This window comes from Oncorhynchus tshawytscha, linkage group LG16 (genome assembly GCF_018296145.1).
Source record: "Oncorhynchus tshawytscha isolate Ot180627B linkage group LG16, Otsh_v2.0, whole genome shotgun sequence".
Taxonomy (NCBI): Eukaryota; Metazoa; Chordata; class Actinopteri; order Salmoniformes; family Salmonidae; genus Oncorhynchus; species Oncorhynchus tshawytscha.
Genome location: NC_056444.1, coordinates 66,545,099 through 66,663,909, shown reverse-complemented (window position 1 = coordinate 66,663,909; position 118,811 = coordinate 66,545,099). Strand labels below are relative to the sequence as shown.

The window sequence follows — 118,811 nt, the reverse complement described above, 5'->3', positions numbered from 1 at the left end:
ATTTATTTTCTTACCGCCCAAGTAGCGGTAAAATAAATGACACCACCTATACTTTCAATGCATTTTTCTGCAAAATGTGGGTAAACTGTCCAGCCCCCTAAAAATGTGGGTAAGCTGCATTGTTTATCCTCCACTACACCACTGTGGTAATGTTAAATAATGGTTTAATAGCCTATAGTTTTATTGGCATTTTGTGTAAATTATTGTGATAGACTCAAGTTTTACCGGTATAGCGTACCCCCATCATTTATTTTGCCGGGACGCCATAATGGACCGTACCGGCCTACTTTCACCCGTGTACATGCATCTTTTGTATTGGGTAGCCTACTTGACCAGTTGAATCCATAAAACAGTAGCTACAGAACTGCAGCACTCTGGGAAGCATTCTACCCTAACAGACTGGGGTTTTGAAGTGTTCTGCTCACATTGTAAAGAAGAAATTAAGTTGACGAATAAGGACAGTCAATAAAAAACAGATTTACTCTGAAGTCTTCCGCTCAACAAAGGATGCCCAATGGAGCACAAAGCAGATTATAGAAAATATTTTTATATTACAAAGCACCAGCAACCAAGCAGTCAGCAGGCAGATGTAAAACCACCAGACACCCTGAAGGGATCTTCTGAGTGTTGCTCTCTGGCACATGTTGTCTGGAATCTCCATCTGTGCTTGTGGGTCAAACACAGCATATAAACACACACTGAAATCACATCGCACCAGCGGCAGGCAAGGCTAGTGACAGCAGAAAGTAACAAGTAAAGGCACTGTATCCTAACTGTACTCTGAAATCTGTTCTAAAGTGGATTCCAATCTGAACAACTATTGATGAACTGCTAGTGTGCATACAGTACCAGTGTAAGCGCACAGCCTAAGAAAGCAAATGAATGACTAAACCACTGTTTAATGGAGGTGGTGCTTCCTTTAAAGGCTCCCTTTACAATCATGCTGCAGATGAAATGATTAAGCTGGTGGGACTGGGCTACTGGGATTCTGTGAAAAAGATAAATGAGACAGAGGTGAACAGTAGTTGAAGGTGAAACCACAGTATGCAGCATTGTGCCTCATGGAGGGAATCATCGGCTAAATTGAAGCACTCTGAAAAGTTATCATCTTCAATTATCTGTGGAGGAGCTGTTGAAACTGAGGTCTTGACTCAGTGGTCATTAAAAATCTTGTGGCTAGAACAGGGGTGATAACCTCGGTGCCCTGGCCTGGATAGATTCCCAACATGGCTGCTCATCCTACCAATGGCTACTCAACCGCAGCTTCCAATTGTCTCATTCAGCTCTCCTCTCCGTCTTACCCAGAATCTGACATTCAGCCATATTCTGTTTCTAACTAAGGTTGTTTGTTTGACAGTAAAACAGATCCTCCATCACACTACAAAACACTATGACACTAATGATAATTTAATGTTAGCTAACTGCAGGAGATTCTGAAGAAGCACCAGCTCCATAAAATCAGACACACTCCAGGCTGCTCCCGCGGGGCCTGATGGCTCACATTGTGGTGCAGAACTGTGACAAATACGTGACAACTGACGTTGATCCACCTTGACTTTCTGTCAGGGCGTAAGTGAGGCATCAGGGGACAACAGTGAGGTACCCATAGGACCCCTTCTCTGCTGGATCCCAAGGGGCCAGGGTTCTGGTCTGGAAGCAGTTTTGACTACTCCTACAGTTTTGCTTCGGTACTGCAGTTTAACTGATGCCCGCCCCAGAAAGACAATTTCCATAAGATTGATTACCTTGAAAACAATAGTTGAACATCTTGGATGCAGTCTCCAGTTCTTATTACACCTCAGTGCTGGATCCCCATGGGATATTCTAGATATAAACATATTCAAACTGGGTGGCACTGACAGTGCTCACACTCAACACCTGCACCAACCCATTTACACATTTTGTAAGTCAGTCAAACTCAATATCATGATGAGTAGTGTCAGATATTAAGTCAATGATTGTACCAAGATCGAGTCAATTAATAAGTGTGTACCTCCACTTCAGCCACCACTACATTAGGTGGTTGTGCAATGTACAGTAGTTTATGTGGACAACTGGCAAGAAAATTAAGCACGGACCCCATACATAGCCTACAGTAGAGTACAACAAACTGCTCTAGTGTTTGCCATTCTCTCCAAGTACAACAGGCAGCAGCCAGCCACCAAGACATTACCAAGTCTAATCACATCCTCTCAAACCAGGCACTGTCTCCCTGTGGGATGCAGGGATTTCAAAGTCAAGGTAATGCGGACCAAACTCGATTCTAATTAAAGTTGACATCAGGTTCCTCTCCAGGCTCCTCCAGCGTTCATCTAAATCATTCATGCTGAGAACGCCGGTGCCGCCAAACCATTTGGGCTCCATCAATGATTAAAGACTTGATCAGGCAAACAAAAACAATAACACATTTACAAACAGTGATAAATCTACAGGGTTAGTAGTGTGTCAGTGGTGACCTGCTTTGACATGTGTTGAAACTGACTGACTATAACCTCACTTATACCTAGTTCTAACATGAGTCATTTGTCCTGATCTTATCCACATTCTGATTGTACCCACATTGTAGCTGTTGCATCTACACATGGTATTAAAATGTGTCTCTTGGCCTCCCGAGTGACACAGTGGTCTAAGGCACTGCATCGCAGTGCTGCGGCATCACTACAGCCTGAGGTTCGATCCCAGGCTATGTCATTACCGGCCATGACCTGGACTCCCATAGGATGGAGCACAATTGGCCCAGTGTCGTCCGGGCTAGGGAAGGGTTTGGCCAGGGGGCTTTACATTGCTCATCACGCTTTAGTGACTCCTTGTGGCAGGCCAGGCACCTGCAGGCTGACTTCGGTCATCAATCAAACAGTGTTTCCTCTGACACATTGGTGCAGCTGGCTTCCGGGTTAAGCGAGTGGGTGTTAAGAAACGCTGTTTGGCGAGTCATGTTCCCCTAGCAGTTGGGGAGTTGCAGCAATGAGACAAGATCGTAATCACGAAAAAGGGGTTAAAAGATAATATAATTTTAAAAATGGTCTCTTATCCATCCACTGTATCCGCATTGTGACCAGATTTCCTGGGGCCACACTGTATGCAGATTATTTAACACATATCCTTTCAAAATAATATGCATTTATTTACTTTAAGACAATTATTGATGCCATAAGTCAATGGTGCTACCTGTCAATGATTTTAGAGACCAGTATAATTATGATTTAAATGGTTAGATCATCCAGATCTGTTTAAAATGGATTGATATCCAGATACAAATGGTCCCTGACAACCTCTGGAGGTGGTCGTCTACACTTGTCTAAAAATGTGGGCACATTCAGAATGTGGATAAAATCAAGACAAAGGATGCATGTTAGAACCAGGTATATGTTATTTATGTCTTATTTATGACTTATTTACCTTGTAAACTCAGTATACCTTACAACAACATTACCCCGCTGATGTTCAGGAGGTAAAACGTTTAAACGTACAGTTTTCCCCTTGTAAAGTAAACCCACAGAAGACAAAGGTTAATAATTGATTAACTGTAAAATGCATGTTGAGGGATTTTCTGGAGGAGATACATTTTTCTGTGGATAGCATACTCATGTTTAGGACATAACAACGTTACACCAATATTACTCATGAAAACAGGCAGTGCCTGAGTCTTTGTGTGCTCTCACTATCTGTTGTGTCTTGCAGTGAGGTTATTTTATTTCCTCTGTTGTGAGCTCAACATGTTTACTTTAAAAGAGTGTGACAGTAAATTACAATATTCCACATGCAAGATACTTTGAAAATAGTTCAGGAAATTAGGCTGTACTAATAGGACGGTTGCTATATAAGCCAAAGTGTATTTTACATCATGCATTTTAAATATTAAATCATTTATAACTGCAGAGAATATCATAGTTACCATATGATATCATTACCATCACAGCACAATGAAAACAAGGAGAGACTAAACTATGGTTTCATGTATTTGATTACAAGTAGCTTCAGTATGCATCAATCTGCCTACAGTACAACTATGACGCATGACCATGCACGCACTATATATTAATTAAATACAGGCAGATGAACCAACATTGTTATTCCAATTAATATTATATTAATTAAAATATAATTGTTCAACTCTCTAATTATGTTCAATGCAATTTCAATTCTAGACAGCATGCACATGACAAGACACATGGAACATTTCTTTGAGCCATAACCAAATTACACTCAGTCTATCGCACTGAGTAAGTTGAAGGCATTTTAAAACCAGTTGGATTTGAATTCTTGTCTCCCCAGGCAAAACACGCACACCCATATGCATGCACACAAACACACAGCGTAATAATGGTTTGTATTTATCACATTCACACTTTATTAATTAGCTGTGTCTTCTCTAGGTCATTAAGAGAAAGTTGTGCTGAATACATTAGGAAGATAAATATTTGTGTTGAGTAAAACTGTAGGTTAGGCATCATGTGCACTAGCATAAATTATTATGTCATATACACAACATTACATCTGATCCTTTGTGACAGCTCAGAAGATATAATTGCCAAATCATTTTACAGGGTAATAATTTTGGCGGAGGTGAGCAAACACCTCTTATGCTAGGTTTGACAAGCTGAATTTGAATGGTTGTTTGGCATGTTCTGATGGGATGTTGTTTTGGGAATAAGTAGGTTTTTATCAGTGAAGCTAACATTTCTGCATTGTCATGTTAAACTGTAAAAACTCTTCTGCTTCTCAAACTACTTTAAAAGAATGAACAAAATAATGGCAATTATTATGAGTAAGCATAGATGTACAAAAAGTGTTGAGAGGACAGAAACTGAGGAAAGTAAATGACAGTAGAGTGAATGTTTTATTTTGCTTGTAGCCACAATTTGCTTGAAGGCACGGGCAATTCTGCACCATTTCACATCATTACTATAACAGAGATCCTCTCAACAGGAGACAGCAGTTAGAAAGACAAACAAATGCGTGATGTAAATACTGTCGGCATTGAAGAAGCCCCTTTTCTCTCTCCTCCTCTCCTAGTGATTAGCATTTCAAACAGCCGTTGTTTTGCATCCGAGTTCCATGTTCATTTCCATGCCATCACATCCTTGCATGTGTGTGTGTGTGTGGCTGAATCTGGAGTAGCTCGAGGAATAGCCCAGGTTTATCCAACCCTTTCCTCCAAAACGTTGGGACAGGACAAATCAAATGACAGCGTCTCTCCACAAAATATATTGATAAGAATGCCCAAAACCAATGAAGACAGCGTCTCTCCACAAAACATATTGATAAGAATGCCCAAAACCAATGAAGACAGCGTCTCTCCACAAAACATATTGATAAGAATGCCCAAAACCAATGAAGACAGCGTCTCTCCACAAAACATATTGATAAGAATGCCCAAAACCAATGAAGACAGCGTTTCTCCACAAAACATATTGATAAGAATGCCCAAAACCAATGAAGACAGCGTCTCTCCACAAAACATATTGATAAGAATGCCCAAAACCAATGAAGACAGCGTCTCTCCACAAAACATATTGATAAGAATGCCCAAAACCAATGAAGACAGCGTCTCTCCACAAAACATATTGATAAGAATGCCCAAATCAAAATGTGCTTCCATTCATCAATAGCAGGGTACATTGCTTCACTGAGACAGTCAAGACAAGAGCCTCTGTTCATACAGTCATTGGTCCAAGTTCACAATCTATTTCAAATGTCCAGTTGCCTCTCTGGGTGTGACTGATCCAAACAGACAATACATACAGCAATCACCAGCTCAGCATTTATCTCTCACTGAAAGACAATGTCCCTCTGACAGAACACAATATGGAATCCAACTAGAGATGTGCGAAGCAATATTTTTTTTTATCTGCCCACCCCCCCCCATCTCTGTCTCTCAGAGGACGCAGGCAGGGGAGTAGGGATACATACTTTATTGCACAGGCTCCTTGAATTCCTCGAGTTCTCCTTTTCATTCACACCAGTCACTTTATTTATCTGGTAGAGCTGCTCATTTGCGAGTGTATTCCTAATTGTATCCCAGGAACTGAACGAGATCTTAAAAACTAGTGAGATTTACTGTAGGCCAGGGCACATTCAGGGTCTCAGTCGATTGGCTGAGATGGGTTTTGTTACTGCGCTACCTGGAAAAGGTAAAAGTAGTACAGATGTAGAATCTTAATTAGAGCCAGTTTGCTACAGCAGGAAAATAATCCTGCAACAACAGGAAAAGTTAATTGTGTGGATTCTAATTAGTGGACATTTGTGTAAGGGTTGATACATTTTTCATAAGAAAAATTAAAGACTGACATTTTTAATTGGAATTTACAAACCGCAGAAGCCTTTTTAAACCTCAAGTACACTTAAAGCAACAACAACAACAAATCCTGCAACAGGGTGCAATCAAAGAACTTCTGAAAGGTCTATTAAATGCTGGGTGACCCTGTACCAACAGCCTTCACTAGAAATCATTATTTCTACTGCCTGATCCAAATCTTAGACATACTGTATATAGTGGACAGGGAAATGGCAGAACAGAGTTTCTTCCTGAGGCAACTATAACATCAGATGGGTATAGTATACCTATCCAGAAAGATTCATGTTGGAATGTTTGTTTCGTTTTTTATTAATGAATTACTTTATGCAGTATATGTTCAGCTGTTTTTCTATTCTCTTCAAGTTGACTCATGATAGGTTTCCCTACTGCATATATATTTCAAGCTGATAAAAGGCAAGACATCACAGATTTGCACATTCCTAAAGGCAGCAGTTTGTCCACTGGCATGAAAGGCTGTCAGATTGAATTACATCCCATTTAGATCTCTGTATCAGCTGGTTTACATGTATAAAACGGTCTCATTTCATGTTTGTCCCCTTGGCCCCATCTTCCACAGAATTACCAAATGAAGCTTGCTTAGCCCTCCGTGACTGACTGGGAGCAGTAATCATGTCAGATTGTGGGATATTTTATAATTAAAGCAAGGCTTATTGCAAGTACTGTAAACACGTGTGATGATTCTGCACAAATGCTGTCATTCAATTTTTGCATTAGCTAGATGTGCAAACATAATTACGCTTCATGGGGAGGGGTGAGGGGGAGAGAGAGCGGGCTTACATTCCTTACTTTTATCAAAACAATCAATCATTTCATTAGGTTATTTATCATCATCTTTACACAGGGACCACTTTGAAACATGCATGTATCATTGGTGCCATTTCCTTGATGTAATACTAGTCGAAACAGATGTATCGTTTGCTTGTCATTTAATGATTGTTTTCTGAATAGGTTGGTTTCATTGCCTTCCAACTGTACTGTAATAATGCATGAATTCAAGGTCCTTAATTTAATTTCCTTTGTTGTCCCTTCACATAAACTCACCTTGGTGGTCTTGACTTTGTTTCCAGAGCTACAGGACCAGCCATTGAGATCCGGCAGTACTTTACACTCCTCTCCCTTTAAGACAGGGCTGCATCTGGCACCACCACTTCTGAAGCATGATGGATGCTGAAAAGAACAGGAGAGAACACAGCACAGTGGGCAGTCAGTCACTTGAAATGAGATGAGTTGCAGCGTGTTGTTTGGAGAGCACTTCAATAAACACTGATTTCCGCCTGGAAAAACGGGCGAGATAACTGTAACATTGACAATATGTTGGTGTAATAAAAACCCTTGAAGTACTGATACTCTACCATCTTATATGAAGCATCCTACCTTCAACACAAGAGGGCATTGCTCTTGTTTTCCCGGCGACCTGGCCAGGGAAGCAGGAACACTTGACAGTTTGAGAGCGCTCCTCAATCTTGTTCTTATTGCAGCAGTGATGGGCATCCACCACTTCACAGGTACCTGTCTTTACCTGTGATGAACCTGAGACAAAGGGTTTAGGAAAGGTGGTAACCTTACTAGCATGCATAGACATGGATGAAAAAAATGAAATCTGCCTTCACATACAGATGTAGGATCTTCATTTGATCACTCTTTTGTTGTTGAGCATTTTCTTGTAGTGTATTTGAACACTTGGTCATTAAAGGGAAGAGAATAAATTACTGACAATTACCTGTTTGTTATTTATGAATGTGTAGCTGATTATTGTAGTATTTTGAAGTCTCTTCCCACAGTCGCTGTAGGAGAACCACGAGTTTTGGCCTTTCTAGGGAGTTTTTCCTAGCCACCGTGCTTCCACACCTGCATTGCTTGCTGTTTGGGGATTTAGGCTGGGTTTCTGTACAGCACTTTGAGATATCAGCTGATGTACGAAGGGCTATATACGTACATTTGATTTGATTTGATGAGTCTGGCAAGAGACTACATTAATTGTAGCATCAGCATATGCTGTGTTTAAATTCTACCATGCAGACCAGACCAAACACCTCTTTTCACCTCATTAGTATTGGCCGTGCTCAGTTCCCAGTAGAGCCATAATGAGTCTTTTGGGGGCCAGGGGAGGGGCTGGTGTGGGCTGGCTCTGGTACATACCCGACTGCCCCAAGGGGCTGTGGTTGCCGGTGGACACTGGTTAGCTGTAGAGGATCACTATGCAGAGCAGGAGGCCGCCCCAGTGTACCGGCCACGCCATCTCCCAGCTCTTCATCCCGTCAGCCTAGCAACAACAGAGAACTACGTAGTTAGTGGGAAGATATGATACATCAGCCATCGCACAGTATGGGGGATGGGGTCTGAAACCTCTGTTAGAATATTCAGTATTAGTTCAAATACTTTGCATACAGCTACTTCAAATATTTGATTTCTTAAAATAGAAACATTTTGGTTTAACACTTTTATATCTACATATTGTGTCTACATTCCATCATGAAGTTTTATGAAAGCTTGATGAAAGACATACAATACGACATACAATTACTGCCACCCAGTGGTTAAAAAAAAAACAGTTATTGGGACAAAAGTTGAGAAGGGCTAAACTCATGAGGGCCATGGATCAAACATTTGTATTCAATCAACAGTTAGCCTGTGAAAAAAAATGGTGTCATACCCTCCTACTATCTGACTGCACCCATGAGTGGTGTTAGACCCAGCTTGCTGAGACCACCAACGGTTAGACTGAGCCACCAATTGGTATAGTGTTTACAGTGCTGCCATAGTATAGGCCCATTCAGCGCTGCAGGTCCTTGAACTTTTGATGTCTGATGGCCTGCTCTGTAGCCAATTCCGTTGTCTCTCTCGTTGATATATAGGGTATTTTAAAGTGATTCCACATTCAAACACCCTATGTTACACGAGTTTTAAACTTTAATATATATCTTTATACAGTATGTAAGGATTTCCTGACCCAATAACCTAGGCCATACCACCTTTTCACAACTCTCTGAGAACGTTTACCTCACAAACCCCCTCACCCAGTCCACAACAATACCCCAGATAACCGCAAGTATTCCAACGCAACCAAGTCGTCCCAGAAAAACTAGGACAAGGATTTCTTCTTTTACATTTAATTACAGTGATGAATAATGCAGAGACCATTGGGAGAAAAACAGTTTCAACGTACCGCTGTTGCTCAGAGATTCTCCCAGAAGAAGTATATCAGGAGTATTAACTACTGTATTTTTAACCAGCATCTGTTCATCGACCAGGTCTTAAACCCGTCACTGTGTCTGTATGCAGTAGGTAGCCTACCTCAGTGATGCAAACTACTAAGGTGATCACATTCTGTAACAAACACCACAGTGATCAGGCAGGTTATCACATTACCACTCTGTGACCAGATGGACAAGACTAGCATTAGATAGACAAGAATGCGTTTGAATTCATGTGGATATATGGCAACCAAAACTAATAATTATTTCCCCCTTGGTCCATAGTGTATCTGTTACCATGTCAAACTCAATATTAAAGAGAAAATCTGCTTTGATATTAGGCCTACAGTATCTATCAGAGTGTGTTCTTTAACACCTGGGGAAATAGAGTTACGCTACATGACCAAAAGTATGTGGACAAATCAAATTTGATTTGTCACATACACATGGTTAGCAGATGTTAATGCGAGTGTAGCGAAATGCTTGTGCTTCTAGTTCCGACAATGCAGTAATAACCAACAAGTAATCTAACTAACAATTCCAAAACTACTGTCTTATACACAGTGTAAGGGGATAAAGAATATGTACATAAGGATATATGAATGAGTGATGGTACAGAGCAGCATAGGCAAGATACAGTAGATGGTATCGAGTACAGTATATACATATGAGATGAGTATGTAAACAAAGTGGCATAGTTAAAGTGTCTAGTGATACATGTATTACATAAGGATGCAGTCGATGATATAGAGTACAGTGTATACGTATGCATATGAGATGAATAATGTAGGGTAAGTAACATTATATAAGGTAGCATTGTTTAATTAAAGTGGCTAGTGATATATTTACATCATTTCCCATCAATTCCCATTATTAAGTTGGCTGGAGTTGAGTCAGTGTCAGTGTGTTGGCAGCAGCCACTCAATGTTAGTGGTGGCTGTTTAACAGTCTGATGGCCTTGAGATAGAAGCTGTTTTTCAGTCTCTCGGTCCCAGCTTTGATGCACCTGTACTGACCTCGCCTTCTGGATGATAGCGGGGTGAACAGGCAGTGGCTCGGGTGGTTGATGTCCTTGATGATCTTTATGGCCTTCCTGTAACATCGGGTGGTGTAGGTGTCCTGGAGGGCAGGTAGTTTGCCCCCGGTGATGCGTTGTGCAGACCTCACTACCCTCTGGAGAGCCTTACGGTTGAGGGCGGAGCAGTTGCCATACCAGGCGGTGATACAGCCCGCCAGGATGCTCTCGATTGTGCATCTGTAGAAGTTTGTGAGTGCTTTTGGTGACAAGCCGACTTTCTTCAGCCTCCTGAGGTTGAAGAGGCGCTGCTGCGCCTTCTTCACAATGCTGTCTGTGTGAGTGGACCAATTCAGTTTGTCTGTGATGTGTATGCCGAGGAACTTAAAACTTGCTACCCTCTCCACTACTGTTCCATCGATGTGGATAGGGGGGTGTTCCCTCTGCTGTTTCCTGAAGTCCACAATCATCTCCTTAGTTTTGTTGACGTTGAGTGTGAGGTTATTTTCCTGACACCACACTCCGAGGGCCCTCACCTCCTCCCTGTAGGCCGTCTCGTCGTTATTGGTAATCAAGCCTACCACTGTTGTGTCGTCCACAAACTTGATGATTGAGTTGGAGGCGTGCGTGGCCACGCAGTCGTGGGTGAACAGGGAGTACAGGAGAGGGCTCAGAACGCACCCTTGTGGGGCCCCAGTGTTGAGGATCAGCGGGGAGGAGATGTTGTTGCCTACCCTCACCACCTGGGGGCGGCCCGTCAGGAAGTCCAGTACCCAGTTGCACAGGGTGGGGTCGAGACCCAGGGTCTCGAGCTTGATGACGAGCTTGGAGGGTACTATGGTGTTGAATGCCGAGCTGTAGTCGATGAACAGCATTCTCACATAGGTATTCCTCTTGTCCAGATGGGTTAGGGCAGTGTGCAGTGTGGTTGAGATTGCATCGTCTGTGGACCTATTTGGGCGGTAAGCAAATTGGAGTGGGTCTAGGGTGTCAGGTAGGGTGGAGGTGATATGGTCCTTGACTAGTCTCTCAAAGCACTTCATGATGACGGAAGTGAGTGCTACGGGGCGGTAGTCGTTTAGCTCAGTTACCTTAGCTTTCTTGAGAACAGGAACAATGGTGGCCCTCTTGAAGCATGTGGGAACAGCAGACTGGTATAGGGATTGATTGAATATGTCCGTAAACACATCGGCCAGCTGGTCTGCGCATGCTCTGAGGGCGCGGCTGGGGATGCCGTCTGGGCCTGCAGCCTTGCGAGGGTTAACACGTTTAAATGTCTTACTCACCTCGGCTGCAGTGAAGGAGAGACCGCATGTTTTCGTTGCAGGCCGTGTCAGTGGCACTGTATTGTCCTCAAAGCGGGCAAAAAGTTATTTAGTCTGCCTGGTAGCAAGACATCCTGGTCCGTGACTGGGCTGGATTTCTTCCTGTAGTCCGTGATTGACTGTAGACCCTGCCATATGCCTCTTGTGTCTGAGCCGTTGAATTGAGATTCTACTTTGTCTCTGTACTGACGCTTAGCTTGTTTGATAGCCTTGCGGAGGGAATAGCTGCACTGTTTGTATTCGGTCATGTTACCAGACACCTTGCCCTGATTAAAAGCAGTGGTTCGCGCTTTCAGTTTCACGCGAATGCTGCCATAAATCCACGGTTTCTGGTTAGGGAATGTTTTAATCGTTGCTATGGGAACGACATCTTCAACGCACGTTCTAATGAACTCGCACACCGAATCAGCGTATTCGTCAATATTGTTATCTGACGCAATACGAAACATCTCCCAGTCCACGTGATGGAAGCAGTCTTGGAGTGTGGAGTCAGCTTGGTCGGACCAGCGTTGGACAGACCTCAGCGTGGGAGCCTCTTGTTTTAGTTTCTGTCTGTAGGCAGGGATCAACAAAATGGAGTCGTGGTCAGCTTTTCCGAAAGGGGGGCGGGGCAGGGCCTTATATGCGTTGCGGAAGTTAGAGTAACAATGATCCAAGGTCTTTCCACCCCTGGTTGCGCAATCGATATGCTGATAAAATTTAGGGAGTCTTGTTTTCAGATTAGCCTTGTTAAAATCCCCAGCTACAATGAATGCAGCCTCCGGATAAATGGTTTCCAGTTTGCAGAGAGTTAAATAAAGTTCGTTCAGAGCCATCGATGTGTCTGCTTGGGGGATATATACGGCTGTGATTATAATCGAAGAGAATTCTCTTGGTAGATAATGCGGTCTACATTTGATTGTGAGGAATTCTAAATCAGGTGAACAGAAGGATTTGAGTTCCTGTATGTTTCTTTCATCACACCATGTCACGTTAGCCATAAGGCATACGCCCCCGCCCCTCTTCTTACCAGAAAGATGTTTGTCTCTGTCGGCGCGATGCGTGGAGAAACCCGTTGGCTGCACCGCCTCGGATAGCGTCTCTCCAGTGAGCCACGTTTCCGTGAAGCAAAGAACGTTACAGTCTCTGATGTCCCTCTGGAATGCTACCCTTGCTCGGATTTCATTAACCTTGTTGTCAAGAGACTGGACATTGGCAAGAAGAATGCTAGGGAGTGGTGCACGGTGTGCCCGTCTCCGGAGTCTGACCAGAAGACCGCCTCGTTTCCCTCTTTTTCGGAGTCGTTTTTTTGGGTCGCTGCATGGAATCCACTCCGTTGTCCTGTTTGTAAGGCAGAACACAGGATCCGCGTCGCGAAAAACATATTCTTGGTCGTACTGATGGTGAGTTGACGCTGATCTTATATTCAGTAGTTCTTCTCGACTGTATGTAATGAAACCTAAGATGACCTGGGGTACTAATGTAAGAAATAACACGTAAAAAATCAAAAAACTGCATAGTTTCCTAGGAACGCGAAGCGAGGCGGCCATCTCTGTCGGCGCCGGAAGTTCAAACCTACATATTCTCATCAAACATCTGATTCCAAAATCATAGGCATTAATATGGAGTTGGAAGGGGAAAGCTTTCCCCTAGATGTTGGAACATTGCTGCTGGGACCTGCTCCCATTCAGCCACAAAAGCATTAGTGAGGTTGGGCACTAATGTTGGCGGATTAGGCCTGGTTCACATTCGGCATTCTAATTCATCCCAAAAGTGTCCGATGGGGTTGAGGTCAGGGCTTTGTGCAGGCCCGTCAAGTTCTTCCACACCAATCTCGACAAACCATTTCTGTTTGGACTTCGCTTTGTGCACAGGGACATTGTCATTACGAACCAGGAAAGGGCCTTCCCCAAACTGTTGCCACAAAGTTGGACGCACAGAATCATATAGAATTTCATTCTATGCTTTAGCGTTAAGATTTCCCTTCACTGGAACTAAGGGGCCTAGCCTGAACCATGAAAACAGTCCCAGACCATTTACAGTTGGCACTACGCATTGGGGGAGGCAGCATTCTCAAACCCAGATTTGTCCCGCGGACTGCCAGATGGTGAAGCGTGATTCATCACTCCAGAGAACTCATTTCCACTGCTCCAGAGTCCAACGGTAGCGAGCTTTACACCACTCCAGCAGACGCTTGGCATTGCACATGGTGATCTTAGGCTTGTATCCAGCTGCTCGGCCATGGAAACCCATTTCATGAAGCTCCAGATGAACTGTTCTTGCGCTGACGTTGCTTCCAGAGCCAGTTTGGAACTCGATAGTGATTGTTGCAACCAAGGACAGAAGATTTGTGTGTGCTTCGCGGCTGAGACGTTGTTGCTTCTAGACGTTTTTGTTTTGTTCATACTTTTACAGTCTTGTCTAATTGCTGCAACTCCCCTTCTAGGCAGAGTTCCTCTTTCCAGGGTCTGTGTTCTTTTGCCCATCTTAATCTTTTCTTTATATTGGCCGGTCTGAGATATGGCGTTTTCTTTGCAACTCTGCCTAGAAGGCCAGCATCCGGATTTGCCTCCTCACTGTTGACGTTGAGACTGGTGTTTTGCGGGTACTATTTAATGAAGCTGCCATTTGAGGACTTGTGAAGTGTCTGTTTCTCAAACTAGACACTAATACACTTGTCCTTTTGCACAGTTGTGCACAGGGGCCTCCCGCTCCTCTTTCAGGTTAGAGACAGTTTGCGCTGTTCTGTGAAGGGAGTTGTACACAGCACTGTACAAGATCTTCAGTTTCTTGGAAATTTCTCACATGGAATAGCCTTCATTTCTCAGAACAAGAATAGACTGAGGAGTTTCAGAAGAAAGTACTTTGTTTCTGGCCATTTTGAGCCTGTAATCAAACTCACAAATGCTGATGCTCCAGATACTCAATTAGTCTAAAGAAGGCCAGTGTTATTGCTTTTTTAATCAGAGCAACAGTTTTAAACTGTGCTAACTGTCACGAACCGGCTCAAAGCCCGTAACAAAGGGAGACAACGTGGAGATAAGGAGTAACAAAATATATATGTATTAACTAAAGCAACTAAGGAAAATATACAATGGTGTGTGTAATCAGTAATCAGTAGTGTGAGTGTTTTGCATGCATGAATGTGATAATGCACAGTGTTGAAAGGTGCCAAAGCAAACAAACAAAAGGCCACCAAGAACCACAACACAATCTACAAAGGTGTCTGCATGGAGAGAGTCTCTCCCATGAATGTGGAAGAGGTCTATTTATCCTGGGAGACACCTGGCCCAGGTGTTTCCCATGAAGCTGACAACCCTCCCAACTCTGCCCACCGGCATCCTAATAAGGAAACAAGAACAAAGAGAGAATATGGCAGACAGAGTGGGAGGGTCGTCACATAACATAGTTGCAAATGGGTTTTCTAATGATCAATTAGCCTTTTAAAATGATAAACATTGATTAGCTAACAACGTGTCATTGGAACACAGGAGTGATGGTTGCTGATAGTGGGCCACTCTCCGTACAGTCGTGGCCAAAAGTTTTGAGAATGACACAAATATTAACTTTCCCAATCTTCTGCCTCAGCTTGTATGATGGCATTTTGCATATAATCCAGAATGTTATGAAGAGTGATCAGATGAATTGCAAAGTCCCTCCTTGCCATGCAAATGAACTGAATCCCCCCCCAAGAAATTCCACTGCATTTCAGCCCTGCCCAAAAGGACCTGCTGACATCATGTCAGTGATTCTCTCGTTAACACAGGTGTGAGTGTTGACAAGGACAAGGCTGGAGATCACTCTGTCATGCTGATTGAGTTCAAATAACAGACTGGAAGCTTCAAAAAGAGGGTGGTTCTTGGAATCATTGTTCTTCCTCTGTCAACCATGGTTACCTGCAAGGAAACACGTGCCGTCATCATTGCTTTGCACAAAAAGTGCTTCACAGGCAAGGATATTGCTTCCAGTAAGATTGCACCTAAATCAACCATTTATCGGATCATCAAGAACTTCAAGGAGAGCGGTTCAATTGTTGTGAAGAAGGCTTCAGGGCGCCCAAGAAAGTCCAGCAAGCGCCAGGACCGTCTCCTAAAGTTGATTCAGCTGCGGAATCGGGGCACCACCAGTACAGAGCTTGCTCAGGATTGGCAGCAGGCAGGTGTGAGTGCATCTGCATGCACAGTGAGGCGAATACTTTTGGAGGATGGCCTGGTGTCAAGAAGGGCAGCAAAGAAGCCACTTCTCTCCAGGAAAAACATCAGGGACAGACTGATATTCTGCAAAAGGTACAGAGATTGGACTGCTGAGAACTGGGGTAAAGTAATTTTCTCTGATGAATCGCCTTTCCGATTGTTTGGGGCATCCGGAAAAAATATTGTCCGGAGAAGACAAGGTGAGCCCTACCATCAGTCCTGTGTCATGCCAACAGTAAAGCATCCTGAGACCGTTCATGTGTGGGGTTGCTTCTCAGCCAAAGGAGTGGTCTCACTCACAATTTTGCCTAAGAACACAGCCATGAATAAAGAATGGTACCAACACATCCTCCGAGAGCAACTTCTCCCAACCATCCAGGAACAGTTTGGTGATGAACAATTCCTTTTCCAGCATGATGGAGCACCTTGCCATAAGGCAAAAGTGATAACTATGTGGCTCCGGGAACAAAATATCGATATTTTGGGTCCATGGCCAGGAAACTCCCCAGACCTTAATCCCATTGAGAATTTGCAGTCAATCCTCAAGAGGCTCTGACAAACTCCAAGCATTTATTATGCAAGAATGGGCTGCCATCAGTGTGGCACCAAAGTTAATTGACAGCATGCCAGGGCGGATTGCAGAGGTCTTGAAAAAGAAGGGTCAACACTTCAAATATTGACTCTTTGCATCAACGTCATGTAATTGTCAATAAAATCCTTTGACACTTGTAATTATACTTCAGTATTCCATAGTAACATGTGACAAAAATATCTAGACACTGAGGCAGCAGACTGTGAAATGTATATTTGTGTCATCCTCAAAACTTTTGGCCACAACTGTAGATATCCCTGTCACACCCTGACCTTAGAGATCCTTGCCATTTTTGTCTTGAAATATACATTCTCAGACCTTCCCCTTCCCTTGAAAGTATTTGATGTTGCCTAATGTGTTTTTATTTGCATTTTTGTTATTTTCCCTTTGGGTTTTGTGGGATCTTGTTTTCTGTTTCGTGTCTGTACCTGACAGAACTGTGGGCTTTCGTTTTCACTTTGGTTATTTTATTTGAGTGTTTTTTGAAAATAAAAATCATGAACACTTTCCACGCTGCGCTTTGGTCCACTCCTTTCGACGAGAGCCGTTATAATTCCATAAAAAATCTGCCGTTTCCAGCTACAATAGTCATTTATAACATTAACAATGTCTACACTGTATTTCTGAACAATCTGATGTTTTAATGGACGAAAAAATTATTTTCTTTCAAAAACAAGGACATTTCTAAGTGACCCCAAACTTTTGAACGGTAGTGTGTATAAAACCATATACTTTCCAAGGTGTTTAGAATTTAATGAACAATGCTGCAGCTTCAGATCATTTGACTGACACTTGTTTGCAGATAAAGCAGTCTGTCATTTTCTGATCACGATAGTATTTAATCACATTCATGAAACAATGGATTCAATTTAGATATAAATACTCACTTACCTATAGAGCCATATATCATTGTGGTGACAGCTAGCACCTAGGCTACTTTCCTGATTGTTTCTTGAAGTTGCCGTCCATCAACCAGACAGTTTATCAGTCCAAGAATGCACTCACTATTGAGAGGAAAACATTCTCATGCATGATAAAGTATGCCTACACTTCACTCTGTTCGTATCTTTCTTTGTCTTTTACAGAGCTAATTTCGTATTAACCCCTAAAAACCGTGGTTCCTACGTCAAAAAATGTTGTCCACACCAATGCGCAATCGGCTAGAAATAATGGTTGAAACAGTCCCCTCCTCAACAATTATTGATTTCCTTGAGTTTGTTTCTGTTCAGTTGCCGCCTCACATTTGATCTGAAAACTGAGACGAAACCGCGTGATAATTCACTCCAATTCAGACTATTAACGTTGAACAGGATACAGTCCGAGGCAGAAAAATAGAAGGGTTAGAGAGAAATATCTCTCACAGCTGTTGAAATATATTCCAGCCCATGCTTCAGAGCTATCCTCTCATCATTGATGGACTCATTTGGAAATGTACAGGTATCATATCTTCATATGTCGCTACTGGGGCAAAACGTGTGAATGGGTATGATGTACTTCCCCAGAGCTAAATGACTACATGAGGGCACAACACACCAGTTTTCACGTGATACTGACTGTTTAGCATGCCATGAGGCTTTCTCATCATTAAATAACTTAATCAAGAAAACCAAATGTCTTCATACCACACCAAACCTCATTCAATAAGATACGTACGGACTAAGGAGCTTATGCTGATTGAACACAGTGATAGTGTGTGGGTACATTTGATCAGCTCACTCACTGCGGGGTATGAATCCTGTACCAGGGCTGCATTCAGTAATTGAACGGAAATGGTGCTGTACTGAAAGACAAGTTGAAAATGGGGATGGGTTGGGGAACGATGTCAGCATGACCACTGTCCTTTCAATACATCACTCATTGCTTCAAGCCAACCCACACCACCAAATGGGAGCAAACCAGTGGCGGTCAGTGCATTTTAGATGAGGGAGGATGATTATATTTTTTATGAGCATGGCCTTATTTCTATTACAGCATATTGGATGACTGTCATTCATATTCCATTCACCCAGCTCAAAGTAAGTGATAGGTTTAGACTACTACCTGATACTAAAATCATAGCAGCCACATATAAACAGCATGATCCCTTTGATCTTTGGATAATTCTTTCTCGCATCTACGCACTCTCCTCCTCCGGTGGGTACCAAAAGCTTCCGGTGTTGGATAGCCATAGCCAGCTAAGTAACATAGCAACCCTCTGTTTGAGCTGGGTGTTTGAGTCAGCTAAACTAGCTAGCTGCATTCACTAGGTAAGTAAGTGGAAGTGAAAAAAATATAGCCATCTCTCTCGCATTCATTTTTGAAGAAATTAATTTAAACTATTGTCTTTCTCTTTGTCAACTACTCTCCACATTGTATGCACTGCAGCACTAGCTTCTGCTTTCATTACTAGATTCATTCTCTGATCCTTTGATTGGGTGGACAACATGACAGTTCATGCTGGAAGAGCTCTGATAGGTTGGACGAGGTCCTCCGGAATTTGTCATAATTACTGTGTATAGTCTATAGCCCTATTTGGACAGGATTAGTTTTACTGGGGGATGTTGGGTAATGTAATTATGTGCATGAGCACAAAACACCACATCTGTAATTTTACTCCTGTCCGAATCTGCCATGGCAGTAATTTTTACATGGCAGGAGTATATCAATTCCAGCCAGAATAACCTAGTTTTTTGGCGAACTCCAATATCCTCTGATAATACTAGTCCTGTGTGAATTGCCATCTCTGTGTTTTGAGAGAAATGTCTGAGTTTGACATGTGATGCTCGCAGTTTAAGCAAGAAAACAATAACTGCTTAGATAAATTGAACAAAGTGCTGCGCATAGCCAATATATGAATGGCCTACATGTAGCAACTTTCACAGTGAATAATTTTGTTCATATGTTTTGTGCGAATTAATTTAATATTGTGAAATGTATCAGTAAAACATATTGTGCCGATTTAATCTAACCACCTAGTGGTTAGAACATTGGACTAATAACGGAAAGGTTGCAAGATCGAATCCCCGAGCTGACAAGGTAAAAACCTGTCGTTCTGCCCCTGAACAAGGCACTTAACCCACTGTTCTCAAGTGCACCATTTATATTACATCTGAAGAATGCGGACATTTAGGACATGAAATATCCTAATGATTATGATCACACTTCCTCAATTCAAATATTATGGTGACACTATACCAAAGATAGTTTAGTATGATTTAGAAACTTGGGAAACAAACTCTGTATGTAGCAAACCTGAACGCACCACTGAAGTATTTTACAGCCGCTAACCTCATGTGCAGACCATGGTACTAGTCCTCCTATTGTGCTTAGTAAAATAGGTGTCAACTCATAATTTCTTTAAGTCGACTACAAAATGCCCCATTTACAATTTATTTAATTGAAATCTGGGCTACAGTCTATGACTATGAAGTTTAGCCATAGAGTCCAGGAACTACTAAACCATATAGAAAAAAAAATCTAATGATCAATATCCTAAAAGGTTAATTAAATTAATTTGGGTTAAGGTTAAATTAATTTGGGTTGGTGAAACCACCTCTAATCAAATCATGCTATGTCAGTGGTGTGTTAGGTGTATAGCGTCGATCTAGTGCAGACGAAGGAAACCCTCTTTGCGACAACTTTCATTAACAAAGCACTTTATTGCAGCACAGTTTGTCATAATTACAAACAGTACCAGCTAAACGTTTGGACACACCTTCTCATTTATTTTTTCCTATTTTCTACATTGTAGAATAATAGTGAAGACATCAAAACTATTAAATAACATTACAAATCATGTAGTAACCAAAAGTGGTAAACAAATCAAAATATATTTCAGATTCTTCAAAGTAGCCACCCTTTGCCTTGATGAAATCTTTGCACACTCTTGGCATTCTCTCAACCAGCTTCATGAGGTAGTCATCTGGAATGCATTTCAATTAACAGGTGTGCCTTGTTAAATGTTAATTTGTGTCATTTCCTTCCTTCTTGATGTGTTTGAGGCAATCAGTTGTGTTGTGACGTGACAAGGTAGGGGTGGTATACAGAAGACAGCCCTATTTGGTAAAAGACCAAATCCATATTATGGCAAGAACAGCTCAAATTAGCAAAGAGAAACGCCAGTCCATCATTACTTTAAGACATGTAGGTCAGTGATCTGAAAAAATTCAAGAACTTTGAAAGTTTCTTCAAGTGCAGATGAAACTGGCTCTCATGAGAACCACCACAGGAATGGAAGACCCAGAGTTACCTCTGCTGCAGAGGATAAGTTCATTAGAGTTACCAGCCTCAGAAATTGCAGCCCAAATAAATACTTAGAGTTCACACATCTCAACATCAACTGTTCAAAGGAGACTGTGTGAATCCAGCCTTCATGGCCAAATTGCTGCAAAGAAACCACTACTAAAGGACACCAATAAGAAGAGACTTGCTTGGGCCAAGAAACTTAACCAGCAAGGCTTCCAAAGCATTCTACAGCGATACACCGTCCCTTCTGGTTTGCGCTTAGTGGGACTATCATTTGTTTTTCAACAGGACAATAACCCAAACACACTTTGACCAAGAAGGAGAGTGATAAGCTGCTGCATCAGATGACATAGCCTCCACAATCAACCCAACCTCAACCCAACTGAGATGGTTTGGGATGAATTGGACCGCAGCGTGAAGGAAAACCAGCCAAGAAGTGCTCAGCATATGTTGAAACTCCTTCAAGACTGTTGGAAAAGCATTCCATGTGAAGCTGGTTGCAAAGCTGTCATCAAGGCAAAGGATGGCTACTTTGAAGAACCTAAAATATATTTTGATGTGTTTAACACTTTTTTGGTTACTGCATGATTCCATGTGTGTATTTCATAGTTTTGATGTCTTCACTGTTATTCTACAATGTAGAACAAAAATATTTAAAAAATAAACAAAAACCCTGGAATGAGTAGGTGTGTCCAAACTTTTGACTGGTACCCTATATAAACTACTGCTCTTTTGAGTGAGGGAAAGAAGACAGACGTTTGGAGCAAACATTAATTAAGAAACATTTTCACAGACTGATTCCACATATAGTGATATAGAAGGTTGATGGTCATGAGCTACCTCTCACAATGGGCCAATACGAGAGAAAATGATCTTATATACATTATCAGACTAAAATATATTAAAACTATGCCACGCTGTATCCCTTGCTACTTTCTCCCCAAAGGTTGTCAAATGTCGACAGATTCTGCATTTAAAAAAACGTCCAATGCAGTCGTTTTTTTTTTATCTCAATATCAAATTATTTCTAGGTAACAATTAAGTACCTTACTGTGATTTTAATTGAAAACAATGGTAAAAAGCTATTTCTCGAGCAATAATTTCGTTAGGACTGTCTCGGAGTGGTACCTAATTGGAGAAGCTTAATGGGAGGGATATGTAACCTGAAAACTAGCTGTTATTGGCAGAAGTTTGGAACTCTCTGTTATTGGTCTATTAACACCGCCCGGTAATGTCGCCAGGCAGGCCAAAATCCCACCCATGCAAAATTACCTGAAATTTCAGGCGTTCTTTTCAAACAACGCTTACACTAAAAGGGTATTATCATCATTTTCACAATTTCACATAATTATTCCAACCTCAGTGTGGAAAAATAGATAAAACATAAGAAAATCCCATTTATGACTGCACTAGCCCTTTAAGAGGTGAGTTTCAACTTGAAGAGGACAGTCTGAGGTGTGGTGACATCCGCCACTGCTAGTTCCTGTCCATCGGACAATCCCAGTTCTGCAACAACACAACATTACATTTACAAGATGGCCGAAATAAACACATAGCTTTACATGATCTACCACACACATACAATGCACGCATCTTACCTTTCAAGGTTTTTGTCTGGAAAACAATAACTTTTTAAAGTTAACAATGACAACTTCACATTCACACTTCAGTAACCATAAAAAACAGCCTCTTCTGTGTGAAGACATGGCAGACATCAATATCAGTCGATCTGGTTACTAGGAGATGTACTCACAGGGAGGCGTTCTCTGTCAAGTACTCCAGGACCTCCTGTAGCTTGGCAGAGGGTGGGAACTGTAGATCCTGGGGCACCTGGCTACAAGCTGAGCAATTCTCCTGTCAGACCAAACAAGAGCATGAAGGCACAAGTAGCCTGAAACCACGCCATACCCTTATAGCCTTGTGTGTCAATAGCACCATCAGTTACATTAATACAGTTCTCCTAAATAAAAAAAATGGGCAAATATATATCCATTAAGGACTCTCATCTGGTTACATCAAATACATGACTAACCTTTCGCTCTGCCTCAAAGGTGTAGGTGTACAGTCCGTCCACAATATTAAATACCAGATAATTATTCAGTGGAATATAAGTGCTGCAAAGTCAGAGAAAGGTAATATGAATGATACCTAGTATGGAATTGACCTACTCTCCAGTGAGTCCATCATGTGAAAAAGGGATGAGTCATAGTACTAACCTTGAAGCTATTTTAAAAACTTCAGTGGAGCAGGCAACTACAAAGCAACACAAACGGTGAAATATGTTACACTTTACTTTAGGATTCTTCAAGATAAAACCCAATGACAGTCATTAAGGGTTTCCTACCAGCTATTACAGCATTAGTTGACGCCACAGCAGGGATGATCCTTTTCACGACACCTGAGGCAAAACCATGTCAAAATAAATCTTTAACTCCACTGTTCAGATTTCAGCAACCAATACTTGTAAGCGGGGGAGTTGGTGTCAATACAACTTCAATTAAAAAACATTTTTAAATTCTAATTGAAAATGGAATTGATTGCAAATTGTTTGTCCTATACAGAATGTATGGCTGAAAGCTGGTAAAACATGAGTTTTATCATCTCCCGGACAGGGTGTTACAGTATGGTTCTCCTCACCTTGTGTGAGTCTGTATGTGACTCCTGTGATGCTGTAGTCAACAGCTCTCTCCTGGGCCCTCTGGAACACCCAATGGATGTGCTCAGGGTTATCCCCATCCAAACCAACACCATCTGAGGGATAGACAAGAGCCGGACTGTCATTAGCTGCCATGATCTGTTATAAATGGGTATTATGTTGATCTTTATGATAGTGTTATGAAGGAATTATGACCACCAAATGGCACATTGTGCAATACCAGTTTGGGGAGGGGTGGGTGGGAGCAGTTGAGGGTAGCTGAAGGCTGGGACTAAAAACAAACAAAAAGATAACTAAATGTAAAACCTACTGTCCAGCAAATGTACATAGCATGTATAAGCTGTATTGTTGTCCATTAATTTACTCTAATTAGGGGAGGGTGGTAGGTTTACGGGAAAAGAACAATATAACAAATATATATTTAGTTTACTCCAATGAGGTAGGGTTATAGATATATACACACACAAAAGTCACTTAGAAATGTCCTTGTTTTTGAAAGAAAAGCACATTTTTGTTGTCCATTTAAATAACATTAAATTGATCAGAAATACAGTGTAGACATTGTTAATGTTGTAAATGACTATTGTAGCTGGAAACGGCTGTTTTTTTAATGGAATATCTACATAGGCAGACAGAGGCCCATTATCAGCTTCATTAAATAGTACCCTCAAAACACCAGTCTCAACGTCAACAGTGAAGAGAAGACTCCGGGATGCTGGCCTTCTAGGCAGAGTTCCTCTGTCCAGTGTCTGTGTTCTTTTGCCCATCTTAATCTTTTTTTGGCCAGTCTGAAATATGGCTTTTTTTTTGCAATTCTGCCTAGAAGGCCAGAATCGCGGAGTCGCCTCTTCACTGTTGACATTGAGACTGGTGGGTGGATGTGAGACGGATGTTTTACGGGTGGGTGGGTGTGAGACTGATGTTTTACGGGTGGGTGTGAGACTGATGTTTTATGGGTGGGTATGTATGTATGTAGGTAGGTAGGTAGGTATGTATGTATATACACAAAATATAATTAGAAACGGTGTAATTTGAGCCCTGAATGCTGACAGCCGTGGCATATCAGTATACCACGGGTATGACAAAACATTTATTTTTACTGCTCTAATTACGTTGGTAACCAGGTTATATTAGCAATAAGGCACCTCAGGTGTCTGTGGTATATGGCCAACATACCACGGCTAAGGGCTGTATCCAGGCACTCTGCGTTGCACACATGACCAGAGCTTAGCCATGGTATATTGGCCATATACCACACCCCCTTGTGCCTTATTACTTAAACGCAACATGCAACAATGAACGATTTTACTGAGTTACAGTTCATATAAGGAAATCAGTCAATTAAAACACACGAATTAGGACCTAATCTATGGTTAAGGGTCAAAGGAGGCATAGGTCCACCCACTTGGGAGACATGCCCACCCACTAGGGAGGCAGGACCACCCAATCAGAATTTGTTTTTCCCCACATAAGGGCTTTATTACAGAAGGAAATACTCCTCAGTTTCATCAGCTATCTGGGTGGCTGGTATCAGACAATCCCACATGTGAAGAAGCCAGATGAGGTCATGGAATGGTTACACGTGGTCAGCGGTTTTGAGAAATGAACAAGAAATTCTCTGGCAACAGCTCTGGTGGACATTCCTGCAGTCAGCATGCCAATTGCACACTCCCTCAAAACTTGAGATATGTGGCATTGTGTCGTGTGACAAACTGAACATTTTAAAGTGGCCCTTTATTGTCCCCAGCACAAGGTACACCTGTGTAATGATCATGCTGTTTAATCAGCTTCTTGAGATATTATCTTGGCAAAGGAGAAATGCTCACTAACAGGGATGTAAATACATTTGTGCACAGAATTTGAGAGAAATAAGCTTTTTGTGGATATGGATAATTTCTGGGATCTTTTATTTGTTCAGTATATATGGGGGATTGGAAATGATGCAGATAATTACATTGGTAGAAGCCACAATATATCTGCCATATTAAAGCTGATCTACTCCCTTGGGAAAAAAAAAATAATAATTCCTGGCTGTTACTGCTCTTGCTTAAAGCAATCAGCAAGGGCAGAAACAGCCAAAAAACAATACTGTATTGCAAACTGTACCGTCAGATAGTCATATTACAGGGTCTCTCGAGTGGCACAGTGGTCTAAGGCACTGCATCGCAGTGCTAGCTGTGCCACTACAGATTCTGGGATCGCGTCCAGCCGGCCATGACGTCGCAGCCGGCCGTGACCGGGAGACCCATAAGGCGGAGCACAATTGGCCCAGCATCGTCCGGGTTAGGGGAGTGTTTGGCCGGCAGGGATGTCCTTGTCCCATTGCGCAGTAGCGACTCCTGTGGCGGTTCGGGCGCAGTGCACGCTGACACAATCGCCAGGTGTATGGTGTTTCCTCCAACACATTGGTGTGGCTGGCTTCTGGGTTAACTGGGCATTGTGTCAAGAGGCTGGGTTGTGTTTTGGAGGACGCACGGCTCTCAGCCTTCGCCTCTCCCGAGTTCGTACGGGAGTGGCAGTGATGAGACAAGACTGTAACTACCAATTGGATACCACGAAATTGGGGCGATAAAACGGTCAAAAAGAAAAAAGATTTGACTACCTATTATATCAGCTGTGGAGATATTATGACTATGACAATCTTTATGATAGTGTTATGGAGGTATTATAATGGGCGATACAGCATAATTATTTTCTGACCTTTTTTGATTGCAATCAAGAGGTGAGGTGACAATGAATAGAGTAGTGTTATTCATGGTTGTACCTCCAAAAGGCTTGTCTTTGGGCCACTGTAGCATTCTGACATATTCAACGCAGTGCTCTGGCAACCGTGGCATAGACGCAGTGGTCCACATGGGGAAATTAATCTATGGACCAAAAGAATACATCAAATTAGGCTATACAACACACATACATAATTAACTTGTGTGTGTTAAATTGTGTCACTGATAACACAAAATGGCTGCAGAAAACAAATCACGGTCCAACTTAACATAGAAGTGGGCTACTGAAGTAGTACACAAAAAAATTGGCAGGTCTGAGAGAACTTGGAGCACCTGTGGTGGGTAGAGCTCCAAGGTGCAGTCGATGCATGCGGTCATGCAATGGCAGAATGACCCGATCATTGCCTTTGAAACCCTCCGTCCCACCGTCAATGAGGGGGATGATGGAACTGGGGTCCAGAACACCATACTCATAGCTCAGGAGAGATATCTGTAAATAGGGTCTTCAATTAGTTAAATCCCTGTATGTAAAATGTCAGTTCTTTCTGCCATTGAAATCCTTGGGCGGGCTCCCTAAGCGTTTTTTCAGGACGCCTAAATCCAAACAATTTATTTTATTAATATATTAAAATCTGGATGGAAAAACACTGTGAACTTAAATGAATAAAACCAGATATAAATCGGGTCTAAAAGATAAATGGACCTACAGTAGAGGTTGACCGATTAGGATTTTTCAACGCCGATACCGATTATTGGAGGACCAAAAAAGCCAATACCAATTAATCAGACTATTTTTTTTTTTTTTGTAATAATGACAATTACGACAATACTGAATGAACACTTATTTTAACTTAATAGAATGGTTTAAATAATGTAAAAACAAAGTGTTGGAAAAAGTAAAAGTGCAATATTTGCCATGTAAGAAAGCTAGCGTTTAAGTTCCTTGCTCAGAACATGAGAACATATGAAAGCTGGTAGTTCATTTTAACATGAGTCTTCAATATTCCCAGGTAATAAGTTTTAGGTTGTAGTTATTATAGGAATTATAGGACTATTTCTCTCTATACCATTTGTATTACATGAACCTTTGACTATTGGATGTTCTTATAGGCACTTTAGTATTGCCAGTGTAACAGTATAGCTTCCGTCCCTCTCCTCGCTCCTCCCTGGGCTTGAACCAGGAACACATCGACAACAGCCACCCTCGAAGCAGCGTTACCCATGCAGAGCAAGGGAAACAACCACGCCAAGGCTCAGAGCGAGTGATTGACGTTTGAAACATAATTAGCATGCTATAACTAGCCAGCCATTTCACTTCGGTTACACCAGCCTCATCTCGGGAGTTGATATGCTTGAAGTCATAAACAGCGCAATGATTGACACACAACGAAGAGCTGCTGGCAAAACGCACAAAAGTGCTGTTTGAATGAATGTTTACGCGCCTGCTTCTGCCTACCACCACTCAGTCAGATACTTAGATACTTGTATGCTCAGTCAGATTATACGCAACACATGACACGCTAGATAATATCTAGTAATATCATCAACCATGTGTAACTAGTGATTAGGATTGATTGTTTTTTACAAGATACGTTTAATGCTAGCTAGCAACTTACCTTGGCTACTGCATTTGCGTAACAGGTGGTCTCTTTGTGGAGTGCAACGAGAGAGAGGCAGGTCGTTATTGCGTTGGACTAGTTAACTGCAAGGTTGCAAGATTGGTTCCCCCGAGTTGACAAGGTGAAAATCTGTCGTTCTGCCCCTGAACGAGGCAGTTAACCCACCGTTTCTAGGCCGTCATTGAAAATAAGAATGTGTTCTTAACTGACTTGCCTAGTTAAATAAAAGATTCAATAAAGGTGTAAAAAAATATTTTAAAAAAGAATGTTTTTTTTATTTTTTTAAATCGGTGTCCAAAAATACCGATTCCCGATTGTTATGAAAACTTGAAATTGGCCCTAATTAAAATCGGCCATTCCGATTAATCGGTCAACCTCTAACCTACAGTATATATATTCTGTTATCACCAAAATAAAATCTTGACAGTCAGCAAAATATGTAGAATTACAGAAATTTGCATTAAAACAATTTCTCTCAGCTCCATGGAGAAATTTGAAGAATTGCAGGAAATGTGCTTACACCGCAAAGCTGGGGGCCTCTAAAAAATGTCTCAAATCCAGCTGTGCCGACCGTGCCCATTGCCACGCCACCTGCCATGCCACCCCCTAAACCCCTTTTAAATCCAGAAAAAACCCTGACATATACACACAGTCCAAATAACATATAGTTTATATTAAGACATACCAGCATGCCATTCATCCAACGCCTGGCGATGATGGAATCTAATCCACAAACAATAATATGGAATTCTACAAATAAGAGAAGAAAATGTGTGTCAGAGCCATTATTTTACAGTGTCTTCAGAAAGCATTCAGACCCCTTGACTTTTTCCACATTTTGTTATGTTACAACCTTATTCTAAAGTTGATTAAATTGTTTTTTTTTTTCATCAATCTACACACAATACCACATAATGACAAAGCAAAAACAATTTTAGTAATTTTTGCTAAGTTATTCAAAATAAAAAGCTGAAATATCAAAATAACATAAGTATTCAGACCCATTACTCAGTACCTTTGGCAGCGATTACAGCCTCAAGTCTTCTTGGGTATGACATTACAAGCTTGGCACATCTGTATTTGAGGAGTTTCTCCCATTCTTCGCTGCAGATCCTCTCAAGCTCTGTCATGTTGGGTGGGGAGCATCACTGCACAGCCATTTTCAGGTCTCTCCAGAGATGTTTGATCGAAGTCCAGGCTGAGCCACTCAAGAACATTCAGAGACTTGTCCCGAAGCAACTCCTGCGTTGACTTGGCTGTGTGCTTAGTATCATTGTCCTGTTGGAAGGTAAACCTTCGCCCCAATCAGAGGTCCTGAGGGCTCTCAAAAATGTTTTGGTTTCATCAGACCAGAGAATCTTGTTTATCTTGGTCTGAGAGTCTTTAGGTGCCTTTTTGGCAAACTCCAAGCGGGCTGTCATGTGCCTTTTACTGAGGAGTGGCATCCGTCTGGCTACTACACCAGAAAAAGCCTTATTGGTGGAGTGTGGCAGAGATGGTTGTCCTTCTGGAAGATTATCCCATCTCCACAGAGGAACTCTGGAGCTCCTTCAGAGTGACCATCGGGTTCTTGGTCACCTTCCTTGGTCACCTTCTCCCCCAATTGCTCAGTTTGGCCGGGAAGCTAGCTCTAGGACAGGTCTTGGTGGTTCCAAACTTCTTCCATTTAAGAATGAATGCACGGAGTTCTTTGGGACCTTCAATCCTGCAGACATGTTTTTGTGTCCTTCCCCAGATCTGTGCCTTGACACAATCCTATCTCGGAGCACTACAGACAAGTACTTCGACCTCATGGCTTGGTTTTTGCTCTGACATGCAATGTTAAGTGCGGGAGCTTACATAGACAGGTGTGTGCCTTTTCAAATCATGTCCAATCAATTGAATTTACCACAGTTGTACCCCAATCAAGTTGTAGAAACATCTACATCTCAAGGATGATCAATGGCAACAGGATGTAGCTGAGCTCAATTTCGAGTCTCATAGCAAAGCGTCTGAATACTATTTAAACAAGGTATTTCCGTTTATTAATTTTGCAAACATTTCTAAAAAACAGTTTTCACTTTGTCATTATGAAGTATTGTGTGTAGATTGAGGGAAAGTATTTATTGAATCAATTTTAGAATAGAGCTGTAAAGTAACAAAATGTGGAAAAAGTAAAGGGGTCTGAATACTTCCCGAATGCACCGTAGGTACAAAAGATTTTTAGAAAACTCCATAATGTACACAAAGTTTGCACTTACGTCTGTAGAAAGATTCATCAAAGTCTTGGATTTTCTTGAAATGTCTGAGCAGGATACTATTTAAGAAAAATAAATGATAGAAGACACTTCTACGAATGTTCACAAGCTCAAGCTTTGTAATGCAATCATTTACATGGGGTAATCCTACATGCCGGTATTCATCACGTCAGTTGCAAAGGATACGGGACGACTTGACATCCAGGGACGCGACCATTGACAAAGTCAGCAGCCACATCTGCTTTTGGCCGTCCAACATCTTTGGTCCTAAACAGGGTATACAGATGAGATGTGTGTGTTTAACAGTAAACTCTTAAGACGCTTTCATTCAGTAGATTTTTTCTATCAACCGTGAACACACTAAGGTTGGTATCCATCATAAAGTAATAGATTAATGGACATAGGAGAAGGTGGGAAAATGGCAAGCCAAACCTGAAAAGGAACTGCCTGTTGAGATTGGAGATATCAATGGTATCCATGTCAACAACATGAATGTGACGAAAACCTGACCGGGCCTAGAACAAGGCAAAACCAAACATTAAAGTGGAACTGACAGCATTTAGCAACATGAAATTGTATTCATATACACCCCCAGGAATAATATGAGGCCTTTTACTTTTTTCTGACAAGCTATGATTTTTTCATAAATGCATAGAATGTTTGGGAATGACGTATAGTAAGGGACATGTGAGAATTCAATAGCAATATAGAGTGGGAAAGCCGCCGTGCTTTTGGACAATTAATAGACACTGCAGTCAATAAAACCTAATAAAATCATGTCTTGTCCAGACCAGTGCGCCATAGCCAATCAGAGCTACTGTAGGTCTATTTTCAAATATGCCATTTGCCACATGGGCCTGCCATTATTCACTTTGAACTGGACTGTGTGTTAACAGGCAGTAGATCATTAGAAAGCATTCGCCAAAAATCCATCTGAATGGATTTCTGCAAATACGTAAAAACCACAGGAGTCCTCTTAAAATTTGAGAACTTGACAGTCCTATTGATCAAATAACCATGAAAAGGTAGACTCTCTCCCTCAGTTGCCTATGCACATCAACAACTAATGCTAGCCAGAACGAGGAATATTAACGTTAGATAAACACTCTCAAACCTTTTCAGCAATTTGCCCGTCAAAATTGCACGGATAAACGATGGGGAATAGTAGCCTGCTCGTCCTTCTGCAGCTTACCTGCTAATGCATGCTTGTCACAACCCATGTTTTGCAAACTGAATAGGAACTTCCCTGCCTACCCGCCCATTTGATCAATGCCAAATACATTTAATCACAACTAAGAGATAAAGTAACCGTGGATAACAGTCGTTCAAGTTCAGCATAGCGAGCTAGCAAAGCAATTCACATTTCTTGCTAGCTAACCAAATGACAGCTGCATCCAATGGGTGGAGGCAGCAAAAAAATGGGCCAGACCATCTGATTTACAAACTGATAGCAATATTTTTTGGACTACCAGGAAATGTATTTGTGAATTATATTAATAATGCATTGAACTCCTTCCAAATACAGTTGAAGTCGGAAGTTTACATACACTTAGGTTGGAGTCATTAGAACCTGTTTTTCAACCACTACACAAATTTCTTGTTAACAAACTATAGTTTTGGCAAGTCGGTTAGGATATCTACTTTGTGCAAGTAATTTTTCCAACAATAGTTTACAGACAGATTATTTAACTTGTAATTTACTGTGTTACAATTCCAGTGGGTCAGAAGTTTACATACACTAAGTTGACTGTGCCTTTAAACAGCTTCGAAAAATCCAAGAAGCTTCTGATAGGCTAATTGAAATCATTTGAGTCAATTGGAGGTGTACTCAGTGCCTCTTTGCTTGACATCATGGGAAAATCAAAAGAAGTCAGCCAAGACCTCAGAAAAAAATGTGTAGACCTCCACAAGTCTGGTTCATCCTTGGGAGCAATTTCTAAATGCCTGAAGGTACCACGTTCCTCTGTACAAACAATAGTATGCAAGTATAAACACCATGGGACCACGCAGCCGTCATACCGCTCAGGAAGGAGACGCGTTCTGTCTCCTAGAGATGAACGTACTTTTGTGCGAAAAGTGCAAATCAATCCCAGAACAACAGCAAAGTATCTTGTGAAGATGCTGGAGTATTCAGGTACAAAAGTATCTATATCCACAAACGAGTCCTATATCGACATAACTTGAAAGGCCGCTCAGCAAGGAAGAAGCCACTGCTCCAAAACCGCCATAAAAAAAGTCAGACTACGGTTTGCAATTGCACATGGGGACAAATATCGTACTTTTTGGAGAAATGTCCTCTGGTCTGATGAAACAAAAATAACTGTTTGGCCATAAAGACCATTGTTATGTTTGGAGGAAAAAAGGGGAGGCTTGCAAGCCGAAGAACACCATCTCAACCATGAAGCACGGGGGTGGCAGCATCATGTTGTGGGGACTCTTTGCTGCAGGAGGAACTGGTGCACTTCAGGAAATAGATGTCAGGAATTGTGAAAAACTGAGCTTAAATGTATTTGGCTAAGGTGAATGTAAACTTCCGACTTCAACTGTATTCTGCCAACAATGTGTTATTATAAGTCATGGAATTTTGATTCAAATATAACCTATTTTTAAAACTTCTTATTAAGTTGGTTTTGAAGCATAAACTGGGAATGTCATATGCAAAGTAGTTCAAACGCTGTCAGTTCCACTTTAAGATACCTCTTGATGTGCAGAAACAAAAGGCTTGCATGCATTTGCACCTGGATGCTGGACATAAACTCTCATACCAGATTTTTGAGCAGCTCACACCCAAGTCCTCCAGCTCCAATGACCAGGATCTTGCATGTCTCCAATAAGAACCCAAGGGACTGAGAGCATAAAAGAGTTGGTTTGGTGATTATCTCTATCCCCTAAATAAAGGAAATGTTATTCGTTATCTATTTGTTATTTCTTCCTTACCTCAATGCTTGGCTCAAAGTCAGGATGAGTGAATGGGCCGGGTCTCTCAAGGAACTTCTTCACATGGTTCCATCGGCCATCCCAGTCTCTACTGTCTCCATCTACAGCCATTCTGCACACAGAGAACATACGGTGCTCTTCTGCACATATCAATGAGAAATCATCATCAATCATCATTCAAACCTTTACAAGTTTGATGAGTCAAAATGAGATAGCTAGCTAGGTAGACACAGGTCTGTGTACATTAACATCATGATGATTTCCCTAGTATAACTAGCTAGCTAGTACCTAATCAATGTTTCAATTATCATGTGTGAAAATTCAGGCTGCAGATTTCATCATTGGCAGATGTTGCTGCTGCTAACTAGCTAATGGAAACTAGCTGGCTACCATAATAGCTCTCCAAAATTATAGGTGGCATTCTGCATTATCCCTACTACAGTTCTCAGCAGTTAGCGTCTCCCATGACTGGCTCATGTGAACTACAATCCCAACACTGTTTTAAAAGGTGTACTAAGCAGAATTTGCTCCGCCATTTTCTGGTTGCTAAAATTCTAAGTTTCAGTTTGTGTGACAAACAAAGCAAGTATAGTGTAGAGAATAATTATACCATCTAAACCGCTGTGAAATACACTGCTCAAAAAAATAAAGGGAACACTTAAACAACACAATGTAACTCCAAGTCAATCACACTTCTGTGAAATCAAACTGTCCACTTAGGAAGCAACACTGATTGACAATAAATGTCACATGCTGTTGTGCAAATGAAATAGACAACAGGTGGAAATTATAGGCAATTAGCAAGACACCCCCAATAAAGGAGTGGTTCCGCAGGTGGTGACCACAGACCACTTCTCAGTTCCTATGCTTCCTGGCTGATGTTTTGGTCACTTTTGAATGCTGGCGGTGCTTTCACTCTAGTGGTACCATGAGACGGAGTCTACAACCCACACAAGTGGCTCAAGTAGTGCAGCTCATCCAGGATGGGACATCAAAGCGAGTTGTGGCAAGAAGGTTTGCTGTGTCTGTCAGCGTAGTGTCCAGAGCATGGAGGCGCTACCAGGAGACAGGCCAGTACATCAGCAGACATGGAGGAGGCCGTAGGAGGGCAACAACCCAGCAGCAGGACCGCTACCTCTGCCTTTGTGCAAGGAGGAGCAGGAGGAGCACTGCCAGAGCCCTGAAAAATGTCCTCCAGCAGGCCACAAATGTGCATGTGTCTGCTCAAACGGTCAAAAACAGACTCCATGAGGGTGGTATGAGGGCCCGACATCCACAGGTGGGGGTTGTGCTTACAGCCCAACACCGTGCAGGGCGTTTGGCATTTGCCAGAGAACACCAAGATTGGCAAATTCGCCACTGGCGCCCTGTGCTCTTCACAGATGAAAGCAGGTTCACACTGAGCACATGCGACAGACATGACAGTCTGGAGACGCCATGGAGAACATTCTGCTGCCTGCAACATCCTCCAGCATGATCGGTTTGGCGGTGGGTCAGTCATGGTGTGGGGTGGCATTTCTTTGGGGGGCCGCACAGCCCTCCATGTGCTCGCCAGAGGTAGCCTGACAGAGGTACCGAGATGAGATCCTTAGACCCCGAGACCCCTTGTGAGACCATGTGCTGGTGCGGTTGGCCCTGGGTTCCTCCTAATGCAAGACAATGCTAGACCTCATGTGGCTGGAGTGTGTCAGCAGTTCCTGCAAGAGGAAGGCATTGATGCTATGGACTGGCCCTCCCGTTCCCCAGACCTGAATCCAATTAAGCACATCTGGGACATCATGTCTCGCTCCATCCACCAACAGACTGTCCAGGAGTTGGCGGATGCTTTAGTCCAGGTCTGGGAGGAGATCCCTCAGGAGACCATCTGCCACCTCATCAGGAGCATGCCCAGGCTTTGTAGGGAGGTCATACAGGCACGTGGAGGCCACACACACACTACCGAGCCTCATTTTGACTTGTTTTAAGGACATTACATCAAAGTTGGATCAGCCTGTAGTGTGGTTTTCCACTTTAATTTTGAGTGGAACTCCAAATCCAGACCTCCATGGGTTGATAAATTTGATTTCCATTGATAATTTCTGTGTGATTTTGTTGTCAGCACATTCAACTATGTAAAAAAAAAAGTGTTTAATAAGAATATTTAATTCATTCAGATCTAGGATGTGTTATTTTAGTGTTCGCTTTATTTTTTTGAGCAGTGTATATTTCCATAATCAAAAATATTCAGGTTTCATACAAACAGTGGCAAGTCAAATTCAAGGACTTTTAAGTACTTTGAGCTAGCTAGAGTCAGACTGAAATATCAGCGACTCTTTAACAGCTGTACAATCATTCTCAGAGTGTCAGGAGGGTGGTTTGGGGGGGATGTCTATTGACACGGAAGGAGTCGAGGGATTTCAAAAAAATTCCCGCAGTCTCTCTGACACTTGCCACTTTAGGTCTGGGCTGAGGTAGTTCATTTCACATCTCAGCCTATGTCGTGGGCGAAGTTTCCCATTGGACAGAGTGGTGAATTAAAGTGCTGCTAACCAGGTAAATCCGAGGGAGCAGGTGAACATAACGAGAATTTATGGGGGGTGATAAGGAACATATATATAAGTCTAGGCAACCGTACCACCTGACATGATAACGCCTTACTAACGTCTGCGTGACACCTGCATCGCATGTTAATGAAAGACATAATGTGCATAGTTTATATTTATATTAATTAAATCTCAACCATAAATGTTAGAAATGTACAATTTTCCCCATGCAAGCAGACATTCCGACATAGCCACCTTGAACTATAGTGTAGCCTACGGCTTGTGTATTTCCTGTTATCGCTAATGGCCTACAAATGATGATGCCCAATCTATAGATATTCTGTCTTTCCCTCAACAACTCATGGCATGGTATGATATCTTATCTCGCTGTATACAGATCTAAATGTTGTTAGCCAATCACAGACTGTGTTGTTACCAGTTCCACATCAGACAACCAATAAGAGTTGTGTCCACGGCTTTCAGGGGTTCATAGTTGCTATTCAGACTCCTTGGGATGTCCCTTCAGTCGAATAGAGCAGTTCATAGACTTTCCCAGAGGGGCTTTGCTAATCTGGATCCTTGGGATGACAATACCTCTATCAAGTATAAATGTTAATTGGTTAAGTTTAGTGTTAACTTAGGGTTCAGGGTAAGGACGTCCCAAGGAATCCAGATAGCAGTGACCGTTCATAGAGTGAGACTGGCACAGTATTTGAGAGCTAAGCGGCAACACAGACATTAATTTATTTGTTTTTTTACAATAGGCAGAAGCGATTTGAATGTCTGCCCCAGATAGTTTCCTTATTAGAGATGATAAAAATAATTACCAAGATGTTCTTGATCCAACTGAGCAGGAAGTAGGCTATATTTAAGTTGTGATATCGTTAGGAAATATTTAGGTCTACTGTATTAAGGCAAATGTGGTCTATTTGAAAATAAGTATTTTTTGCTGATAACGTACTGTTGAAAGCACATAGGCAATATTATTTACTGTGTTGATAGCGTAGTAGGTTATTGTACAATAACGTAATTGTATGTGCTAGCATTATTTATTTAATGGATTAATTTAATTGTAAATGAGATAATTACTTTTCACTGAAGAAGGGAAAATAGGTACAACATGCAACAATGATCAAAGACCTAAAATTATGCCTGACAATATCACAACGGTATCCTAACATGTTGTAGAATAGGCTACTGCTGTATCCACACGAATGTAAATGTACACTACCGTTCAAAAGTTTGGGGTCACAGAAATGTCCTTGTTTTTGAAAGAAAAGCAATTTGTGCCCATTAAAAGAACATCAAATTGATCAAAAATACAGTGTAGACATTGTTAATGTTATAAATTACTTTTGGAAACGGATGATTTTTGTATGGAATATCTACATAGGCATACAGAGGCCCAGTACCAGCAACCATCACTCCTGTGTTCCAATGGCACGTTGTGTTCGCTAATCCAAGTTTATCATTATAAAAAGGCTAATTGATCATTTGAAAACCCTTTTTTAATTATGTTAGCACAGCTGAAAATGTTGTGCTGATTAAAGAAGCAATAAAACTGACCTTTAGACGAGTTGAGTATCTGGAGCGTCAGCATTTGTGGGTTCGATTACAGGCACAAAATGGCCAGAAACCAATAACTTTCTTCTGAAACTTGTCAGGCTATTCTTGTTCTGAGAAATGAAGGCTATTCCATGTGAGAAATTGCCAAGAAACTGAAGATCTGTCACAACACTGTGTACTACTCCCTTCACAGAACAGCACAAACTGGCTCTAACCAGAATAGAAAGAGGAGTGGGAGGCCCAGGTGCACAACTGAGCAAGAGGACAAGTACATTAGAGTGTCTAGTTTCAGAAACAGCCACCTCACAAGTCCTCAACTGGCAGCTTCATTAAATAGTACTTGCAAAACACCAGTCTCAACATCAACAGTGAAGAGGCGACTCCAGGATGCTGGCCTTCTAGGCAGAGTTACAAAGAAAAAGCCATATTTCAGACTGGCCAATAAAAATAAAAGATTAAGATGGGCAAAAGAACACAGACACTGGACAGAGAGACTCTGCCTAGAAGGACAGCATCCTGGAGTCACCTCTTCACTGTTGACATTGAGACAATCTGAAGGTAATTATCTTTGCACACAACACAGCAGTGTCCAGGCCTCCACAGTATTCACTCTATGATGTCATGTTTACCCTGATGCCTGTTTATTCATAAAAAGCAGAAGATGGTAAATAACATTAAATCGCAATGGTTAGCCTATGCAAATTAATAGGAATACATTTACCCTAATTGGTAATATGACGTGGGGGAAAGTCAGGATCCTAGTCAGGCTTTTGTTTGTCAATTCCAGATTAAATATAGGTCTTCATGTGTATCAAATCCATAGGCAATTGTGGGCTAAATATATGACAAAGAGCTTAAATGTTCAGGCTTTATCATGATCTGTGATCAAAACAGGCTGGAGTGTTTACGGTTCCGTTTAGTCTAATGATATGCGTAAGAACGCAACTGCCTGATTCAATGGGGTTCTCCTGAATAATAAATGTTATCTGTTCAATCAAATGTATTTATAAATCCCTTCTCACATCAGCTGATGTCATAAAGTGCTGTACAGAAACCCAGCCTAAAATCCCAAACAGCAAGCAATGCAGGTGTAGATGCACAGTGGCTAGGAAAAACTCCCTAGAAAAGGCCAGAACCTAGGAAGAAACCTAGAGAGGAACCAGGCTATGAGGGGTGGCCAGTCCTCATCTGGCTGATCATGATGCTGTTTAGTATAGCTAAATTGCTATACTAAACAGAGACTTCAACTAACACGTAACACATGTAGACGTTTAAGTTGTTTGTGGTAAAATCATTCATAACAAACTTACATGCAAACTGACACATGACGTGTCAGCGACACGTTACGCAATGTGAACACTACGTCCACATGACGTGTACTTGTCGTGAAGCGTCGGAAGTTTGACGCCTTAGAAACAAACTTGTCTCCATTGACAGTCCATGTTAATTCATGGCGCTAGGAAGACGTTAGGTGACTTGGTGAGAGGTATCAGTAGCTTCATGAGGCTTAATTCTCTCATGTATCACACCCCATAAGTATACACGAATCCAATATCCTGCCAGACTATTTTATAAATGTAAACAGGCGCTGTAACATGGCGATATGACCATGTGTGTACTCTAACCCTATAAACAGGTGTGTATCAATTTAACCTTTTGTTTTCTGAAAATGATTTCTCACTGATATGAAAGATAAGGTCATTATGCTTCCAAAATCGTACCACAAGCGTTGCGTGTTAATGTTCAGAGCGAGCGTCGACCAAAACTCCCGCATACAGAATACGCCTTCGTCTGTTGACTCTTATGTGTAACGCTCCAGGCTGGTAAACTAGATAAGTTACCTATCGGTTAGCCGATTTTCATCTGTGTGGAACTTAGAGTCATGATCAAGGGCTAGCTAACGTTAACATAACTAACTGGTCTTTTTTGATATTGCAGAGCTAGAGCCTCTGGCCGAGGGTAGATTTGGTACACATTGACTAGGTTTATTATTTCTAGCTAATATTTGCCTGGTCGTTATAGTAAACTAGCTAACTACTTGAATTGGGCCAATTTCCAAAACTGAAATTGTTGAATGAATAAATTTCCACACTCCATGCTAACAGGCTAGCTAACTAGTTGTGCAACTCAACTCAAACCTACTGCTGACAGTTTCAAGCAGTTCGTCACTAACTTCTCAGTCAGCTCCTCTATTTTCCTTCTTTTATTCTCCCTAAAAATGAGAGAATAAAAGAAGGTTCAATGCTTGTTTTACAGCAGCATATTTCTGTCAGCTACAATATCTATTTTGGTAAAGTTACTTACGGCTCTTCAGCACCCGCCATACTTTCACGCTGCCATGTCGCCAGTGCCTGTACTGTATATTCACAAAAATCAAACCTGCGTTAGCATTATGTGCTCAACTTTTGCACACTGACATATAATGGTGCTTTCAAGACAACTGAGAACTCAGGTAAAACGAGGTCAAATCATCACGTCAGTGATATTCAGGTCGGAGCTATAGAAAGATGCTCAAGATTCCGAGTTGGATGACCGTTAAAACGATATTTCGTTTTTTTCCGAGTTCGTTAATGCTTGGAAGTCGGAGATTTCTGAATTCCCATTTGTTTTAAACGCGGCATAAGGTGAAGCCATAGACTGTTAAAAAAAATAGGGAGAAGCGCAAAGTAATTTTGATTCACGTCAACATTACTGCGCTTGTCCTACTCTCGCGAGAAGCTGAACTGCTAAGAACGAGAACTGATTTGATCAGCTGATAAGTCAAAATACTCGCGCAGTGAAACTCAGAGATGGCGAGTATGGAGCTTGCACCACTTAGACCATGGGATGACTTCTTCCCAGGAGCTGATCGATTTGCAAAACCCGACTTCGGAGATTTAGCTAAATGGAACAACAGGGTGATCAGCAACTTGTTATACTATCAGACCAATTATTTCGCCGTGGCCATAGTGGTTTTCCTGATCGTGGGGTAAGTCATCATGACAGCGCGAGCTTCCTAGCATTATCTACCCAGCTGCTATAGCTAGCTAGATAGATAACTAGTTTCTTTGATTAGCCTGCCATCCGATCCACGCGCCAGTCATGGGCATTTATTCATAGCAATGCGCAGTCCCTATATACCTTTTCATATTACTCCAACGACAAAATAAGAGATCCAGTCATGTCATGGAATTGGAATGGAGTCTGGCATTAGCTACTGTAGTTGTCCTGCTAAAAACAAATGTCATTGCACCACTTTTCCTGAATCAGCTGCCAGCAACTGTGTGACATTTTTTTGAATCATGGGAGCCATGATGAACATAGTAATTATAAGGTAGTGTAGGCCTTAGGCTAATAGTAACCAATTTCTTTATAGTCTAATTTTCATTTGAGTACTTGAGTAAATTTTTTCTCTTTTGAAATTAACATAAATGGTACTCAAAATCTAAAAAGGTACTCAAGTACGAAACTGAACTTTTTGACAGAGATGAGAATTTGACAGATGAGTTTCCTGTCACATGTATTTTCTATTAATAGTCTCTTGAATCGACCTGACAATGACAACACGTGGATGCTGCAAGTTGTCCCAGCTGTTGGGTCCTTATCTCAGCCACACACTGATCCATGTCAAAGTATGCTATTAATACAATTGATAAGATACCTGAGGAACAGCTTTGTATGTGTCCTAATTCCTAAATTGCAGCTACAGTAGCTTGAAAGTTATATTATTTTCGAAAATGGCTCAGATAAAAACAAATAAATAATGTAAATGTGTTCATCTTATTCCAGCCACCAGGTTGTGCTCATCATTACATGTATTTTGTTTTAGAGCCCCAATTTGTTGTTTTGCATTGCCATGTATAGCGTTTGAGTTGATTTAGAGGTTGTGTAATCTGTGTTTCCCTTCTGTTGTGTAGGTTTCTGAACCCTCTTGGCATGTTTCTGGGCGGTGCGGTGGTCTCTCTGGTCTTCATGTGCTCGGTGTGGGCAGGAGAGAACAAGAATTTCATCAAGAACTTCAAGAAGAAGAACCCCACTTTGTTTGTCATCGCTGTTATGGGAACGAGCTACTTCCTGCTGTCGCTGTGTGGTGGAGTGATGGTCTTCATTTTCGGAATTACTTTTCCCTTGCTGTGTGAGTCTCAAATTCTACACTCATAGGGCCAGCTTTTTGGACACAGATTAAGATCTTTGTACAAGACTAGGCTTTATCTGTGTCTGGGAATTCAGCCCATAGGGTCAGAATCCTGATAATCACACAATGCACAAGTATGCACACAGTAACTAGCATGCAGATTTATCCTAGCTTCCAGGCCTTTTCCAATGGTAACTCCATTGGAATATGGTGCAAACTAGCTACATATTGTATGCAAGATAATGTGATATAACCAAAGATTTTTGATGTCCATTACTGGCTGTTACAGGAAAGCCCCATACAAACTGCCACCATAGATTTTTCAACTAACCTGTCCTTGATACTTTCTTCATTTTCGATTTGGTGTAAGAAGTATCTTAGAAATGTCAGTTCCCAGTTGCAAGTGGTTCTACAAAAATCAACGGAACCCCCTCAAAAATATGAAATCCATGTTTTGTTCCTCACCATCTTAGCTGCCGCACATCTAGCACTTCCCAGCATCTTTGCAGGAACTATTCATTTCAATGCAATTCAATTTCCCTACCTTTTTTTTTGTTTTTGTTTAGTAATTTAACCTTTTTTTTTGTAAAAAATGTTCTCGCTGATATGAAAGATACATGCCGCAACACAAGAGATGCGTGTTAATGTTTAGAGCAAGAGTTTGGGCTCTTAACATAAGTCCCCTGGTCAGCAGATACTATCGTCAATAGATGCTAAAGCAGTTAGCGTCTATGAATGGGGTAGGTGCAAACATGAAGATGGAGCAAACAGATTGTATTTAGATTTTTTTATTGAACCTTTATTTAACTACACTCTCTAATTGTATGGGTTCAATATGGAGAATGCATGTGCCACTGTTTTGAAAAGAAATAGCCTAGACCAGTGTTTCCCAATTCCAGTCCTCAAGTACCCCAAACAGTACACATTTTAATTGTAGCCATGGACGAGCACACCTTATTCAACTTATCAACTAATCATCAAGACCTCGTTAAGTTGAATCAGGTATGGTGTTGGAGTAGACTGGAGTTGTGAAGTGCTGGCCTAGACAAACTGCTACATTCTGAAATACACATTACAGAACACAATGTTTAGGGCAATTGATGGTTCTGAGAAAAGTACAGGCAACAACTGTAACATTGTGGTGGAAAAACAGGAGGCAGTCAGTATGTAACACAGGCTATCCCAAGAGGGCTGTCCTGTGGCTGCCGACGTGGTTGCTATGTACTGTCTGTACTACAGACTCCACTACATTTACTGGCTTACATCATGCAGTCAGCATCTGGCGAGGGAAGTAAAGATGCCTCTCCTTAACCCGTTAGTCAATTGTTTTTCATAACATACCTGGAAAATAATTATCCTTCTCAGTTGAAGCTGCATAAGAGTAAGGCACACGTGTGCACTTTTACAACATGTTTCCAGCTGACAGAATTGATAGCATATCCTGAATGGGTAGGAAACTAATCCTGCCTTTCTTCCCTATAGTGATCCTGGTTCATGCGTCTCTGAGGCTGCGCAACATGAAGAACAGACTGGAGAATAAGATGGAGGGAGTGGGCATGAAAAAGTCCCCGATGGGCATCATCCTGGATCTGCTAGACCAACAGGAGGAGAAGATCAACAAGATCCAGGACTTCCTGGAGTCAAAGCTAAACAAGGATTGAGGGGAGAGAGCCAAAATGGCACCCGCAACCCCATTCTGATTAAATTCAACATGGTTTGCTTTTTCCTTTAACACCAAAATCAAGTGTGTTGATTTGTACCCCATATAATATCAGTGTTGTCGCATTCCCCCTATTTATCATTCTCACTCCATTTGTTTTGTTATATTGAAACACCTTTGTACATTTTGTGTCACAGTCCCTGATTTTCTTTGGAGCATTTCAGAAAGATTTGCACTGTCGTGTATGGATCAGATGTTGGGGGGAAGGCACCTGGCACAATGAAATGAGGCATGAGCATTCCTGTGTATATTGTGTGTCCATTCAAATAAACACACAATACACATGTCATTATGTAATTGCAATATATATCCAGGCACATTTGACTTTTGAGTGCGTGTACAATATCAAAAACAAAAAAGGCTGCATGTTAGAATGCAAATATTGCATGTTAAACCAATTGTGTTCAGTAGCGTAGCATTTTTAATTATCTTTTTACATTTTTTAGATCAAAGCATTTAATCAATCAGAACCAATTTATTTGCTACCTCAAAAGAAGAATCATCGCTCTATTTTCTCTTAAGCTGAACTGGTGTCGCTGGGCTCCCCCTTATATTCACTGGACCAGTGACTGCTTATTGACAAGTAGCAATAATGTCCCTCTTGTTACTTCAGACCCTGTGGGTTGGGCTTGAGATGAACATTATCAGATCATAGTTATGCAATATGGGAAAATGAATGGCAAATGCAGCTTTATTAATTGAAGTAGTCATGTTGTATATGTTAAAGTTGTGCTTTCATGTATCACCACATTTTCTGTACTTGTGTATTCAGCATAAAGCATGCAGAAAACAAATGTTTGCATTACAAAAAGGACAGGGTAAGGCACCAAAGTATTGATGGAAAAATATTAGTACAAGAATGTTACCTCTGTACTATTAAATATTACACACATTATGAATGTTTGGTGTATTTTTGTTGTGTATTTGAAAATAGGGATTCTGATTGTATTTTCCTGTATTTCCCAGCTGTTTGGAGATTTTTTTTTGTCATGTCCAATCCAATTTATCCAATTCCAGGGATCACCATTGGTAATTCATATAAAACGATTAAATAGATTTTAAGATGCTGTTCAGATCCCAGAATGAAAGGCCCAGTGCAGTCAAAAACATGATTTCCTGTGTTTTATACATAGCCTCAGCAAAAAAAAGAAACGTCCTCTCACTGTCAACTGTGTTTATTTTCAGCAAACTTAACGTGTGTAAATATTTGTGTTTCGGGGATGCCCTCATGGCATTGGGGTGGCAGGGTAACCTAGTGGTTAGAGCATTGGACTAGTAACCGAAAGTTTGCAAGTTCAAATCCCCGAGCTGACAAGGTATAAAATCTGTAATTCTGTCCCTGAACAGGCAGTTAACCCACTGTTTCTAGGCTGTCATTGAAAATAAGAATTTGTTCTTAACTGATTTTTTATGTCAATACAGTTATTATTCCAGTCCCTGAACGACTGATCCACAATGTTTTACACAGTAAAAGACTACGGGCTGGATTCAATCCGTATCGCTAAAGTATCACGGAAGATCCACATTATAGCTCATTGAAATTTAGGGCTTGATTCAATCTGTATTGCTAAAGCGTTACAGATTACGTAATCAAAATGTTAAGGTAATTTACTATTGAGCTGACACATGCAGCTTTACCGTGAATGCAGTCTCTGCTAACGCAGGAACATTGCCTTTAAATTTCAATCACGCTGTAATGCTGAACTTCAGCAATAGAGATTGAGGAGAGCCCCGAAAGGCAATGTTCTTGTGAGACTGCATTCACAGTGAAGGCTGCATATGTCGGCTCAATCGGAAATTACCTTTACATTTTGACGTAGATCTTTTGTAATACGGATTGAATCCATGGTGCCTCCGTATACTGTATATTCTGTATATGGTGTTCAGATATATCTATATTGAAAAGTTGGCAGTTAGACACCATAGTGGTTTTAAAAACCCATATATGAAAGATCCAAGTCATCAGTAGAGGATGTACTATGCTTTTGGTGCTGTACAAATTCATTGAATTTTACTCAAACAAATATAATATATTTTTTCTTAGACAGTCTTCATTGAGTCTACTTATACCTATGATGCACATTCTATGGTGCATTTTCCAGCTGTAGACTCATATCCAAATACCATAAAAGTTCTTCCAAACCTCAAAGAACAAAACTTGTTCTGCCTGACCATGAGAACTGAGGCAGACTATTGTTACAAGTGGAAGACATTAAACACATCATGTTTAACAAACACAGCCTGATGTTGTAAATTCCTCAGAGATTGAAGAGACTGGTTTCTCTTGATTCCAATTCTTTGGGGAGCGGCACCTATAGGAGTAATACATTATGCAAAGAAACAGCTGTGAGAAAGCTTTGATTGGCAGTGGAGGATACACAGATATATCACATCATTTGAATTTCACACTATAAATCTGGTGTACATATTTGCTAGCGTGTGTCTAATATGGGTTAAAGCTAACAAGTTTGATTGGACTAAGTTTCTCCAGTTCAAGAGTGTTCCACAATACATAAACTCAGCAAAAAAATAAACATCCTCTCACTGTCAACTGTGTTTAGTTTCAGCAAACGTAACATGTGTAAATATTTGTATGAACATAAGATTCAACAGCTGAGACATAAACTGAACAAGTTCCACAGACATGTGACGAACAGAAATGGAATAATGTGTCCCTGAACAAAGGGTGTGTCAAAATCAAAAGCGACAGTCAGTATCTGGTGTGGCCACCAGCTGCATTAAGTACTGCAGTGCATCTCCTCCTCATGGACTGCACCAGATTTGCCAATTCTTGCTGTGGGATGTTACCCCACTCTTCCACCAAGGCACCTGCAAGATCCTAGACATTTCTGTGGGGAATGGCCATAGCCCTCACCCTCTGATCCAACAGGTCCCAGACGTGCTCAATGGGATTGAGATCCGGGCTCTTCGCTGGCCATGGCAGAACTCTGACATTCCTGTCTTGCAGGAAATCACCCACAGAACGAGCAGTGTGGCTGGTGTCATTGTCATGCTGGAGGGTCATGTCAGGATGAGCCTGCAGGAAGGGTACCACATGAGGGAGGAGGATGTCTTCCCAGTAAAGCACAGCGTTGAGATTGCCTGCAATGACAACAAGCTCAGTCCGTTGATGACGACTCAAGCTCAGTCCGATGATGATGACTCAAAATCGATCCCGCTCCAGAGTACAGGCATCTGTGTAACACTCATTCCTTCGACGATAAACGCGAATCTGACCATCACCCCGGTGAGACAAAACCACGACTCATCAGTGAAGAGCACTTTTTGCCAGTCCTGTCTGGTCCAGCGACGGTGGGTTTGTGCCTATAGGCGAAGTTGTTGCCGGTGATGTCTGGTGAGGATCTGCCTTACAACAGGCCTACAAGCCCTCAGTCCAGCCTCTCTCAGCCTACTGCGGACAGTCTGAGCACTGATGGAGGGATTGTGCGTTCCTGGTGTAACAAGGGCAGTTGGTGTTGCCATCCTGTACCTATCCCGCAGGTGTGATGTTCGGATGTACCAATCCTGTGCAGGTGTTGTTACACTTGATCTGCCACTGAGAGGACGATCAGCTGTCCTTCCTGTCTCCCTGTAGCACTGTCTTAGGCATCTCACAGTACGGACATTGCAATTTATTGCCCTGGGGCACATCTGCAGTCCTCATGCCTCTTTGCAGCATGTCCAAGGCACATTCACGCAGATGAGCAGGGACCCTGGGCATCTTTCTTTGGGTGTTTTTCAGAGTCAGTAGAAAGGCCTCTTTAGTCCTAAGTTTTCATAACTGTGACCTTAATTGCCTACTGTCTGTAAGCTGTCTGTCTACTGTCTGTCTTAATGACCGTTCCACAGGTGCATGTTCATTAATTGTTTATGGTTCATTGAACAAGTATGGGAAACAGTGTTTAAACCCTTTACAATGAAGATCTGTTAAGTTATTTGGATTTTTACAAATTATCTTTGAAAGACAGGGTCCTGAAAAAGGGACGTTTCTTTTTTTCCTGAGTTTATATTACAAAAAAATGTTTTAAGCAATAGTCAGACAACTTCTGACGTCTGACTAAACACTGTGAAGGCTGGTCAGATCAAGTTCGATAACAATGTGTCTGTTAGTGACCCTGTGCTAATCTGAGAATCATCAGTTGAACTCACGGCTTTGAGATAGGCCACATTGCTCTTTTTGATCTCGTTAAGCAGTTCATCGCGGGGTGTCACATCCACCTTGGGTGGCTGCCGCCTTCGAGGAACAGGCTTTAATGTCTTCATCACATCTTTCAGAGTGGCCTTCAGTTCTACCATCTCATCAACGCTGGTACCCCTCTGTTTTCCTGTTGTCTTCCTGAGCTGGACATTCAGCCTCTCTGCTCTCCTGTCGTCCCTTGGGTCCAGATCCAGAAAAGGGTCAAGCTTTTTGGGGGTCCTCTTCAGCTGGATGTCTCTTAGAGGGTTACCAGACGAGTCCATGCTGGGGGGTTGTTGTGGAATGGGGTTGCGCTTTGGAGTGTGGTAAAATCTGCCTGTGTTGATACTGTGGAGAAGTGTTGGACTGCTTGACTCGGGAGGAGGGCTCTGGTTTGGGTTCCATGGGACCCTGTGGACCCTTGGGCAGCTGCGGCATGAGGGCGGGATTTCGGGAGGGACGTAGCCAAGCATCGCCAGCAGCCCTGGGGGCAGGTTCAGAGCCCGTTCATACATCTCAAACAACTCCTTCTGCTCCAGCTTCTGCTGCTTGCTCTGCTCCTCGTTCCTCTGTTGTCTCTGGCGGTCCAGGTTCCTGGTCAGTAGGTTAGTCACCACCATCCTAGGTCCTGCCTGCTCAAAGTGGTAGCCCATCTTCAGGAGGGTATTGTTGGCCTTGAGCAGGCGCGACACCTCGATCTCCGCGTGGTGGCCCAGCATGTGTCTCTGGTTGTGGAAGCGGAGCTCAGTGAGCGTCTCGTTGAACTGTAGGCAGCGGATAATGGCGATGATGCCCTTCCCTGTTATGAAGTTAGACTATGTTCAGTGTGGTGATGCTACGGTTCTCTCTCAGCATGTTGGCCAGGGTGAAGGCAATGTTGGCTATGTTGGCTATGCTAAAGGTTTCTACGTGTTTGTTCTTCTTCAAGGCATTGACGTATTCTATAAGCATTTCTTTGGGAATGTTTTCTATGTTGTTCAGGTTTACATCTGTGATAGTGGGGTTGTTGTTGCAGATCTTATCCAGGGTGGTGTCCAGGTTTGTCTCATTCCATGAGGGTCTTGATGTCTTCTTGGCCCCATCAAGGCCACCAAGGCCCCCGCCAAGGGCCAGTGATGGAATAATTAGCTTGTTTATTACTCTCACCTCTTTCTCCGGGACAAAACAGGCCCTCTTCTCCTCTGGAGTCATCTCTGTAACTTCAGGAGTCTCTGTGGTGTTCATTTCTACTTTCTCAGATATTTGTGATGTGCTCTTTTTTTGCTCTCTGCTCTCAGTCTCTTTCTCCTCTTTCTTGTTGGTGAACTCTGGAGGGGGCTGCAAGGGACTGGTAGTGTATACAGTGTTTGTGCTATTGTCATCCAATGACTCATTTAAATGTTTATTCACTGGATGTTCATGTTTTCCTATGACCCTTTCATAGTTTATGTCCTTTTTATCCTCATCCTCTTCCTCCACTATAATTTCCTCTCCTTCAACGCCATCTGTAGCTTCCACCTCAATGACTTCTTCTTGCACCTCATACACAATTTCCATGTGTTCAGCATTTTCTTTCTTTTCAGCATCCTCTTCCATGGTTTTCTGATGAAGACAAGTAGTGCAATCATTTAATAAACTTAGCCTTGTAGAACATACAGTCAGTCAGTTAATTATGTTTGTTTATAATGTTATAATAATTAAAGTGGTATACAGTATGATATATTAAGATGTTTCACCAGATAGGTGCAGTGAAATGTATTGTTTTACAGGGTCAGCCATAGTAGTACGGCACCCCTGAAGCAAATTAGGGTTAAGTGACTTGCTCAAGGGCACATCAACAGATTCTTCACCTTGTCGACTCAGATATTCAAACCAGCAATCTTTTGATTTCTGGCCCAATGCTCTAACCGCTAGGCTACCAGCCACCCTATTTGAAGGCTATATCTATGGTATATTGACCATTGGTTATGTAGTCCCTTACCTTATTGGGCAGTAGAGTGACGGGGATCCTCTCCTCCTCCAGCATGCGTTTGGACTCCTTCTCCCAGTACAGATAATCCACCAGGCCCCTGTGGTCAAATGAACCTTCTCTGTCTGGCTTTTCTGCCTCTGACCCACAGGTACCCTCTCATCTGGGGCTATAACGTCCACCTCTTTCTGGAGCTCTTTCAGCTCCTCAGGAGACAAGTTTGCCAGGATGTCATTTTCATTGATGTCTTCATCATCAGAGTCTGCAGATGGCTTTTCTTTCTTCTGGTCCTTCTGTCTCTGACCAAGCGGTACTCTCTCGTCTGGAGCTAAAACATCCATCTCTTTCTGGAGTTCTTGAAGCTCCTCAGGAGACAAGCTAGCCAGGATATCATCTTCATCAATGTCTTCCTCATTTATGTCCTCCATGTCTCAGGTCCCTTTGGTTGGACATATCCATCTAGAAGTCGTTTGACAAAATAATCTGTTTGTCAATCAACCTAAAGGGTAAAAAGTATATCCACAATGACTGAACAGTTCTAGAGCTGAGTGGACAGTGCTACTGGCTCTGTCTCGAGCTGGTAAATGGCCTGCTCACACCTCAGACAAAGTCTAAAATTAACACATAGGATCACATGGAAAATATGTTTGGTGCAAGAGGGTCAGGGGAGACATACTAACATGTTCCTTTTTCAGCAGCTTGAGTCAGCTCAACAGACTTCATGATCTTGCAGCATGGCAGTTGATTGTGAGACAGGAAGAGGGGAAGATAGACAGTAACAGGTGGATTGTTTTTTTTACAAGCCTGGGGAGGAATCCTAGGGTCCACTGCGTAGAGGGCTCCGCCCAATCCCCCAGAGTTCCCTGAAAAATGTAATAATATCTCCTTAAAGTGATGCACAACAATGAACAGCTGAAATAAATGAGAATATCTGATATGTACGGGGTTGCTATACTCAATGAGAATGTCCTGTTATCAGTATGACACCCTGTAGCATGTCATTGAGAAAGTCTTGTTTATCACACACAGGGCTAAAGAAGTCACACTACAAATCAAGTCTCACATTGTTTTTATTAATGTCCCAAATCCAAATGGGAGATATTCACTCAGAGTAGAAGACAAACAATACATGGACAATGTAGAAATATGTAGAGAAACAAATAAAGGAATATTATTTGAGGGTTATCCAGACATATCTTTTTACATCATACAAAAAACCTACTTATCAAAAGTTTATGTTCTCCACATGCAAGCAATTTACATCACAATAACACATTCACAAATAATAATAATCTATAAACATGTACATTCAGATTCATACTTGGGAGAGGAGAGAGTGTCAATCCATGGATTGACAACCTGGGACTAAAGAAGGGTTAGTTTATTATTTTGTTATCACATTTTGTAAATAAAAATGTATACCTAAATGTTTTACAAAGATATTAAAGTTGATTTACAATATGTATAATGTCATAATACAATTGGTTCAATATATTTGGGTCAAAGATATCCCAGGGTTTGAAATTCACAATGATGAAGCTGCTTTTGCAGATCAGCAAAACGTTTGTGCCATCACCACATCCATGTCTTCCTGAATAATATCGATCTCCATCCAATCAAAGGCACATGGGAGAGTCATTCTCAAGCTTCATAGTATGTATACAGATTGGTTAGTTGGCATCCATCCAGAGGTCTGTGCTTCCAGTGTCAGGGTCATTGTGACAGATTTCATTCCAGTCCTCTTACCTTCAGTGGATGCTCATGTAATTTCCATCCATGAATATTCTCCTGTAATGAAGAGATGAAAACATACACATTTGAGTCAAGGTCAATATAAAAGACTCCCATACTTTAGGATAGCATGTTACTGAATGAAACCCCCTGCATGCTGCAACAGCTGAGATTATAATCTACTGTACAGGCATGGAAATGGAACAGAACAAACCAGGGATAAACACCATGAAAAAATATGTTATTAGAAAGAAGGATGTTTAACAAAAGCAAATGACCTACTGTCTTGTCAAGCATGCCATGCAATAATATAAGGAATGTCAAATGTGAAATTAGAACTTTCCACTTAATATGGATCACAATTTACACTAATGAGAGGCAAGCGAAAGTAGGTACATTCTACTACTGGTGCTATGAGGTACAGTATGTGCAGGATGTGGTGTGTAAACTGTGCATGTGAAGGTAGACAATGTGAAAGTGGAGTTTCTAGCTACAGGATGTAATGTACCATTTGCTTCACATTTCACTGGGCACAGATGTCGTCAGTTCAACGTCTAGTTGATTTAAATGGTTGAGTTGTCCACTAATGTGAATTCAATGTGAAATCAACAAACCATTTCATCATGTCATTGGATTTAGGTTAAAAGTTGGGTTAAAAATGCTCAATTCCCTTACATTGATGACATTTTGAAAATCCAATCAGTTTTCCATGATGATTCAACATCACATTTCATTATTTTGTTGAAATGACATGGAAAGAACGTTGATTCAATCCGTTTTTCCCCAGTGGGATGCAGCCATACTGAATTTGTGAGCCTGCTAATAGACCAAGATAATTTGTCAAAATCTTTGATCGGCATGGTCATCCATGAGCTAGAAGTATCTGGATTGGGCCTTGGCAGAATGTGTTACCACTGCTCTGGCTGTACATTTAATGGATGGTCTACATATTGATTTCACCTTGATTTTCATGGCACTAAATGAGCTACACTATATTGATCAATATGGCAAATGGTGAGACGCAGATGGAAACTGAAAACAGTGGCACTGATGGAAATGGATTAGCACTACCACAGCCTATTTGCATCTCACCCTTCTGTGTTTGAATGACTGCCTAATGGTCTTCCTCAGCACTATTGGCCACAGCACCAAACATCTTTACTGAATCTACCGGCATCGTATCAGACCTCTTCAACACATTGCATTCTGGGGGAAATCTATATACATGAGGATTGAGGATGGACAGATCGTGAAAGGAGAGAAAGAAAGGAAGAAAGTGAAAAGATCACCAGTTCACAAAGAACACACCCACACTCACTAGAGACTGCTTCGTTATTGGGGTTTAGTTTCACACCAACAAGCCAAACACACTGATGTCACTTACTATCAAAGACTGTTCATAGATAAGGATAACATTTTAAAGTCTATCTGACAGCCAAAATGACCTGTCCAATCATGAGGAACAGGATGAAGGTGGAGAAGAGGGGAGGATGCAGGAGTATTAATTGCAGGTGGAAGGATAGCGGTAAGTGGTGACAACAAACGCTAGGATGGTCCTGAGGTTCAATGTCATTACAGGCAAACACATAGAGTCAACAGAGATGACATCCACAATAATACCTGCTATTGTGCATAGGGAGGAGAAAAATATGAGCATGTTTTTACCTGGTAAATTGACTGAGAACACATTCTCATTTACAGCTTCAATCTTGGGCATAGTTATAGGGGAGATGAATGAGTCAATTGGAAACTGGGGATGATAAGGTGGCAATAATGGTATGAGGACCAGATTGGGAATTTATCCAAGACACCCCTACTCTTGTGATAGGTTCCATGAGATCTTTAGTGACCACAGAGAGTCAGGAACCCTGTTTAACATCCCACCCCTACACAGGGCAATGTCTCCAATCACTGCCCTTGGGAATTGAGATGTTTTATTTTGACCAGGGGAAAGAGTGCCTCCTACTGGCACTCTAACACCACTTCCAGCAGCATCTGGTCTCCTATACAGGGACCAACCCTGCTTAGCTTTATATTTAAGCCAGCAGTGGCTGCAAGATGGTATGCTGCTGGCTAAATAACCTTCACAAGACTGGTCTTGATTGAAACAATTTATTTCCCTTAGTTTAAGTCACACAATTAATGCTACTATTTCCTCTAAAATCATGTGGGATATATAGATGACTACATGTAGGTGTGGGGCTGTGGTAGGTACTCACCTGATATGGGTGGGGCTCCGGTTGTAGGTGCCATGGGCTCCTGGGTGATGGTGCTGTGGTGACTCTGCCATGTTATCATTGTCTGTTAGACCAACAGTTAGCTGGCTGCGCCAGTTTCCTGTGCTGGTGGATGAGGAAACTAGAAAGAGAACACTTTTTAGTTGCACTAAAGAGACAGAAAAAGTCTAATTGAATGACACCCTAATCCTAACAATTAATACAGAATAATATTTTCATACAGTATGTTAGGAATGTATGAATTATATTAATAAAAAATAAAAACATGTCCCTCTGTGTTACCGAGGGTGAACAGACAGAGTATGGTTTCTGAGGTGACCTGTTCCAGTATGATGAGAAGCAGGATCAACTACTACCTGAGGAGTAGGAGGTGGTTCGGCTGGAGTGGCTGAAGGGGGCTGGCATGGTCTGATATCCAAGGCTGAGCTGAGAGCCGTTATCGTAGTCATACCCAGCCAGACCTCTACCTGCCTCTATGTGGCCCCCGCTGCGGTGGTACCAGCCTCTCAGGTGCTCAGCCACCATGGCCTTTTGCATGTTCTTCTGTAAGGGCTCATTGCGGGGCCCATGTCTGGTCCGGGGCAATCTCATGGTAGCGTAGGGGTTCTGAGCAAGGCTGTCCGCCCGATCACTACTGTAGGTCCTGTATCGCTCGTGTCCGTAATTGTGTACTTGGTAGGAGGGGTTGACATTGTAGTGGCCCTCCATCTCGTTCTCATAGACGTAAGCACCGTTGGAGTAGGGCTCCATGTCTGGACAGGGGTAGCCTGCCACGTAGTAAGCAGTTGGCGCGTAGTGTGCCTGGGGCTCGTAAGTATCACTAAAGCCGATATGGTTCTGGACCAAATTGGGCATACTGCCTGTATTACCGTAGACCTCCACCCTCCTGTGCAGCTGATGGTTGCGGGTCCGAGAGTCCAGGGTGCAGTAGTGGGGGTTGCCTGCGTAGTCCAAGCTGGACTGGCTGGTGTAGGAGGAGCAGTCCTCCAGGGCTTCTGTGCTGTTGTTCCTGCAGGCAGGGGACTGGGTAAACACTGGCTTCTCTGAGTCAGTATCCTTTAATAGCCGTTGCTGTGACTCCAGACTCCCACTGCGGTGCCTGAAGGACTGAGAGTTCCCATCCGACCTGCAAAAGTCACACACACAAAAGAAGCAAATAGTATGGTTAAGAAATCCAGATGTACAGCACACTAAATTACAATTGTTTTCTGCATCCTGCATTCCACCCTGCATCTCACTGCTGGCTTGCTTCTGAAGCTAAGCAGGGTTGGTCCTGGTTGGTTCCTGGATAGGAGACCAGATGCTGCTGGAAGTGGTGTTGGAGGGCCAGTAGGACGCACTCTTTCCTCTGGTCTAAAAAATATATATTCCAATGCCCCAGGGCAGTGATTGGGGACACTGCTCTGTGTAGGGTGCTGTCTTTCGGATGGGATGTTAAATGGGTGTCCTGACTCTCTGAGGTCATTAAAGATCCCATGGCACTTATCGTAAGAGTAGGGGTGTTAACCCCGGTGTCCTGGCTAAATTCCCAAGCTGTCCCGCATACCATCATTGTCACCTAATCATCCCCAGCTTACAATTAGCTCATTCATCCCCCTGTAACTATTCCCCAGGTCGTTGCTGTAAATGAGAATGTGTTCTCAGTTAACTTACCTGGTAAAATAACGGTAAAATAAAATAAACAATTGTTTTCTGTTAAACGGTGGGATGCAGGTAAGGTAGGAGAGTATAGGATAAATGTTCAGGGTCGGGGTGAGAGGGTAAGAGTTTGGCTAGGCATGGTCTGAGGGGTGGTGGAGGGTCTCACCTGAGCTGGCTGCTGCTGTAGGCGTTGCGGGTCATAACGGGGGTGGAGGGCATGCTGCATGCGTCCCGTGAAGGTCTGGGTAAGGTTTTGTAGGGGCTGCTGTGTGCGGATGACACCTCTCTGGGGTGGTAGTGGTGTGAAGCATCCTGGCTGTCAAACGCTAACCTGTTGAGACTCTTGTTGTTGTGGTGATCTAGGGAGTGCGCGGGGCTGAGCTGAGGGGAGCACTGGACAGACCGTGACCGGGGCCTCTGAGCACCATCAGAGTCATCTGGACCAAAATACAAAATTGGGATTGGTAAAGCAGCTGTGCAACAAAGGTCAGGTAGCTACTGTATGACTGAACTCTGTGTCCCACTCACCGTCATCTAGAATCTGACTATCTGACTGGGAGCTGGTCTCTAAATGGATAAATTCATCTGGGGAAGAAGAAGGAAAGTATATTATAGGCTACAGATTAAAGTACAAATGTATAAAGTCATATTGTGGAATGTGAGTGCATGTGTTTGTCGATCTTTATCCCCAGTACCTGTGATAATCACAGAGGCTCTTTGGGTAGGCTTCTTGCCTTTCTTGATTCTGTACTGGTTCATCTCGTCTTCAACCTGCTGCAGTTTCCTCATGGCGTCCTGACAGTTCCTCCTCCTCTTCCTCTTCACAGTCTTACAGAGCTCTGCCTCTGAGGCCAGCTTCTTAGCTGCTTCTACGATCTTCTGCTGTAGAGCAAACATGCTCTCCAGGTTCCTCAGATAAGGGTCCTAAAGATCAGAGTACAGACATTATTATAGACATTATTACATCAGAGAATGGCAGATCCATTTCAATATCCACTGAGCACTTTAAATGCAATATCCAATTGTAAATTACAGTAGAATGTAGTCATATCAACAACATAATATTTTGCAGTTTGTGCCTGTATTGGGAAAAGCATTAGGCAACTCATCAACACGTGATCCATACGAAACAGGACAGGACATGATCCTAACTTCATCACATTCCATTCATGACAAAACATTTTTTTTCTTCAGTGTACAGTATATGTGTTTCTCTGCTTACAGTAATATCCTAAAACCCCAAGTTCAAATCCCTGAGGAATTCATGGAATTCATGTTATGTCATATTCTGCAAAATATTAGTCTTGTTACAAACTTAACAAGGCCAACATGTACAACGGACGTCACACTGCTTGCTTAGCAGGTACCGCTTCCTGATTGGGCTCACACAAAGACTGGAACACAGGACCTCTGCCTTGCTAGCACGCATAACCGCCCTCCTGAAGCGTATTACCAGTTCGGCACCACCGAAAAGTTAATAATTCGGCAGCCAAATGACGGCACTTCAGGCTGAGGAGTAAATTTCACACATCCTGTCATGACTTCCGCCGAAGTCGGTCCCTCTCCTTATTCGGGCGGTGTTCGACGGTCGGCGATCTACCTTTAATTTTCCATTTGTTTTGTCTTGTCTCCCCACACCTGGTTCCAATTACATAATTACATGTTGTGTATTTAACCCTCTGTTTCCCCCCAAATCAAATCAAATCAAATTTTATTTGTCACATACACATGGTTAGCAGATGTTAATGCAAGTGTAGCGAAATGTCCTTGTCCGGAATTGTGCACGTTATGTCTGGGGTTTTTGTCCCATTGTATATATATTGTTTTGTCACAGTGATTTTTATCATTAAACTGCGCCCTTGTAACACAGTCTTTGCTCTCCTGCGCCTGACTTCTCTACCGCCAGTACACACGGCTTAAACATCCCCATGTGCTACACATGAACGTGAGATTTGGTTCTGGGTTCGTAGATTAGTTAGCAAAATATATGTCATATACTGAACAGTGCAGTTTCAATACAGACCTCGTTGTATGGGAAGAGGTCATCCAGTTTGAAGGTCGTTCCAACGCGTCGTCTGACATGAGGAGGTCTCTCACCTGCAAACAAGGGATACTCTTTTGGCAGTTTGCCCGTGAGCTCCTGGAAACACACAACAAAATATCCAGGTCAGTTAGCTTTACAGAAAACAATGTGAGAAAACACGAAACAGACACTCTCTGTGGCACACTGGCTCGTACAGTTACACAGTGTTTCACTCCAATAGTCTCAACTGCCCAAACTAAAGCAATTTGTACAGTAGCTTGACTGATGTTTCACTGACTGACCCTGACTGAAATGAATTGCTGAAGTGTATCAGCCTAGCACCTCCAGAAATCAATGTAAGTAATTGTCCAAGAGAAAAATGGGCCTTTCACCGCCTCCAGCAAGCAGATTTTCTTCAGCTCCTTTGTTTTCTGGGTCAAGATGTCTTGGATCTCTTGTTCCTTCTTCTTTAGCTCAGAGATCTTCTCCTTTCTCTGCACTTCGTCCACCGCTGAATCGGCGGACCCTGTAGTGGTGACATTGTTTACACTATAAATGTACCGTAGGCCTATGTGTTAGTTTTGGTTGTACTTTTTCTAACACAGTGCATACAAATAAGGGTATATTTTTTCCTAGCCCTTTATACAGGTATTTTAAAACACTTAGCTAAATATAGACTTTCAGCTACCAGAATGCTGACCTACCTGTTGACGCCAGGCTACCAGTGCTAGCCATAATGAGGTTGTGCTTTAGGTTATCTCCTAGTCTGGTTATCTTGGTTCCTCCTCCATGCTCTGTTAGATCGACGGCAATATCACCCAAACTTTTCGCTGCAGTTATTTTACCCTGTTGGATTAGGGATTTATGGGGTGAATACATACTACAAACCTACACTGTCTACATGTAAATATCAGCATTTAATCCGACATGAATACATGTATTAATTTAGGGACGCATGAAGGTACAGAACACAGGTACACTGATTAGGTCAGGACTAAAAAGCGATAATATGACATGGTACCTTGCTTTGCTTCCTGTCCAAGTAAAACTGGTGCTGACTGATGGCCATGACCCAGATGGTTTTGATCAGTGAATGGCTGGCGTACCATGTGTGGATGACCAAGCCGGTCTGGCCGAATGTACGCTTGGTCACTGCCCGCCTGTTTAGAGGAAATACATTAGGCTCAGGAAGAAGAGCTTCTTTAGCTGTCTAGGAAATGTAGTTGTGATAAATATTTATAGTTTGACTTGCCCTCACCTGTGAGGGTCATTCACCTCAACAGCAAATTTCTTCTCCCGAAAATACAAGTTCTCCAGTTGCTTCCACTGATACAGCTATGGAGGTAAACACAGAGAGACACAGAGAAACAACTGATTAATGATTGGTGAAACATTTACTTGTACTTTAACTCTCAAATCCTGCATATGACACCTTTATATGTACTCATAAAAAGTATATGATTAAATAATAAGCATATGTAATGATGAATCACAACAGATATATTACAATGACCTTATACTGACCTGGCTATGTCATAACACATGCCCACATAGTCAATCCCATGATGTAATAACTAGCAAACCGCAACCTTTAATCAAGTAAGTTAAATCACAACTAAAACTTCAACTGCCATGAAACAGGCAAGGGCTGTCAGGACTATGATAGCATTATATCATTATACAGGTGCTAGTCCAGAGTAAATAGCATTTTGCTACAAAGGGGCATACCACAAAGACAAATAACAATGTGTGACAGCTTCCATGGCTCATCACATTGCTCAGTAACCCCTCCAGGTGCTGACTGTTTACAGTAAGATATGAAGAATCCACAGAGGTGCATGACTCATCACCATGTCTAGGTTCGCCACACGAGGCAGGCATTTACAGCCTTGTTACAGACCCAAACTAATGGTTGGATTTTATAATCCACCCCTCTCTCTCCTATTATAGCTAGTTCTGTAGCCTATCTGTAACATTTACCAACACTATTGTACCTGTTACATAATATCAGGGACAGAAAAAAACAATAACCCAAATTGTGCTACCATCAAAAATCACATCATAAAAAAGCATGATATCATCATATATGTAGTTGTTTTTCATTTAACAAAATGTTATTGTCAACATCCAATATGTAAAACTGTTGCTTTATCTCTTACCAGTAGAGGTCCAGTAATCCTGTTTCTATAGTAATGCTGTCTCTAATCCTTTTTGTCAAACTCAAACAACACAAACAACTCCTTTTCTCTGCTTCCAACATGCCTCCTCAGGTACTCTCAGCACTCTGAAGGGTAACACCCAGTACCCTGCCTTCCTGTCTTTGACATCACATACACACCCTCCTCCCTCCTCTCAACACTAAATGTCTGCCCAACCAGATCTCCTTCTCTCTCCGTGTTCAAATTCATACGCACATAGATCATTAACTTAACACCGTGATCATGTAGCAGCAGACCACAAAGCTTGGTGTTTGTCCAGGAGAACAGCAAGCTATAAAACATCCACTGAACCAGAAGAGCGGGTTACACACTTGACACTTTATGTAGGACTCTCAGAATGATGAATATATCTACATGTATCAACTGATCTGGTAGAAGTTGAGCAGGCATACCTCTGTTATAAGTGATAGACATAAATATTATAAATACAGGCTTCCAAAGTAATGTTTACCTAAAGGGATTGACCACAGAGTTGTTATAAACTACATATTCAAGTCTGGCCTCCTTCAGCTGTATTGAGGGCCTAACCCCGATCAGATGAAAAGGTGATGAATGTGTGTGAGAGGTTAGTGAATCATGATAGTGCTACGTGCTGGAGGTATCTTTATCACTGACATTTTCATCTTTCCTCAAACAGCCTGCTGAAGCTCCTAGCGCTGTCAGGTATAATGCTACAGTAGCAGGCAGACATCTTATCTGCAAAATGAATCTCCTATCTACCTGTAAAGGCTATACTGCAAAACAACCGCTGTATGCTGCCAATAAAATAGCTCATGCAAAACTAATCCTGTACTCCTCTATACTGTAAGCAGAGAAGAAAACAAATGGGAACAAACAAATAACTGTACCTTCCTTGGTTTCAATTTGTCCTGCAAATCATATTGGCCAATTCCTTTATAGCTGATCCCAAGCCACCATGGGATTCCTTGCTTGTCCTGTAAGGCAAAAGCATAGTTTCATGACTGAACTGCATTCATCCATTCCCTTACAGAAATCTGATTTATAATTGTATTTATTAGGATGTATAAGTGCAATGCACAGCTGTTGTTGTGTGCATAATGCAATATACTGTATTATTACCTTTACTTCATAATAATGAACGCCATACGTGGGTAATGATTCCACTAGAGTCAAATACCTGAAATAAAATAATTTTCTGTTACAGTAACATCCCAGAATCACTCTTTAACTTCCAAAAGGTGGTTTCCAGGGATATTATATTATATATTATAGATGGTACAGGACAATGAGAGCATGATATGTTAAAGGTGCCTACAGTGAATCACAATGATTCACTGGCCAGACAGTAACTGAACTGGGTTATTGATTTCTATCAGACCTTGACTGTGAGAAAGGAGAGTGTGAGAAAGAGAGAGAGAGAGTAAGGGAGAGAAGAAAAAAGAGAGGGAGAAGAGAGAGAAGAGAGTAACAAGTAAGTATTTGAGAGAGAAAACAGAGAGCAAGAAAGGGAGTAAGAGATAGAAAGAGAAAAAGAGAGAGGACTGAGAGATAGCCAGGGCCTGATGTTTTCAATCTTATGACTTGTGATAAACAGGAGTGTGTGAGGGGAATGAGGGATCATTGTTTTTCCAATACTCACTGCACCATGGCATGTCCGCGGGAGACTCCTTTCAGCTGTTTGTAGTGCTCTATCACTCGATCCTCACTATAATAAACATTGTAAAAATGCATGATGATGACACCTTCAACTTCGAAGTTATGGGCTGCATCCCTCCTCCCTCTCAGGAATGCATCATACATCCTAAATCATTGTCTGCTACAACATTTCTTTTGCAACAATTGTTATTTAGCAGTTTTGTAAACTAAAAAATTACTAAGGATGCACATCATATTCAAGGTTATTTTACCAGTATGTAAGTGATGGGTGCTCCTTTAGCACCTTGTTGGGAAGAGTTGGGAGCTTCTTCAGATCCATTCTGGTGGTTTCATCACTGATAATAATGATAAAACAGAATGTGGATAGTGAAATACAATATACTGTAGGCCCAATGCAGACGTTTTTATCTCAATATCAAATAGTATCTGTGTAACAGTTAAGTACCTTACTGTGATTGTTTTCATAATTTTTTCTCTCCAAAAGAAACAAAAATAGCCTCTTAGCAAAGAACATTTCTCAAGCAAGACTTTTACTAGGACTGCCTGGGAGTGGTCTGTGGGGAGGGGGACACTGAAAACTAGCTTTCTAATGTATCACCTGGTGATTTCACCAGGTAGGCCAAAACTCCATCCCACCAAAATATCATAGTGTGGAAATGTATATAAAACACAGGATAATCACATTTTTGCCTGCACCAGGCCTTTAAATAATATTCTGTACATAACAGTTAGCAAATTACCATACAGAAATGATGTAGAGAAACCAGTGCAATAAGGTCTTCTAAAGTACAAACAACTTGGAATGAGCTGCTAAAGGATATCACCCCTATTTAATCAGACTGTCTGACCTGACCCACTGGTGCAGAAACCTAATTGGCAGACATGTTCCAGGTGCATGGCCACATGCAGAGGAAGGTTCTTCATAATGAACTAACTGAAGCTCCATTCTCTGGCCATCTAACCCCTGTAATTTATGTTAATTTGGAATGAGACAGGTGTGAATGCAGACAAAGATCCACAGTGTTCCATAATTCTCTGTCTACAGTTTGGTTCCAACTGAATGCTCCCTGACAGTAAAGAGGATGCTGCTCCTGCAATAGACGCTTTATTAAAAGTGGTAGAGCTTTGATGTTAGAATGCAGCCCTGCAGACTGTAGTAGCCTTGGCCGAGCTGTCAGTGGTATGATACTCAATCGAAGGCCTGTGTGAGATTTCAACACATCGTGGCAGGCCTCACAATACACAACATCTCTGCCTTCCCTCTTATAACTGCCTTCGCTGTCATTGATTTTACTGTTTTGTCTGGAAAACCAGCTACAATATTTAAAGTCTTTGCTAAATGTGTGATGTTGTCTTGTTGCTTAGGTAGCTGTTGTGTTTGATACTCATTAGAATATATGTCCTTACCTTGAGTAATTCCCCTTTGCTTCCTGAATTGATATAAAAACAGCATGTCAGAAGATGTATGCTTTAGAGTGGCTAATTAATATACAGTACAAATCCCAAGCAAATAAGAAACTAACCTGCAAGGCGTTTGCTGCTAATTTGAATACATTCTCACTTTCCACCTCTATATCCCCCTGTAAGAAATAAAGCATCATCATAAATGTGTTAATCTACTTATGGGCTGCTGAGACACTTTGCAGATGTCTGTATCTGAGCTCTGTTCCTATGACTAACACATATTCATCAAAATATAATTATTTTCGACTAAACAGCAATCTACTCTTTCTGACTGTCTCATCTCATTCCAACAAAACAGTGTCTCACGGCCACAGTCAGACTGAGGTTTGGTGGTTTATAAAGAGGGACAATGAGACGGTGAATCACCATTTATCACACAACACACAACAGAATAAGATAAGTAGCTTACATTGTAGACGGCAACTTTTGCATTTAGGAAGAATAATTCCACCGTTGTGTTGTCTTTCAGCAGTGTTATACTCTCGACGTAAAACCTGGAGGGATACGTACAAAGAAGTTTCATTTGTTGAATTTAATTGTAAAGTACATATTCCATGCATAATCAGTAAGACATCTCATCACCCACTACTAGATATTCCCTAATGTAATAAAACTACTGCCGTCATTATCATCTTAAACCAATAACAGGATATATGTGGTACAGATATGGGCCTGGTGCAATAACTACCTGACCAGGAAGTTGAGGGCAATAGGCCCAGTAGCCCTCTTAGAAAAGTCATGTTCTAGAACTCTTCGGTCCAACTGCAAGTATTTACACTGGCCACTACAAGAGACAATGAAGAAAAGTGTTAAGTAAACAAACAGCACTGGTAAGAAGCATACAAGCATACATTTATCAGTGGAGGATCCTCATGGGAGGAAGGGGAGGACCATGCTACTCAGTGAATTTCCCAAAAAATGTAAATAGATAAAACATATACTAAATATATTCTCGGCAATATATTAACGTGTGATTAAAACACACTGTTTTTAATGAAGGTTACAGTAGCCTCAACAGCACTCTCTGGGGTAGCACCATGGTGTAGCCGGGGGACAGCTATTTTCTGTGTGCATTGACTTCAATACAAAACCTATGAGGCTCATGGTTCTCACCCCCTTCCACAGACTTGCACAATAATTATGATGACTTCCGGAGGTCGTCCTCCAACCTATCAGAGCTCTTGCAGCATGAACTGACGTGTTTTCCACCCAATCAAAGATTCAGAGAATTAATCTAGTAATGAAAGCATAATCTACAGCTAGCTAGCACTGCAATGCTAAAATGTGGTGAGTAGTTGACTCAAAGAGAGAGAAAGACAATAGTTGAACAGTTTTTAACTAATTTATTTCTTTAAAAACTAAGGAGAAGCACCAGAGAGAGAGAGAGATTTCATAGTATTTTTTAAAACTTTTACTTTCACTTACTTAGCTAGCTAATGCAGCTAGCTAAATTAGCCTACTCAAACACCAGGCTCAAACAGAGAGGAATGCCATTTATTTTTGTTAGCTAGCTAAGGCTATCCAACAATAGAACTCAAGGTCAAGGTAAGCTTTCGGTTTTATTCATTTATTGCCACCGGGGCCCGCCGGTGTAACTGCTAAACTGCTTGCTGTACACAGTACTGTGTGATCGTAATGTGTTAACTAATGCTCTAGCTCTAGTGATCAGGGGTGTATTCATTCCACCGATTCATTCCATCGAAAAACTTTTCTTAAAAGGAAGCACACAGAACGAAACGGGGATAAACCTACCTGAATTTGTCCAATAGAAACTCTCGTTTGCAACTGTTGGTGTCACACCCTGATCAGTTTCAGCTGTCTTTGTGCTTGTCTCCACCCCCCTCCAGGTGACGCCCATCTTCCTCATTATCCCCTGTGCATTTATACCTGTGTTCTCTGTTTGTCTGTTGCCTTTTGGACTCTGCCCTGGACTACCGACCCCTGCCTGCCCTTAACCTGTCCTTTGCCTGCCCCCTGTTTAAATAATAAACGTCCGTTATTCGGACACTCTGCATCTGGGTCTTTTCCTGAGCTGTGATAGTTGGACTAATGATTACACTCTAGATCAGTTAGATGACGGTATTTGGTGTGTCACTGTCTGTCACCTTGATTACTCAAATTTGTCTCTCGACCTGTGCACCTACGTTATAAACTTTCATTCATAGGCTAGTTTGTAGCAACCTCATGATGGGTATAGGGAAAAATACGGTATCATGTAGTTGCCTAAACCTATCAATGTTACATTGTGAATGGAATATGAATGACAGTCATCCAATATGCTGTAATAGAAATATGCTCATAAAATGTTTAATTGTCCTCCCTAATCTTAAATAGCCAAGACCACCACTGAGCGCTCGCAAGCACTCACACACACTGGCACACACACTGGCACACACACGCACGCACGCACGCACGCACGCACGCACGCACACACACACACACACACACACACACACACACACACACACACACACACACGCACACACACACACACACACACACACACATACACACACACACACACATACACTGTATGCTCTAACACCCATATACTTACAAAATAAGCAGTGTCTTACCTGTCATCAACAAATGTTAGGCCGAAGTATTCCTTCTCTTTGAGGTTAAAATGGGAGGACACCAGATCTAGCAGTTCATGGGACAACAGCTTGGGCTGTGGAATAGGAAATTGTTTGAAGAGGGCATTAGGCCTATCTATTTGAGGGTATTATCATTTTTGGTCCAAATTATTTGAAATTCATAGGAAACTAAAGTACTGTTACAATAATCTCATAAAATGATTTAAGATATTGTACCTGAACCAGCAGATCAAGTTTCCTGTCGTCAAGGAGATGAACCTGGCAGAGTCTCCCCTCCGTCATCTACAATGGAGTACAGGAAGTAAATGCTGAGTATTGGATTTGTTCATACTGTCAACAACACCAACCCTGCTTAGATGCAAATGCAATTAATGACAATTGTAGGACGTTTCAGTTGTGTAGAAATCTTGTCTCAGTCAATACAAATTGACCAAAATCAAACATCAGCCAAGGCTTTCTTTCTTTTTGTAAAACCTTATATTTACCCCTTTTCTCCACAATTTCATGATATCCAATTGGTAGTTACAGTCTTGTCCCATTGCTGCAACTCCCGTACGGACTCGGGAGATGCGAAGGTTGAGAGCCATGCGTCCTCCGAAACATGACCCTGCCTAGCTGCACTTTTTCTTGACACACTGTTCACTTAACCCAGAAGCCAGCCGCACCTTGGTGCAGCTACAAAGGAATTGGCCACAGTGCAGCTACAAAGGAATTGGCCACAGTGCAGCTACAAAGGAATTGGCCACAGTGCATCTACAAAGGAATTGGCCACAGCTGGCAACTGAAGTCAGCGTGCGTGCACCCTGCCCGCCACAAGGAGTCTCTAGAGTGTGATGGGACAAGGACAACCTGGCCAGCCAAACCCTCCCCTGACCCAGACAGCGCTGGGCCAATTGTACGCCCCGCTTCATGGGTCTCCCAGTAGCGGCCAGCTGCAACACTGCCTGGGATCGAACACGGGTCTGTAGTGACGCCTCACGCACTGCGGCGCAATGCCTTAGACTGCTGCACCACTCAGGAGGCACAGGGCTTTCTTTTTAACAAAGTCAATGCACAGGATAGAGAGCTTAATCACGTTCAGGAAATAATAACTGATGTTGTTTTTAATTACAAGGACTCCATTGTCTCATGGATTTAGCACTAAAGTAACCCAAAGAGGATTTGTTGTTCTGAAGGTTTTCAAGTAATTCTGTAGGGGAGAGTGGGGTAAGTTGAGGTGTTTTACATTCAGCATCACTCCGTCAAGGGAAACATAGTATTCCTTCCAACAAAGATATGTACATGTATTTCAATATGTTGTGTATCCCTAAAACTAATCAGAATTCATGTACATTTCAGTTTTGAAAACATAGCTTATCTAAAAAAAGTGGTCTCTTGGCACAAATTACACCGGGTATTGGGTAAGTTGAGCCGCAGGTCAGGGTAAGTTAAAACCTCTACAGGATTGGTGGCTCCCCTGCGGAACGGTTGAGCTAACCTAGGCTAATGTGATTAGCATGAGGTTGTAATTAACAATAACATTTCCAAGGACATAGACATATTTGATATTGGCAGAAAGCTTGAATTCTTGTTAATCTAACTTCACTATCCCATTTACAGTAGCTATTACAGTGAAATAATACCATGCTATTGTTTGAGGAGAGTGCACAGTTATGAACTTGAAAATGTATTAATAAACCAATTAGGCACATTTGGGCAGTCTTGATATAAAATGTTGAACAGAAATACAATGGTTCATTGGATCAGTCTAAAACGTTGCACATACACTGCTGCTATCTAGTGGTCAAAATCTAAATTGCACCTGGGCTGAAATAATACATTATGGCCTTTCTGCTGCATTTCAAAGATGATGGTACAAAAAATATGTTTGTATTATCTTTTACTAGATCTAATGTGTTATATTCTCCTACATTAATTTAACATTTCCAGAAATGTCAAAGTGTTTCCTTTCAAATGATATTGCTTCAGGTCCTGAGCTATAGGCAGTTAGATTTGGGTATGTCATTTTAGGTGAAAATTGAAAACAAGGGGCGGATCCTTAAGCAGATTTCAGTACTGAATTAAATATTAGCAATACCTTTTAAAAAAACATGTCTATCTTTATTTCCAAAACACAATTAAACTAAATCACTAAATCATCACTTTTTTTGTCTTTTAATCCTTTGAAGCATCTTTTAACATAGGCTTAACAACTATCAAACACTCTGTACTTTTTTTACATAGGCCAGGCCCTGTTGTTGCCTCATATCCAATCGAAAAATGCCTTGCATTACGCCTGTGAAGAAAACACTTCAATTTGCTCAACTTGCCATGGGCTCAACCATTGGCTTAACTTACCGCATGGCTATTGTCCCAATTTATCCCAAAACATTTTGACTATATTAACCCACACAGCTACAAGGATGCACTTTCATGCTAGGTTTAGAACTTCATACTGAAGCTTATAGAAACCCCAACTGAGGTTTACAGCCATTTTAAAATTATCTACTTTGGTTTAGATACAAGCATCATGAACCCTCTAACACAATAAATTCATTTGACTTGGCGAAAATCAATTTTTTGGACCTAACTTTCTACCACTTTTTTCATGTGATTTCTTCCTTCACAGACTCCATGAAATGATGACATCTACCTAAATATTGAGCAAATTATACATTTTTTGTATGGTTTCATAGAAATAAGGGTGGCTCAACTTACCCCTTTGGCTCACCTTACCCCACTCTTCCCCCAAAAGCCTTTTGTAGCACTTAAAAACGTAAAATACATACACATACTCCAAAAACAATCAACACCACACCTGACTCTAATCTGTGTCCACCAAATTATGACATGAAGTGCTAAAATATAAAATATACAATATTCTCAATATCACATATAGTAGTTACAGGTAACACTAAAGCAGGCAAAGACACACACCTCCACCAGCCCTGTCCTCTAACAGCCCTATACTGTAAATTACAGATGAAGTCCTACTGATCTATAAAGTGCTGCTGTACCTGGTAGAGTTCCCCTGGGAGGACACACGTCTGAACACATCCCTGTCCAGAGCTCATCATCCCTAGCATGTAGCCCTTCTTCCTCAAGATCCACACACTGACAACCAGCACAAAGCGAGCACCTCTGACCAACAGCTTGTCCATACTGCACGCTAGCTAACACCCAGCCGGGCTTTGGCTTGGCTGTCCCTGCTCTGCAACGCCTGATACCTACCAAACCCAAGTCTGGCTGGGTTGGTTTGCGTAACAATATCATTGATATGTGCTGCTAACCCATTGAGCTAAGGCACGTCTGGGTCAGATGCTAGACTACAGACTTTTCTTTCAGAGCACTGCTTCTGCTAAGCCTGAGGGAAAATGGGTCAGCCAGGAGACGTGGTGCAGGTGACTCCTATTGTAGCCAAATCATTTATGCTCTAGGAAACATAGAGCATGAGGAAACCGAGGTGTTGGATACCAGACAGTAATACCGCCTCTGTCTCAGACAAATCTAATAATACATTTTGTATAGCGCATTTCATTACATAAAATAATCTCAAAGAGCCTAAAAAGCTAAACCAACAACCAACTAATTTAAATTGAGATGGTAGAGATGGAGATTGAATGTCTCTATTTGGCTTTGGATGAAAGGCTGGAAGTTGAAGCAGTTCGGGTAGGAAAGTCATAATTAACAAATCACCCTCTGTTAATTAATCATTCAATTAAGGGGTCTGATTTAAAGGCCCTGTAACACTGACAATGTGATCAATTTAAAAAAAATATGATCTAATGTTAAATATGCACATTCAATGGATCCAATTAATTTTGCATGACTGCATGTCACTCACAGAGACCTACAGTATTTGTCTCAGTGCCAACTGACATTGTTATGCCAGTATTATAGCAGCAGGATGTCTAGTGTATTTGTGATGACAATGCCATCGTGCTTTAATGTGTGCAGATTGCAGAACCAGCTGCCAGGAGCTGGACAGTTGTAGCTATTACATTTTCAGAATTAGATGGGTCATAGTGATTTGTCACTACAGTGAGTATTCTATGTGGGGCAGAAAATGTCAAAAAAAAAAATCTTACTTAAGGCCCTCATGTGCATGAACATGTGAGGATTCATTTCCAATGTGTACTTGGAGTATCAGCCAATTTAATTGAATGAGCGTTTTGTGATTGGTTTTCCCACATTTAACATTTGGACAGTGGGAAATGTCAAATCCTCTCAACATGATCTAATTTTATCACTCTGGACAGAGCTTTCCACAAGCTTTTCCAGATGCACAGATCTAGGAGCTAAACGCTAACTTTTATGTCACTTCTAAATTCTATTTCACTTTTCTTTAAGGATGTTTATAGCCAACCCATCCTCATATCAAGTCCCGTTGAGATTCAGCCTGTACATACTGTAGCAATAATATTTGCACGTATAACTATATAAAGTCCATTTATGCTAATGCATGAGATGATAATGATATTGATTTATTGACTGGAATATTGATTCCAGTTTTCCAGTGTTGTGTTTATCCAAGACCACTGACACTGCTTAGTCAACCAAACACATTACATTCAACAGCTCTCAAGAAAACACCACTTGCCTTCAGACATGCAATTAATCCCACGTGGCAGAGATGTAGCGGGACATGATGAAAGAAGTGTAAAGGCTTTCTGTGTGTCTTTGGAGACAGACTGCTGTCTGAGAAGTGGGCCACAGGCAATGGGCATGGGACTATAAGGAATAGGGCCTAGGGGCCTGGTTGATATGGAGAACTTGTCATGGATGGCCTGTTACAGATTGGCGCTGGCCCTCTGCACTAATATCAACTGTGTTAAGTGGATTTAAACATTACTCTCTTATAATGCTTGACTTGCATATATGTCATCATAAATGTCTTGCTTCACATAACGTTATCAACAATGGCACTTTCACATGGCAGTTTGTAATGATTATAGATTACGTGACAATGATGATGAGGTTTAATGACAGGCTAAGTATGCAGGCATATTGTTGCATGAACCAGTATCTGAGCAAAAGTGACAATGAATATGACGAGATCTCCTCTCTGCCCAGAAAGCTTCCATTCATCTTCCCATTAGACAGCTCTGCAAGCGTTATAATGTTAAAATAAGTTTTTTACACACCAAATATGCCTGCCCTGCCTGCAACTATCCTCATTTACTGCCGTCACACCCAGCATGTACAAGAAAGGTCTAAATAAAAATGGTCAAGCAACCCCCCAAAAAAGTTATGGATTATTTTTGACCGGAAGAGGTGTGTCTTCCGGTCAAAAACAATCCATTCATATTTTTCCGGTTGCTTGTACATTTTGATTTAGACCTGTTTTAGAAGTACATACCAGGTGTGACGGCAGTAAATCACATGAAACAGCTGGTTTTGTCATCATGGCCTGGCTGCACCTCCTCTTATCTCGGTTTCCTGGCTTCATGCATTATTGATGAAACCTGGTCTCGCACGCCAGCCCACGTCTGCTCTTTAGACTTATATACTTGTCCTCTGCACATGGTTTAGACATGTACTGTGACGCAGGGCTAAATGATCTCTTGATTCCTTTATACACATTTCCATGATCAGGTTGACATTTCCTGGAGTCATACTGCAAAGCAATCTATAAGACTTAGTCTAAGTTTTTGTGGTAGTTTGCCTTGATGTGTCAAGGGTGGATTTGACAACTTTAGTTCAGTAAAAACTCATTAGAAACTGAACGGGTTAACATCAGGGTTCCCACTCCAAAAGAAAACCAAACACTCTTAAGCAGCCAAAACAATGTCTTCCTGTGATTTCAGGTGTCTGTAAACAGCCTACTAAACAGGATACCCAGCTCCAATTCTATCAAGCCAAGGTGACCTCAATGTAATCAAGTAGTTTTCCATTCAGTCACAACACTCTTTTCAGCTAGGGCACCACAAAACCTCTCTGGTGTTGTGACACGAGACCACTTGTTGGTTGCTTGGGAAGGAAATTACCCAAAAGCAACTTGTAACTTGCATCTTTGACTTCTGCTGATGACTGGTCATGACCTCCAGTACCATAGCTAACCTCTAGGTAAGGCTACACAGAGCAGCAGTATTTGAGGGGAGGCTGGGACACATGTTCCCCCAGGCTTAGCGCCTTCTGGGATCCTGAGGCAGTGAGTTGATAGGAGTGGTGTTTGGAATTCTACCATATCTGATTTCTCCTTTGGCCAAATTTAGTCATTGGTAAAATATAATGACCATGGCCTTCATCTAGCTGGAAACTGCTGATTTTTTTAATGGAATATCTACATAGGAGTTCAGAGGCCCATTATCAGCAACTATCTCTCCTGTGTTCCAATGGCACATTGTGTTAGCTAATCCAAGTTAATAATTTTAAAAGGCTAATTGATCATTAGAAAACCCTTTTGCAATTATGTTAGCGCAGCTGTGCTGATTAAAGAAGCAATAAAACTGGCCTTCTTTAGTCTAGTTGAGTATCTGGAGCATCAGCATTTGTGGGTTCGATTACAGTGTCACGATCGTCGTAAGAAGCGGACTGGCGGCTCTGGCGGATCCTGGCTGACTGGCGGCTCTGGAGGATCCTGGCTGACTGGCGGAGACAACGACTAACACCTGCCTCTGATTGAGAACCATATCAGGCCTAACACAGAAAATACAAACTAGACATCCAACATAGAATGCCCACCCAGCTCACATCCTGACCAACACTAAAAGAAGGAAAACACAAAAGAACTATGGTCAGAACGTGACATACAAGCTCAAAATGGCTTGAAACATAGCACTTTCTTCTGAAACTCGTCAGTTTATTCTTGTTCTGTGAAATGAAGGCTATTTGAATGAAGGCCAGTTGAGAACAAGTTCTCATTTACAACTGTGACCTGGCCAAGATAAAGCAAAGCAGTGTGACACAAACAACAACACAGAGTTACACATGGAATAAACAAACGTACAATCAATAACACAATAGGGGAAAAATCTATATACATTGTGTGCAAATGAGGTAAGATAACGGAGGTAAGGCAATAAATAGACCATAGTGGCGAAGTAATTACAATTTAGCAATTAAACACTGGAGTGATAGATGTGCAGAAGATGCATGTGAAAGTAGAGATACTGGGGTGCAAAGGAGCAAAATATAAATAACAATATGGGGATGAGGTAGTTGGATGGGCTATTTACAGATGGGCTATGTACAGATGCAGTGGTCTGTGAGCTGCTCTGACAGCTGATGCTTTAAGTTAGTGAGGGAGATATGAGTCTCCAGCTTCAGTGATTTTTGCAGTTCGTCCCAGTCATTGTCAGTAGAGAACTGGAAGGAAAGGCGGCCAAAGGAGGAATAGGCTTTGGGGGTGACCAGTGAAATACAGTGGGGCAAAAAAGTATTTTGTCAGCCACCAATTGTGCAAGTTCTCCCACTTAAAAAGATGAGAGAGGCCTGTAATTTTCATCATAGGTACACTTCAACTATGACAGACAAATGAGAAAAAAAATCCAGAAAATCACATTGTATGATTTTTAGTGAATTTATTTGCAAATTATGATGGAAAATAAGTATTTGGTCACCTACAACAGGCCCTCCGATTTGACACACTGAACTCTGTCTGAGAAGTAGTTGGTGAACCAGGCAAGGCAGTCGTTTGAGAAACGAAGGCTGTTGAGTCTGCCGATAAGAATGTGGTGATTGACAGAGTCGAAAGCCTTGGCCAGGTCGATGAATACGGCTGCACAGATTTGTCTTTTGGGGTGCACCCATGACCAGCTCGGAAACTATATTGCATGGCAGAGAAGGTACGGTGGGATTCGAAATGGTCGGTGATCTGTTTGTTAACTTGGCTTTTGAAGACCTTAGAAAGGCAGGGTAGAATAGATATAGGTCTGTAACAGTTTGGGTCTAGAGTGTCTCCCCCTTTGAAGAGGGGGATGACCGTGGCAGCTTTCCAGTCTTTGGAGATCTCAGACGATACGAAAGAGAGGTTGAACAGGCTAGTAATAGAGGTTGCAACAATTTCGGCTGATCATTTTAGAAAGAGAGGGTCCAGGTTGTCTAGCCCAGCCCAACATTAGAGTGTCTAGTTTGAGAAACAGACAAGTCCTCAACTGGCAGCTTCATTAAATACTACCCGCAAAACACCCGTCTTAACGTCAACAGTGAAGAGGCGACTCCGGGATGCTGGCCTTCTATGTAGTGTTCCTCTGTCTAGTGTCTGTGTTCTTTTGCACATCTTAATATTTTATTTTTATTGGCCAGTCTGAGATTTGGCTTTTTCTTTGTAACTCTGCCTAGAATGCCAGCATCCCGGAGTCGCCTCTTCACTGTTGATGTTGAGACTGGTGTTTTGCAACTACTGCAATCAAAGAGCACTCAGCACTGCACACTAACCATGCTGTCTACGCTGTCTAATCATGACAGCTGTAGTAGCAGTATTTTCAGAAGTAGTGGAAGTATTAGCACTAAGTAGTGGTTAAGGTAGCAGTAGAGGTAGTAGGCTAGTAGGAGTAGAAGTAAAGTAGTAGCAGCAGTAGTAGCAGTAGTAGTAGTAGTAGTAGTAGTAGTAGTGGTAGTAGCAGTAGTAGCAGCAGTAGTAGCAGTAGTAGTAATAGTAGTAGTAGTAGTAGTAGTAGTAGTGGTAGAAGCAGTAGTAGTAAGAGTGGTAGTAGTAGTAGAAGTAATAGTATTGGTATAAGTAGTAGTAGTGGTAGTAGTAGTTGTCGTATAAACAGTAGTAGTAGTAGTAGTAGCAGTAGTAGCAGCAGTAGTAGCAGTTGTAGTAGTAGTAGTAGTAGGGGTGGTAGTGGTAGGAGTAGTTGTATTATAAGTAGTAGTGGTAGTAGTAGTAGTAGTAGCAGTAGTAGTAGTGGTAGTAACAGTAGTAGCAGCAGTAGTAGCAGTAGTAGGAGTGGGAGTGGTATTAGTAGTAGTAGTGGTAGTGGTAGTAGTAGTTGTAGTATAAGCAGTAGTAGTAGTGGTAGTAGTAGTTGTAGTATAAGTAGTAGTAGTAGTAATAGTAGTAGCAGTAATAGTTGTAGTACTAGTTCGAATTGTTGGAGTAACAGTAGTAGTGTAGTATTAGTACTAGTAGTAGTAGTGGTAGTAATTGCAGTAGAAGCAGTAGTAGTGGTAGTAGTAGTAGTAGTAGTTGTGGTACTAGTTGGGGTTGTTGGAGTAATAGTAGTAGTGTAGTATTAGTAGTAGTAGTAGTGGTAGTAATAATAGTAGCAGCAGTAGTAGTGGTAGTTGTAGTACTAGTTGGGGTTGTTGGAGTAATAGTAGTAGTGTAGTATTAGTAGTAGAGTATTAGTAGTACCCGTAACTGTTGTTATCCCTTCACTACAGCTGCTATGCGACTAGAATGAAAAGCTGTTTCTCTATAGGGTGTCAGAAGCAGGTGCTGTAGTGAGGGGTATTTATGCCTACTGAAAGGGACTGCAACGTTGTATTATCTGGAGCTGCTGTGACTTTCTGCAGAGCCCTGGGGAAGGAGCGAAGCACTCAGTCACTGAGGAGCAGAGTAGAGATTGGGATATTAATCATGTTGCAACGCTTGATGTGGGTAACACAACTACGAATCACAAAGCTTTTATAGATGCTATCATCAAAAGATAACATTGGCTGTCAAAACAATATTATCGTGACATGTAGCACTATTAATTTGATTGAAAATTAGCATTTACTGTCATCAGTTATAATAGGTACTAGCAAGAGCCGATAATCTGGAGTATGTAGAGTTATGGAGTTGAACAGGTGTGTGATTACCAATGAATGCTTGAGGATGAAGACTGACGTAACACTTATGCAGTTTCATAGAATGTGTATACTTCCCTACCTATGGACTTGTAACAGTATTTATGTAACGTAACAATATTTAACTCTTCCAGGTTAAGAATAAATGTAGGATAACCAGCCTTTCCAAAAAAGAATCCTCTCTTTAGACAGTGTTTCATGTAAATCCTCAGGAGATGTCAAGGTTCCTGAAAGGAAAACTGCCAACTGAGTGTCGTGGTGTGTTGCTCATCACCAGCATCAAACAGCCTCACAAACCATCTCTCATGTACTGAGGTACACTCAAAAGAGGAAAATATGTAGAGGCAGTAAACTAGCAGAAGTATATGCCTACATGGTGTATGTTTACTGTTAAAGGTACAATGTATTATTTCAGTTTACTGTATATTTAGTTACCCACTTAAACAATACTTGTTTGTTATGACCCCTGTTGCTTGTTTCGAGGGGTCAGTCATTGCTTTATGTCGTGGGTTTTAAACAATGCCCCCCATCTCCAGTGGTGCTGCTTTGCATTAGTCACCATACTGTTTTCAACAGGATATCCTGACCAACAACGGCAGGGGCCATCACAACGGGATAAGTCTCAGGATAGTGAAGTTCATCCACTTCCGTTTCTAAAAAAAACAGCCATCAAACTAGAAATTCCTGTTTACCATGCAGGCTGCCTAAAACTACGTCAAAAGCCTTTATTTTCCTGAATCTCACAGAGAACATGACAAATAGTGACAACTTGTAGACAAATAGTGACAACACTATCATCACTATCAGTGATGGTTATTCTCTTCTTTATTTGTTCTATTCACTGCAAGATCTGTACAGTGTAAAAAAAAAGTTTTGAGAATTGAGTTTACTTTTTCAAATAGTTTTAACGAATTCACTACGTAGTCAATCGGTAACATCAGGCCAGAGCTGGCACTGCCACCTGTACCAGGACAATATACTGTATGCTGCTGTTTGCTTTGGCTGCTACTACACAGGTGACATGTTTCTCATGAAAATTATGGAATGAGCCTGCTAGCTGCCTTAGAGCAGTCACTGACAACGTACAATGCAAAATAAAGGATGCAAATAATCCACAACTCTTTATGACTATCCACATGTAGCCTAAGTAGGCATACACAGCATGGACATACACCGCATGAACAAAAACAGATCGGTAAAACGGATAGCCAGTATACTTGCAGAGTAAAATTATGTTGCTAATTAATCAACTGGACTTCGTTTCTGATGCTTATATATGAATTGAAATCGCTTACTGTATTTACTTACAACAGGCCTAATCTTAAAGATATCCTTTATGTAGATAAATAAAGCTACATAATCATTGCCTTAATATTAATGTACCCAATCCAATTTCTGTAAGGAAGCCTTCTTTCTGCATTGTATCCTTCCTCACTGACCAAACCCCGGTCCATATCGGTCCCTGGCCGATCCCTTCTATACACTGCTGTTTAGTGCAGACTAGACTGGATAGCAAGGTGTGTCAGGCAGAATGCAAATGTATTATGTGTCTTATCTCATCATCAAAAACATATTTTAGTTTATTCCATTCAAAATAAAGAAAATTATTTACCAATTGTATACAGTAGGCTAATGACCCATTAAAACGTATGCTAACAGGAACACGTATTTCACAATGGGGTAGGAACAATGACTAGGTTACTACTTACTGTACATTGGTGGTTATTTTCAGTCAAATGACAAACATGAGTCCCCGATTACAGAAAAAGCTAAATAAAAGTATATGAATTGGCATGATTCTTTTGTTGAAAGAAAAAACACTGATGCCAATATTGATAATACAATTACAATAGGACAGCCAAGCCTACAATGATATGATAAAGCCGGTTAATTAATTGATCACTCGAGTGGGATCCCATTCCGATGCATGAATGACCTGGTATACTTTGTTCCCTGCACAGTTCAGAGAATACTCTCCCCATTATCGTTTACTGTCACGTTGTAATGGGACAGACTTACCTTCGTTTTGGGCGTTTCCTTTTATTTCAGCTAGTTGGTTTCTTGAATCTAACATAGGTCTCCCCCAGCATATTGGAAATGCATTCAATGCATCCCTGTTACGTTTTCAGCAAAAGGAGGAGAGAGTCAGTGAACTGTATCGCAGTCAACTATTAGTAGCCTTCTCTCGTAGGGCTACTCGCGCACGCTCGCTTTCTTCCACGCTCACCACGCCTTCACCCCGCAGTTATTTACGTGAAAGGAGATTTTAGCGCTCGCTGTCCTCAGCTACGGCGGCTGTACTGAACTGTACACAATGGGTCACAATATGCTCATTGCTGGTAATAAAGGTTAATGTTTTAGAATTAGACATGATGCAGACCCATGCGGAATACCATTTTTTTCTACCCAGGTATTATCGCAAACATATCTACATGCCTATCAGGGTTTTAAAATAATAATTATTATTGTAGCCAATTGTGGCCATTGTATAAATTAATGCATGTCCAAAATACTGTGTGTTGGCTGTGACATAAACTCCCCCCATCCATTGCCTTAAAAAAAATATATTCATCAACAATTAGTAGGATTGAACTAAAGTGACTGCTCTATATTTCAGAAAATCTCAAATGTAAATCTCATGAATGCAACCTGAGGCAATTTGTGGTTTATAACATGCTGCCAAGAAGAACCAGATCAAATAATCTCATTGTCGGGAGTGATCAGCCAATGATCATTGTCATCTTTTTGGGTTGCCTATGGTTTGTATCCAAAGACTAAAGATAATATCCAGGAGCCAAGACCAATATTTCTACCAGGACATTGGTCCCAAGATCCAGACACAGTGAGTTGAGACCATGACAATTTAATAACCAAATGAATATGGTCTTGAGTGGTCTCAAGACCAAGACCATTAGGGACCCAGGGACCCTCCATTATATGTTAGCAAAAAAAAAACTCACATATTGTCATCACGTGAATGATAATGAGAGGTAAAGGGTTTCAACATTTTAAAATGAATATGTTTGCTAGACAGTTTCAATATATATACACTACCGTTCAAAAGTTTGGGGTCACTTAGAAATGTTCTGGTTTTTGAAAGACATCAAATTGATCAGAAATACAGTATAGACATTGTTAATGTTGTAAATGACTATTAATATCTACATAGGTGTACAGAGGCCTATTATTAGCAACCATCACTCCTGTGTTCCACTGGCACGTTGTGTTAGCTAACCCAAGTTTATCATTATAAAAGGCTAACTGATCCTTAGAAAACCCTTTTGCAATTATGTTAGCACAGCTGAAAACTGTTGTTCAGATTAAAGAAGCAATACAACTGGCCTTCTTTAGACTAGTTGAGTATCTGGAGCATCAGCATTTGTGGGTTCGATTACAGGTTAAAAATGGCCAGAAACATAGCACTTTCTTCGTAAACTCGTCAGTCTATTCTTGTTTTGAGAAATGAAGGCTATTCCATGCGAAAAATTGCCAAGAAACTGAAGATCTCGTACAACGCCGTGTACTACTAATTTCACAGAACAGCGCAAACTGTCTCTAACCAGAATAGAAAGAGGAGTGTGAGGCCCCGGTGCACAACTGAGCAAGAGGACAAGTACATTAGAGTGTCTAGTTTGAGAAACAAACACCTCGCAAGTCCTCAACTGGCAACTTCATTAAATAGCACCCGCATAACACCAGTCTCAACGTCAACAGTGAAGAGGCGACTCCGGGATGCTGGCCTTCTAGGCAGAGTTCCTCTGTCCAGTGTCTGTGTTCTTTTGCCCATCTTAATCTTTTATTTTTATTGACCAGTCTGAGATATGGCTTTTTCTTTGCAACTCTGCCTCGAAGGGCAGCATCCTGGAGTAACCTCTTCACTGTTGACATTGAGACTAAGGTGTTTTGCAGAAAAAAAACTGTATTTAGTTGCAATGACTGTAATTTCGTCTATTTTTAAGGGATAGTAAGAGATTTTGTCAATGAAGCCTTTTCTCTACTTCCCCAGATCCGGTTGAACAGGAAGAGCTAGAACTGGTTATCATTGGCTTGTGAAACTAGCTCTAACTTCTTTCATACTGGACACAGATACATAAAAATGGTGGTATTCTGTTACAGCTAGCGATATTCATAAAATATATATTTTTTTCACATGACTAAATCCCGCAAATATATATTTTTTAAATAGAGCACAATACAGTAGAGCACAGTACAGTAAAGTACAATACATTACAGTACTGTAGTGCACATTATAGACATCTATGTTTGGACCAAATAGATGTCAATGTTTGGGCTCTTGGAGGGTTGGAACCCCCCAGTTGGCTATGCATCTCTATACTCTACACTTTTTCCTGAAGTGTGCACTTGTCCACTACCCACATGGTGGTCCTCTGCAACTCAGTTGGTAGAGCATGGCACGCATGCTACCAGTGGTGCCACAAATGCCATAATGACACAGATACAAAGATGAGACCTCTATATAACTATATGTAGTCAATTATTTTGGTTGTGACTATTGGTCAATTTTAACATATTTTGGACTTTAAAGAATCCCCATAGCTATCTTTCATTTTGACAGATGTACATCCCAGCAAACATATATTTTAGTCCCACAACCATACTTTACATATTTATGGGTATATTAGATTGTTCGGTGGTGACACTTCTCAAAAATACATGATGACTTACCAACTTGCTCAGTCATTTTCTCCAAAATGTTTGCAGACAGGCTACTCACCATCAGGCCATGCTGGAGAGTGCATGTACAAAAGCTAAGGAACATATGCACATCCATGTACTTTCCATACTTTCCAGTTACCATGCTTGTGATATTTGTAGGGGTGTGGCTTAAGGTACATTCATTCTACAGTCTTTTAATGTGTGTGTTCAAGAGACCCTCCACAACCAGCACCACTCATCATAGTAGGACAGAAAGTACCAGTGGTAACAAGTACCAAGTACTGTATCTTGGTTTTCATGGAGACTCTAAACTCAGTGGTGACACACGTGTGAAACAGTCAGTGAGAAAGGCCACAAAGCGCCTGCACTTTTTGACTGTTCTTGACAGAAATGGCCTACCCACTGAAGATCTGGTAACAGTATACACTACACTGGTCAGACCTTGTCTGGAATACAGTGGACTGCTGTTAGTTGGATGCAACCAAAAGCAGCAGGCCCAACTCCACAGGGTGCAAAAGAAGGCCCTGAAGATCATGTCCAGAGATGGAGCAGTCCAACCACAGTCCCCGCCACTGCAGAGCAGGTGAAAGCAGGCTGCAGTGCACCTAGTGAAGGACATGGTGCTACATCCAGAAAGAGGAGACAGCGCCAGGCTCCTGAGAAACTGTTTACTGTAACTGCCCGTACGAACCGCCACTGTAACCACTGCTGTCAGACTGTAGCTCTTAAATGTTTTTCCCAACAATTTTATTTTTAAGGGTTAGGGTTAGGGTTAGGGTTAATTTCAGTTTCCATCATGAAAAAATGTAATGTAAAGTTTTAGGTGTCCAAACTTTTTTCAGCAAACATCAATGACATCACACCTGCTCAGACCCACGTGTTATCACCACAATCACACACATCCCATTTGTCTCACAACAATTGCCCTCATCCTTCATCCCCTGGACATGTCCAGTGATTGTAACACTCTATGCCATATGGCCTCAAATTGCGCTATTCTGTTTCTCTCCATAGCCCATAGTTTTCCAATATTTAAATAATAATGTGTTTCATTCATCCACTGTCTTAACAATGGAGGATTATTTGATTTACAGTTTTTAAGTGAAGGATTTTTCAAAATTATTGACGAGAAAAGTATGTTCCAACCCATTAGGGAATCTCATCCCACTCTCATATGCCATGTCGTGAAATATGCAGATTAAATTGAACTTAAATTGTAAAACTTCTGACAGCCAACTTTCTAACTCCGCCCATAACTTTTGGACTTAATAGCCATTCCAGAAAGCATTAATTATTGAGTTGTTGTTAGTTTTACACATAAGACATGACTCTGCTGTTGTGCTGTAGAATGTGTAAAGTTTGTCTCTTGTATAATACATTTCATACATTAGTTTATACTGGATTAAATGTACATTTTCATTAACTGTAATTTTGGTAGTTATGTTCCAACATTCCCTCCATCTATCAGTTTCTGTCACACCCTGATCTGTTTCACCTGTCTTTGTGATTGTCTCCACCCCACTCCAGGTGTCGCCCATCTTCCCCATTATCCCCTGTGTATTTATTTATACCTTTGTTCTCTGTTGTCTGTTGCCAGTTCATCTTGTTTGTCAAGTCAACCAGCGGTTTTCTTTTTCTCGCCCTCCTGGTTTTGACCCTTGCCTGTCCTGACTCTGAGCCCACCTGCCTGACCAGTCTGCCTGCCCCTGAGCCTGCCTGCTGACCTGTACCTTTGCCCCACCTCTGGTTTACTGAACCCTGCCTGCCTTGACCTGTCTATTGCCTGCTCGACGCCCTTATTGCTTTGACCATCCACATCGACGGGCGATTGTGGGAAGGACGGATGGAGAGGAAATTCGATTTCGCTCGCACGTCCAGGGATTCCACCTCGCCTCCGAGACAACCCGGAAGTCCCAGACGTTGCCGAGTGCACCTGATGTTTCCCAACCTTCCTCGAGAGTCACAAAAGACGGCCGAAGCACTGTTTCCGAGCCTATGCAACTAGGCCGAGCTGGGCTATCGCCAGCGGAACGGCAACACAGGATCAACACAAGGAGCTGTCTATATTGCGAGACATTTGGTCATTTTGTGTCCTCTTTCCCGGTAAAAGACCAGGCTCACCGGTAGGAGCGAGTACTCTGGTGGGGCATATGGAGAACTTTTCTGCTTCCCTTACTCGCACCCCTTTTCATGTAATTCTGCTGTGGGGAAACCAGTCCAAATCTCTCCGGGTCCTCATTGACTCTGGGGCCGATGAGAGCTTTTTGGACACCACACTGGCTTCCGAGCTGAACATCCCCACTCAGCCCATCTCCATTCCCATGGAGGTTAGAGCGCTGGACGGGCACGAATCTGACCATCCCCCCTGCGAAACACAACTCGTCAGTGAAGAGCACTTTTGGCCAGTCCTGTTTGGTCCAGCGACGGTGGGTTTGTGCCTATAGGCGACATTGTTGCCGGTGATGTCTGGTAAGGACCTGCCTTACAACAGGCCTACAAGCCCTCAGTCCAGCCTCTCTCAGCCTATTACGGACAGTCTGAGCACTGATGGAGGGATTGTGCGTTCCTGGTGTAACTCAGGCAGTTCTGTTGTCACCCTGTACCTGTCCCGCAGGTGTGATGTTCTGATGTACCGATCTTGTGCAGATGTTGTTACACGTGATCTGCCACTGCAAGGACAATCAGCTGTCCGTCCTGTCTCCCTGTAGCGCTGTCTTTGGCGTCTCACAGTACGGGCATTGCAATTTATTGCCCTGGCCACATTTGGAGTCCTCATGCCTCCTTGCAGCATGCCTAAGGCACGCTCACGCAGATGAGCAGGGACCCTGGGCTTCTTTCTTTTGGTGTTTTTCAGAGTCAGTAGAAAGGCCTCTTTAGTGTCCTAAGTTTTTATAACCGTGACCTTAATTGCCTACCATCTGTAAGCTGTTAGTGTCTTAACGACCGTTCCACAGGTGCATGTGTATTAATTGTTTATGGTTCATTGAACAAGCATGGGAAACAGTGTTTAATCCCTTTACAATGAAGATCTGTGAAGTTATTTGGATTTTTACGAATTATCTTTGAAAGACAGGGTCCTGAAAAAGGGACGTTTCTTTTATGCTGAGTTTATATAGAACTTGTGAACATGTTGGCTGAGCAAACAGTTAACAGAGGACAAAGTACTTATTTGTACTTTAATGCATTGTGCCTTTAAAGTATAGTGACTTCTGGGGCTCTACTTGGGGAGAGTTAAAAGACCGAAGTGAGATGAGTGAAGGAGCCACACATACAGCACTTCAAGGAAGTGTCTGATGCCCTATCGGCCACCCCATCCCAATCCCTCGGAAAGAGCCCCTCTCCACTCTCGCCAATAACCACCATGGGATCTTACCTATAATGGCGTCAAACAAGGAATAATAATGACTCGACATCCTCTCCTAATCTTGCAAGAACTGTCATTCATTTTACAGCGGGCTTGCAAGTCACAAAAAGAAATACAAGTACATTGTAACATAGATAAATCCTTCCTTCCCTCTCTCCCAAGCCAAACTTATCACTCTCCACCTTTCCCTTCCAGTTTCCTCCCCCTTTACCCCACCCAGCCCATGTACTATATAAATTTAACAATATGTTTATTGCCATTTGATTGAATTAGAAAATATCATAATATTAATAAATGTCCTAAGTTGGAGACTTAAAAGTTTTTTAAATCGTTTTTTTGGGGTGGGACTGCAATTTGCACCACTTCTGTAGAAGCACCCATAAAGCGTTTTGGATTGAAACTCTTCAGTTGTCTTATTTTAAAAGGTTTTGATGAAAAATGTTCTGTAGCTGTCACACTCGGACCATTATTTGAGTTGTTTGTTTCTATGTTTTGTTTGGTCAGGGTGTGATATGAGTGGGCATTCTATGTTGCATGTCTAGTCAGTCTGTTTCTATGTGTTTTGGCCTGATATGGTTCTCAATCAGTGGCAGGTGTTTGTCGTTGTCTCTGATTGGGAACCATATTTAGGTAGCCTGTTTTGTATTGTGGTTTGTGGGTTATTGTCTATGTTATAGGTTAGTACAGTGTTTCTATAGCAGTCACGTTAGTTTGTTTGTTTAGTGTACTTTGCGTTTTTTTCATTCACACCACGCTGCGCTTTGGTCTACTCCATACGACTTTTGTGACAGTAGCCTATTAATTTGTCAAGCCTCCCAGCCTACTGTAAACAATGTACCACCCACCCATTCCCTCATTCCCCCCATTCCAACCCCCCAACCCCCAGCTCTAGGGTTTCATCAGACATGAATGAATAAGGATCTCATTATGATTCCCCCAAACCATCTGTCCTCTGGATATCTCCTCCTCACAGCCAAGAACCAACCATCTGAGTGGTTTAGATATTTATGATGCATAAACTATACAACTGGATTGCTGTCATAATATTGTGTAAGTTAAATTGCTAACACGCAGTTTAGTTCAGGTTCTTTTTGGCATATCTGCTATGAACACCCTGTTAACATTGTGCACGGGTTTATCCAGATAATTCCCTTCTTCAGTCACAATCTAGGCAAGACTACAGGAAAAATCAACACTATACTGTATTTACTTAAACCATTCCATCAATAGAGGTTGAATCAATAAAGGATGGGTACACTGAAATCATTGGAGCATGATGTTTTTATAGTAGCCTGACACAGTCATTGAGAGCAGCTACTGCATTTCAAGAATGTTGTTGCCTTGACTGGTGTTCTCAGTGGATTCTTGCATTCCTAGAATTCATTTGCTTGTATGTTGATTTTTCACATGGTGAAATGTAGGTCTGTGAGCCAGTTGACCAGGATGACACAAACGCAAATTTCGAACTTGCAAGTCTTGCATGCTCTGTCAAGGCAGGTTAATCAAATAGCTACCCGGAGTATCTGCATTGGCCCTTTTTGCACAAACTTGTTTTGTCTCAACACATAAGCCACTGCTACTGTTTATTATCGGTCACTGTATTCCTAGTTATATGTACATACAGTATCTACCTTACTTCGTACCCCTGCAAATCAACTCAGTACTGTATATAACCAAGTTATCGTTACTCATTGTGTATTTATTATAACTTTTATTATTATGTGTTTTACTTTTCTATTATTTGCATATTTTCTTTCTGTATGCATTGTTGGGAAGGGCCCCTCAGTAAGCATTTCACTGTTAGTCTACACCTGTTGTTTATAAAGCATGTGACAAATAAAATTATATTTTATTTTATTTGTCACCTGCAGACTCAATGGTGATGATGATTGTCCTAGCTTTACACTGCCGCCCAGTGGAGAATAAGGGACTTTTAAACAGGGACATGTGCAGAGGAGAGTCGCCTGTGGTGATCTGGCTTTTGCTTTTAACCTTTCCACGGTACAGCCTGTAATGTAATGTGACACTATGCTATCGCAATACCTAACTGGTTGTAAATTAAACTTTATGTTCAGACTCCAGTACCATTGCTAGAGAGCATTAGGGTACAAGCTCAGATAATAATAACCTACATCAATAAACATAATACATAACCTACCCACATTTTAAGATCACATTTTCTCAATGTTATTCTCCCATCATAAAAAAAAAAACATAAAACACGAGATTTCCTCAAATATTTTCAAACATAATCAATATTTGGGTCAATGCTATTAACACGGCTATGTAGTCTACGAAATTTAGAAATAGTCAACTCATCTGATGGTTTGCAATGTGACTTGTACATGGTAGTTGGATCGTAGTTACAATGTAATTACAATGTAGATATACAATGTTGCACAATAGGCTTATAGTTGTAGTTACACTGTAGCCTACCTTTCATAGAAAGAAAAGTAGGGTATGTGTGAAAATGATGGAGATGTTAATCAGGATATTATTTTTAAGAACGAATACTGATATTTGTACATTGAAACAATGTAGCCTGCTATGGGATTTTACCTGAGCAGATTTGAAGGTAAAATGTGGTAAAATCCCATCAGATGTTGCGACCAATGAAAAAGCTGCTGACATTGACAGATCAATACACCAAACGTGTGGCTTATGGTGCTTGTAGTTTTCCATACCACAAACTCCCATTTCTACGAGCGTCATTCCCTGCTCTACAGAACTTCATATGTTTTTGCGTTGTTTGCGCGCTGGGTCTTGGAGCAAGACGGGTTTGCGTTTTCAGTGGCTGTTACAGCGAGTGTTTTAGAGAGGTGGCCATAACATCGTTGGTTTCTTTATAATTTGAAATTGCCAAGAAGTTGACAGCCGCAAGTATGCAAGCGGAATCGGGTATAGTTCCCGACTTCGAGGTTGGAGAAGAGTTTCAAGAGGAACCAAAAACGTATTACGAATTGAAGAGTCAGCCCTTGAAAAAAAACAGGTCGGTGTTTTGACTGTGCACTGCTAATTTATGCAGTAAAGAGGAATTTGATATTCGAGGGATGTTTGCAAAAGTTTTAATTATTGTGGAAATGTTTTTTGTGTGGGGATAATTATATTATTTCCAATGAAGGCGATTCCACAGGGATGTTATCCTATAGCAAAATGTCCTATCCTATTGAGGACTTTCTAGGAGGGATTTGTTTGCTTCCCATTCCTTATGTCTCTTCTATATTGCACATTTAGTTATGCAACACTTGGGTGTTGTCTTGTTAACATGCAACCTCAAATATTAGCTTGTGAAGAATACAGTTTGTTTGTGGATTTTGAACAGCCATACCAGGGAATAAACTATGATGTCTTCTTCACTGTGATTACCATAGCGAACTAAACTCCACTCCATGGTGAACGTCCTTCAGTTTATTCCGCTGCCATGGTTATTTTCCACATGTATAGTCTAAATGCATTTTCTTTTGAAATAAATATATTTCATGCATTGTAAATGTCATTACAATGTCAAGAAACATTTCATGTTAAATGGTGTTGTAATGTATGTGTTCAATGTGATCAAATGTGTGTCACATTTCACTGGTGCATCAGTTTGTGCATCTGCTGTAGGGATATTCCTAGTGCTCAGTGAATTCTTAATATTATTTATATCAATAGAGACCTAGTAAGAAAATGCGTTATACATTCTAAAATTAAGTAAATAAATATTGTAGGAACCATGTTACTTTCCAATATAGGTTATTTAACTACATAAAGGAAAATGTATAGATATTTTCCTAAACAGTTGACAAATGACTTAATAGAGAGCTATTTGCATCCATATTGTGTCCTCTGTCCCTAGCGCTGAATAAAGAGCAGGGAGCTGAGTCAGGTCTGTTCGTTGGACATGACCTTTTACCCCTCTGCTGCCTGGGGTCCAGGCCTCCCCTGAATTATTGTCACTTTGGTTATGTCTCTCTGTGTAAGATTAGAATGTACAAATAACTGGGACATTTCTATTCTAAAGACGAATGGATCAGTGGGAGCTGATGAGGGGAGGACGGCTCATAATAATGTCTGGAATGGAGTCAATGGCGTGGTATCAACCACATCAAAGACGTGGTTTACATGTGTTTGATACCATTCCATTGATCATTCCAGTCATTATTATGAGCCGTCCTCCCCTCAGCAGACTCCACTGTTATACATTTAAGTCCTTATACCATAATATTGCCTTCTGTGTAATGGCGTAGTTCATGGGGATGCCGACTGTGAAGCTTGATTGACTGGGACAAGCGTTACATTGAGCAATGGTCTAAAATGCCTGTCAATACTGTGTGCTTGGCTGCATGCCCATTGCCAGGAAGTAGTTCAAAGCAATATTGTCTCTTTTTGTCTGTTAATTATGTATGACTTCATTATTGTGCTTAGTGGTGGAGACATGTGACCTTTCTAAACATGACAGTGCTCTTCTGTGTCTAGATTTCCTATAGCATACTTGTGGTGGACCCAATCAGTCTTTCCTTTCTGGATCTTTTTTTAGGGGCTAGATCAGCTATGAAATGATCAGATAGAATTGAAGTCTATCAAATAACATTACCTGCATCATTTCTAATCCCCTTTTTTAGTATATATATTTTATATACACTACCGTTCAAAAGTTTGGGGGCACTTAGAAATGTCCTTGTTTTTTAAAGAAAAGCACATATTTTGTCCATTAAAATGACATCAAATTGATCAGAAATACAGTGTAGTCATTGTTAATGTTGTAAATGACTATAGTAGCTGGAAATGGCAGATTTTTATGGAATATCTACATAGGCGTACAGAGGTCCATCATCAGCAACCATCACACCTGTGTTCCAATGGCACGTTGTGTTAGCTAATCCAAGTTTATAATTTTAAACGGATAATTGATTAGAAAACCCTTTTGCAATTATGTTAGTGTGGCCGATGTAAAATGGCTAGCTAGTTAGCGGTGGTGCGCTAATAGTGTTTCAGTCGGTGACGTCACTCTCTCTGAGACCTAGAAGTAGTTGTTCCCCTTGCTCTGCAAGGGCTGCAGCTTTTGTGGCGCGATGGGTAACGATGCTTCATGAGTGACTGTGGTTGATGTGTGCAGAGGGTCCCTGGTTCGAGCCCAGGTTGGGGCGAGGAGAGGGACGGAAGCTGTACTGTTACATTGGTGCCGTGACCCGGATCACTGGTTGCTGTGGAAAAGGAGGAGGTCAAAAGGGGAAACTGAAGATCTCGTACAACGCTGTGTACTACTCCCTTTACAGAACAGCGCAAACTGGCCCTAACCAGAATAGAAATAGTACTTTATTAAATAGTACCCACAAAACACCCGTCTCAACGTCAACAGTGAAGAGGCGACTCCGGGATGCTGGACTTCTAGGCAGAGTTGCAAAGAGAAAGCCATATCTCAGACTGGCCAATAAAAAGAAAAGATTAAGATGGGCAAAAGAACACAGACACTGGACAGAGGATCTGTCCCATATATTGAGCATTCTTTTTGTGGCGAAAATGTTATATAATAGTTTAAATGGAAAAGAACGGATGGATCCATCAATTGTTATTTTGTGTATAGGTTCATTAATCCAATGCCATGTATTTCCTTTCCGGAACTTGAGATTTTGTCAGCAATTTGTTTGATATTTTTTGCAATGACACATTGCTGTGGAGTTTCTTGCTTTTATTTTCCACAAAATTTCAGCGAAATGTCAGAGAGAACGAGAAAGCAATCACCATCTTGTGCAGCCCTTTAACGTAATTCATAATTTAAAACAATTTTCTTCATTAGTACATTTCATTACATTGATACTAAATCAACACTATATGGGCTTGCTGTAGCAGATGCTTGAAGTTGTGATTTAATTACATTTTTTATTGTGACTTCTATGTGTCTCCAAAATTATCTGACATGCATGAATTAATACACTTTTCTGCTTTTCCTCTTGAACCTGAGAATGCCCCGCTAAAAGCAGTGCATCCTAATGGCTTTGCAACCACGACAGAAAGCCAAACATTGAGTGCAGTTGTTTTAACCATGCTTATCCTTATATACCCTTGTGGTTATGACACTGTGGTTCATTTGTTTGATCAAAATAAAATAAAATAGTATTTTTTTACATGCGCTGAATACAACAGGTGGAGTAGACCTCACAGTGAAATGCTTACTTAGAAGCCCTTAATCAACAATGCAGTTTTAAGAAAAATACCTAAAAAATATATATATAAAAGTAACAAATAATTCAAGAGCAGCAGTAAAATAACAATAGCGAAGCTATATACAGGGGGTACCGGTACCGAGTCAATGTGCGGGGGCACCGGTTAGTCGAGGTAATTGAGGTAATATGTACATGTAGGTAGCGTTATTAAAGTGACTATGCATAGATAATAACAGAGTAGCAGCAGCGTAAAAGAGGGGGGGCCAATACAAATAGTCTGGCTAGCCATTTGATTAAATGTTCAGGTGTCTTATTGCTTGGTGGTAGAAGCTGTTTAGAAGCCTCTTGGACCTAGACTTGATGCTCCGGTACCGCTTGCCGTGCGGTAGCAGAGAGAACAGTCTATGACTAGGGTGGCTGGAGTCTCTGACAATTTTTAGGGCATTCCTCTGACACCGCCTGGCATAGAGGTCTTGGATGTCAGGAAGCTTGGCCCCAGTGATGTACTGGGCCATATGCATTACCCTTTGTAGTGCCTTGCGGTCGGAGGCCAAGCAGTTGCCATACCAGGCAGTGATGCAACCTGTTAGGATGCTCTCGATGGTGCAGCTTTAAAACCTTTTGAGCATCTGAGGACCCATGACAAATCTTTTCAGTCTCCTAAAGGGGAATAGGTTTTGTCGTGCCCTCTTCACGACTGTCTTGGTGTGCTTGGACCATGTTAGTTTGTTGTTGATGTGGACGCCAAGGAACTTGAAGCTCTCAACCTCAATCTCCACTACACCTCTGTCGATGAGAATGGGGGCATGCTCGGTCCTCCTTTTCCTGTAGTCCACAATCATCTCCTTTGTCTTGATCACTTGTTGGCCTTGCACTGCACCACATGGTCAGGTTTCTGACCTCCTCTCTATAGACTGTCTCGTCGTTGTCAGTGATCAGGCCTACCACTGTTTTGTCATCTGCAAACTTAATGATGGTGTTGGAGTCGTGCCTGGCCGTGCAGTCATGAGTGAACAGGGAGTACAGGAGGGGACTGTGCACGCACCCCCGTGTTGAGGATCAGCGTGGTGGATGTGTTGTTACCTACCCTTACCACCTGGGGTGGCCCGTCACGAAGTCCAGGATCCAGTTGCAGAAGGAGGTGTTTAGTCCCAGGGTCCTTAGCTTAGTGATGAGCTTTGAGGGCAATATGGTGTTGAATGCTGAGCTGTAGTCAATGAATAGCATTCTCACATTGTAACGGCCATTGTTGGTGGAAGAAGGTGAGGACCAATGCGCAGCAGGGTAAGTGTCCATATTTTTAATAAAGAAATTGAACACTGAGCAAAAACAACAAAGTGAACGAACGAAACCGAAACAGTTCTGTCTGGTGCAGAATACAAACACTCAACAGAAAATAATCATCCACAACTCAAGGGTGAAAACAGACTGCCTAAGTATAGTTCTCAATCAGGAACAACGATTGACAGCTGCCTCTGATTGAGAACCATACCAGGCTAAACACAGAAATACCAAATCATAGAAAAACGAACATAGACAACCCACCCGACTCACACCCTGATCATACTAAAACAAAGACATGACAAAAGAACTAAGGTCAGAACGTGACACACATAAGTGTTCCTTTTGTCCAGGTGTGAAAGGGCAGTGTGGCGTGCAATAGAGATTGCATCATCTGTGGATCTGTTGGGGCGGTATGCAAATTGAGTGGGTCTAGGGTTTCTGCGATAATGGTGTTGATGTGAGCCATGACCAGCCTTTCAAAGCACTTCATGGTTCCGGACGTGAGTGTTATGGGTCGGTAGTTATTTAGGCAGGTTACCTTAGTGTTCATGGGCACAGAGACTATGGTGGTCTGCTTGAAACATGTTGGTATTACAGACTCAGACAGGGTGAGATTGAAAATGTCAGTGAAGATACTTGCCAATTGGTCAGCGCATGCTCGGAGTACAAGTCCTGGTCATCCGTCTGGCCCTGCGGCCTTGTGAATGTTGACCTGTTTAAAGGTCTTACTCACATCGGCTGCGGAGAGCGTGATCACACAGTCGTCCAGAACAGCTGATGCTCTCATGCATGTTTCAGGATGGCTTACCTAGAAGTGAGCATAGAAGTAATTTAGCTTGTCTGGTGCGCTTGTGTCACTGGGCAGCTCTCTGATGTGTTTCCCTTTGTAGTCTGTAATAGTTTGCAAACCCTGCCATATAAGACGAGCGTCAGAACAGGTGTAGAACGATTCGATCTTAGTCATGTATTGATGCTTTGCCTGTTTGATGGTTCTTATAAGCTTCCGGGTTAGAGTCCCGCTCGTTGAAAGTGACAGCTCTATCCTTTAGCTCAGTGCGGATGTTGCCTGTAATCCATGGCTTCTGGTTGGGGTATGTACATACAGTCACTGTGGGGACGACGTCATCGATGCACTTATTGATGAAGCCAGTGACTGAAGTCCTCAATGCCATCAGAAGAATCCCGGAATATATTCCAGTCTGTGCTAGCAAAACAGTCCTGTAGCTTAGCATCTGCTTCATCTGAGCTTAGTACACATCTCTGTGTGTGGAGTAAAGGCGGTCTAGAGTTTTATCCTTCTGGTTGCACATTTAACATGCTGGTAGAAATGAGGTAAAATGGATGTAAGTTTTCCTTCATTAAAGTCCCCGGCCACTAGCAGCGCTGCCTCTGAATAAGCGTTTTCCTGTTTGCTTATGGCCAGCATCGATTTGTAGTTGTAAATAGACAGCTACGAAGAATATAGATGAAAACTCTGTAGGTAGATAGTGTGGTCTACAGCTTATCAGCCGTTCTCTACAAATATACATAGATCATCACCCCTTGTCTTAGAAGCTGCTGTTCTATCCTGCCGATACAGTGTATAACCCGCCAGCTGTATGTTATTCATGTCGTTGTTCAGCCATGACTCGATAAAACATAAGATATTACAGTTTTTAATGTCCCGTTGGTAAGATATACATGCTTGTAGTTCGTCCACTTTATTATCAAGTGATTGTACGTTGGCCAATAGTACCGATGGCAAAGGCAGATTAGTCACTCGTAGCCGGATCCTCACAAGGCACCCCAATCTCCTTCCGCAAAACCTGTCTCTTTCTCCTGCGAATGACGAGGATGAGGGCCTGTTCTGGTGTCTGGAGTAAATCCCTCTCGTCCGACTCATTAAAGAAAAATTATTCTTCCAGCTCAAGCGGAGTAATTGCTGTTCTGATGTCCAGAAGCTCTTTTCGGTCATAAGAGACGGTATCAGCAACATTATGTACAAAATAAGTTACAAACAATGCAAAAAAACAAACAAATGCTACACACCCGGACTACTACAGTAACGCAAGGCCAAAGATAAGACATAGATTGACTGGCCTGATAGGTCTAAAATGCAGTTTTTCTTCATTTGAAATCCTGATGTTGATAACATCATGAATTATCTTGTTTTTACTGACGGGGGTTACTTCGCTTGCTGGCTGTCTCAGAAAGCTTTTGGCACAGACAGCCAAACGAACCCCTGCAGAGTCAGAGCCTGAGCTGTGTGTTCTTAATATAGACGTGAGACAGACGGTGAAACTTGTCTTCTATGCGGTGTAAATTAGCTCTGTAAATTTAGCAATAGATATGTCACCTCCAATGCAAAGCAAGCCTGGCGTTGTTTGTTGCTGGGATTTTTTAGCAAGGTAACCCATGGAGTCAGCTTCACATTCTAATTAGACTGTCAATATTCTGCACGTCTCTTGACAGGATTTGTTCACGTCTCAGCTCATATATTTTGCTTCTGGTAGGCCCAGAGTCTGGATTGGTCAAAATATGTGCTGCACCATTTGTAGGGCTACAGCACTACATGGTGAAATTTACATTAAAATAGTGATGACATAGTTAAAAGCAAAAATGTAGATACAGTTTAGAGAGATATTCCTTGTCATGATATTATGATTAAAAAAAGATGTAACGTCACTGCCCAATGGTCACATACCTGTCATACTATATCTTTCATCTGTCACAGATGTGAATGAGAGGTAAAGTGTCAATGTAGCATGAACCTTGTCAAAGCATATGGCATGGGCTAGAGGCGTCACTACAGACACCCTGGTTCGAATCCAGGCTGTATCACAACCGGCCGTGTTTGAGAGTCCCATAGGGTGACCCACAATTGGCCCAGCGTCGTCCGAGTTTGGCCGGTGTAGGCCGTCATTGTAAATAAGAATTGGTTCTTAATTGACTTGCCTAGATAAATAAAGGTTAAATAAATAAAAAATAACAAAGAAAATGTCTGTAAGTCAATGTTTGTTCCTTTTTCCACTATGGATCTTCCCGTTTATGTAATATGATGACTCATTGAGCGGTTAAGGATACACTATTCATGCAGTCAAACACTACGTAGAGTATGTGGCTATATGACACTTTTAAGGAGCAGAGATGTCCCAGTTGTCCTCCAGTGACCATGCACTCCATGCCCCCGAACTGGTTTTATCGACTCCCTACAAGCCCCATTTAACCTAGAAGTTAAATAATATCAAAGAGCAGAGGTTGTCTTTATTGTGTTCAATGCTCTTCCCAAGCCACATCTTGGCCTAGGCATTGAAGTAGATATATGGTAAAAATGTATTCACAGAAAGTACATACTGCATTGCATTATGATATGTGTTTTTACATGAGCATCCAGTATCCAGTGCTGGTGTCAATGTGGCCTCTGTAAGGGACACTCAAAGTCTCAGGGAGCGCTCTGTCCTGTTCTGTTTCTGGGAGTCCATATCATATACCAAAGAGGGAGGTCAGGACCAGGGTGTTCCTCTCCCGATCCAGGATGGGGATCCAATGGGGTCTGAGTGACACATACAGGTGCTAGAGTTGAGTGAGACACTACACAACCCAATGGTTACGTAATCACTCTGACCGCATCCTTACTCCCACTTTGGCTCTAAACACATTCACTGGACAGTGGCCATGATGGTGTTAATTTCATTTCTCCATAATTCCAGTTAGATCTGACAGTCTGAGTAAACAGATGTGAGACTGACAAAGGATTTTCTTTATCAATCAATCAAATGTATTTATAAAGCCGTTTTTACTGTAGCCGATGTCACAAAGTGCTGTACAGAAACCTAGACCAAAACCCCAAACCCCAAACAGCAACAAACAGCAAACAATGCAGATGTAGAAGCACGGTGGCTAGGAAAAACTCCCTAGAAAGGCCAGAACCTAGGAAGAAACAACATTATGGTAGCCACTACATTACCAAGAGTATGTGGACACCTGCTTGTCGAACATCTCATTCCACAATCATGGGTATTAATATTAAACTCCCTTTGCTGCTATAACAGCCTCCACTCATCTAGGAAGGCTTTCTTCCATTCAGTGCGTTGGAATATTGCTGTGGGGACTTGCTTCCATTCAGTAAAACTGTTGCCACAAAAATTGGAAGCACAGAATCGTCTAGAATGTCATTGTATGCTGTAGCGTTAAGATTTCCCTTCACTGGAAATAAGGGGTCTAGCCCGAACCATGAAAAACAGATCCAGACCATTATTCCTCTTCCATCTAACTCCACAGTTGTCCCTATGCACTGGGGCAGGTGGTGTTCTCCTGGCATCCGTCAAACCCAGATTCGTCCGTTCGACTGCCAGTTGGTAAAATGTGATTCATCACACCAGAGAACGCGTTTCCACTGCTTCAGAGTCCAATGGCATCCAAGCTTTACACCACTCCAGCCGATGCTTGGCATTTTGCATGGTGATCTTAGGCTTGTGTGCGGCTGCTCGGCCATGGAAACCCATTTGATGAAGTTCCCGACAAACAGTTATTGTACTGACGCTTGCTTCCAGATGCAGTTTGGATCTCGGTAGTGAGTGTTGTGTGCTCAATTTGATACAGCAGTCAGCAACGGCTGTGGCTGAAATAGTAGAATCCACTAATTTGAACGGGTGTCAACATACTTTTGTATATATAGTGTATTTTCAAATAAATCAAATCAAATCAAATTTTATTTGTCACATACACATGGTTAGCAGATGTTAATGCGAGTGTAGCGAAATGCTTGTGCTTCTAGTTCCGACAATGCAGTAATAACCAACAAGTAATCTAGCTAACAATTCCAAAACTACTACCTTATAGACACAAGTGTAAGGGGATAAAGAATATGTACATAAAGATATATGAATGAGTGATGGTACAGAGCGGCATAGGCAAGATACAGTAGATGGTATTGAGTGCAGTATATACATATGAGATGAGTATGTAAACAAAGTGGCATAGTTAAAGTGGCTAGTGATACATGTATTACATAAAGATGCAGTAGATGATATAGAGTACAGTATATACGTATACATATGAGATGAATAATGTAGGGTATGTAAACATTATATTAGGTAGCATTGTTTAATAGAGAACACATTGATGCTGTCAAGGATAATTTGAAGAGCATGCCTGTAGTAGGGCGCGACTTATCACACATTATAGCCACCCACCATTCTGTATGCAGCAGCAGTAATATTACTGCAATACATTGATCATCCGTGTGGTTGTTTTTTGATGTGCTTCAGAGTGCTGTCCTAGTCATAGCATGCAGAGAGGGGAAGGCGAGCTGGACTGGAGTAGGCCATACTACTGTAAACAAGTGAAGAGACTCATGAAAGTCATAAAACCTAATTACAGAAATAGGACCCGGCAAGTTCAAATTATCCCAACCGGACCTTCTCTGCCCGTAACTACGACAACAAAGAACCCCATTATCTGTTGTGGTAGTTGGCAACTTGCAGTTTTGTTTTCCTTACGTAACACACACTGAGTATACAAAACATTAAGAACACCTGCTCTTTCATGACAGATTGACCAGTTGAATCCAGGTGAAAGCTATGATCCCTTATTGACGTCACTTGTTAAATCCACTTCAATCAGTGTAGATGAAGGGGAGGAGACAGGTTAAAGAAGCCTTGAGACAATTGAGACATGGATTGTGTCTGTGTCATTCAGAGGATGAATGGACAACACAAAATATTTAAGTGCCTTTAAACAGGGTATGTTAGTAGGTGCCAAGTGCGCTGGTTTGTGTCACACTCAACAATTTCCTGTGTGTATCAAGAATGGTCCACCACCCAAAGGACATCTAGCCAACTTGACATAACTGTGGGAAGCATTGGTGTCAACATGGGCCAGCATCCCTGTGGATGCTTTCGATAACTTGTAGAGTCCATGCCCCAACGAATTGAGGCTGTTCTGAGGGGAAAAGGAGGGGTGCAACTCAATATTAGGAAGGTGTTCTTAATGTTTGGAGCACTCTGTGTTGATGTACTCACATCAATTTTATTTATTTGTGACCATAGCGCCCTTAACTTGTCTTACTTAACCAAAGCACTGTATACAGAGCCTTTCCTCACTGTGAGTGTTCTTCACTGTTATGTCATGGTCCGTTTTATCTGTGTTAATGTGTCTCTTTCCTTACTGTAGTCAATGTTTTAGTTTACATGACCTTTTAACCAGTTTATACATTTGAACTGCTTGGCCATAATGACCATTGTTATGTTTGCAGGAAAAAGGGGGAGACTTGCAAGCCATATAGGTGAACTTCACAAAATAGATGGCATCATGAGGATGGAAAATTATGTGGATATATTGAAGCAACATCTCAAGACATACAGTATGATGTCATGATGCCATCTATTTTGTGAAGATCACAAGTCCCTTCTACAGCAAAGCACCCCCAAAACATGATGCTGCCACCCCAGTGCTTCACGTTTGGGATGGAGATCTTCGGCTTGCAAGTCTCCCCCTTTTTCCTGCAAACATAACAATGGTCATTATGGCCAAACAGTTCTATTTTTGTTTCATCAAACCAGAGGTCATTTCTCCAAAAAGTACGATCTTTGTCCCCATGTGCAGTTGCAAACTGTAGTCTGGCTTTTCTATGGCAGTTTTGGAGCAGTGTCTTCTTCCTTGTTTAGTGGACTTTCAGGTTATGTCGATATAGGAATCATTTTACTGTGGATATAGATACTTTTGTACCTGTTTCCTCCAGCATGTTCACAAGGTCCTTTGCTGTTGTTCTGGGATTTATTTTCACTTTTCGCACCAAAGTGCGTTCATCTCTAGGAGACCGAACGTGTCTCCTTCCTGAGCGGTATGACGGCTGTGTGGTCCCAGGGTGTTTAAACTTGCGTACTATTGTTTGTACAGATGAATGTGGTACCTTCAGGCGTTTGGAAATTGCTCCCAAGGATGAACCAGACTTGTGGAGGTCTACAATTTTTTTTCTGTCTTGGCTGATTTCTTTTGATTTTCCCATGATGTCAAGCAAAGAGGCGCTGAGTTTGAAGGTAGGCCTTGAAATACATCCACAGGTACGCCTCCAATTGACTCAAATTATGTCAATTGGGCTATCAGAAGCTTCTAAAGCCATGACATCATTTTCTGGAATTTTCCAAGAATTTTAGAGGCACAGTCAACTTAGTGTATGTAAACTTCCACTGGAATTGTGATACAGTGAATTATAAGTGAAATAATCTGTCTGTAAACAATTGTTGGAAAAATGACTTGTGTCATGCGCAAAGTAGATGTCCTAACTGACTTGCCAAAACTATAGTTTGTTAACAAGAAATTTGTGGAGTGGTTGAAAAACAAGTTTTAATGACTCCAACCTAAGTGTATGTAAATTTCCGACTTCAACTGTATATGCTCTCGGCACCAGGCAGCAGTGTTCTGAGCAGAGGGGGTTGATTGGGTAGGTCAAGGTTCTGAGCAGTGGGGGTTGATTGGGTAGGTCAAGGTTCTGAGCAGTGGGGGTTGGTTGGGTAGGTCAAGGTTCTGAGCAGTGGGGGTTGGTTGGGTAGGGCAAGGTTCTGAGCAGAACAGTGTGCAGTTGTGCTGCACAAACTCCACCTCCAGCAGGGAGACTGTGTAGTGCTGTCAGGAACACCTGATCCAACCAGGAACCAAGACACCTGCAAACTGCAGTCACTGGACTGGGCTCTGTGTGTCTCAGAAGGTGATTGTGAAGGTGAGCCCAGAGGAAGAAGTGTACCTTATGGTGGGGGAAAGGGGCGGGGCCAGGATAACTCCTTGTATTTACTTCTGTCCTTCTGCACACATGGCTACTCATTGTTTGACCAGGGTCAATCTTTCCGGTCTGAGGATCTTGATGTTGATGCAGTAAGGAATCTAAGTAGCTCAGTTAGTGTACAGCACCTCCTGTTTGATAGATCATGTCTTGAACAGACAACACAGCACTGCTCCCGTGCTCTAGCTTACTCTCTCTCTCTCTCTCTCTCTCTCTCTCTCTCTCTCTCTCTCTCTCTCTCTCTCTCTCTCTCTCTCTCTCTCTCTCTCTCTCTCTCTCTCTCTCTCTCTCTCTCTCTCTCTCTCTCTCTCTCTCTCTCTCTCTCTCTCTCTCTCTCTCTCTCTCTCTCTCTCTCTCTCTCTCTCTTTCTCTCTCTCTCTTTCTCTCTCTCTCTCTCTCTCTCTCTCTCTCTCACTCCCTCTCTCACTCCCCCTCTCTCTCTCTCTCTCTCTCTCTCTCTCTCTCTCTCTCTCTCTCTGTGTCACTGTGTGTGGATTGGTGTTGACCGGACGGGGCTGTTCCTCCCTGGGTAGCTCTATGTAGGGATTGGAGTTCCCAGGCCTGGCCCTGGAGCCTCCCCCTTGTGACACACTTACAGGGCTGCATTGGCAACATGACTTTCACTGCTCTCCAAGGACAGCTGTCTGATGCACCTTCAGGAAAAACGAACAAACATGGAGGCCTTAGGAGCCCAAGTGCACAGACCCTGCTCCTTTTACACTAACCACCTGTGAGTAGCTGCACCTCCATGCTGCTATGTGTGCATGCATGTGTGTTTATATTTGAGAGTTGAATGTGCGTGTGTTAGAAAGAGTGAGATAGAAGGTTTATGTGTGTGCAGAGTGAAACATGCATTTGGACTATAAATACAATACATCTATATGGCTATTAATAGCACTCTCTCTAGGCAGTAACTTTAGGTTGCGGGTTTGTTTACTGCTCAGAGTTTTACTTGCCAATGCAGTGTTTTGATTTTGGACAGATACGTCAGAAGCTTTTGCATTGGATTTCAAGAAATGTATGTGCAATTTGGGCTAGGTACTATAGCCAGAATGCATTTAAAGCTTTGGTGCATTATCCTTTTGTTTGGAACTCATATGTAATTATACAGATATGTAGATGTTGAAATGTGAAAGAGATTCAGCCAAGATTGAAGGACGATTAAAAGTTGACTAGAGAAATACTTATTTAAATGTTTTGTCTAAAAGCATTGTTATGATGTTTGTAGACAGAATACAAAGCACATAGATATGATATAACATGTATTGTTTATTGTGTTGTCATTATCACTATTTGTTTTTTATAGGTATTAGTATTGTTATTGAGCTGTTATTGTGCCATTGTTCATTGTGAAGCAAGATTGATGGCTCTCCCACTAGGCCAAGCCATTCTTTATCCAGCAGGTCATTAAGGTGTGTGAGGGTGGGCTGCAGCCTCCTCTCCTAAGCCATTGAACCACCTTCAGTCCAGGAACTCTCTCTCTACATTAAAAACCTCTCGGCCAGGGGGTGTGGCCATGCGAGACTGTGCAGCCATTGTGTTTCCTGATACATATGCACAGAGAGGAGGTGTGTGCACACACAATAGTGGAAAGTTGAACCAGACAAAAGGTCTTTTTATGGGTTTCAGTATTCTGCTTAGGAACAACTGGGCAAAAAGCCATCTGGCAGCCGGTCAATGTGTTAGTGAGGGCGAAACCTACACACACAGTGGTCAATGGTTGTAATCTTGAGTCTGCCTCAATACAGTTCTGCTTATTCTCCTATGTAAGATGATAGAGGTATAACATATACACAAGGGTATACTGGTTATGAAACTTTTTTCGGATGCATTTTGTAAATACCACAAGTGCAAGAGTTGAGAATCAACATTTGCAGATCTTTGTGTCTCTTGAATGCATGTTGAGGGAAGTCCTACAAATGAACTTAATGAAGGGCCACAGAAGCACAACAGATCGATATTATCTGGAGATTCCAAAATGTAAAGTGAGGATGAAAATTATTTTGGATCCACCACAGGAAGCATTTTGGTCTTGTGTAAGTCAGGTCTCCCAACCAATGTGTGTCAAAAGAGATGATTCACTTGCCCCAGACAAGCCATAATCAGTTTGCAAAAATGGGGAAAAGGCACCGACTGAATTTCCTCCATGTTCTAGACCTCAGAGATGTATATTAACCCCTCTCATTGTGGTTAAAGTGTGGAAGTGTGTCAGGCTTCTTCAAGTTTATGAAAATTTTTGGGCCTAAAATGTTGTGTTCGTATGATTACAATAAAAAACGTTACATAAAGTGTGTAGGCCTATCTTTAATGCATCTCAGTTGTCAGAAATGTGATGCGTAAGATCACTTTTTTATTTTATGAGAGGGTTGACATGAGCTTCTATAAAATAAAGGGAAAACTCAGTGCGGAGGGATGGCTGTAGACCAAGGTTGCGTTTGACCAGACTGGCTAATTAGTCCGATTACTGCACAGCTTGATTGGTAAGACGTTTTGCTGAGTTTTTTTTATCAAATCACTCACTCAGGGAAGGCTTCATCCAGATGGCTTCATCTGCTCCAGCACACCCTGTATATTTTAGGCCTACAGCAGGATTCTGTCTGGGAAAACAGCAAGTGTCTACATTTGAGAACATAGGGAGAACTGAAACTGAGTGAAGAAAAGTTCCCCTTTCTGAGTCATTGTTTTGATCCAAGTATGGGATGTTGGCTACATTTAAACACTATACAGACAAGACTAGAAGGAGATGTGTTAGGGTTAAGATTCTGCCTCAGTGATGGTGTTCAGTATTCTGCAGCAGACCAGCAGGAGACATTTAGAAGAAATCTTTAGGTTTTCTCACTGTGATGTGGCATCTTCCTGATTCCAGTACTGTAGATCCTAATGCTCTAATGCCTCTCTCTTTTCCCTGACCTCTCGTTCACTCCTTAACGCTCACTCTCACCTCCCTAACCCCGCCCCCTCCCCTCCTCCTCTCTCCTGATGCCCTGCCTGGTGTTTGTCTCTCCGTTCTGCAGTAATCCGTTAGACCAGCAATGCTCGTCTTCCAAGCCCCCGTTGGGCTCTTCTGCCATGACATCACGAATCCTGCTGCGGCAGCAGTTGATGCGAGAGCAGCTCCAGGAGCAGGAGCGGCGGGAGCAGCAGAGACGTCAGGCCTCCTCCACCTCGCTGCACCACCAGACCACCGACGGCCACATCCACACCCAGACCCCGGCCATCAACGTCAGCGCACCCCCCAGCCTCCCCCCCGCATCCCAGCTGCCAATGGAGGTGCTGAAGGTAAGCAATAAGTATTGTCCACAGTTCTCACACCTGATGACACAGATGACACACCCCCTCTCTGGCTGGCTGCTTCACTGTGGTCTTCCAAACGTGCCACTCCTCACACAATTCCAGAGGTCTCACTATCACCTCTAGATGCAGGCATTCACACTCAGATGTTGTTTTAAGAAGTTACTGTGGGTTGGATGACTCTATATTGGCAACTTCTGGACAGTAGAGCAAGCACGGTTTACTATGATACGGTGTAAAACACGTGGAGGTGAGAAGTGTTTTAAAACGCATATGAGAGAATTTCCTGAGAGAATTCCTCTTTAATGCATGCTGTGCTTCCATCCATTTGGATTTAGCCATCTTTAATCCTATTTGCTGAGCTACATTCATATCTTTTCATAGCTTTGATTCATTGTTAATCTGCTCTGGGTGACTAGAGACTGTTGCAAATTTTCTGAAAGCTAGGGGAGACAGATTGATAACTACCACAACACACTACTATACTATAGTACATCCAGAAAAACAAAGACCACTTGGTAAGTTTAAAAAAAATCCTTTACATTTGTTTGTCCTTCTTTAGAAAAAGTACAACTAAATATAAAAAATAATTTTAAAAAAAGGTAAAGATTAAATGTTGAAGTGTATCCAAAACTTCATACAGTGAGGGGAAAAAGTATTTGATCCCCTGCTGATTTTGTACGTTTGCCCACTGACAAAAAAATGATCAGTCTATCATTTTAATGGTAGGTTTATTTGAACAGTGAGAGACAGAATAACAACAACAAAATCCAGAGAAACGCATGTGAAAAATGTTAGAAATGTATTTGCATTTTAATGAGGGAAATAAGTATTTGACCCCTCTGCAAAACATGACTTAGTACTTGGTGGCAAAACCCTTGTTGGCAATCACAGAGGTCAGACATTTCTTGTAGTTGGCCACCAGATTTGCACACATCTCAGGAGGGATTTTGTCCCACTCCTCTTTTCAGATCTTCTCCAAGTCATTAAGGTTTTGAGGCTGATGTTTGGCAACTCGAACCTTCAGCTCCCTCCACAGATTTTCTATGGGATTAAGGTCTGGAGACTGGCTAGGCCACTCCAGGACCTTAATGTGCTTCTTCTTGAGCCACTCCTTTGTTGCCTTGGCCGTGTGTTTTGGTCATTGTCATGCTGGAATAACTATCCACGACCCATTTTCAATGCCCTGGCTGAGGGAAGGAGGTTCTCGCCCAAGATTTGACGGGACATGTCCATCGTTGACGGCCCCGTCCATCGTCCCTTTGATGCTGTGAAGTTGTCCTGTCCCCTTAGCAGAAAAACACCCCCAAAGCATAATGTTTCCACCTCCATGTTTGACAGTGTTCTTGGGGTCATAGGCAGCATTCCTCCTCCTCCAAACACGGCGAGTTGAGTTGATGCCAAAGAGCTCCATTTTGGTCTCATCTCACCACAACACTTTCACCCAGTTGTCCTATGAATCATTCAGATGTTCATTGGCAAACTTCAGACGGGCATATATATGTGCTTTCTTGAGCAGGGGGACATTGCGGGCGCTGCAGGATTTCAGGGATTCACGGCGTAGTGTGTTACCAATTGTTTTCTTGGTGACTATGGTCCCAGCTGCTATGAGATCATTGACAAGATCCTCCCGTGTAGTTATGGGCTGATTCCTCACCGTTCTCATGATCATTGCAACTCCACGAGGTGAGATCTTGCATGGAGCCCCAGGCCGAGGGAGATCGTCTCTTTTGTGTTTCTTCCATTTGCGAACAATCGCACCAACTGTTGTCACCTTCTCGCCAAGCTGCTTGGCGATGGTCTTGTAGCCCATGCCAGCCTTGTGTACGTCTACAATCTTGTCCCTGACATCCTTGGAGAGCTCTTTGGTCTTGGCCATGGTGGGGAGTTTGGAATCTGATTGATTGATTGATTGCTTCTGTGGACAGGTGTCTTTTATACAGGTAACAAGCTGAGACTAGGAGCACTCCCTTTAAGAGTGTGCTCCTAATCTCAGCTCGTTACCTGTATAAATGACACCTGGGAGCCAGAAATCTTTCTGATTTAGAGGGGGTCAAATACTTAATTAAAATGCAAATAAATTGATAACATTTTTGACATGCGTTTTTCTGGATTTTTTGTTGTTATTCTGTCTCTCACTGTTCAAATAAACCTACCATTAAAATTATAGACTGATCATTTCTTTGTCAGTGGGCAAACGTACAAAATCAGCAGGGGATCAAATACTTTTTTCCCCTCACTGTATCTAAAGCATGACTGGATATATATTTCTCCTTTGCGTTTTCCTTTGAATATGACAATTTTCCTGTTGTCTCCAACATTGTCACTGCAACATTCTAATTGATTGTTATCACTGGAAAAAATTGAATGTTTTCATTTCTTAAGAAAATTATGAGAATAGGAATCATAACAATAAAGATAATAATACAATGATACCGTTTTATGACACTACACACAGGACGTGGTAGTTTCATAGCATGAACTGCCTGACAAGCATTTCTTAAGAGCATACTGCCACCCATTCAGAAAACAGCGAGGGTATGTTTTTACAATGTATGCATTATTGTTTACATTTTCACACTTTTCTGGGGCACAACCTAATTTTAAGGAGATCAGGCGAGACTGAGTCATTTATAATTCTGATTATGACTGCTTTAGGACTTGTTTATTTCTGAACCCTCTGAACATATAGATTCACTGCAGATTTACTAGAAGTATTGTAGCAATGTAGCAGTAGAAAAGCCCTAGTCCATGTTTTACTGCAATTCGTGTGATTGTTGTGATTGAAGTTTACGCTGGTAGGAATTTGCCATCTGGGTAGTCCAGATGGCAAAGTAGGTTGTATGTGTGCAAGTGTTCTATATCAATGTAATATTTAATTATAGAAAATATGTTTAATATTGTATTGATTGATAGCTTTTGTGGAAATATGACACAGATTATATATTTACAGTGCATTCGGGAAAGTATTCAGACGCCTTTACTTTTCCCACACTTTGATACAGTACATTACAGGCTTATTCAAAAAAAAAAAGTTTAATCCCTCATCAATCAACACCAATACCCCATAATGATAAAGCAAAAACACTTTTTTAGAAATTGTTGCAAATGTAATACAAATAATACACTGAAATATTACATTTACATAAGTATAGAGACCCTTTACTGAAGCACCGTTGGCAGCGATGACAACCTCTAGTCTTTTTGGGTATGAAGCTATAAGCTTGGCACACCTGTATTTGGGGAGTTACTCCCATTTGTCTCTGCAGATCCTCTCAAGCTCTGTCAGGTTGGATGGGGAGCATTGCTGCACAGCTATTTTCAGGTCTCTCCAGAGATGTTCAATCGGATTCAAGTCCGGCCCACTCAAGGACATTAAGAGACTTGTCCCGAAGCCACTCCTGCGTTGTCTCGGCTGTGTGCTTAGGGTCGTTGTCCTGTTGGAAGGCGAACCTTTGCCCCAGTCTGAGGTCCTGAGCGCTCTGGAGTAGGTTTTCATCAAGGATCTCTCTGTACTTTGCTCCATCATCTTTCCCTCGATCCTGACTAGTCTCCCAGTCCCTGCCGCTGAAAAACATCTCCACTGCATGATACTGTCACCACCATGCTTTTCCGTAGGTATGGTGACAGGTTTCCTCCAGACGTGACGCTTGGCATTCAGACCAAATAGTTTAATCTTGGTTTCATCAGACCAGAGAATCTTGTTAGGTGCCTTTTGGCAAACTCCAAGCGGGCTGTCATGTGCCTTTTTCTGAGGAGTGGCTTCCGTCTGGCCACTCTACCAAAAAGGCCTGATTGGTGGAGTGTTGCAGAGATGGGATAACCTTCCAGAAGGACAACCATCTCCACAGAGGAACTCTGGAGCTCTGTCAGAGTGACCTTCGGGTTCTTGGTCACCTTGCTGACCAAGGCCCTTCTCCCCCGATTGCTCAGTTTAGCGAGGCGGCCAGCTCTAGGAAGAGTCTTGGTGATTCCAAACTTCTTCCATTTAAGAATGATGGAGGCCACTGTGTTCTTGGGGACCTTCAATGCCGCAGAACATTTTTGATACCCTACCCCAGACCTGTGCCTTGACACAGTCCAGTCTCGGAGCTCTGCGGACAATTCCCTCGACCTCATGTCTTGGTTTTTGCTCTGACATGCACTGTCAACTGTGTGACCTCATATAGACAGGTGTGTGCCTTTCCAAATCTTGTCCAATCAATTAAATGTACCACAGGTGGACTTCAATCAAGTTGTAGAAACATCTCAAGGATGATTAATGGAAACAGGATGCACCTGTGCAAAAAAAAAATATATATATATTGGTTATTGTGTGTAGATTCATGAGGAACATGTTTTATTTAATCAATTTTAAAATAAGGCTGTAACGTAACAAAATGTGGATTTTTTTTTTTAAGTTAAAGTCTTAATTACATTATGTGAAATTCCATTCCATATAGTATAAAGTAGTAGGATAGTAGTATAAATAGTGCCCCCCTCTTGTCATCATACTGAACATGTGTGGCATGGGTCCAACCATTGAATCCATTTCCCTCCACATACAGCATAAACATTACTTAAAAAGGTTTAGGATAACCCCATAAAAGAGTACAATACGACAAGCTGGAAGACATTTCTGTGATTCAGGTTTGGAGCTTACGGGCATTCTTCATTGACTGAAATTCCCCCAAATGAAAGGCCTGTTCCTGTCTAGCACTAAGCACTGTAGAGCAGGGTTTACCTGCTAGCCTGTCTGTGACTAGATTAGCACAGTTCACACGCAAAGCTACACAAAATTAGCTTAGGGGTACCAGGCAGGGCTGCTGGACCTTAAAGGTGAAAACATTAAGCTCAGATGAGTTTGTCTAAAGACAGATTTGGCCCTTAATTAACCAAGTGACCACTGACCTTTGGAGGAATATGTACGGGATCAGTTTGGGGATCAGGACAAAGGCAAGCAGTCTTACCACACACCCTAACTCTAATTCAGCGAAGAATGCTCGTAATTAGCCCCACTGCTTTCATTCCATGGCATAAGGGGAAAACACTAGCTTTGAAATTTATTTAGGATCATTTCCTAAAAGGGTTCAACATGATTTCTAGATTTAGTGAAAAGGAATTTAGCGTATTTGTCAGCGGTGGGTGTAGCTTGTGCATGGAAGTCAGGCGCAGGAGAGGAGAGATGAATGGACAAAGTACTTTACTAAGGCAATAATAATACAGAACGCAACCGCGTCACAAAACAAATGCCCACAGAACAAGTGAGGCAGCAAAAGTACAGAACCCAAGTATAAAGTACCGGCTGCCACAAAGCACGGGTAAAACAAAACCCGGCGCAAACCAGCCGGAAGCGTGCCAACCCCGACAATAAACAATACCCCACACAGACATGGAGGGAACAGAGGGTTAAATACACATGTTAATTAGTAGGAGATGTGAACCAGGTGTGCCGGAAGACAAGACAAAACAAATGGAAAATGAAAGGTGGATCGGCGATGGCTAGAAGACCGGCGGAAGTCATGACAGTATTATGAGAAGAATAAAGCACTGTGCATAGTCATCAAAAAGAAAGGAGGACCAAGGCACTCTTCATATAATAGCGGAACACAAGTACGCCATACGGGTAGGTAATGAAGACTACCCCATGGCAAGGCACTACAAGTCCCTACACCATGGCAACCCTGCCTCCCTAGAAGCTATGGGTATTGATCATATTCCAGCCTCTATTAGAAAAGGGGACCGTCTTAAACAGTTAAATCAAAGGGAAAGTTTTGGGATTTACAAACTACAGGCCACTAAATACCCTGGTTTAAATAAAGATATGGATTTCTCACCCTTCCTGTAGGGTCGTGATGGGTCCATTTGCTGTCATCTAGTGGACATTTTGCTCTATTGCCCTCAGCTATGCTTAGACTGTTGTTGTTCATGTTTTGCTGTGTTCTAGTGTACTATGGGATATTTAGCTTTCTTATTCTTGACACTTCTCCCAGTCATATTTAAGGTTAGAACTACCTTTTATTTATTTATTTATTTATTTTATTTCACCTTTATTTAACCAGGTAGGCAAGCTGAGAACAAGTTCTCATTTACAATTGTGACCTGGCCAAGATAAAGCAAAGCAGTTCGACACATACAACGACACAGAGTTACACATGGAGTAAAACAAACATATAGTCAATAATACAGTATAAACAAGTCTATATACGATGTGAGCAAATGAGGTGAGATAAGGGAGGTAAAGGCAAAAAAAGGCCATGGTGGCAAAGTAAATACAATGTAGCAAGTAAAACACTGGAATGGTAGATTTGCAATGGAAGAATGTGGAAAGTAGAAATAAAAATAATGGGGTGCAAAGGAGCAAAATAAATTAATTAATTAAATACAGTAGGGAAAGAGGTAGTTGTTTGGGCTAAATTATAGGTGGGCTATGTACAGGTGCAGTAATCTGTGAGCTGCTCTGACAGTTGGTGCTTAAAGCTAGTGAGGGAGATAAGTGTTTCCAGTTTCAGAGATTTTTGTAGTTCGTTCCAGTCATTGGCAGCAGAGAACTAGAAGGAGAGGCGGCCAAAGAAAGAATTGGTTTTGGGGGTGACTAGAGAGATATACCTGCTGGAGCGTGTGCTACAGGTGGGAGATGCTAGGGTGACCAGCGAGCTGAGATAAGGGGGGACTTTACCTAGCAGGGTCTTGTAGATGACATGGAGCCAGTGGGTTTGGCGACGAGTATGAAGCGAGGGCCAGCCAACGAGAGCGTACAGGTCGCAATGGTGGGTAGTATATGGGGCTTTGGTGACAAAACGGATTGCACTGTGATAGACTGCATCCAATTTGTTGAGTAGGGTATTGGAGGCTATTTTGTAAATGACATCGCCAAAGTCGAGGATGAGTGTTTAGTGTTCTGATATTTCTAATGGACATTTTTTGTAGGGATTGATACATTTTTCGTTAGGGCAAACCAAGTCTGACATTTTAAAGTGGAAATTACAAACTTTAGAAGCATTTTTAAACCTCAAACACAACAAGTTTGCATTTCCTGCTGTTCAGGAAAATTATCAGAAACAAAGGAGTGATCAATTTAAGATCCTACATCTGTAATTATCCATGGGTGTCACATACTGTAATTTTCGTATTTACTAGTTTACAGATGGTCACTTTGGTTTAGCCACAAAGAAACAGTTTAGTTAAACTTGAGAAATTCATCAAATACAATTATTGAACCTTTGAGACATTAGACATTGTAAGATTTCATAATATAATGAAATTAATAGATCAGGAAAAATTGCATTAGGTTTACTCTCATGGATTAGATCAGGGGTTCCCAAACTTTTTACTCAGCATTGGGTATTGTGTATTCATGTGATATTGGAGTGACTAAAACATTACAACAAAATCAATGAGCTAAAAAAACCTAGCTAAAAAAAAGAGTAATTGACTTTATGGAGGATGAGTTGCTTGTTGCCTCAGGACTGTGTTGGCCTGTCTTATTTTGGAAGTCAGATTATTTATTGTTTCTTTTATCCTAGGAATATCCCATTAATCAAGTTTGAGCTAAGACTAAATTCAAGCCATATATCTTCTGACTTCACACTAGTTACTAGCGTTTCTCTCATGGAAGTTATAAACACCAAATGAGAACCGTAAGGCAAAGAACATGTAGTGTGGTTTGAAAGAACTTCTAGTTCAGTTACTAGAGGCATAAAGTTCAATCTGTATTGAGTGAAATCAATTTGACAAAGCCTGCATTCTGTATTCTGGCCAATTCTAATGCTTATTTTATATAATGTACAAGTAGTATAGATTTTTTTTTGTGTGCTTCTTGGCTCACTATATTGAGGTAATCCAGTGTTATAATCCATGTTATTATTTCAATTTAAATGTCAATCAGCAGAAGGAATTTGACCAGGTCAAGAAAATACTGAGGCAGATTGGCTGGAAGTATGCCTTGGTATTCTCTGATGGAAATGGATGTCGGACTGGTGTGAGAAATTAGAAAGATGTACAACTCTGAAATATACAGAACACATATTGTGTCAATGGATTCTAACTTGTGTTTTCAGCTTTGCAGCAACATTTGCCTTTCCACAGTACTGTACAATTATGAAATGTATTATTACTGTCGGGGGTCGTGCATGTGGCCTTCATATTAGTAGTAATAGTAGCGTTAATTGCATATTAAGACATTAAGAGACTTGTTATCAGATTGTTCAGCATGTGGCGCTTTCTAAGAAAACATACATGCTAATTATTTATATATTTTTAAATGAATAATCAAACTCCCATGTACACAAACAGTGCAACTAGTACTTACTCCTCAATTACAGCTCAGAGGCTAATTGTGTGTCTAGGATTGTTGGATGATTATTTGGTGTCCCATTTACAGCACATGAACACTATATAGATACAAAACAGGGATTGCTCACACCTCTCTGACATTTAGAAAATATTATTTGAACGGTTTGATTTGTTTAGGATGCCTCTAATTCTACACAATTCCTCCACCTCTCATTGTTGACAAACAGTGCATTTAAAGGACATTTAAAGCTGGCCCAGAGGGTTTTATTGCCTAATTGGTCAGGATGCATTCCCAACTTTGACCCCTTCAGTTATCACACGGTCAACATGCCTGAAATAACTTTCAACTCTCCCCAGGGGAATTCCCAAAATACCTCAGAGAGCTATTAATAGACCTGCCAGTTAGGATACATTCCTTATGGAATGACTAGAAATAGGGAATGCCAATTTACATTGAGCAATACACATCTATTGAATTACCATTTAATTTTATTTTGCATAAAACAAATAGTCCTACCAGTAAATGCTTATTACCATGTTATAGTAGAACAGTGTATGATATTCTCTATTGATGCTAGTGTGGTGTCAGTTGTTACTGTAGATACTATTTGCAAGGTTAAATAACCTCAGCCATTAAGGGCCCGGGGGAGGGACCGTCTGGTTCTGTTGCTGCGTTGTTGAGCCAAGAGTTCAGGAGGTGAATAGGGTTGTGAGGAGCTCCATCTGCCTCAAGCCTTTCCAAATAACCAGACTCTGTCATCCACACTTGGTTATCCTGAGCTCATTAACCACCTCACCAGTGAAATCAACTGTCATTCTGAGTTTGTCCAGGCTTGGCTACAGTCAATTTCCACACGTGTTGGATAAACACACATGCTTCAGTACAACCGATTCTAAACGGAATTCTCTCCCATTACTGGTTTATAATTGGTCATTTATCAGTTGGTTATCTTTGCTGTTGTTGGAACCCTTGAATGCAGTGATGTACTGTCCTGTTAGGATTCAGGAATAACTTCATATTAGAGATAATGTTACAGGTAGCTGAAATCTCATGTTTAGAAACATCTTATTACAATCTGCTTTCTTTCAGGTTTGAGTAAAGAATGAATAAAGTAGCCTCCCTTTAGCAACGTAATCATTTTATGGATTTTTTGTTTCAATGAAGATATTTAGACAAACAAAACAGTATATATTTTACTATATTATGAAGCATGTAGTTTACAAGAATAGTTTTAGCTCAGTGAGCCTATCATCCAAAAATAGCAGAGTAAGCAGCCAGTGTGCAACAGCCATGCATGTGGATAAAGAGGAGATGAGAAGTTATCTGGCCTGGGGCAAGTGTCAGTAGACAGGGTGACCTGGTCTTGGTTGTAGAAAGAGCCTCTTTGTAAGACTCCCACTCTGACGTCAAACTAGCACCATAAAGGCATAAATTCATATTTTACATAAAGCATAACAATCTTTAAAAAGGTTCATTGTGTCTCACTTAGACTTATTAACATGTGTAGCCAATGCCTTTTTTTCTGCCTTTTATAAGCTGAACTAGAGGTGTTCCTCTCTGTATTATCAGTGTTGAAAACAACGGATGAAAGAGGAAGACAGCCTCTCTGGTCTTGCATAGACTTTGAAAGGGAATATAATTAGGTTTTAAGCATCTCTTATTTGTAGTTGGAATATAAATTGTGCTGGAGATGTTGGAGATGCTTGAATACCACCATTATCAAGTAGGTCCAGTATTATGCTGATTGAAATATATTTTATTTTCCCCCCTTTTTCTTTTGGGGTATGGTAAGATAAACATAACATTCAGATGGAACGTGTGACATGAATTGTGAGTACATGTATTTATATCTAGGGATTATTTAGCTATCAAGAGATAGCACAGAAAAAAATATAACTGAAAAGATAAGCTTACGGCTTACTGCTTTGGGATTTGCTAGTAATATTGATACTTTCTAACATTTCAATTCATACTTGACTTTCTCTGGTCAAGTCAAGGACTCTATCACTAGTTGAGCTGACAGGTATTTTATTTTCATATTAATTAGTAATCCAGTTCTCTTTATTATTATAAATGTATGGAAACATTTTCAAGGCTGTTTCTTGCTTATTTAGTGAGATAATATTCAGTGAGATATGAGAGCTGTTTCTTGAGTGCACAGCACAATTACAAGATGACCAATGATCATCAACCCATCATAACAGCGTTTGAGGATTCTGACTCTCGCTTATGTCTCTCCCTCTTTCACTCCATCTCTCCCTACCTCCTCCAGGTGCAGACTCACCTGGAGAACCCCACCAAGTACCACATCCAGCAGGCCCAGCAGCAGCAGGTGAAGCGCTACCTGGGCAAGCTTGGCTCCCTGCCCTGCCCCAACCAGTCCTCTGACCACAAGGGCATGGCTCTGGTGCCGGGAAACAGTGCCCCCAACAGCCCCATGGCCTTACTCACCCTCAACATCAACTGTGAGAAAGAGGTAACGCAAAACGTAACATGGCCATAGATGCCGAGCTACAATGCAGTGTGTGTAAATTCAGTGTGCTTTTCACACCATGATATCTGCCAATTTTCAATTACTTCTACTTCAAAGCCATGTGTATTTGAGTAATGAATGGTAGTAACACCATGGAGTTGGATAATACATATTCATTGATAAGGAAATGTGATCTTCTGTTGATTTACCCTCAACTGAATCACTGTCTGTTAGAAAATATGTTATCTCAAATTCAATTTTAGTTTTTTTATTATAGATGGATGATGTCATTGATGACATAATTAGTCTGGAATCGAGTTATAACGACGATATCCTTGGATTAATGGACCCAGGGCTTCAGATGGCCAATACGGTATGATTGCCTTAATTTACTGTCTGCTTGCATGAGGCCAGTAACCGAAAGGCTGCTGGTTTGAATACCTGAGCTGACAAGGGGAAATCTGTCTATGTGCCCTTGAGCAAGGCACTTAACCCTAATTTGCTCCAGGGGCGCAGTACTACTATGGCTGACCCTGTAGAGCAACACATCTCACTGCACCTATCCGGTGGAGGCCTATGTGACAATTCATAGTAGATGTGTCTACGAATACAGCAAATGTTTGCTTCCAGATCATTGTGTAAACACATTTTTAAAGGGTTAACTACTCATGTGTCAAGCACCACATGTGCCAGGTATATTTGACCCTGCTAACATTACTATTGTCTGTGGTTATCTTTTCTCATCAGATCGCTGTCAACACTAACCTCTTAGACATTTATGGTAACCAGAGCATGCCCCATCCAGGCCTGGCCATCAACTCCTGCCCTGCCAACCTGCCCAACATCAAAAGGGAATACTCAGGTGAGCATGACCCCATTACATGGAAAACATCCAGATTCAAACATACTCTCCAGACCTTTGTGACTGTGCAATATGTTTGAAAGGGTCAGGGAAATGTTATGCATGTGCTTTGCATTGATATTGTTTTTGGTTATTGTAAACTTTGTTATTTTGTCATTCAAAATAAAGTGAAATGCATTGAACATTTTATGTGCCAAATAGTTTCCCAATCTCCGGCCATCATGCACATGCTGGACAAGTCTGGATCGTGTAGCAAGTTTGAGAACTATCACAGGCCTGAAGGGTTTCCTGTAGGTATGTCTGCATAGTCATATTCATATTTACTTTAGCTAACTGTGAGTTTGAGTTAGGTTACACAGGTGCATATTGCTTAGCCTATAACGTGCTCAGCACAGTTTCATTTATTTTCTTCCCGAAACTAACTAAACATTTCTGGCATAACTGTTTTGTTGTGTGTCAACATCAATGTTTTGCCATTGTCCTACAGATGAAGGATCTTAAACTGATCCAGTTTGAAAATAATCCAGCAGCAACAAGAAATGTGAATTATTATATGGATTATAATTAATGGACGTTTTTGTAGGGGTTGATACATTTTTCGTAAGGTAAAATAAAATCTGAAATTTCAAAGTGGAAATTACACATTTTAAACCTCAAATACACTACAAGTTTTACATTTCCTGCATTGTTCTCATGCAACAGGGTTATCAAATGAAGATCCCACATCTGTAGTCATTGTCCATTCCTAATGCTAACTGCTTTGTTTCAGAAGCAGAGGTCAGGGCAATGGCAAAGGAACGACAGAAGAAGGATAACCATAATTTGAGTGAGTTTTGTTATACGGTAATTATCAGCTATCTAGTAATATCATGTGGGTTGTTTAGATATGCGGTGATATTACCTTTTCATTATTACATTTTGCATGATTGATTGTTTCTTATTGTTCTCTTCTCGTCCTATTTCCTGTAGTTGAGAGAAGACGGAGGTTTAACATCAACGACCGGATCAAAGAATTGGGGACCATGATTCCAAAATCAAATGATCCGTAAGTTGCGTATGTTCACTTGGATTTGAAGTCTTTCTACCAGATACAGCGCAGTCTGGAATTATTGGATCCCTTAATAAAGATGAGCAAAAAAATAACATAAAATCAGTAATACAAATACTGAGCTATATTGTATACTCCAGAAATTAGAACAATTATATTATTTAATAATAATACTATTGCTCAGAGACCGAGATTTTGTGTAACAAGTAATTAAAACAAATCTCAAAAAGATATGGGTCAAAATGATTGGATCCCCTGTTTTCAATGCTCCAGTAAGGGAAAGGGATTCAGTTATACACCTGAATACATTCAACTGAAATGTGTCTTCCGCATTTAACCCAACCACTCTGAATCAGAGCTGCCATAATCGACATCCACGTCTTCGGTGCCCGGAGAACAGTGGGTTAACTGCCTTGCTCAGGGGCAGAACAACAGATTTTTAACTTGTCAGCTCGGGGATTCAATCCAGCAACCTTTCGGTTACTGGCCCAAAGCTCTAACCACTAGGCTACCTGCCGACCCCTCCCCTTGTAAGGATATTGACAATGAGCCTTTTTCTAAAATGTTTTATGAGATTGGGGAACACACTAGGCGGGATCTTAGACCATTCCTCCATACAGAATCTTTCCAGATCCTTGAAATATTTTGTCTGCGCTAATTGATTGCCCTCTTCAATTCAAACCACAGGTTTTCAATATGGTTCTGAGATGGCCATTGCAAAATGTTGATTTTGTTTTTTTCTTTGTGGTTTTTGATGTTTACTTGCTGGAATATTCACTTGCAGCCAAGTTTCAGCCTCCTGGCAGAGGCAACCAGGTTTTTGGATAACATGTCCTGGTACTTGGCAAAGTTCATAATGCCGTTGACCTTAACACGAACCCCAGGACCAGTGGAAGCAAAATAGCCTCATAACATCAACGATCCACCACCATATTTTACAGTAGTGATGAGGTATTTTACTACATATGCATGGTTCTTTCTAAGGCCAAACCCACCGCTGGTGTGTCTGGCCAAAGACCTCTATTTTCGTGTCATATGACCATAGCACTGGTTCCAAACCAAGTGCCAATGATGTTTAGCAAACTCCAGGCAGATGGTCAGATGACATGAAAATAGAGGTATTTGGTCACGGGTTTGACCTTCGAGGGATCTGGAAAGATTCTGTATGGTGAAATGGTCTAAGATCTCTCCCAAAGTGTTCTCCAATCTCATAAAACATTTTATAAAAAGGCTCAGTATTGTTATCCTTCCAAAGGGAGGGTACTGGAGTATTGAAAACAGGGGATCCAATAATGCTGACCCCTATCTTTTAGCTTTTTTTTATTACTTGTTAAATAATATCTCTTTCTCTGAGCAATTAATTTTTCATTTTTAAGCATACAACATAGCTCAGAATTTGTATTATTTATTTTATACAGTCTTTTTTGCTCATCTTTATCAAAGGTTCCAATAATTCCGGACCCCACTGTATATATCATGGGTCAGACATTGACCCTAGGCTAGAGTTTACGATAATTATAGATCAATGCCTCAGTTTATTTTCAGTGCATCCATACCCTTGAGAATTGTGTGAGTTAGAACATTGTCAGTGTACCCTAGAATGCTAACAGTTCAGGCTGATAAAACCTTGCTGGCCTGCCACGCCCCTCTCTGGTCCTCAGGGATATGCGATGGAACAAAGGCACCATTCTCAAGGCGTCAGTGGATTACATCAGGAAGCTACAGAGGGAGCAGCAGAGGGCCAAAGAGCTGGAGAACAGGCAGAAGAAGCTGGAGCATGCCAATAGACACCTGATGCTGCGGATACAGGTACAGCATGGTAGGCCGTGGGGCACTGGGACAGATAAGGAGCAACTAGCCATGCCTTCAAAATGTCACATACTGTATTAGCCAATCAAAGTAGGATTGAATTGAGATGAGGCTCTTCTATATTCTGGATGGTATCAGATATGCAGCATGCAGACAGACAATGTTGATAACACTCTCTTTCCTTTCTCTTTCTCTCTCCCTTGATGGGGTTCAGGAGTTGGAGATGCAAGCTCGTGCCCATGGTCTGACCACAGACACATCTGCCCTCTGCTCAGCTGAGCTCTCAGCCCGAGGCATCAAGCAGGAGCCAGCCCTGGGAGACTGCCACCAGGATCTGTACCATGTCCACCCACGGCACCAACACCACCCAGCCTGCACTCCAGACCAGGTTCAGTACACCATCTTGGAGCTCAACGATGGAGCATCTCCCTACACCAAGGGCCACAGGGGAGTCTCAGGTGACCAGGGGCCTTACGGCAGTCATCCTAAGGGGGCCTTGATGGACATCCTGATGGATGACAACTTGTCCCCTGTGGGAGGGGGTGACCCCCTGCTCTCCTCTGTCTCGCCTGGAGCTTCTAAGGACAGCAGCTGCTCAGGCAGCAAAAGCATGGAAGAGAACGACCAGAGCTGTTAGCACTCACTGCTGCCCACTCCACTCACCTGCACCTTTATCTCCACCCCTTCAACCTGTTCTATATTGTGTTGTGTTGAGGCCTCCTCAGACATCTCCCGTCAGTAGCTCACTTCAGCCAACTGCTGGTTAGTTAGTTAGTTTGTTTTCAGGTGTTTACACATTTTACATTTTTCATTGTTTTTTTTGTTTTGTTTATTATATGGTATCATTGGGTTCTGAAAGCCGTCAAACTGAATTTAGTTCAGTTTCTCTTGTGTATTGATTAGAAATTACTTTTTAATAGTTTGTTTTAATAGATCATGCTCTGATTTTATCAATACTTTTATGACAATGAGTCAGGGAGCGACATATCACACATACTGTACCTGTGTAAGGTCATCATGGTATAGGGCAGGCTTATAATAGTTATAAAACCCTGATTGATAAGCTTATTGCTTTAAATTTGAAAAAAAATGCAATTCCCTCGAAGTGAAAACTAAAAATGGTTGTTTAATATATTGTTGGTGTGTTACACAGTCACACTACTTCCTTTATAACATGTCTATTCAGCGCAATATGACAGAAGCGATAATACATTATTTTGATTACTTTTGTTTGTGCATTACTTTTGTGCTTTTGAACTTGAATGAGATAACGTCTTAGTCAGGAGATTTGTAAACATTTCACATATAGCACAGAACATAATGTCAGTCTATCAATATTGGTAGAAATGCAACATTGATTTCCATACAGGCACATTTGGTTTATGAAGATATTTATGATAATAAGATTGAAATGTATTGCAGCAAATACTCACTAAGAAGTGGATCTCTAAGGAAGAAAAATACATTTTGTTTTTAACTTGTCCATTTTCTATTTTTATTTAATTTTTTTGTACACTTATTAGGATTTGCCTGTCCATTCATTTCGTGTTTAAGAGATATTCAGGATATTTTTTGTCAATGATGTGAATGTTTATATTGCTAGGAATATAAGGAGATGTACATGTAGAAAATTGTTTAAACACTGGAATGACGTCCATAAATTGATTTAAATATATATTTACTAACAATTATATTTAGGTTTTTCAAATGATTGATTGTAGTTAAAACTATAAGCTGTACTGTTAATGTATATTTCTACTGTATAACAACTGTAGGAAAGTACTGAAATATGCCTTTGATAATAACTATCTACTGTACATTACACCACTGTATTGAGAACATGGTTACAGTGCACCCTCAAGTCTGTGGAACTATGCAATGACTACAGTTGTGCCTGTTTTACCCAGAAGACATTAGACACATTAGGCTGGTCATATAATATGTTGTAATGATTAGTAAGAAGCACCTAGCAGAATGATTTACATTGAAGTGCCTTACTGTTAGTTTTTTGTTTTCCACAGATCTAGGAGGACTACTAGACACTGGTTTGTTGTTGTTGTTTCTGGTGTTTGGTGCTTCATGTATGAAGTGTTGAGCTGCAAGGTCCCTACGGGAAGCAGTAGGGAAGGGCCTTTTGTCAGAGAGTAGAAAACTATGTTATGGGCCTCCAAATGTCTCTCTAGGCCATCCATTTTGTTTGGGATGTTTTTGATGCTAGAGTTCTGTTTTGAGATCAGAATTCCACTCGGAGGGCAATAATCAAAACATTGCTTTACTGAATTCTCAGCTTCTTTTTTGAGACCAATTATTTTTCTGAATGTAATGTAACTCAGTGTTGACTGCCAAAATGTGTTGCCAAAATCAAAGTGAAGTCTAAAATATGCAAAGAAGGAATTAACATTGTTATTTTTTGATGTTGTACTTTTGTGTAAGGATGTTTCTTCTTTATTTCTAGAGCAATAATTTAAGAATAATGGCTATCAGGCTGCACGTAAAGCTAAGCACAAAGTAGTCCATGTACTTATAGGCAAATTCTCTGCAGTACAAATCCACTACAGAATGGCCCTCATGGTCAAACTGCACCCAGGTCTGTCTGGTAATATCTAGACACAAGCCTGTCATTCACTCACTGTCCTTTGACTGAACCCAGATCAGCATATAATTTCCCTAGACAATGTCACCCTCTTGTGTTGATGAAACCACTATGCACCAAGATTGGTGTTTTCAACCATAGAACTAAAATGCATAGAACTAACATTTTCATTTAAAGCAATGGTGACAGTTGATTGATGCCCATTATTTGTAAATAAACATATGAATTGATCCACTTGTTACCATGGCACAGTTTGGGTATACCACTAACATTTCGAAGAGCCATGTTTGTTCACACATTGAACACCCCAGGCTGACAGGTCTATTAATTGTATTTACATGGTTTCAGATAGACGCCTCTGCCGAGATTGCCACTGTAATGTGATAATGACTCTGTTGCCAGGGGAGATGGAGGTAGTGATGGTCATACACTGGTTAGGGATGGATCAGTGATGTCAAGGCCATTCATTGGAACTGAGTGTAGAAAATAGCTTTTGACAAACATTAAAGTCAATTAAATATTTTTACTTGTGTTATTGCAGGAGTATGTTTCGTTCTATGATTTATTTTTATCAAAGTATTTCACTAATTGTCTCTGAACACTAATGATGGGTAAATAATATAAGAATAGATCATGTTCAACAGACACTCCAATATAATTAATGATAATATTTTATTGGTAGACTTCCAGGGCTCTATCCGCATTGGGGAAGTTCAGCTGTAACAGCGTGCTTGAAATTTAAAGGCTATGTTCCCGCATTAGCAGAGACTGCATTCACGGTAAAGCTGCATGTGTCAGCTCAATCAAAAATGACCTTTACCTTTGTATCACGGAATCTGTAACACTTCAGTTTAACATATTAAATAAAGCCCCAAGTAAATGTGCGTTGACTGAAACATATTGAATATGAAACACAGCATT

At 41.5% G+C, this 118,811-nt stretch overlaps 3 protein-coding genes, 1 long non-coding RNA gene and 2 pseudogenes across 8 annotated transcripts; 2 read left to right on the top strand and 4 right to left on the bottom strand.

Annotated features, from left to right (window-relative positions):
- Positions 1–5,889: 5,889 nt before the first annotated feature.
- LOC121839552 lies at positions 5,890–18,047 on the bottom strand. Its single transcript, XR_006078999.1, has 4 exons — positions 17,509–18,047; positions 8,459–8,582; positions 7,694–7,849; positions 5,890–7,486 (listed from the first exon to the last, which is right to left on the bottom strand). It is a non-coding gene; the product is annotated as an uncharacterized LOC121839552 (long non-coding RNA).
- A 3,381-nt stretch (positions 18,048–21,428) lies between these two features.
- Positions 21,429–33,125, bottom strand: LOC112216149 (annotated as a pseudogene).
- Positions 33,126–39,857: 6,732 nt separating this feature from the next.
- Positions 39,858–43,830, top strand: LOC112216148 (PRA1 family protein 3). Its single transcript, XM_024375910.2, has 3 exons — positions 39,858–40,069; positions 40,998–41,215; positions 42,698–43,830. Exons 1-3 carry the CDS (start codon positions 39,891–39,893, stop codon positions 42,874–42,876), a joined length of 576 nt encoding a protein of 191 aa, XP_024231678.1. The 5' UTR covers positions 39,858–39,890; the 3' UTR covers positions 42,877–43,830.
- A 3,060-nt stretch (positions 43,831–46,890) lies between these two features.
- Positions 46,891–49,200, bottom strand: LOC112216147 (annotated as a pseudogene).
- Positions 49,201–50,112: 912 nt separating this feature from the next.
- frmd4bb (FERM domain containing 4Bb) lies at positions 50,113–76,539 on the bottom strand. Of its 2 annotated transcripts, XR_002948274.1 has the most exons (23): positions 76,329–76,539; positions 64,806–64,871; positions 64,569–64,663; positions 62,681–62,776; positions 62,402–62,486; positions 62,052–62,108; positions 61,936–61,958; positions 60,780–60,863; positions 60,512–60,577; positions 59,992–60,049; positions 59,760–59,846; positions 57,951–58,027; positions 57,714–57,852; positions 57,397–57,538; positions 57,085–57,218; positions 56,693–56,809; positions 55,365–55,593; positions 55,198–55,254; positions 54,836–55,106; positions 53,385–54,154; positions 53,011–53,149; positions 52,457–52,541; positions 50,113–50,848 (listed from the first exon to the last, which is right to left on the bottom strand). XR_002948274.1 is itself a non-coding variant. In XM_024375909.1 (22 exons), exons 2-22 carry the CDS (start codon positions 64,869–64,871, stop codon positions 50,809–50,811), a joined length of 2,832 nt encoding a protein of 943 aa, XP_024231677.1. In that variant the 5' UTR covers positions 76,329–76,538; the 3' UTR covers positions 50,113–50,808. The 2 variants fall into 2 exon arrangements, 1 of the variants encoding a protein (XP_024231677.1); XM_024375909.1 differs by lacking the exon at positions 52,457–52,541 and having other exon boundaries at positions 76,329–76,538.
- An 8,558-nt stretch (positions 76,540–85,097) lies between these two features.
- On the top strand, positions 85,098–118,430 carry LOC112216145 (microphthalmia-associated transcription factor). Of its 4 annotated transcripts, none has more exons than XM_024375908.2 (10): positions 85,098–85,339; positions 100,554–100,818; positions 111,378–111,581; positions 111,856–111,951; positions 112,326–112,440; positions 112,642–112,734; positions 113,210–113,266; positions 113,410–113,485; positions 115,150–115,307; positions 115,512–115,714. In XM_024375908.2, exons 1-10 carry the CDS (start codon positions 85,233–85,235, stop codon positions 115,574–115,576), a joined length of 1,236 nt encoding a protein of 411 aa, XP_024231676.1. In that variant the 5' UTR covers positions 85,098–85,232; the 3' UTR covers positions 115,577–115,714. The 4 variants fall into 4 exon arrangements, with proteins under 4 accessions (XP_024231676.1, XP_024231673.1, XP_024231672.1 ...); XM_024375905.2 differs by having other exon boundaries at positions 85,100–85,339; positions 113,213–113,266; positions 115,150–115,297; positions 115,512–118,430; XM_024375904.2 differs by having other exon boundaries at positions 85,100–85,339; positions 115,150–115,297; positions 115,512–118,430.
- The last annotated feature ends 381 nt before the right edge of the window (positions 118,431–118,811 follow it).

Excerpts from the sequence above, each read along its gene's own strand:
- LOC112216148 (XM_024375910.2), top strand. The coding sequence starts at position 39,891 with ATGGCGAGTATGGAGCTTGCACCACTTAGACCATGGGATGACTTCTTC. Across the intron at positions 40,070-40,997 it reads GTGGTTTTCCTGATCGTGGG|GTTTCTGAACCCTCTTGGCA; the intron begins GTAAGTCATCAT and ends TCTGTTGTGTAG. Across the intron at positions 41,216-42,697 it reads AATTACTTTTCCCTTGCTGT|TGATCCTGGTTCATGCGTCT; the intron begins GTGAGTCTCAAA and ends TCTTCCCTATAG.
- LOC112216145 (XM_024375904.2), top strand. The coding sequence starts at position 85,233 with ATGCAAGCGGAATCGGGTATAGTTCCCGACTTCGAGGTTGGAGAAGAG. Across the intron at positions 112,735-113,209 it reads GCCTGAAGGGTTTCCTGTAG|AAGCAGAGGTCAGGGCAATG; the intron begins GTATGTCTGCAT and ends GCTTTGTTTCAG. Across the intron at positions 115,298-115,511 it reads ACCTGATGCTGCGGATACAG|GAGTTGGAGATGCAAGCTCG; the intron begins GTACAGCATGGT and ends GATGGGGTTCAG.
- frmd4bb (XM_024375909.1), bottom strand. The coding sequence starts at position 64,871 with ATGACGGAGGGGAGACTCTGCCAGGTTCATCTCCTTGACGACAGGAAA. Across the intron at positions 62,777-64,568 it reads CTAACATTTGTTGATGACAG|TGGCCAGTGTAAATACTTGC; the intron begins GTAAGACACTGC and ends TGTCTCTTGTAG. Across the intron at positions 50,849-53,010 it reads CGGAGCCCCACCCATATCAG|GAGAATATTCATGGATGGAA; the intron begins GTGAGTACCTAC and ends TCTTCATTACAG.